The sequence below is a fragment of the Sciurus vulgaris genome (assembly GCF_902686455.1).
Source record: "Sciurus vulgaris genome assembly, chromosome: 11".
NCBI classification, from domain to species: Eukaryota; Metazoa; Chordata; class Mammalia; order Rodentia; family Sciuridae; genus Sciurus; species Sciurus vulgaris.
Window position 1 is genome coordinate 6051051 of NC_136472.1, and position 141708 is coordinate 6192758.

At 55.9% G+C, this 141708-nt stretch overlaps 1 protein-coding gene and 1 long non-coding RNA gene across 2 annotated transcripts; one reads left to right on the forward strand and one right to left on the reverse strand.

Moving 5' to 3' along the window:
• Positions 1-16043: 16043 nt before the first annotated feature.
• On the forward strand, positions 16044-26089 carry LOC306639540. The gene is made up of 3 exons (XR_013757681.1): positions 16044-17031; positions 18678-20722; positions 25979-26089. It is a non-coding gene; the product is annotated as an uncharacterized lncRNA (long non-coding RNA).
• On the reverse strand, positions 22622-117336 carry LRP5 (LDL receptor related protein 5). The gene is made up of 23 exons (XM_079103196.1): positions 117122-117336; positions 88437-88833; positions 82679-82876; positions 80697-80893; positions 79384-79515; positions 63487-63883; positions 62070-62241; positions 54675-54891; positions 52638-52927; positions 51673-51899; positions 50681-50865; positions 49201-49524; positions 47332-47531; positions 42656-42870; positions 41089-41279; positions 40432-40641; positions 37000-37125; positions 33382-33618; positions 31721-31831; positions 30380-30616; positions 29349-29488; positions 24864-24961; positions 22622-23089 (listed from the first exon to the last, which is right to left on the reverse strand). The coding sequence occupies exons 1-23, from the start codon at positions 117198-117200 to the stop codon at positions 22828-22830; spliced, it is 4842 nt and encodes a 1613-aa protein (XP_078959322.1). The 5' UTR covers positions 117201-117336; the 3' UTR covers positions 22622-22827.
• Positions 117337-141708: the final 24372 nt, after the last annotated feature.

Below are 141708 nucleotides of genomic sequence, written 5' to 3' on the forward strand. Positions count from 1 at the left end.
AATAAACACTAGCAACCTAAAAATAATAAATATATCTGCTAGCCTGGCCAACAAGAGAAGCACTTTGGGCAGACACCTTAAAACCCTGGATAAGGCCAAACACAGTGGTGCATGCCTATAATCCCAGCAACTCAAAAGGCTGAGGCAGGAGGATCACAAATTCAAGGTCAGCCTGTATAATTTAGCAAGGCCCTGTCTCAAAATAAAAAATACAAAGGGGTTGGGGGGGGCTGGGGTTGTGGCTCAGCGGTAGAATGCTTGCCTAGTATGTGTGAGGCACTAGTTTAGATTCTTAGCACCGTAGATAAATAAATAATCCATCAACAACTAAAACATATATATATATGGCTGAGGATGCAACTCAGTGGTTGTGTGCCCCTGGGTTCAACCCTAATAAAATACATACACACTGGATGAGATATTAAAAGTGTTTCCTGAAATGCAAAGCTCAAGGAGAAAATTTTCAGTCACCTCTATCCCTACCCGAGAAGGTTTCAGTTGAAGTAAAGCTTCATGAAGGCATGGGATACTGTTAATTTTATTCTTTGATAAAGATCAAATATCCAGACGTGTCTAGTACATAACAGGAGCTCAATGAATACTTGTTGAACACTGACTACAACTGTACCTAGGGTATCTGGCTGTTTTTCTTGAACCAGAACATGATAAATAAAGACCATGACCACACACTCAAAAATAAAAGAAGAAATAAGCTTCCAAAAACAAACAAAAACCAGACCAGAAAGTATATAAACACTAGTATTACCTGTAGAATATATGGTTAATTTTGTTGAAACAACACATTATAGGAAGTATACTTACAGAGTAAGAGATTGCCAATAAAGAACAAGCTGACGTAGTGAAGAACTAGAATTTATCAAAAATTTAAAAATACGATGAAGCCAGGCATGGTGGTGCATGCCTATAATCCCAGCAGTTTGGGAGGCTAAAACAGGAGGATTGCAAGTTCAAACCAACCTCAGCAACTCAGCAAGGCCCTAGGTAACTTAGTAAGACCCTGTCTCAAAATGAAACATAAAAACAGCTAGGGATGTAGCTCAGTGGTAAAGTGCCCGGGGATTCCATCCATAGTAAAAAAAAAAAAAAAAAAGTGATAAATGAAATTAAACTTGGTCAACTGATAAAATTCCAACTGGACACAGCTGAAAAGAGAATTGTTAAAACTAAAGATGGAGCTGGAAAAAATATCCTTGAAGATAACCTGGAAAGATGAAACAATGGGGCTGGGGTTGGGGCTCAGTGGTAGAGCACTTGCCTAGCATATGTGAGGCGCTGGGTTCAATTCTCAGCACCACATATAAATAAATGAAGATATTATGTCCATGTACAACTGAAAATATTTTTAAAAGAAGATGAAACAATGAAAAACATTAAAATCAGCATAGAGTGCTCACTTCAGCAGCACATATACTAAAACTGGAATGATACAGAGATTAGTGTGGCCACTGTACAAGGATCACACGCAAATTTGTGGAACATTCCATATAAAAAACTTAAATTTTTTTTTAAAAAGCATAGAAAATGAAGTGAGAAGGTACAAGAAAGTTCTGAACAGTATCAGAAAGAGGTAACTGAAAAAGCAGGAGACAATATCAAAGCAACACAGCTGAAACTTTTTTTAATTGAAGAAATTTGCCAATCCTCAGAAAGAGCAAGTGTAAGAAACAAGAATTCTTTTCCTAAATAATTGTTAGTGAAATTGAGGAAGAGGGGGGAAAGTTTTAAAAGGAAATTCCATTTAGAAAGTAGTTATTACCTACAGAGGAACAACTGACAACTTCTAAATGATCTCAACAGCAACAATGGAAAAAGAAGATGGCAAACACCACCAAAGTGCTAAAGGACACACTCTCCATCCCAAATCGCCTTTTAAGAACGACAATGTAGAAATTCCTAATTTATGGGATTTTAAGTGCAACAATGAAAATTGGGTAATAATAGAATACAAAGTGGAAGGGGTGTAAGAGTGAAGTATGCCAAGATTCTTATGAGGGCAAAGATATTAATTAATTCTAGGCTCTCAGTTAAATATGAAACAGCTAAGATTACCTCGAAAATAGTACATAATTTAAGGGGAAAAAAATCCGACAATACATAAAGGAAGATAAGAAAAATAGAAAAAAAGTCATGCTAGGAAGTACAACATAAGAAAATAGAAGTAAATCAAATATTTCAATTCCAATTAATGCAAATGGAGTAACTCATCAATTTAGAGTCAAAAACCACAATACAGTTACTACTTTCAAGGGCACATCTTAAACATTAAGGTCACAAAACAAACACTTGAAAGTAAAAGTTAGAAAAAAATATTCTAAGCAAACACTAACCAATAAGTCACTTGGTATATAGCAATGTGGTATCTGACAAAATATACTCTAAAAGAAAAAACATGCCTAGAAACAAAGATTTACAGAATAACCAACTTTAAGTCACTGGCAATTCAAAAATTCTGAACTTACAGAAGCAAAGCAAAAACTGAGAACCTGAAGAATTTGACAAATCTCTCACCATACCAAGTATTTTAACAACCCCTTCACCCCATAACTGACCAAACAGACAAAACTAGTTAAGGATATTACTGTCAATGTGAAGTCAATGAATGTTTTATCCTGTAGTCATGAAAAAGTCTCACCTTAAACCTGGAAAGATTCTTTTAAACACAGGTGGAAGACTGAAGAAAATCTGTCACAAACCAAGCATTGAAACAAGTTTCAACAAATTTCAAAGAATTAAAATCAGTTTAGACCACATCTTAACAGAAAGTAAATTAGCAATCAATAACAAAGATTTTTTTTTAAAAAGACAAGAAATCGTAATGGAAATCATGAATACATCTCCACCTAAAAGATAAAATTCTACATAGCAAAACTTATGAGCTACAGCTAAAGTGGTACTTGAAAGGAAATTACTATTTTATTCAGTTATGGTAGGCATGTAAGTATATAAAAGCATATTAAAAGGCTAAAATATAATGAACTAAACATTCTTTTTAAGAAGTTGAATACTGCAGGGCATGGTGGAGCATACCTGTAATCCCAAAGCCTGGGGAGGATAAGGCAGGAGGATGACAAGGTCCAGGCCAGACTGGGCAACTTAGCCACACACAATCTCAAAATTTTAAAAGTAAACTAAAAAGAACTGGGGTTATAGATCAGTGGTAGAGCACCCCTGAACTCAGTCCCTAGTTCTCCCCCAAAATTTTGTTTTATGACAAAGTTTCCCTAAATTGCTAAGACTGGCCTTGATCTTGGTGATCCGCCTGCCTCCTGCCTCCCAAACTGCTGGTATTACAGGCATGAACCACAAGCTGTAATTAATTCTAGGCTCTCAGTTAAACCAAACAAGGTTTTTATCTTTTTTTTTTTTTTTTTTTTTAAAGAAACTTGGTTCTGCCATATATTTCTTTTTTGTTTTAATGGAACTTTTTAATTTTTTTAAAATTTATTTATATGTGATGCTGAGTATCAAACCCAGAGCCTCACACATGCCAGGCAAGTGCTCTTCCAATGAATCACGACTCCAGCCCCTATCATAACTTGTTACAAGTACCCACACATTTAATTGTGAAAAATGAAAGCATTTTCTTTGAAACTGCTGACAATGGTGCCTGCCATTACCACATATGTTCTCCATTGTGATGGCTGTCCCAAGCAGTGCAACAGGCCTAGAATGCAAGATCATTTACAGTTGAGGATTGCCAAGAAAGAAAAAACTGTCATTATTCAAAAATGAGATGATTATCTACATAAAAACCCCAAGTGAGTCCACAGGCCATTTATTAGGTTGAAGAAGTTTCTGCGTGTAAGAGCAAATATGGGGTTGGGGTTGGGGTTCAGTGGTAGAGCCCTCACCTGGCACATGTGGGGCCCTGGGTTCGATTCTCAGCAACACATAAAAATAAAAGAAAGGTATTGTGTCACCTACAACTAAAAAAGTAGATATTAAAAAAAAGAGCAAATATAAGTCAACTATACTTCCATTTGCCAGCAAACAGAAATGTTAACTTTAAAAACATCATTTACAATAGCACAGAAGCTCTAACATACCCAAAGAATGAATCTAACAGAAAATGTATAAAGGTCAGGCATGGTGGCAGAGGCCTATAATCCCAGCTGAGTTAGGATTATAAATGTAAGGCCAGCTTAAGCAATTTAGCAAGACCCTGTTTCAAAATTTAAAAAAAGAGATGCAGATAGAGCTCACTAATAGAGCACCCCTGAGTTTAATCCCCAGTACCGCATCCCCCCCCCCACCTACAAACACACAAAAACAGAAAAAAAGATGTGTAAGACTTGTAAGGAGAAAAGCCATAAAACTTTTTAAAAAACAACTAGCTATAAATTAAAAATCTGTAGCTGGGCACAGTGGTGCATGCTGGTAATTCCAATGGCTCAGGAGGTTGAGGCAGGAGGATCCTGAGTTCAGAGATAGCCTTCAGCAACTTAGCGAGGCACTTAGCAATTAATTCAGCAAGAACCTGTCTCTAAATAAAATATTTAAAAAGGTCTGGGGATGTAACTCAGTGGTCAGGTAACCCTGAGTTCAATCGCCGGTATCAATCAATCAATAAATAAAAACTTAAAAATCTGTTTACTCATCTACCTGGGTAGAAGGTGGGCTAGAAAGAGGACTAAAAGAACCCAGTTCCTTTTTTGCCTTTAGAATCTGTGCTTTTAATAAACATCTTCTTTTTAAATCCCATAAATACAGTAAAAAGCCACAAATTGGGAAAAGATATTTGTCACACAAACAATTAATAAAATAATCAGACTACATAGGAATTATTACAAATAAGAAAAGCTAAACAACTAATAATGTGTGTGTGCAGTCAGGAGAGACCAGACATTTCACAAAAATAAAAATTCAAATGGTCAAGAAAAACACAAAAAGATGCTCAACTTTAGTAATAATCAGAGAAAAGAATATTAAACCCAGGCAAAAATAAAATGTGAAAGGATATGAATAGACTTGTCTCCAAAGATAGGCAATTAGGCCTATAAGTTTTTTAGATAATCACTTTTGCCAGGAACAGTGGAGCACACCTAAAATCCCAGCAATTTGGGAGACTGAGCAAGAGGATCCCAAGTTTGAGGCCAGATTTGGCAACTTAGGAAGACTCTGTCTTAAAATAAAATAAAAAACGCTGGAGAGTAGCTCAGTGGTAGACCACTTACCTAGCATGCACAAGGCCCTGGGTTCAATTCTCAGTAGCACAAAAAATACAACCAAATTGGCAAATATAAAACAGTCTGACAGGGGCTGGGGTTGTAGCTCAGTGGTAGAGTGCTTGCCTAGCACCTGTGAGGCACTGGGTTCAATCCTCAGCACCACATAAAAATAAATAAAATAAAGAGGTACTGTGTCCATCTACAACTTAAAATAAATAAACAAACAGTCTGACAGTCCAAGAGCTGGTGAAGCTGTACAGGAGCACTGCTGATAGAGGAAACCAGCACAACTACTCAGAGAAACAATCTGCATCATCTCCTAAACAAAATGGAAGACATGGATGTCCCGCCACCCTGCAATTCTCTCCAAAGCCTACGACCTGGAGAGGTACTTTGGCAATAGAGAGCAGTCTCCTTTCTCACCAGAAACAATCCTATTCTCCACTGCCAAGAAGACTAATAAAATGAGACCCATCAGCCTAAAATATAACACAAAAGTAGAAAGGAATAAACTGCAGTTCCATGTGTCGCTGTGGAAAAACATCACATCTAAGGCCCTTACTTCCCACCATTCCCAGTCAATGCCATTTCCCACCTAATAATCACTCCCTGACCTTCCCTTGCTTTGCCATTCTTGCTTGGAAAACCACAACCCTATAAATGAAGAACCACATGCTAGGCTTCCAGGGAACAACAGAGCTGTACTGTCTTGCTTTTCAACTCAGGGTCACTCTGAGAGGCAGGCCACCTTACCCATCTCACCTCCTAACCCATTAACGTTGTTGTTGTTTTGATATTGAGGATGGAACCCTGGGGTGATTTACCACATCATTTTTTTATTATTATTATTAAATTGAGACAGGGTCTTGCTAAATTGAAGAGGCTGGCCTCCAACTTGTGATCCTCCTGCCTCAGCCTCCCAAGCTACTGGGATGACAGAGATGCGCCACCAGGCCCTGCTCCCATTCATATCCTTTCTTTCCCGTCCTCACTCTTGGTTCACTCTAACTACCCCTCTTCCTCACTGAGTGCTGACAATTTTTTCCCCAACTTTCACTGAGAGAGGGAAAAAACAAAAAACAAAAAACAAAAAAACATTCCACTACTGCCCCTCATCTGCTATCCTTTCTCTCACGAAGAAGCCTGTGGACACCAGCTCTCCACATGGGTACTCAGTCTAGTCCCTGATGTCTTCCCAAGACCCAGGCTGCAGCAAGTGTCACCTCTCCTACTTCATGAAGTTACTCCTTCTCTACAGGTCATTTCCCACCAACATGACAAAACCCCGTGGTTTCTCCCATTACAACAAAACCTAGTCTCCCCTCAACCCTGTGGCAAACCCCCTCAACAGAACACAGTCTGCAATTGTCCTCTCTCCATCCCCGCTCGGGCCTTCGTGCACTGCCTGGGGAGGCTCTCATCAAGGTCATCCTTGACTCTCCTGCCGCCAACGCCAGAGGACAAATCTCGGTCCTGACCACACTGGGTCTGTCCCCACCTCTCTCAGGACACTTTCCCTGGGCTTCGTGGCTGCCACCCTCGTCAGTTCCTCCTACTTCCAAGGTTGCTCCCTCTGGTACTCCTTCCCTGGGCACTTTAGCTTGGTTGGCCTCAAGACTGCAGAGTCATCTAAACATGCAAGATTCATGTTGCTATCAGCAGCCCAGAACCCGCCCCTGAACTCCGAAGACCTTCATCCTACACATCTCCAGCCTGCTCTCTAAGAGCTTTACAAACTGTACAGGCCCAAAACTCAACACCTGATCTTACTTCCACAACCTGCTCTCCCAAGACTCTTCCCTTCTTCACAAATGGCAACTCCTACCCCGAGCAAAAATTCCTGGTATCATCCTTCACTTCTGTCTCACGCCCACACCCAATCTGCCAGCAATTCCTGTCTGCTCTCCCTTCAAAAAGGATCCAAACTCCAACCACTTCTCACTTCCTCCTTCCCCTTCAGTCCAAGCTGCCATGAATGCTCCACTGGATCAGGGCCATAGCCTCTAGCCTCCTTCCAGCAGCACAGGGACAGCTATTCTTAACACAGCTACAGGGGGACCTTTTAGAAACCATATCATGTCACACTTCTGCTCAAAACACTGATGTCCCATCTCAGAGAAAATGACAAAATCTTAACTAACGAAGGCCTAGGTCTGGAGACATACCCTGCCATTCCCCCGGAACTTGCCTTCGGGCATACTGCCCTCCTACAGCCCCTCCAACACATTACCCTGACCCATACACAGGACCTCTTCTCAGCAAGGCCTACCTGACCTCTGCATTTCAATCTGCACGCAGCCCTCTCCCACTCCCTGACTTTACTTCTTTTCTCTATTCCCATCACCAGGTGGCGACTGAACCTTCCACTCACCTGTTAACTGGGAAAATGTAAGTTCCAGGAAGGCAGGGACTTCTGTCTGCTTTGCTCACCACTAACATACCCAGCACAGTACCTAAGACACAGTACCCAAACAACTGAATAAATGGACCCCCAAAACATTGCTGAAACGGAAAAAAGTCACAGATGAAATGATTCAATTTGTATAGTCTCATAGCAGGCAAAACGTATAACAAGGATACATTCACAGATGACACCTCCATAAAAGTAAAGCAATAAAATGCCTTAAGGAGCTCAGAAAGAGGAAGGCAGTCAGGAAGGCAGCACAGGGAACCAAAGGTAGTGACAACATTCTATTTCTTAAGCTAGTGGGTACACAATTGTCAATTCTAATTTTTAATAATATCTGCACACAACATATACTCCTCAAATATATCTCACTATATGTTAAAATATTTTTTTTAATGATTAGAATGGGCACTGACAAACTATGGGCCACAGACAAATCCAGCCCACCACCTGTTTAGGTAGTGAGGTTCCACAGGAAGATATGTGCCTTCCTCAGTTTACACTGGCTGTGCTGCTTTCACACACAGAGCCCACCCAGGAGCTGCAAAGACCATTTGGTCTGCATGCAGGGCCACAAATAATTACTAACTGGCCCTTTACAGAAAAAGTTTGCAGATCTCTACATAACTATCTGATCACAGTATGGAATATATAAAGACACTAAGTGCAAAATCAAAAAGGTTCAATCATCTGCTAACATACTGATCCTTCAAGGCACACATGACTGCCCATGGCATGCCAAAAAAGATGGTTCTATAAAACATCAGTGACTTCACAGCAAAGAATTACTTATATAATATGCACGGTGCCAAAAAGAGATATATACATACATGTGAAATAAAACATCTATATAACAATCATTTGAAGGAAAAAAAACTTATATAAAAATGTTCAATCCAAAACCTCTCTCCACCAAAATCACCATTACCCTGTACTTCCCCAGAGCAGCTAGTTAGCCCTCAAAGCTTCTCTATTATAAATAATATTCCACATCTCTCCTTCAAGAAAGTAAAGCTACATCCTCAGGCATTTTTCTTTTTTGAGACAGGGTGTTGCTGAGGCTGGCCTCAAACTTGTGATCCTCCTGTCCCAGCTTCCCAACTTGCTGGGATTATAGGCATGTGCCACTACAGTGGTTGGGGCCTGTGCACTCTTGACTACCTAAATATATTCAGAATTAAGAACAGAGACGTGATAGTACCTTAGCAGCAAAATATTATGCCTATGATAGATGCCAACTGCATAACTGTTGAATCCACCTACAGTTATGCAACAAAACAAGGATGAGAAAACCACAGTGGGAAGGGGGATCATTCCAAGAGTGAAAGAGCAGGGGTCTAAAAAGAAAACCAGCTGACAACATCCCCTCATCCATTACATAATGACAACTGACAGGTACTACCACCAAGAGAAAACAAGGAGTTAACCACGTGTTCTTAACTCTCAGTGATACTGAAACACGTGACACTTAAAACTTGTGGTCTTGTGGAGCAGCCACAACCCTAGGGGATCACCTAGACACTGTTGTCTCTGAGTCCATTTTCAGCATGATGTAAATTTTCCAAGTATTCATGACCTTTTAAGTTCTGTTCCAGTCCCAAACCGTGATTCTCATGAAAAGAAGTCACAACTGCCAATCAAGTCAATACTTATCAATGTTCCTCCCATCACTTCCCCCATCTAGGAACTGAAGGCCCAGCCAAAGTCACCGGTAAGGCCTATCTACTAGGCCACAGTGGAGCATGCATTAGTGTTACCTGCCCTGATTAGACTATCAGATTCCACACATTCTCAGGCAAGCTATCCTTTCTCCTCTTCTCAAAGTGTGTCTCTGCTACCAGTATTCTTGTTCAGATTCACCTCCAGGTACAAGGAACCCAAAGCTCCAACTATCAATGCACATAGTTTTCTCCAAGTCTGACTCAGCATTCAGTCATGCTCTTATTTACACAGCCTTTTAATTCTGCTAACATTCTAAAAACAAATCTTTCACTCATCTTTCCTTTGAGCCACCAGATTTCATGGCAGTCAACTTCTGAGGTACACACACCATTTCTAATCAACATATATTCCCACACAAGAAACTGGAAGAACCACTGAGAAGTACAACATCAGAGTCTCCTTACATCAGATGTTCAGAACTTATCAAACTTTATTTGTATAAATTCAGTCAAATGTATTGTCTTCACTAATACTTCTGAAACAGGTCTACACCAACCAACCATAAGTGACAGCAAGGCGAGGCACCGTGGTACACACCTGTAAGCCCAGTGGCTTTCGAGGCTGAAGCAGGAGGATCTCAAGTTCAAAGCTAGCCTTAGCAACTTTGCAAGGGTCTAAGCAACTCAGCAAGACTCTGACTGTCTCTAAATCTAACATAAAAAAGGGCTGGGGATATGGCTCAGGTGTTAGGCACCCTGGGTTCAATTCCCAGCACAAACAAAAACACACACACACAAAGTGACAGGCAGTCAACAGCCTCTATTCTTTGCTAATTCCATGACAAAATGTCCCAGTCAGGAGTAAAGGTAAGAAGCCTTTCCACACACTGCCATAAGCCCATTTAATTGTTTCTTCACCATCTAACCAAACTAACTAAAATCCAGATGTCAGTCTGTAATTCATCAAACCCTGAGTTAAACTGATTATTAATCCATCTAGTAACTATCTCCCTCCCGATGAAGAAAAATAAATGGGAGGGAATGAGGGTGAAAGAAAAGAGGTTTCCACTACAACAGAATCTAAGCCAAAGTCAAAGGCAAAAACAATTGCCAGTCAGCCCAGACCCACACTGCAGCAGGAAAAAAACCCATTCCCACACCCAGCACCACACATTCAGGATGTTCAAGATTTTTAGCAAGAACCTTGAAGAAGCCTCTGATGACTCTAGAACAACAAAGAGTCACTGTTTAAAATCTGATCTCTGGACAACTTGTATGGAGCAAGAAACATCAACCGATTTGTTATTACCAAGCAGCTTCACCAGTACGGAAGGAATGGCTTTTTTTTTTTTTTTTTTTTTTTTTTTGTAAACAAACAGGATACATTTTGATTCTCTGTACACAGAGTAAAGGCATACCATTCGTGTAATCATAAATTTACACAGGGCAATGTTGTTTGATTCATTCTGCCATTTTCCCCCTCCCCACCACCCCTCTTTTCCCTCTCTTCCTTCCTCCATTCTTGCCCCCCTCCCTAACACTAACCCTAAACCTAACCCTAACCCGAACGCTAACCCCTCCCACCCCCCATTATATGTCATCATCCGCTTATCAGCGAGATCATTCGTCCTTTGGTTTTTTGAGATTGGCTTATCTCACTTAGCATGATATTCTCCAATTTCATCCATTTGCCTGTAAATGCCATAAATTTATCATTCTTTATGGCAGAGTAATATTCCATTGTACATATATGCCACAGTTTCTTTATCCACTCATCAAGTGAAGGACATCTAGGTTGGTTCCACAATCTGGCTATGGTGAATTGAGCAGCAATGAACATTGATGTGGCTGTATCTCTGTAGTATGCTGATTTTAAGTCCTGTGGTTATAGGCCAAGGAGTGGGGTAGCTGGGTCAAATGGTGGTTCCATTCCAAGCTTTCTGAGGAATCTCCATACTGCTTTCCAGAGTGGATGCACTAATTTGCAACCCCACCAGCAATGTATGAGTGTACCTTTTCCCCCACATCCTTGCCAACACCTATTGTTGCTTGTGTTCTTGATAATAGCCAGGAATGGCATTTTTTAAAACACCCAAACCAAGTCAAAGTTGCCACTTAGTACAAATGAGGGGGGAAAAAAAGGGAGGTGGATATTTTATTCTTTTGCCAGACTTCTAGCAATCTCAACTACCCAAAGTTTAATGAAATAAGTCAACCAATCAGCAAACAGAATCTCTTTTCCATCTGACCCCTATGGTCTCTCACTGAGAACAACTAACACCACATGCAGTCATCCCTCACTGTCAGCAAAGACTTGTTCTAGCAACTCCCACTCTCAGCATCAATAAATACCAGCATCTGAAGATGCTCTAGCCCCCCACATAAAAATATGCAGTATTTACATATACCGCACTCATACCTTCCTGTGTGCTTTAAACCATTTCTATGTTACTTATACCTAATACAAAGGAAATGCTACATGAATAGCTGCCATACTATATTGCTTAGGGAATGACAAGAAGAATTTGTACATGTTCTGTACAGACGCAACCATCCTATACCTAACTCTAGAGGAAACAAGAGACATAAAACAATGCTCAGATAAGTGTTGGAGAGCAGCTGAAGACCATCCAAGTGACTAGTGGCTACATCACTTCATTCACATGGATTCAGTGTAGGGCTGATGCCAGTGGCAAATTTAAGTTTTGGTTTTTGGAACTTTCTGGAATTTACTTTAAGTGTTTTCAATCCATAGCTGGTTGGTGGACCTGAGGATGCAGGACCCAGGGATACTGAGTGTCAACTATATAATCCTAAAAAACATTGCAAATGGTCTCTTTTGTCATTGTGAGCCTCTCCCCCAAGACTGCAAGTCCTTAAGGGCTTGTTCATCAGTGAATCCCTAATACACTGCTGTAAGAGTAAGGGCTCAATTTACTGGCTGATCAAGAAGATGAAGATTAGAAGTAGATGGGGTTGCTGTAGTTCAATACAGACGCAGGCCGAACTTCACAATGAAAATCAGAAAGTACCTCCATGGGCTGTGGGTGTGGTTCAGAAGGCAGAGTGCTTACCCAGCACCGCAAAAAAAAAAAAAAAAAAAAAAAAAAAAAAAAAAGGGGGGGGGGGGGGCGCGGCTCCATGCTCTTCTGTCTTTTTTATGTCCAAATATTAACATGTAGTAGAGTTTGTACAGTTTTCATCCTGAATTCTTCCATTCAGCAAGCTAGATAATCTAAATTTTAAGTAATGCAAGAAAAGAATCTCTGCTCTTCTCCTACTGTACCTCATCTCCATGAGAGGAAAAAACATTCCTCCTTTTGGGTCAGAGTACAGGGCACAGAGGAGACCCCTTTACTAACCAGCACAGTCATTGTGTTGGGTTAAGCATACTTACTATATGCTCTCTCTCCCTTAAAGGTCAGAATTGGTAAACTGATCCAGGGATAACTCTCTGGGGAAAGGTCTGAACTAAAAAAAAAAAAAAAAAAAAAAAAAGTGATTTTGGGCTCTAGAAACAGATCTAACAGTCTTAACAATGAGTGACAAAATGATAGCAAAAGATACAAAACTCAAAAATTACAGTAGTGTAAGGATCTCCGGAACAGGAGCAAGTTTTAACCAGACAGTTCTGCTAAGTTCAGCATAATGTGGTATTTTCATGGAAAAACAGTTTCAAAATTATTTTACAAAATCGATTCATCTAATATTTATTTTAAAGTTCAGTCTTCAGGCACCTGAAAAAATATGTATGTACACCATCTCTCTCCACTACTAAATGACCTCCAAGGCAGGATCTAGGTACTGCGAAGACAGAGCTCACAGACCATTCAAAGGGCCCGGTGTCTCACAGTCCCTCAAGTCCATGGCATAGAACAGTGGTTCTAAAACCCAGCAGCAGTTCAATACTGTCTAGAAAGCTTTTTAAAACTAGATTCTCAATCCCTCCACAAATTTCCAAAGGTGGAATTCAGATCCATGGTTATAAAATGTCCCAAATGATTCTAAGGCAGACAAGTCTAGCATCATCTAGAGCACCTCAACACCACTGATATTTGGGGCTGGATAATCCTATTGGGAAGGGGGTGTCCTGTGCACTGTAAGATGTTTAACAGCAGCCTTTGCCTCTACTCTCTAGAAGCACACCAGAACTAAAGATGTCTCCAGACATTCCCAAATATTTCTTGGGGGCAAAATCACCTGTCCAGTTACAGGCTGATTTTCAATTTTTCAATTAGTTAACTGAGGCTAACCAACTGGTTTGCTGGTTTGGTATACTTTACATATAAGCTTGTCTTCTAAATTCAACAGTCTTCTTCCTGTCCTTGTGTAAATTACACCAGCAAGATGCTCATCTCTACTTAAGACCCAGTCTGTCAAAATACACTTCCCCAGTGCAACTAAGCAAGTCATATCGCAAGCAACTAAGACCAAGGGAAAAGAAAGCAGTTTCAAGTACCAAGAGCACAGGACAGGCACTAAAAACCTGTGAGTTTAGATGACTTAAAAGAGTGGACAGCTCTTCGTTAAATATTCTAGACTCCCTGACCATACAGGGTGCAGAGTATCTTGGAAAGCATACATCCAGAACAACAGTTATCTCCTGAACTACAGGCTAAGTATCCCTCCTCCAATGTGCTCCAATGGGACCAGAAGAGTTTCAGATTTTTTAGTTTTTCGGGATTTTGGAGTATTTGCCTAGATTTTATAGGTTAAGCATCCCTAATCAGTAAACTCAAACTCCAAAACATTTTCGGCACCAATAACCCAAAAATCCAATCAGAAATGCTCTGAAATCCAAAACATTTTAAGCATCAAGTCAGTGCTCAAAATTTCAGATTTCAGGGCATTTTGGACATTCACGTTAGGGATGTTCAACCTGCATCTTAGTTGAAATACATCTCAATACACAGCAGCTTTCAATTGTTAATAACAACCAGGAAGATACTATGAAACCCCAAAGTTACAGATTTGGGGGCCAAACACACCCGGAAGTACGTGAGGAATAGTTCACCTCTATACAAAATATTCTGAAGTGCCACCACTTATTACCCCAGCAAATTAAACTTAATGATTTTTCAACAAGCTTTCTTGTCAAAAAATAACAACTTCTAGTTCATTTCTCCAGCCCAAGCGACCATTAAACTACACACAGCTTTCTAAAGACAGTCACCAAGAGTCAGGGTTTAAACACTCATTTGACTTCCTAATCGTATCTAAACATTTAAAAACCAAATTTAAATTAATAATAAAAACCACTAGTTACTGAACTGATTCTACATGCCAGGTACAGTTCTACTTGCTTTTCATGCACTAATTATACCCAGACACATTCATTTATATATCCAGTCACATATGTAACATGAACACCATTTGTTGGGGCAAACTTATGGAGTTGACACAATATTATTCCCATATTACAGAGGAAGAAGAAAGGTTGAGTAACTTGCCCAAGGTCACAGAGTTACAAAGTGGTCCGGACAAGACTCGAACCTAGGCACTCTAACTCCTGACTGCACATCTTGCACTTGTTACTTAAGGCACATTTCTGTACCTGAAACTCTGGAGTCCCTTTCCCACTTGCTGCCAGTCGGCAACATGACCTTGAGGACAAAATCGAAGGAAACTTCACTTAACAAAGTGGGGCAATATCAACACTGGTGCCTGGAAGACGAAAGGAGACTTCCAAGGGCCCCCTCCCACAAAAGCACAGCACACACAAAGCTGTACCCGCGCCCGCAAAGGACGCGTCCAGCGCCAGGAAACTGACAGCAACGCTGAGGGCGGCCGTCAGGGCCGGAGACTCCCCCGAGGGCTCCTCCCGTCCACCGCCAGCTCCAAGTCCACGCTGGAGCGAGCGGCGGGCCTCGGGCGCAAACCCCTCCAAGTTTGAATGGGCTTCTGTGAGAGGGAGGGCCTCGGGGCCGCGACGAGGGCCACCCGCCGGCTCCGGCGCGCGCGCAGCCACTGGCGCGGGGTCCGCCGCGAGCCGCACGTCGGGGCTGCAGCGCCGGAGGCTGCCCAGACCCGAGCCCAGCCGCGCGCCGGGCACTCCGAACCCACGGGAACCCACAAAACTTGTTTCCCGGAGAAGAGTGCAACAATGGCCCCGGCGACTCGCCGCCTCGCCCGGACGCGCTCCCCAGGCCGCAGGACCGGCGGCCGGGCACCGGCCGTCAGGAGGCCGGGCGCGGCGGGGCCGGGAGGCGGGCGACGCCGCGGGCGCGGGCCGGAGTCGGGCCGGAGCGGGCTCCGGGCGCGCTTCGCCCGGCCGGCGCGCAAGGCCGCGCACGTCACCGCGGCGCGAAGTTCGCCGCCCGGCGTCCCGACCCGGGGCCCGGCTGACAGGAGCGGCCGTGGGGAAGGGCTCGGCGCCGCGCCTCCCGGGCCCGCGGAGCCGCGAATTCCGGGGGGGGGAGGGGAGAGGGGCCGGGACTCTCCCTCCCGCGCCGCCCGGGCCGGGCCGAGGGCCCCGCCGCCGCCCGCCCGCCCGCGCGGCCCGCGCACCCCGCGCCGCGGCCCGCTCCGCCGCCCCCACCCTCATTACCTGGAGGTGCCCACGACCCGCCGCTAGTTGCGCTCAGGCGGGAAAAGCGCTCACCGACACCATCAGCGAAGCGCCCAAAATGGCGGACGTATCAAGCAGGCCTTGAGTTCCCCCCGCCCTCCCTCGGCCGCCTCGCAGCCAATCGAGGATCTGGCCCCGCCCCCGGGCCCGCGCTCATTGGCCTTCTTCTCCCGCCCCCAACAACCTATTGGGTCGCCCAGCGGCTCCCTTCCCTCCACTGTGATTGGCTGAGAGTCCTCGTCAGTCAAGCGCGAGGGTCGGGTCGCATTCTTTTCCCATGGACTTGACGGATCCGGAACCTCGAGGACCCCGGAGTCTGAGAAACAAATCAGAAATCGGGAGAAGCCTGGCTGGGTACCCCAACCAACGCCGTAGCAACAGCAGGGTCTCTACTTGACGGACGCTTCGGACCACCAATCCGAGTGGCCAGTGTCTTTTAAAACTACATTGAGCCAAACCAATCGTGGCCGTGGAAGTCGGGGCACGATGCAACCAATGGGGTGACGAGGTGGCAGCAGACGGGCGGGGCTAGGACCGCGGGGAGACCGGTGGTGACGTGAGCCACAGTGAGCGCCGGGGCGAAAAGCTCCGGGACTGGGGAATTAGCTCAAGTGGCAGAGCGCTCGCTGAGCATGTGAGAGGCAGTGGGATCTGTGCCCGCATTCTCCACGGCTGCATTTTACGAGAGGTCACCTGCCGCGGTCACTTTATCCGAGCAGGTGGCAGCCCCGGAAATGGGCTCTAGATGTGGAGTTGCTGAATGTCCGTAACTGTGCTCCCCACCGCTTCGAGGGCGGGGAGACACACGCACAGAACGGGGCGGCGGGGACCCTTTTATGTTCGGGAAAGATTGAGTCATCTTCCAGAACGATGATCTGGCCCATTTCCCCGCCAGGAACCCTCTCCTGGAGAGGACCAGGTCCCGGACCTCAGAATCCCTGCCCCAAACTGCCTGAGACATGGAGGATTGCCCACTTCATACCCTTGCAAGTAACCTGCCCTATTCCGCAGTGGACTGGAAGCCTCTCCGCATCCCATGAAAATCAGCGGGCAAAAGCTAGAAGAACCTGAGCAATTGACTTAGGTGCGCTGGAGCTGCCTGCCAGGAACAGCCACTGTCACTCACACCTGAGATCCCTACCGGGGCGCTCCCGGGCCTGGGTGGATCCGCCCCACACCGCCTAAGAAGCAGCAAGTGACAATAAGGTGAACGATCTGGGGTCAGGCCCTTCCTGGGGAGGTGGCCTTTCACCCTGCAGGACACAGGACAGGGCCCTGCACTCCTGAGTCCATGTGTCAGGGAGAGGAGCCCTGGCATAGATACCCGTGATGGGGCTTTGAAGCACTGGGGAGGCAGGTGTGTGCAGGAAGCGGGAGGTGAGGTTGCAGAAGTGACGGAGGCTTGCAGAGCCTGTCCTGACATGCCACAGTGCCAGTCCCCAAGGCTCACACCTCAGACAGGGCTCATTGGTTGGGGTTGGTCAGAGATGGCCATTCCAGCTCTAGAGGGCTGCCTGGGGGACTCCATGACCCTGGGTAAAGTGGCATGGCTGGGAGAGGGGGAGGCAGGACCTGTGGGAGCTGAGCACCTGCGGCCTTTACAGAGTTCGGCATTTCTCTGCACTGGCCCCAGCTAGCCTGGGCTCTCTCCACCTCACTGACTCAGGATCTCTGAACTCTAATATCAAATGGCAGGAGAACAGTGCCCAGCTTGGGTTGGATCATGGCCAGGGAACTGGGTCTCTGGCCAAGTACATGCCCCACCCCCACCAGTCCTCCTCTGAGCAGAGCCTATGATTGGAGCTAGAAACTCTAGAAAGAGTTCATTTTGGGAGCTCCAAACAGTATCCCATTTTACAACTGAGTTCATGGAGGCCCAGAAAGCATTCAGACACCAGGTGCAGCCATATTGGCCAGGTGACCTTGGCTGGGTGATATAATCTCTCTGACTTTCTTGGTCTTCTCTGTGAAGTGCAGGTGGTAATATCCAACTATGTCCACGCCCGGAGTGATACTGGGTGTCTAGGGAGGCAACAAACAAGGGCAGATATTGCTCACATCGATCCTACTACTCAGAGAGGCTAGAAGCCTTGCCCAAGGTCACACAGCTAGTGAGAAAGTGAAAACCAAGGCCAGTTGATGCAGTTAGGGAGGGGGACAGACAGGCAGATGACCTGGTTAGAAGAGGGCATGCCAGGGAAAGGGACCCACAGAAGCAGGTGGCACAGTGCATTTGGTGGAAGACGAGGTCAGGGTGACCATAGGTCTGGGGAAAGAGAACAGGAAGCAGGTCAGGAGGGACTCACAGAAGTCTTGCAAGTCAAACAAAGGGTTTGGCCAAGGCAGTGGGAGCCAGAGCAGGCCCCTGGGCAGGAGAAGTTCTGCCCATACTTTAGAAAGGAGAGGAGTGTGTGAAGCAAGAACAACAGGTATCACCTGTGATCCCAGTGACTCAGGACGCTGAGGCAGGAGGATCCCAAGTTGTTCAAAGCCAGCCTCAGCAACTTAGTAAGGCCTTAAGCAATTTAGGGAGACCCTACCTGTCTCAAAATAAAAATGATAAAGAGCTGGGGATAAAACTCTGTGGTTAAGCTTCCTGGGGTTCAAATCCCAGTACAAAAAAAAAAAAAAAAAAGTTTGAGGCAAGGCTGAGGGCGTAGCTTAGTAGAGGTGTTTTACTAGCATTTATGAGGCCCTGTCGAACTCCAACACCACACACACACACACTCACACAGAGTGTGAAACAGGCTGCAGGGAACCCCCCCGGGTCAGGGTAGGTCCCTGAGAGGATGGCTGGTCAAGGGCAGAAGGGGCATCTGGGCTGGAATCTGCCATCTGTACTGTCCACCGAGGGATGGCTGTGTCCTTTCCACTCATTCTGTCAGCAGAGGATTTACCAGTGTCTGCGTCAAGCTCCTCCATTCCAGACTCAGATGGGTCACAGAGATGTGTGCACTGTCATTAAATGAGATGACACACCTCATCTCAAGGTAAATGACTCCACAGGTCACCAGTTATGGTGCCCTCCTAACCTAGCCAGAAGGGTTGAGGACAGGGAGGGCTTCCTGGGGAGGGCGGTGTCTGATGTCAGCTTCTCTCCTGTGGCTAATGGGGAGCCACAGACAGGCCTGGAGCAAGGGAGTGCTTTGCACTCACACAAATGGACCTCTCTACCCTAAAAGTTGTCGATTTCCTGGGTCACCACCCTCTTCTTCCCCCTATCCTTTTTTAATGTTTAACTGTTCAGTCCATCCAGGCTTTTTAAAAAGGACACATGTATTTGATATTTTCAAACATACTCAGAAGTAGAGAGAAGAGTATGACACCCTTGTGCCCAGCGCCCGAGACCACCCCTAAGACCCTGTGGAGGGACATGCTACCCTATTTTAATTCTATCAAGTAATAATCATTTTAAATGATGATATTCTGTCATTTTTTTTTAATGTGGTGCTGAGGCTCGAACCCAGTGCCTCACACCTATTAGGCCACCGCTCCTCCACTGAGCTACAACTCCAGCCCCTATCAAGAAATAACTTAAAAACAAAAAAACCCCATGATTTCATAAAAGGACACTGTAACTCAGACATACACTCAGGAAAGATGAGCTCTGAAGAAAGACTTTGAATAAGTTCAACTTGAAGAAAAGACACTACCTTGTCTTCCCTTTTGTTCTGTTACCAGGGCACAGTCCCCCTGGACTGGCACAGATCCACCGGCTGGAGTGGGGCCTCCTGGCAGAGGACATGCTCCAGAGGGCTCAGGCAGTGTCCAGGAGCTGCAGTCCAGGCTGGTGCTGGGTCAGGTCAGGGGCTGCTAAGGCTGGAGGGAAGCCAGGCCAGCTGAGGGTGGCCCCACTCTGACATGGGAATTTAAGTCCTCTGTTTCTCGTTGTTTTTTGTCAGTGCAACAAGTTCAGTCTGGGCTGGGGAAAGGTACTTCCTTCCCACAGAACATCGCTGAGAGCCGCGTGTTGGGAGAAAGGGGAATTCTGGGGTTGCTTACTCAGCTGCCAGCAGCATGCTTCTGCAGAAAGAGAAGGGGATGTTGGGGGAAGAGAGGCAGAAGCTCGGGACTCTGGGAGAGCACGAGAGGAGCCAGCGGGGGGCTTCCAGCACCCTGGCCTGAGGTGTGGTTCGGCCCGAGAGTCCCAGGCTGGGAAGAGCCTGAAGGGCACCCACGCCCCACCACCCAGGCGGTGACCTGGTTGGCAGTACATGTGCCCCAGTCCTGGCCATGAGGATTCTGTTCACCTGCCTCCTTGTGGCCCAGGGCAGCTATAGACCCAGGGCTCAATCCAGGACCGGCATGAAACCCACAGCCGCTCTTGGAGTGAGGGGCTGGAGGGGGCTGGGCCGCGCACACGGTCCACTCTGACAGGGTGGGCTGGAAGGGAGCCCATGACCAGGGAAGCCCCCAGGGCTGGGGAGGGGTGTCTGTCACTGCAGGGGTGAACGAACAGAGGGAGGGAGGGAGGAGGCCAGATGGCCACATTGAGCAGCAGTTAGTAATGTTTACTGGATAAAGGAACGATTCAACGAAGGGATGGGAATAATCCTGGCTTTGCTTCTGACTTCCCAAGCCTGCATTTCCTCAACTATGAATCAGGGGCACCCTGTCGCTTGATGAGCTACCTCGAAGTTAAATAAGCCAGGTTAATTTCGCCCTTCATTTAAGATACCTCTCAGGAAGCCCCGTCTGCCATCCATCTGAACACCATGTCCCCACGCTTCGGGTGTCTGCCCTGTTTGCTGTCCTGGCAGCTTTGCAGCCTGCCCTGTCACTGGGGCTGGAACGCCCCACCTATCTAATCTCGGCCTCCCAGCATGTCGCTGACCTAGGTGCAGGACTCGGCATGCACCAAGCGCCTGCTGAAGGCTGAAGATTGACTTGGCACATGGTAGGCAGCAGGAGGGCAGCTCCTTCGCTCCTCTGGCTGACTGCATGGGCAGGAAAGGAGTGGACAGGCCTCTGGCCACCAAAAGCCACCCCTAGCCATGCAGTGGCTCTGTTGGGGGTACTGGGTAACGCCCAGTACCAGGGGAGGGAGAAGGGAGGGTTGCAGAGTGACTCAACCCTCCAGCCATGCAGGTGGCCAGGAGGCAGCGGCTCAGGCCACTCCTCCCTGCAGGCTCTCAGACTGGCTGGCTGACAGAACACATCAGGAGTGCACCTGGGACCTGGGAGAGCCCACCAAGCAGCCCCCTGCTGCTGCCAGCACAGGCCTCTGCTGGGCTGTTCAGGTTGGAACACCTCAGGGCACACAGCCCACCCTAGACCAGCAGTCCTGGTATTTAGGGGCCTGAATCCTGCAGGTCACTCTGGCAGTGGCAGGAGACTGGACCTTGAACCTTGGAACTCCGGTTTGCCAGTCTTAGCAGTCCATCTCCTGAGTTGTAATAGGTCACAGCCTGGCTTTGCCAAGGACCAGCTGGGGAGGGGGCACACACACTATCTCACGGAACCTTCCAAGAGGAAGCCAGGCAGCAGTGCAGCAGGCCTCCCAGGCAGATCCCACTGCTCCTGCGTGCAAAGGGACCTTGGGTGTGTGTCCCCACCCTACAGTCCCGGCCCTGACTCAAAGGCAGCACCGTCAGGTCAGCCCACCCACCGCTGCACACTGGCCATCACCTCAGGGGACTCCTGGTAATTGGGGGCCAGGGGAGCAACTCACCCAAGGTCTGTCCCAGGAAGCCAGGTACTGGCAGGCTGTTGTGCCCTGCCATTGCCAGCCTCTCGCCCGGTGGGGCAGCCACCCCCACGCCCCCAAGGTGCCTGGGGTCCTGCTCACATCTCCCCTTGCTTGGCTGTTGTCACCTTACATCTGCTATCTAGCCCCTAGGGCAGGGTAAGGGTTCAAGTCCAGGGTTCTGTTGGAAAACGGACTTGCTGAGCACCACTCCCTGACCCTGGCATCCAAACTTTTCAGTGGAGCTGTAGCCAGCACTGAGTGTGCTCCTCTTCTGGCCGCCCAACATTCTGATGGGGTCACTCCCTCCCTTGCCTCCAAAGGGGGTTGTTCCTACTGGTCCTTGGGCACCAGTGCCTCCTCACCACTCAGTGGAACTAGATCATTTCTCCACCTCCCTCCACGGACTGGGGACTTCCCGGGGGCAGGGACCAGCCCTTACCCCGTTTCCTCTAGCACCAGCCAAACAGGCACACACAGACCTCAGGCTTTCTTTGCTGACTGCTTCTGGGGACAGGGGCTCCCTCCCCACCCAGAACAAATGCGGCTTGGCAGGGTGAGGCTCAAAGGCTCCATCCAGTGGGATCCACATGGGCAACCTGGCCCCCTCACCATCATAATGAGCAGCCCTGGGCCAGCCCGGGCAGGATACAGCCCAAAGTCCAGGCACATAACTTGCAAGTCCCTGTGCAAAATGGAAACGTAGCCCTGGCACAGTGGTGCACACCTATAATCGAGGTACTCAGAGGCTGCAGCAAGAGGATCACAAGTTCAAGAACAGCCTGGGCAACCCAGTAAGACCCTGTCTCAAAATAAAAACAGCAGGGTTTGTAGCTCAGAGCACTTGCCCACGTGTGAGGCTGTTTTCTATCCCCGAGGACAGCATAAGCAGGGCAGTTCAAGCCTCAAGACGACACAGCCATGTCCATAAGGCCAGCTCTGCCCATGGCCAGGTGCCTCCCAGGCAAGATGCCAGTCTCTGCCTAAGGCCTGGCCCCTCCCCACGGGGACGAGAGAGGGACGCCCATGCACAGGAAGGCAGACACAACAGCCATCCAAGAGTCGGGGTTTGCTCCATGGGGACACAAACACACAGGGCACAAAAGAATGGCAGTTACGTTTAAAAAAATCAAGTTTATAAATATTTTCTCCACTGTACAGAGACCCAGCCCTGCCCGCCCCATCCGGTTCACATTTCCCATGTTTCTAAAATCCCAATTATATTTATTTCTTTAAGTCATAAAATATATTTTTTCTTTGTTCATATTTAAAAATATTTACAGGGGTACAGAGAGGCCGGGGTGGGCCGGCCGAGGTCAGGAGGAGTCCGTGCAGGGGGACGGAGGGGGTGGGAAGAGGTGGCAGTAGCTCCGCTCAGTGGCCGGCGAGGGCGGGCAGCTGTCCTCCGCAGACAGGTACTGGCTGTGGGGCGTGGGTGGGGGCGGGTAGGGGTCTGAGTCCGAGTTCAGGTCCAGGTAGTACTTGCTGGCCTTCCAGCGGCTGGCGCTGTAGTCGCTGTCACACACGTCCGTGCTGCAGGGTGTCGTCGGGGGCACCATGCCTCGAATGACGTAGGGTCTGAAGCAGACAGGGAAGCGGAAGCAGCTCAGGCATGGGGTGCTGGAGCCTCGGGAGAGGCCGGCCCGACTGGGGATCCAGCCAGCTGTGAGTGCTGGGCAGTCTCCTGCCCTCTCAGCCTCAGCACCTACCCATCTACTCGCAGTGCTGTTAAGTCCCACCCAGGGAAAGGCCCCAGGCGAGCTGCTTAACAGGGCAGGCAGGCTGCAGAGCCCCCAGGCTGAGCTTGGGCGATAACTCAACCTCTCTTCAGTCTCTCACTGATAAACGTGTGTGTGTGAGAGAGAGACAGAGACAGAGAAAACCCCATTTCTTAAGCGGCTTGTGAGGATTCAGGAAGATTGCATGGAAAATGCTAGAAGCAGTACCTGACAAGTGCAAGTGCTTGACCACTGCTGGCCACAGTATCAGTGCTGTCCCTGGTACAGACCAGTGGCCTGGAATGGTCCCATCTTGGATTAAAGCAATCTGACCTGGAGATGTCTCCTGGCCTCCCAGAGGCTGCCTACATCGGGCCGCCGGGCCTGAGTGCAGGGTGAGGAACATGGTCTGCCTGAGAGCCCTGTCCGCCCTGATCCCCTGCCCGCACGGTGGGCATCGCAGAGCCAAGGTGGCCGGACCACACACCCCAGGGTCCCAGCCGCTGCCAAGCCAGACAGTGGCAGGAAAGATGTCTTAGAGGTGAGGCCCAGAGCAAAAGCACAGGGTGGGATGGGAGACTAGGGGACTGGCCTGCCTGGTGTAGGTGTGGCCTCCCTGGGGACAGTAATGGGCTACCGTGACAGTGACAGCCTGAGGTGGGCAGTGGAGGCTGGATGCGCTACTAAGGACTAGGGGGCCACTGCAGGTTCTTGAGCAGGGAGGTGACGCAGTCCGAAGCGGGTGGAAGTGGAAGAGGGCCTTTGCAGTCCCCGCCTCCTGCCTGCCAGGAAGGCTTTCCAGTCGCGGAGTTCCCAGAAGTGGCCACTAGATGGCAGGTAGTGGCACCTCAGAAGGCTCTTCTGCTCCAGGGACCAGGACATTGAGAGGCCTGGTCTCTCTACACTGACCTGGCCTGGGCCCACCCCACATGTCCTAACAGATGGCTCCCCTTGGGGTGAGGCCTGGTGTCCAGGAGGATGGGCCCTGTTGGCTATAACCTCAGAGTTAAAGGTTAGGGGTTCAACCCTTTCTACGCGGGTTCTGACCTGGACCCTGCAGACCAGCAGCCGGGACCCACATCCTCTTGCCACTCTCAAGTGGCCCCTCTGCACCCAGAGGGATGGGCCTGCGACCCTCAGTAGGCAGCTTGGGGGTCAGGGTCCACCTTAGCAGGCCTGTAGGGTCCCAGGCTCATATAGGCCAGGCATAAAGAACAAGGATGGTTCTAACAAAGGTCCATGCCTCAGGCCCTGCAGGGCCAGACCACATGCTTTGTCCTTCTGAGGATGGAGACACCAAGAGGTGGCATCGTGGTCAGGGACCCATAGCCAGGTTGGCACAGTAAGACCCCAGTTCTGGGCCCCTGCGCATGGGCCTCCTGCAGTGACAGCAGGTGAGGTGTAATACCCCTGGTGGCATCCTCAAGCCCACGCTTCTGCCCTGTCCTGGCTTAGAGTTCCCCTAGGAGCTGATCAGAACCCACCCAAGGTCACGGGTTTCTGAACTTAACATGCAGACCCTGCTGGGCTCACGCTGGGAGGCAGCCCAGGGTGGCCAGGAGAGCCAGGGGAGCCGAGCTGAGCCCAACGTGACCTACGAGATGGGGCCAGGAGGACTGGCACGGCACTCCCACCTGTACGGTCTGGCGGTGGCCGGGATGTTTGAGGCGTAGAACACGTCCGTGTTGTAGAGCGAGGGGTCGGTGGCAGGCGATGGTGGTGGGTTCAGGATCTGAGAAGAGCCAAGGGGTTAGTCCAGGCCTGGCCGGCTGTGCCGTGAGGGACTCTGTCCTGGGCTCTATGTTCCCCAGGACCCCCTCTTCTCTTGGGCTCTGTCAGAGCTGCAAAGACTTGGAAAGCAGAAGGGAGACAGCAGGCCCTGCCCTGAGGTCGTGGTGGTCGGAGGCATGGAAAGCAGGGAATGCCTTCAGTCCCATGCCCTCACCCTTCCCGTTAGCCCTGCTGACCACCAGCCACAGCAGGCCCAGGCCCAGACACTCAGCTGCAAACACACACACGACTTCAACAGGAACCTCAACTCCCGTGCCAATCCCTTTGTGGCCCTGACCCCAATAGCAGCATGTCCAACCCCTCAATCTCCAGAGCCGTAGAAAGAGCAATGCCTTTCATACCAGACAGACGCAGGAAGGTCCTACTCATCCCTTCCCCGCCTCAGAACGATGCCTGCTGAGGGACTACCCATCTCTAAAAGGGGGCCAAGACCTGCCTCATAGGCTGTTCCAATGATGGGCGAGTACCTGCAGGACATACCCAGGCCCTTCCTCTGCCCTTTGGGAAGTGGCACGGGCCCTGCTCCTTATCTGGGGTGGATCCTCTTCAGCCCAAACAGCCAGCCTGGGAATTCCTCCGGAATCAACCCTAAAGTTGGGAGGGCATGCTACTGGGGATAGGGTGGGGCGGGGAACTTCACCACAGAACCCAGGCAGGGGAGCAGTAGAAAGGGCCTCCTGCAGCTGCCCAAGCCCGAGGCCTGGGAGTCCTGTTTCCACTTCACTTCTGGCCCCCTGGGCAAACTGAGTTTCTACCAAACACCCTCCAGGGCTGGATGTAAGTGTTACACCCCCAGGTGCGGGGAACAGGGTCCAGGTGAGGAGTTGTTGAACTGGCTTTCCCAGTGCTGAGGTGGCCCTCTGGATGGCCCAGGAGGCTTCCCCAGGGCACTGCCTCAGCTATCCATCCCGTTGTCCCATCCCCATTCTCAGGCTGCACACAGAACAATCTCTCCTAGGTTATGCATAGTCTGTCTCCTGATTAGACACGGACTCACACGATCCACCTGCGGCCAGCAGCAAAGGAAGGAGACTGGACCCCTGTCTCACCTAGTCCATTGAATATGCCAGAAGGATGGAAGATTTAAATATAAAACACAAAATCATGAGGACATTAAGATAGAGAACAGGGAAAAGAACTTTATGCCTTAATATACCTCTACCTACCTACTTACCTACCTGCCTGCCTGCCTGCCTACCTACCTGCCTACCTACCTACCTACCTGCCTACCTATCTTCCTGCCTGCCTGCCTGCCTGACTGCCTACCTACCTACCTATCTACCTGCTTGCCTGCCTACCTGCCTACCTACCTACCTACCTGCATACCTGCCTGCCTACCTACTAGTCTGCCTACCTACTAGTCTGCCTGCCTGCCTGCCTACCTACCTGCCTACCAGCCTGCCTACCTACCAGTCTGCCTGCCCGCCTACCTACCTTCCTGCCTACCTGCCTACCCCTGTCTCCCTACCTACACAAACATGCCCAATCCATTATCAAAAGACATGAACAGATTCTGCCGAGAAAATAAAACTACAAAGGTTCTTAAAATGCAAAAGATGTCTGATGTCGTTTGTAAGAAAAGAAATACAAGATTTCAATAAGACACATCAGTCGGGCAGAGAGCAAGTTTGGAATGGACAATCTGGCTGGTGTGGCCCTCTGGTGGCAGGAAGATGGACTGCCCCATATGGTGGCTGCTTGGCAAGAAGGGTTAAAATGAGGGATATTCAGTCTTTACGGGAGGGGCCTGTCAGCTGCCAGGATTGGGGCAGGGAGATCAGGACATCCCTGCCTATGACACAGAGCTTCAGGTGCAGGGGAAGCAGAAGTGCAAGGTGGGGATCAAGCAGCCTGGTTCCACCCCCTGCCAAGGACCCACGCAGGCTGGTGGTCACTGAGCTCCTCAGCCTCCTCACATGCGAGATGGGGATTCCAACAACACTCTGGGGAGTGGGTGCTGATATGGAGCCATGTATGGGGCACGCCGCGGCTGGGGCCTCCAAAACGCTCAGTGGACACCGCCGGTAGCAAGAGGCGGGCTCAGAGGCGAACTGCTGGGCTTTCCAAAGTGCAGATGGGAACTGGTGAAAGCTGAATAAGGTCAGAGGATGGTGCTGGGCTCCTGGTTAGGGCACTGTCCTACAGTCATACAAGACGTCACTGCTGGGAAACCGCGTAGAGGGTAGGAGTCTCTCTGAATTACTTCCTGCAATGGCACATAAATCTTCAATGATCACAAAATAAAAAGTAAATAATCAACTCTCTTTGTGGGGAAAATGAAGCCTGCACCTTGCCTCCACACAGATTACCCCGGGAGGACGCACAAAGGCCACGCCACAGGACACGCCTGCAGGGTCCCGCTTGGTGGGGCGGGCCCTCTGTGTCTGCACGGTCCTCTGTACCTTTGGAATTGTGTACCAGGAACACATCATTACTGATGCAAAATAAATGGCTAATTTTAAAATAGTTGGCTCCATACGTTTCATTGGGGGTGATGAGAATGTTCTACCATCAACCATGGCGACAGTTGCAGGCAACTGTGAAATAAGCTGCTGCTCAGGCCCAGGGCTGCTGGAGAGCCCCCAGCTCCCAGGAGGCCCGGGGAAGGTGCAATGGGGTCGGGGTCAGGGAGCTGCTTTGAACAGCTGGCAGGGCCTCAGGCGGGGTCCCGGCGCCTCCAGGTGGTTACGTACGGCCCCCGGAGAAGAATGGGTCACCCTAAACTCCGGACTGCTCTCTGCGCTTCCCTTGCTCCTAAAAATAGCCAGGCCCGGAAGCTCCAGAAGATGGTCCCTGCCCTGACTTGGAAACAACACCCTCTTCTCCCTCTCCTCCCGGGGCCTGGCAGGGTCACAGGCAGTAAGGACTGGCCAACACGGGGCGGGGGAAGGGACACCCAGAAGCAGGGCACCAGCCCTGGCAAGGTGGGGCTCACTGGGGGACCCCAGATGGGACTGTCCTCACCTTAGAAAAGAGTCCAGCTGCAGGAAGAGCCTGCAGAGCATGGAAGCCAGAGCCCAAGGTGACGGGCCGCCAGCCCCTTGCCGCAGTCAAGTGGTTTCCTGTGGTTTCAGGAGCCCACGGTCGGTCGATGGAAATGTTAATATTTGTCTTGACTCTCAAAGGAGAGGCCACTTTCACATAAGGTATTACAGTCTACTGTGGTAATTGTTCCGGTTTATTATTTGCTACTGTTAATCTCTTACTGTGTCTAATGTATACACATGCCTGGAATCCCAGCTGTCCGGGAGGCTGAGGCAGAAGAATCACAAGTTCAAGGCCAGCCTGAGCAACTTAGTGAAACTCGTCTCAAAATAAAATAAAAAGGGCTGGGGATGTATCTCAGTGGTAGAGTGACCCCGAGTTCAATTCCCAGTGCCATAACAATAAATAAATAAAATTTCAACTCTCATAGACTCACATTTACAGGAGCAACAGAGTCCACATGGGTTCCACACTGTCCATGTGCAAGGGGACCCTGAGACACACACTCACCCTGGGCACCCGGCTGTACTCCCCAGAGGAGGGCTGCCCCGTGGCCCCAGGGAGGACCCCTCACAGGAGGCAGCGGGGTTAGCACTTCACTTGATTTTTTTTCTTTTCTTTTTTGGTACCAAGGGATGCTCAACCATTGGCCACATTCCCAGCCCTTTTTATTTTAAGACAGCATCTTGCTAAGTTGCTGAGGCTGGCCTTGAACTTGTGATCCTCCTGTCTCAGCCTTTGAGCTGCTGGGATTACAGGTGTGGCCACTGTGCCTGGCCAGCGCTTCACTCTGCAGCCATTTGCCTGGAGGCTGCCTGCTGGGCTGGAGCCAGACCCTCTCCCTGCTGGGATTGCTAAAAGCTCTGGGGAATCTGTTAGCCACAAAAATCATCCCATACATTCGTCTGTCCTTTGGGAAACAATCCAGCAAGGTGCGGGGTGACAGTCTGGGGTGTCCTCACAGGACACAGGTCTGGGAAACATGCTGCAGAGAGGCCCAGCAGGGCAGCACAGGCCGTGGTCCTTCAGAGCAAGACCACCACAAGGACACCAGAAGGACCTGTGAGCCCCCAGGAGGAGGGAGTAAGGCCAGACTTAGCTCTGGGTCTCTACGGGGATTCCAGTCTACACACACCAACAAGGACTTCCCTTCTCCAAACAGAAAACGATGTCATGCAGGACAAAACCCGACAGGGCGAGCAGGGAGGAAATCATGCCCTCCACCGTCTGAGACACACGCAGTCACCAGCTCTGGGACCCCGGAGGTCCCAGGCCAGTGCCAATGGGGGAGGCTCCAGCTGGCCAGCTGCTGCCACCCTCCCCTGCCCCCCCTGTCCTCTCACCGGTGGGTACAGAGTGGCTTTTGTGCTGGATGAGCTGCTGGAGGAGGCGCCGGTGACGTGGTTCCGGTCATAGAGGGGTGGGCCGCCCCGGCCCCCCATCAGGCTCACGGAGCTCATCATGGACTTGCTGCACGAAATGCCTGTGACACAGGGGACAGGTGGGACAGAGTGGGCCGCTGGCCAGGCTCGCCCCAGACACAGGCCCCTCCTGCAATCGCAGACTCAGATGCAGGCGAAGTCCTGTCTGACACACTTCTCTGGCTACGAGGTGCGCCAGCTGTCCAGTTCTCTCTGTAAATGGGGAGAGGCGGGCCCCTCCCGCAGGGCCACGCGGGGTGCGGAGGAGCCGCAGGGGCTCAGCATGCAGCACACTGGGCGCAGACAGCCCCGCTCTCTGGGCGACGCTCCCACCAGGAGCTCTTAGCCCGGACAACCTCACTCCTCCAGGAAGAATCAGGTCACACCTGTGCCGGGACATCAGAGCCCAGTGAAGCTGGCTTGGGCTGGGGGTGGAACAGGACAAGAGAGGGCACCCAGGGCTGAGCAGGCCCCGAGCAACCCGTGGTGGTCCTGGAGCTACGTTAGCCCTCATGGGGACCCCAAAGAGGACTGCACCAACTGACCCCACCTTCTGGGACACACCTACATATCCTGCATTCCTGGTGACCGAGGCAGATGCCAATCACAACTGCTCAGTCACCATCCAGTCTGCACCAGGACAGCCGCAGTGGGGAGCAACTCCTTTAGCTCTAGAGAGCTCCACTGTCCCCCATGTTCACTTCTAGGGGACACAAGGGCTCGGGAGAATTCAGAGGCCACCCCATGATAATGCTATGGGTCAGGCCCCAGGAGCCTCCTACTCCACCAAGGCCAAGGGTGGGCTGCAGCCGTGTAGGGCGGGGCCAAGGAGCTGCTGAGGCCAGGCCGGGCCAGACGGGAAAGCCCGCCAGCAGCGGCGACTGACCAGCTCTTCCACAAGCAGCCCAGGCCACCCGGCCTCTGCAGGGCCCCGTGTACCTCTGGTTCCTTACCCGGGAAGGGGCCGTGCTGTGCACCACCAGGGGCCATGAAGTTGAGCGGCACGTGGGGGGTCCCGCTGACGTACTCATGCGGGAAGGGCCCCCCGGCCCCGGCATAGCGCTGGCACACCACACGCTGGCACACAAAGTAGACTCCACCCATGACGAAGAGGGAGAGGATGATGCCGATGACCGGCCCGATGGCGCTGCCGTGGGCCGGGGTGTCGTCGGAGGGCGGCTTGGTGATCTCTGCAGAGGACAGACGGGACACATGGCCATCAGGAACCCCAAAGAGACGGCCCTCCTGCAGGATGCCAGGATGCAGGACCCACAGACGGAGGGCGGGAGAAAGGGGGCTGGGAGTCATTCTCATCCCAGGACCACCGCCCGCAGTGACCCTCCCTCCCCTCGGCCCTCAGCTGCGGACACGCCTTTGCTCAGAGGCCTTGGTGGTGGCTGGAAGTGAGTGCTCCCTGGGCGCCCGTGTGTTACACATGCAAGTCTGGCCGGGAGGCCTCCGGAGCCCGCCGTGAGGGGCGCCGGCAGGGAGCGCGGAGCACCGAGGGCAAGTCCAGACCCCAGCAGTCCTGAGGACGGGCAGGGCACCTCCTCCCAGCACCCAAAGCCCTGGAGGCCAGGACTGCCTGTGGTGTCACTCTTCACACCAGGGCCCACAGTTGTGCTGGAGGCCAGGCACAACTCCCCAGACTAGCAGAGGGAGAGGACTCGGGCAGCCCCCTTCTCTGCTGTCCAGCCCAGCCACTCTCTCCAGATGGTGCCTGAGATACCTGCTGGGTTGGCACGAAGGCGCCAAAGAGCTCAGTGAGACCCCGGGGGAAGGTCCTGCTCCTGCCAGAGCCCTCGGCCCAGGCCTGCTGCAGCAGGAGTGGCCATGTGACACATGCCTACTTCCTGTCTGGAACGCGGCTCCCTTCCAGTCTGAACCCGGCAGACGTTTGAGAGCCACAGCCTCTGGGAGGCCCTCCCTGACTGCCCGGGCCACCCGCACCCTAGCGGGTCTCCCTGACTACACGAGGCAGGTGACTGGAAGGACGCACGTGACATGTACATGGAGGCTGGCAGTCTCGGGTGACCCTGCTGCGGGAGAGACGCTGCCAAGCAAGTGCCCCATGGCAGCACCATGAGGGGGCTGAGCCCCCAGGTTCAGTCGGTGCCCCGCCTAGCCCGACTGCAGTGGGCCCCCCTCTGTCCCTCTGCCCCTGTGGGTCCTCGGTCCCCACCCAAGGACACCCCACAGCTCAGTGTCCCCACAGGGCCAGGAGTGCCCACCTCCCAGCCACCTTAGCCCTGAAGGCACGGCCCCGCTCCGCCCGCTGGCAGGAGGCAGCTCACCGCACATGAGCTCGTCAGAGCCGTCCATGCAGTCAGGGAAGGAGTCACACTGCTGCTTGATGAGGACACACTGGCCACTGGCACACCGGAACTGGCTGGGCAGGCAGACGGCTGCGAGGAGAGGCCGTGTGCTCAGAGAGGCGGGGGCCCCAACGGCCTGGGTGCCATGCAGAGCCCTCCAGCAGGACCTGCTCCAGCGCCAGACCCGCCCCAAGGCCTGGCAGGGAGGGGACCCCGGCACACATCCCGGACCCAAGAGGCACCCGTCAGCATCTCTGCCTGGCTGGGCCTGCCCAAGGTCCCCCTGGAGGCGGCAGCCAGGGGCCATAGGACAGGAGGAGCCGTACCCCTAGGGCAGGTGGGGCAGGTCGGTGCTCTGAAGCAGGCAGAGCAGCCCCCTGCCACCTCCCTTCCTGGCCCTGGAAACGCAGGCCGCAGCCCTTCATCTGGAGGGTCCCAGTGCCCCCAGGAAAGCAGTCTCTGGGCTCGGAGGCCACCCCAGCAAACCTCCTGGGCTCCCCACCCTGCCCAGGTGCCCCGCCCTGGGAGGCAGAGACCAGGGTCCCATGGTGCCCATGGAATGCCCAAGTGCTGGTAAGGGGGAGGGGAGGAAGCTTGGGAGCCCCAGGGCCAGGGCCTACGGGAGGAGGCACAGGGCAGGGGGCTCCCCAGCAGGGCTTCTGCATCCCGGAAGCCTCAGCCACACGACTGCTGGGCCAGAGTGGCCAGCAGGCCTGGCATGCGGCTTCTGTGGCAGATGAAGGCGGACACGCATGCTGGGCCACAGGCTCCTTGCCCAATCTCAGCTCTCCCATTTGAGAGTGAGCAGCCAACACCCGGGCAGGTTGCAGGGACAGTTGGATTTGGCCATGCGCCATGGTGGGCCAACCGTGGTCTACAGCCACCACCCACTCTCAAGGGTCAATGAGCTGCAAAGAATTAGTTGCAGCTTTACAGAAACAGCTGGGGAGATTAGTCCCAGGCCCTCATCTTCTACAAAACATCTGTTCATTCTGCATGAGGGTGAAGATCAATGACCAGCGTCTGAGTCATTAAGAACAGGAGCTAGTGGCTTGTGGGGGCAGGAGGGCATCAAGAGACCATAGTAACAGTCCACGGCAGTCCTGGGACCAAGGCAAAAGGTATGTCAGGCAACCAAATGAGCAAGAGCTTTATCAGAGGGAAACTCAGAACAGGTATAGAAGAGGCATGTTTCACTGTGAAGATCTAAAGGAAAGGAAGATCCTGCTGGTCAGAGTGGGCCCAGGAAACCTAAGCATATCTCTATGGCTAGAATCTGCCTCGGTGGTCAAGTGTTATCCCTTGGACTGCTTGGTGGTGTAGAGCACACTGCCTCTCAGGATGGGGCTGCCCAGGTTGTGAGCCTCCGACACCTCCAGCCAACTACGGTGTTCACCTTGGGTTTCTGCAAAACTTGATTGAATGTGGGAAGGCGAGACAGATCCTCGGTCTGCCTTCAAGTCAGCTGCCTGGCGGGACGGGCTGGGGCCTGACCTGACTTCTCCCCACCCAAGCCCAGGAGACCCAAGCTTCCCTCCCGCCACGGTCCAGTGCCTGCTGGCGGGAGGCCAGGCCCAGCTGCACACCCAGGAGGGCGAGGCGGCGGTGGGGGCGTGGCGCCGGGCGGGGAGGGGCCTCACCATCGCAGTGGGCCTCGTCGGAGCGGTCCTGGCAGTGGGCCTCGCCGTCGCAGCGCAGACGCAGGTCCACACACTGGCCCCGCGCACAGGGGAACTGGGCAGCAGAGCACACCGGGCAGCCCGCCTCGTCGCTCTGGTCGTCGCACTCGGGGAAGCCGTCACAGCGCCAGGCCCCGGGGATGCAGTCGATCTCCCCGGAGGCACACGCGAACTGGTCGGGGGAGCAGGTGGGAGGCTCTGGGGGGAGAAGGGCCACCATCACACGGGTCCCCAGGCGGGAGAGAGGGGGCAGCTCGGGCCGGCGCCAGCCCTTGTCGCCAGGATCCTGGTGAGGTGCCTGCATGCTCTCCGGTCAGCCTCTCGGGCCTGCCTGCCCCCCAGCCCCAGCACAGACCAAAGGAAAGGGAGGAGGAAGTTCTGCCAAGAGGATCCCTTCTCTGTGTGGGGGAAGGGCCACGCTCTTGGGGCCACCATGCCCAACACAGCAGGGAGCAGGCAAGCTCAGCCCGGTCTTCAGTGGTCTCCCCACAGGCCCCTGAGGAGGCCCCCTGAGGGCTTGGGGCCAGTCCTCTGGGCACCGGAGCCTTTGCTGGCCCCGCTCTCAATCCAGGGCACATCAGCATGGTCATGCCAGAGTGTCCACCAGCAGACAGGGCTGGGTGGGTGGTCGGCACCTGCGCCACAGAAACAAGCTGAGGACTCTCCAGGGGCCAGCACACCGCAGCACCGTGGGGCTAACGGAAGAGCGGCCACTGGGCCCCGGTGCCTTGCTACGTCACGGGTGAAGGCAGAGGGTTCAGGACACTCGCAGAGCACACATGGGGATCCCTGGGAGGGGGCAAGGGAGGGCCACCTCCACCAGCACAGCGGATCCTCACCATTCCACACTGCCTGTGTCCATTTTTAAGAGCAGCTGGACTATCTCACTGGAAGCAGGGCTTGGTCACCCCTGACCCAACTTCCAGTTCTGAATCCTCATCCTCATCCTCAGTGGGGAGCCCCACATGCCTCTGCCCTCTCCAACAGCTCCCTGGTAGCCACCTCCCCGGGACAGTGACTTGTAGCCACCTGGGCTGGTCCTTCTGACCTCATGCCCCACAGGGACTGTGCAGGTGCCAGTCACAGCCTGGCGACATGGTGCATGTGCCCACCTGCTGCAAACCCGCCTACGAGGCTCCACAAGGGAAGCCGCTAGGATACCACATTCCCACGGCCCTGCCCCGCTGCCCGAGCCCACTGATCTCCATGGTGTGTGAGGACCTGCAAACAGGGACACCCGTGTCTCTATCTTGCTCTGGATTCTCCCTGTGCACATGGGGTGAGCTCTACTGCGCTGCACCCCAGCCCTGCAGCTCCACCTCTGCCTCTCCTGCTCATCACGGGTGCTCTCCAGTAAAGACCCTACATTAAAACAAGGTCCTCCACTCAGTTCAAGGACAGGTGTCCAACAGAGCCCAGAAAGTGGCGCCCTGCCAGGGCCGTGCAAATGAGGCAGACCCCGGTACGGGGCGGCCGGGGCAGCGTGCGGCTTCAGCGATACCAATTTTCCAGCACCCCCCCCCCCTTTATGCAGAAAATGGCAGAGAACTAACAGGGTGGCCTGGTGGGGCGGGGAGATGCAAGGATGTCCCAACACGCCTGAAATCCAAGACACAGGGACGCCTGCAGCCTCCATGCGCAACCCATGGGCCTGCCCCAGGACGGCCAGCTGCACCCAGATGCCGGCCAAGGCAAGAGCTCCCGGGAAAGAGAAGACTAGCTGCCCCGCTCGGCTCCGCCAAGGAAGGCACGCCAGGGTCAGCAAGAGCCCGGCACCCATGGCGTTGAAAGGAGCCAAGGCAGGTGTCCGCGGGTGAGCCACCACGAAGCTGCCATGAAGCCTCTGTCTGTCCACCAGGGTGGTTTCAACTGGCCCCAGGGGAAGAAGAGGCCAGGCCCCTGAGGACACAAGGCCTCTGCTTCGCCGTCTCAAACAGAAGCAGCCACGCAGTGCCACGGGGTGACCGAAGGGACAGAGAGAGGGCGCAGACAGGGAGTGGTGGCACCACTGGGGCATTAAAGTGCCGCGGGTCACGTCACAGGGCCCACAACTGAGAATCCAGAGAGCCCTGTCCTGTGACGTGGCCAGGGAAGGCCAAGAAGCTTCTCCCTGGTAAGCACACGTCCCCCAGGCTCCCAGGAAGGTGGAGCGGAGTGCGCCCCACCCCACGGGGGCCCAGGGTCGTCCACGGGAACCTCCGCCAGCCCTGCTTCTGCCAGGGCAGCTCGGGCACCTGTGGGAGCTGCACAGAGGGACCCCTCGGGGTCTAAGTCCTTGTGAGCCCTAGGCTGGAGCTTTAAGAAAAGCACCTGGAAGCTCCGGAGGGGGCAGCCAGAGTCCCCGCCGCTCTCGGTCACGGTCTTTGGACTTTGAGGCGTGAGGCAGAGCAGGAGGGAGCTCCCAAAGCAAGGCCGGGCACGGTCCCGGGCATGGTTCCGGGCATGGTCCCGTGCCGAGCTCCTGGTGACAGCCCGGCTCTGCAGGGCAAGAAGAGCCGCCGAGGAGAGTGGGTACTTGAGCTGGTGGCTGCTGCGTGGGGTGCACAGAAATGGCACAGTCCAAGGCCACCAGGGGGACCCCAGGGAGCAGTTGGAGAGGAAGCCCTGGGGTCAGGGTTCAATTTTATGACTACAGTCACCCCTACAACACAGCACCTGGCATTCCCAGGCCAGGTGTCAGGGACCACAGAAAGTGCTCCATTATCTAAAGCCCACAACAACCTACCAAGTAAGTGGCCTTGATTTCACAGAGGAGGAAGTAGAGCTCAGAGAAGGCAAGTGACCAGTCTGGGGGCACTCAGCAGGTTATCTTCAGAGTCAAGACTTAAACACAGGTCTGTCTAACTCTAAGGCCCCCGTTCTCGACCACCCACAACCATCACTACCATGTGGCCCCGGGGGAGCAGGAAGACAGACAGAACTACAAGAAGAAATGGACAGATCCCCATTAGAGCTGGAGAGAGTTCCACACCCCTGCAGTCGTTGACAGCTTGAGCAGGCAGTAAGGAAAGACACAGACGCCTGATCAGCACTATCAATCAAATGGATCTAACTGATGTTTCTAGAACATTCCACCCCCCACAGCAGAATCCATTCTCCCAGAGCATATGGAACATTCCCCAAGATAAACCGCATGCTGAGCCATGAAGCATACCTGAATAAATCTGAAAGAACAGAAATCATACAAAGCAAGCTCTCAGACCACAGTGGCATTAAACTAGAAATCAGCAACAGAGAGACAGCTGGAATATTCCCAACTATTTGGAGATTTAAATTATAGTTTTTAAATGACACATAGGATAAAGAAATTGTCTCAAGAGAAATTTTAGAATATTGAAATAATGAATTTACCTGAAAATGAAAATATGACTTATCAAAATTTGTCTGATTCAGGAAAAGCAGTGTTTAGAGGGAAATTTGTAGCACTAAATGCACACGTTAGAAGAAAAGAGAGTATAAGTAAAGAGATGACCCACTTTAGAGAGTGGAGCCACTGTAATTGCATAAGAAGGCAGGTCTGTGGTCTCACAGATAAAGAATCAGAGCCTGTTCCAACAGAGCACGCCGGGTCACACCTACCACCACAGGTCAGCAGGTTCTGTAGGAGCACAAGGTGGACTGGGCACGAACAGCGAGGTGTCCCGTCGCCCTTGGCAATGCAGATGTGGGAGCAGCCGCCGTTGTCTCGGGCACATGGGTGAGCCGCTGTAGGGACAAAACAAGACAGGGTGCTGGGGTCAGGCTCCTCCTCCCACCTCATGGGGATGAGGGACCGGCCCACACGGGATATCCTTCCACTTGATCTCTCAGCAGCCCTGAGTTTATTTCTACTGATGTGGAAAAAGGAAAAAAAAAAAAAAAAAAAAAAAAAACAGAGTCTGGCAGCAGTACAGAACTGAATGATGTCACAGCCCCGCCAAGCCCACATGCGCCACTTTTGCTGCCTGTCTTCACTCCCTAATTTGAATGGTGTCTCCCCCCTACACCCCAACAAAGATATGCCAGGCCTGACTCCTGGAATCTGTGGCTCTGACCTTAGTTGGAAAAGGGTTCTTTGCAGATGTAACTAAGGTAAGTAATCTCAAGATGAGGTCAGCCTGGATTATTGGGGTGGGACCTAAATCCAACAACTAGTGTCCTCATGAGAGGTAAAGACACTGGGACAAAAGAGATGGCCATGTGAAGTCAGAGGCAGAGGCTGGGCTGTAGTGATGCCACCACAAACCAGATTCCTCTTCCACCAGTCCTGCAACAGGTGAGGGCAGACCCTCCACTACAGCCTCCAGAGGGAATGTGCCCCTGCCAACATGCCAACACTGACCTTGGATTTCTGGCCTCTTGTTCTGGGAGAAAAAAATGTAAGTGGCTCAGTGCACGGTCATTTGTTACTGCAGCCAGGGGGCACTAACACACATTAAAACGGCAAAGGCACCAGGACTCCAGGGAGCTCCCAGTCACCTCTCCGGTGAAGAGGATGCCTCCAGCACCTAATGCAGGGCAAGGAGGGAGCTGGGAGGCTGGGCGGGCTGCCTCCAGGTGAGAAGGAAGGATAGGAAACACTCCACTCCCCCATCCCTCAAGGACAGGAACACAGGGTTTCTCCTCTATCTCAGGATTTGGTGTTCTTAAAAATGAAAGGAGTCATGGTTTTGAGCAGAGGTCAGCAATTTTCTTCTGTAAAGAGCCACAAAGCAATAATGTCCACTTCCCAGGCTGTCCCATCTTTCACAACACTTGATCCTGCCAGCCACAGTGCATAGGTAGCCATAGGTGACACACATGTGAATGGGCGTGGCCCTGTGTCCATAGGATGTGGTTTATAAAAGCAGGCACAGTCTGGATTTGGTCCAGGGGTGGCAGAGGACAAGGTCTGACTCAGAGTTCAGCTGTGGGCTCAACCTTCACCACCTGCCCATCTCCCTACCATCCTGAAGGCCCAGGACACACGGCAATCTGACTCTGATGGAGTGAGAGGCTGGGAGAGTGAAGGCGTTCTAACCTGAATCCATGGGACGCCTTGAATTACGCAGGGACTTCACTTGCCCAGGATCCAGTTAAGAACCCACAAGGACCGAACACCGGCTTCCCACAGTTAACACAGTGGTGGCTGAGTCAGTGGCTCAGAACCCACATGTCACTGTCACCAAAGTGTCTGTTTCACACATAATTCACTGACCAACCCCCAAGAGCTAAGCAATGGAGAAGCCCAGTGGCCGGGCCCCAGGCAGGACCTTACACCCAGCCCCCTGCTGAGCCCACTGCCCTCAGCTGCACGTGGGCTATGCTGGTGCAGGGCCACCAAGGGCAAGAGATGACCCAAGCTGATGTGCAGAAGGCAGGGCTGCATCTTGGGCGAGGTTTCTCTCCAGATACATGGACGTTAGAATCGGGGAGATGAGAGAGGAAGCAGTGGGCTGGGAACCATGACGGGCCAGGGGAGGGCAGGGGCAGATTTCTGTCCGACTTAGGAGCCAGAAGCCATGGCACCTGTGAGGACTGAAGTATAGGAGAGAAGAAGGCAGGTGTGAAGGGCGGTGCTACAATGTGGCCAGGGTACCACAGGACAGGGGCAGCAGTGGCCCCACTCACTGCTCTGTGCTCTGCCAAGCACCCAGCTGGCTGCCCAACAAAGAGAGGAAAGCAGGGGCACCACCACACAGCCCCCCACACCTGGGCACACACAGCCATGCAGTGTGGGGAAGAACCAAGAAGTCCAGCTGAGGAGGCCCCTCTCTCCCAAGCCCTCGGGCACAATGGGGGGGGTGGTAGGACCCTCAAACGCCCCCAACCTCCCCACTTCAACCCCCAGCCTGCAGACGTGAGGGGCTATCAGGCCCATGGTTTGAGACAAAAGGGATTCCATGGGTGTGGTTAAGGTAACTCATCAGTCGACTCAGTTCATCACCAGGGAGACAGATCTAAAGGTGAGCGAGTCTGGTCACAGAGCCCTGTAACCCAGAGAGGGTTCCAGGCTGGCAGGAGAAGAGGGCATCAGGGATTCGAGGTGTGAGGGGCCTAAGGGGGAGGCTCTCTCTCACTGACACAGGGGTGCCATGGTTGGGATCAGTGTCCTCCAAAGGCCCTCTGTTTAAGGCTCAGGGTGATACCACTGGGAGGCGATGCGACCTTTCAGAGAAGGGGCCCAGGTCTCCAGGTCACTGGGAGTAAGCCACTGCAGAGCAGTGGGACCCAGCCCTTCCTCTTTCTCTGTCTTAATTCCTAGCTAGGAGGTGAGCGGCTCTGTTCCGCACCTGCTACTGCCACGACGGCTTGCCACAGGCAAGCAGGGCCCATCCCCCATGGGCCAAGCAAACCCTTCTTTCCTAAGTTGATTATCTCAGGTATCTGTTACAGTGCCAAGAGCTGAGTAACGCAAGGGGCCACAGGGCAAGGAGGTGGCAGTGGCCTCTAGGATGCAGACTGACACCAGCAGACAGCCAGAGAACAGTGCCTGGCGGTACGACTGGCAACGCTCTGAGAAGCACGGGAACAGATTCTTCTCCAGAGTCTCTCCTCTGCAACCCCAGCCCAGCTGACACCCTGATTCTACCCTGTGAGACGGAGGAGCGAGCCCTTCTGCCCGTCAATGCCCGGATCTCTGCTCTGCAGAAGTGAGACGGTAGGTGGGTGCTGGCTCATTTTCTTTTGCAGAACTGGGGAGTGAACCCGGGGGTGCCCCAGCCCTGAGCTACATCCCTGGTCCTTCCTGCATTGAGGCAGGATCACGGAGTCACTAAGTCTGGCCCTGAACTTGCGATCCTCCAGCCTCAGCCTGTCGAGCCCCAGGGATTACAGGTGTGCACCACTGTGCTCAGCTGTGGGTGTTATTTTAAAACATTCAGCTTGTGGCCATTTGTCCAAGCAAGGTCTTGGGACATCTGGACACTTGCTGGTCTTCAGTGCTGGGCCACATTTGGTGTCCAGCAGAGCCCACCACCTTGCTGGGGTCACGTGGGCTGAAGATGGCCTCCCCACCTTCCCGCAGGATCCCACTCCACCACAGCCACATACAGAACTCTTCCAGGCTGACTTCCTCCACGGCGTGGATGCCTGTGAGGTGCGCGACACGGCCCTGGACGCGAGTGCGCTTGTCCCCAGTGGTCTTCTCTATGCGCTCGATCATCTGCTGCTGGCGGTCGATCCAGTAGAGGTGTCTGCCGAGCACAGTCAGGCCCACGGGCTGCACAATGTTCGCGTCCTCCAGAGTCAGGCGGTTGGCCCCTGCAGGTGGGACATGGGGTCCCTAAGTGGCAGCAAGACTGAGCTGAGCCTGGTCCACGCTCAGCTCAGGAGAAAGGAGATCTAAAGAGACGGCTGCCAGGGAACCTGGGGGTTCTGTGCTCTGGCCAGGGCTGGCCCTGGGGTCCGGGTCACAGGCCCCAACGGTGGACCTGGTTTCTGGCCGGTGGGAGTCCGGTGCTTTCCCCCTAAGCCCAGCTGTCCTTCTAGAGGCTGTTGGACTGAGCCCCTCGAAGCACCAACACTCACTTCTCTCCAGCCCAGGGGCTCGTCTGGGACCCACACCCTGGAGCTCTCGGGTTTAGGATCACACGTGGCAGGTCTCCGGGAAAGGTGGCAACTACTGCTCTTGCTGACAACGGGAGCTTCATGGAGGGTCACCTGTGAAATGCCGAGGTGCCCAGCCGCCAGGGAGGCCTCAGCACATACCTGACAGGTCGCAGCTCTCGATGCGCTTCAGGTCTGCATCCACCCAGAAGAGCCTGCCCAGCGTGTTGTCCACCACCAGGGCCACGGGACGAATGAGGCCCGTGGTGAACAGCACTTCACGCTCTGTGCCGTCCAGGGCTGCGCGCTCGATCTTGGCAGCTCGGTCCTGCATGTTGGTGAAGTATAGGTACCTGCAGGAGGGCAGCAGGTAAGGACAGGTGCCGGGGCTCCCTCTGTGGCTCCTCAGCCAGGACCAGCCCGGGCCCTGACCCCATGGGCATCCGGTCAGACAGCCCTGGCCTCCTGGGGCTGGCCCCGGTTATGCCCTGCACTAGAAGGAATGGTGTCCCCCAAAGTCCACATCCACCCCAGGACCCCAGAACATGAACTTATTTGGAAACAGGGTTTTCTGAAATGCAACTAACCAGCAATATAATATTATGCTGGGTCAGGGTGGGCCCTGGGAAGACAGAGACGGCCACACAGAGAAGAGGCCGGCGTGCCCTGAGCTGCAGGGTCTGGAGTGACGAGACCAAAAGTCACGGAAGCCAGGGTCCCTGGAAGCTGGAGGACCCCCATGCTCGAGGGGCCTGGCCCTGCCAGCAACCTGATTTCCAACTATGAGAGAATAAAGGTCTGTGGTCATAAGCCACCTCAGAAGTGGGGACTCCTACAGCAGCCACAGACACTCATCTGTGCCCCGGCACAGCTCAGGAGTCCCCGCCTCCTCGGAGGCCGGCTTACTCAGTCCCCGAGCAGCCACCTCAAACAACCAGGACTCTGCTGGAGCCCTCCACGTGCTGCCGAGGCTGGAGCTACTGTCTTCCCTGACGGACGGGGACACGGAGGCACTGGGGGTTAAAGCCACATGCCCAAGGTCACCTGAGTGAGAAGCACAGGAGTCAGAACTCAGCTGGGGTGTGCCTATGCTGGGGCCTGTGCACACCCCTGCCAGCCCTGACCCAGGTCCCATCAGGCAGTCCCTCAACAAGTCTACCTCGGGTTTACACACCAGACCTGAGGGACTTGACGAAGGCCACCATGCCCCCGTCCGGAGCCCCCTTCATCCTCAGTGTTGTTTCTGAGCCTCACACACGTGACTGTAGGTCCCACTCCTGCCCTGGCTTTCCCCTCCTGGCCTGTCAACCTGTCCCAGATGCCTTCCCATGGAAGACTCTGAGGACAAACAGGTGGGTCATTGAGGGCCTTCTGGGAAGGAGCGGCTGTGGAGCCCCGTGGAGCCCACAGAGGTGAAGACCCTCCAGCTGGAACACCAGGGAAGGGGTCTCACACAGGTCTTGTCTGACAGATGACAAGGCCATAAATCAGAAGACACATCCTCCTTAGAGTCCCTCCCAGGCCGCTTCCGGTCTTCCCTTTGCCTTCTGCTGCCTGCCATTCCGCAGGACTCCACTTCCACCATGCCTCTGGCTGCCAAGCCGGGAGCCTGGGAGATTACTGACTGGAAACCGGGGCGGGGAAAGCCCAGACCCAGCGGCTGCCATTTGCTATGGAGCCCGCAGGCCTGATCCACGCGCAGTGCCCACCCGCCCGGTCAGCCTCCTACCCTCGCTCTGCATTGACTGCAATGGCCCTTGGTCTGTCGCGTTCCCCCCGAAGCACCACGCCCATGGCGTCCCCATCGAGACGGTGGACGTTGATGGTGTTGGTGGCCTCGCACGTCCAGAAGAGCATCCTGCTGTAGATGTCAATGCTGAGGTCATGCGGCTGTCTGTCTGGGTTTAGGTTTTGGCTTTGACCCGGAGAGGTCAAAACGAAGGGCTGTAAGACAGAACACAAACAAAACTCATGCCATCAGAGACCCTGTGAGTACGGCTGCAGACAGCTCAAGGGAGGGCAGAGGCCGTGGTTCTTGAGTTTAGCCTGAGAATCAAAATCTCAACACCCATCTGAGCATGCATCCTCTTAAATCAGCTCTTGACCACATGCCCACTCAAGAACGTAAAGGACTATCTGGACAAGATCCCGACACCAGCCCCCAGCCTGGGGAAAGCTCCCAGCAGGACCAGTCGGCCAGCGAGCCCCTGCTATGCAGCACGGGTTGGCTGCCACCGGCTTCCAGACCCTGTCCCAGCTGCGCACACCCAGGCGCACAGCTTTCTCAGGCCGCTCAGCTCTTCTTTGCATTCCTAGGATTCGTGCTTTTGACTGGGACCCTCAAATCCCATTTTTCAATTCAGAGCCCTCGGACAGCAAGCGTGATGACCAGAGGTCACCTCTGGACCCCTTCCCTAGGGCGGGAGTGCACAGGGCGGGAAGGGGCAGGTGCTGGCAGGTGAGGTGTGCAGGTGAGAGGAAGGTGCAGCAGGTGCAGGAGACCTGCAGCTCCTCCTGAGAGCACAGGGCCGGCCGGGTACCAGCAGCTCTTGATGTCGCTCTCTACACTCCTGGTATCTCCACCCAGGGCAGCCCCCCAGGTGCCTGTGCTCAGGGGTGAGCCCTGGCTTCTGGAGCCCCCAACAGAGAAACCCTTCAAAGGGGCTTCACTGAATCAACCAAGGATGAGGGGAGAGTCACCCTGGTCACTCTGGTCTCTTTGGTCACCTCCAAAGCAACTGTGTTTGGAGTCCGAGTGACCTGGCCAGGCAGAGTGGGCTCGGAGCACAGCTAGCGGTGTGGAGGAGAGCACCTTCCTCTAGCTAGGGATGGGCCGGCATCTCGGCTCCTGCTCCCCAGAGGGAGCCCAGGCTGGCGCTCCAAGCTGGGGTGACTCAGGTGTTCTTTATCCGCTGCTTCCAGCAGGTAATAGAACAGGGCACCTCTAGGTGGCACAAGGAGCCTGCAAACAAAAAGAAGCCCCGAACCCAGGCCTAGCCTCCTAGTCACTGAAAGAGACACCCCAAGCCCCCCCATACACACACACACCCCAGCTCTGGCCAGCCTTGCTGGCAAGGTGCAAGCTTGTCGCAGGACGGTGCATCTTTTCAGGTCGCAACATCCACATTTCCACTGAGTGGTGGGTCTTGGGGAGCAGAGTGTTACTCTGCTGGGCACAGTCCTTCCCCAAAGCCACAGCTGCCCAGCTGGGGACCAAAGAGAAGCAAGATTCCAGTTAGTCCCGACCAGAATCAGGCCCTAGGCACAGAACTAGGACCCAGGAATCAGAAGAACCATGTTCAAAAGGGGCACAGGGAGCAGCCTGCTGCCCTGTCCTGCAGGCAGGCAGAACCAGGTGGTAATGCCCACAACTGGACGGCTTCGTCAACAGCTTTGGTGAAGCAACATTCACGCTGGCAGCTGCTCGCTAGCATTGGGTCAACCCGCACTTAGGTCTCCTCCTCACTGCCACAAAACCCTGGCCAGCACCCTCCAGCAGCGCTGAGCCAGAGCCAGAAGGCAGAAGCTGCCCACACGCTGCCACAGAAGAGCAGACGTGGCCCAGCCATGCCAGGAGAAGTCCTACACACGCCAGGACATGGAGGAGCCCTGAGGACACAAGCTGTGGTGATAAGCCAGGCACAGAGAGACAAACACAGTGTGTCCCACATAAGCGCGAGACACTGGGCCCTCAGACAGCGAGTGGGATGGGGAAGGGGATGGCGCGTGGATTTGGGGCCAGCGTGTCCATCTGTGAAGATGAAAAAGTACTGGAGGTACGTGTCCACGGCGATGTGACCAGGCTTGGAAGCAAGCAAGGTGAACCTGTGACAGTAGAGAAAATAGTAAAATCGACGCTACAGTGGCTAACCATGATGAAAAACGAGAACAAGTAGAAAGCAAACAAGAACAACCATAGTTGAGTGAATGCCGGGGATGGGAGGAAATGAAGCCAGAGCCCCCAGAGGAGGAAGCCTGCAGGAGGGAGCTGGACAGGGCACAGGAAGGGAGGGATGGAAGAGCTTGGGGAACATGAAGAGAGAGAGGGAAGAGCCAGGGACAGAGGAAGGGAGGGAAGGAAGAGCCAGGGGCACAGGAAGAGAGGGAGGGAAGAGCCAGGGGCAAGGAAGGGAGGGAGGGACTAGCCTGGAGCACAGGAAGCAAGGAAGTGAAGAGCCAGGGGCATGGGAAGAGAGGGAGGGAAGAGCCTGGGGCACAGGAAGCAAGGGAGGGAAGAGCCAGGGGCACAGGAAGGGAGGGAGGGAAGAGCCAGGGGGAGAAAGGGAGGGATGGAAGAGGCAGGGGCGAAGGGAGGGAGGGAAGAGCGTGGGGCACAGGAAGGGAGGGAGGGAAGAGCCTGGGGCAGAGGAAGCGAGGGAGGGAAGAGACGGGGACACTGAAATGGAGGGAGGGAAGAGCCTGGGGCACAGGAAGGGAGGGAGGGAGAAAAGATCCAGGGGCAGAGGAAGGGAGGAAGGGAAGAGCCAGGGGCAGAGGAAGAGAGGGAGGGAAGAGCCAGGGGCACAGGAAGGGAGGGAGGGAAGAGCCAGGGGCAGAGGAAGGGAGGAAAGGAAGAGCCAAGGGCACAGGAAGGGAGGGAGGGAAGAGCCTGGGGCACAGGAAGGGAGGGAGGGAAGAGCCAGGGGCAGAGGAAGCAATGGAGGGAAGAGACAGGGACACTGAAATGGAGGAAGGGAAGAGCCAGGGGCACAGGAAGGGAGGGAGGGAAGAGCCTGGGGCACAGGAAGGGAGGGAGGGAAGAGCCTGGGGCACAGGAAGGGAGGGAGGGAAGAGCCTGGGGCACAGGAAGGGAGGGAGGGAAGAGCTTGGGGCACAGGAAGGGAGGGAGGGAAGAGCCTCGGGCACAGGAAGGGAGGGAGGGAAGAGCCTGGGGCACAGGAAGGGAGGGAGGGAAGAGCCTCGGGCACAGGAAGGGAGGGAGGGAAGAGCCTGGGGCACAGGAAGAAAGGGAGGGACGGAGGGTAGACCAGGGCACAGGAATGGCAGAGCTGGGGGCACAGGAGGGGAAAACCATTTGAAATAAGGTAGCCCCAGAAGCTCTTCCTCACCTGCTTCCTCTTCAAAGCCTGTCACTGGCCCTGTCACCAGGACACCATGAAAGGCTTGTCTTTAAGGTAATTTGCACCAGTTGCTTCCTCAGCAGGGAAGCCACAGTTTGTCAATTAGCACTTCCCATTTTCCAAAGTACTCATGCTGACTGTCCCCTGTACCCAGAGAGATGGAAGGAATCCTGCTATCAGGCTACAGAGCCTCTCTGGAGGGAGTGACTGTCACCCATCTGGCTGGCCTCTAGCATCGCCACCGGTCTAGGCCTCCGACCCTGGCCTGCTCAGGGAAGTATCTTGTCAAAAGGGATGTCCAGCCCAGAGACAGCAGTGGCCTCCAGATCCGGGTGCAGGACGAAAAGTCTACCACACAAGCGTCACCCAGACATCGCCACGCACAAGCGTGCTCTGCATCGCTTTGACAAAGTCATGGCAGTTCATCACAATGACATGAGCGCCTCACAGATAGCTCGTAGGGACAGGGGTCTTTGGAAACATGAGCTGGGTGTCTGCTGTGAGAGTGAGGACATCAGTCCTGGAACGGTCACACGCCAGGGGGCAGGCCGTTCTGCAGGAAGGCTCGTTTTGGAAACACGACTTGGTTCCAAGGCCATAGTGGCAGCTCAGGAGGCAGGGCTTTTGCACAGTTCCACTGGTGAGAAGCTCAAGGGGGGCGTGAAGAGCGCACCCAGCATGGCGACAGTAACGCCCCTCTGCTCACAGTGACGAGCCGCACCCACCCACACTGGGTCAGAAGGTCCCTCACACCAGCCTCTTTCCTCACTGCACAAAACCACAGTCTGCCAGCTTAGTGCCAGTGCCCGTGAGTGACCTCAGGCCTTTGCCTGCCTGGCTGGTGTTGATGAGGGAGCTGCTGCTTCTTTCACACCATCTTGTACATGTCACTCGGGTCCTGCCACACCCCCGTTGCCCCCAGCCTACTGTTCCTGCCGTGCCATCTGCACAGTGCAGTGACTTCAGGAGCGGGTACTGCATCAGAGGACCGACTGCAGCCTCGCCGTGAGGCCAAGGGCACAGCCAGCATGGCCATCGCCAAGGGCAGCACAGCATAGGCCTCCATGGAGAGGAGGAGCTCCCGGGGCCTCCTCACCAGGGCCACCTCAACAACTGGGACGTCCCATTTCCACACCTAAGCGTGGCCAGGGTCCCACACGCCCAGGATCCATCCTGCAACAACACAGTCAGAGCCCGAAACACGGACTCCCCCACATCATGCCTGCTGCTTCTTCCCCGCTGCCCACCAGGACAGAAAGCACAGTGGGGCACTGCAGGGCAGGCTGCTGGGGAAGCGCCCACCCCCAGGCCCTGGGGCACCTGCCTGCGTCCCGTCGTCCTTGGCTCGCTTGATGTTCTGGCGCCCGTCCACCCAGTAGATGAACTTGTCCAGCGGGTCATAATCGATGGCCTTGACGTTCCTCAGGCCGTGCAGGGGCAGGATGAGGTCGGGGCTGCGCTGGTCATCAGGGATCATCCGGCTAATTGCACACTTCTGGCTAAACAGCAGGAAGGTGGAGGGCGCTGGAGTGGGGCAAAGAGACGGGGCTGGGGGTCAGCGGGGCAGGCCGAGGGCAGCCGGTGTACAGCTTCTGCACGGGCAGAGCCATGCCAGCCTGTGCATCCAGCTGACGGCCATGGGAAGGCTGGACGCAAAGCAGCTTCCCGCGGTGCATGATGGGGGTTCTACTCTCCAAGTTCTCTGTGTCTCTGTCGCTCCAAAGTGTGGGCGCACGAGTTTTGAAACAAATCCACGCTATTGCTAAGTTCTCAAGCTGGGCGGGGCTCAACGGCAGAGCGCTCGCCTAGCATGCTCGAGGACCGGGGCCTGATCCCCAGCACTGCCAAAAAAGGGGAAAAAAGTCATCGAAACCTAAGACGGAGGGAATGAAGGTGACAGCAGCGAGTTCAGACTCGCCCGCGGGGGCGCATGTATTGGGATGGCCCTGTGGTTTCCCACGTGCCTGCATGTACCCAAGGGGCATGCGGTAAACTGCAGAGAAGGAGACAGCAGGACAGACCCTCCTTGCAGAGTCCAGAGCAGCAGGTAGCGTGACAAGGCAGATCCGGAGCCAGGCGGGCCTGGTGTCCACTCCTGGGGCCGCAGCCCAGCTGTAGCAGTTGTCAAGGGAGCCTGGGCCTGGGAAGGACCGGGACGTCCCTAGGCCTTCTCTCGGTTCACTGCATGAGGCCCCAAAGAAATTGCTTCCAGAGGGACCAGAAAATAGGACAGTCTCTCCTTCATGCAAAGAACTAATGCCCAGATGCCCAAGGCCAGGGGCTGGGGCTCAGAGGCACCCGGACAGGCGGGAGGCCACAGTTACAGTCACCGTTAGAGGGCTCCTCAGGGTGGCTTGAAATCCAAGTCACCACCCACGTTTGCAGGGACTCTGAGTAACTGCACCACCCGCCAATCAAGGCCATGGCCAGGAAGGCATGAGAGCCACAGAACCGAGGCCCCGGCAGCGCAGCCCGGGCCCCAGGCCCACTGCACGCCCCCCCTTCAAAGCCTTGGGTTCCCCACTGACACACGGAGACAGGCGAGGCCAGTCCTGCAGGAGGTCCCCAGGGCTGCAGGAGGCCCAGACAAGCTGGACGACGGGCCTCGGGAACTGTCACACACTGAGCAGAGGTGAGTGACCGAGGCCTGTCACTGACAGCACAGAAGGGCCTGCGGCAGAACTGCTTGCACCCACAAGCCTGGGGGAAGTCCGGCCTGGAACCCCACTGTGAGAACAGAGGCCCGCCTCGATCAGGTCAGTGTAGGGCACGTGAGCTGCCGTAGGCCATGGGACTGGAGCCAGCCTGCCTTCCCTACACGTCCCTGCATGTCCCTTTGCTCTGGGTTCCTTGTCTGGGAGATGGGGACGGGGCTACTGTCTGCCCTATAGCTCAGGGACTGCGTGAACACTGCAGAAAGCCCTGAGAGCAGCATGTCCACAGACCCACACACGCTCTAAGCCCCACGTGGGATCTGCCAGCTGAGGGCATGGCCCATTCAGTTGTGTCTTACTAAAGTAATAGGTCCTTCACCCAGTCTAGGTCACCAGGGAGCACCACAAAGCTTGCGTAGCGCACAACCTGCCCAACCGTCCCTATACACCAAGGTACCAGGAAGATGAGAAGCTCCTCTCCCTCCAGGCCCAGGGCCAGCTCAGTGAGGGATTGAGGCACAGGGGAAACAGGTACTTACGGCTGCAGTTGCGGCTGCTGGGGTCCAGGGTGTAGTGTGAGGCACAGCCACAGCGGTGGCCACCAGGGATGGCGAGGCACAACTGCCCACACTGGCCGTTGTTGTGCATACAGTCGTTGAGGCCATCCTGGCGGGAGGAGTGGAACACCAGGATGTCCATCACAAAGTCCAGGTGGCCCTGGATGAGGGTGCGGTTCCGGCCGCTGGTCTTGTCGGCCCTTTCGATACTGTGCAGGTTCCAGTCCGTCCAGTAGATGTAATCACTGTACTGCGTCAGGCCAAAAGGGTGCGGGAGGTCGTCGGCAATCACGACACGCTCCTGACCTACCAGGGGACACAGCACAAGGTTGGCAAGAAGAGCCTGCATGTGCAGAGGGCACGTGGGTCCCCCCTGTGCCCAGCAACTACCTCTGAACCTCGAGGTGTCGGTGGCTTCGGATAACAGACAGATCTACCAAAGCCAGACGCACGCCCACCCAGCAGTCCCACCCTAGGCGTACCACCGAGAAAAGCAGACGCAACGTCCACCCAGCAGGACATGAGATGGTCTGCAGCATGGTGTCTGCACCCCACAAACACCAGAGCAGCCCAATGAGCTCAGTCATTAGGCTGAGCACAAGCTGTAGAAAGTTTTAGAACAGCAAGACTAATGTACAAAGAGAAGTCAGGGCAGCAGTTACCCCAAGGAGGGATGGACTGGGAGGGACAGAGGGAGACCTGGGGCTGGACTCTTCCTCACCCTGCTCCAAGTGGGAGCCACGCGCGTTGTTTATGCACACAGGTAAGTGTGTAAAAATCCTTCCACCTGACCACTTCAGATATCTGTGCTTCACCATATATAGGTTACTTTTGCTAAAAGTTTCAAAATCTACCTTTTTAAAAAACCAAGCCCTGGAGTGACTCAGTCTAGGACACCTGCTCCTCTACCGATCAGCATGTGACCTTGGAAACCCACATCAACTCCCTGATCTTGGTCTTCCTGTCTGCAAAACAGGGACTATTTTTTTTTTTTTTTTTGGGGGGGGAGGTGTTAGGGAACAAACCCAGGGCCTCACACACGCTAGGCAGGCACTCTACCACTGAGCCACAGGCCAGCCCCAACACGGGTAAGCCAAAGAGTGTTCCCATGCCTGGCCATGTGACTCGGATGTTACAAACCGTGACACACAGAGAGACTTGTGATTCCCATCCTGACACACATTCCATGATGTCATGTGGGTACAGTGCCCTTCCAGTAGCACCTGACAAGCGTCCAGTAAAAACCTAGCTTCTGCCAAGGAAGTCCACGCCCTCACCTTCAGAGCGTGTGAACACATGGCCTTACAGGCAAAGGGACTTTGCAGGGATGACTAGAAATGCTGAACGGGGAATACAAGCCTGGTCCACATGGAAGGCCAAGGCTCACGGCTGCTTGGGCCACTGTGGAGGGGCTGAGAGGAGTTCTGCATGTTGCCCTGTTCCCAGGGCCTCTGGCCCTTACCCAGCATGTTGGAAGACTCAATCATGTTAGTGTCCAGGTCAGTCCAGTAGAGACGCTGGTCAGCATAGTCGATAGTGAGGTCGTTGGCCCGGCCCACCTTGTCCACCAGCGTCATGCAGTTGGTCCCATCCATGAAGGCCCGCACAATCCTGGGCTTGCCACCCCACTCGGTCCAGTAGATGTAGCTGGAAGGCGGGGGGAGGGGTGGGACAGGTGAGTCCATGCTCAGTCCACCGTAGACAGCGACAGGGAGACCTACTGCCACTCTTCCTCAGCTTGGCCTTTCCTTTCTGGAGAAAGCCACATCCAGGAATGTGCAGGAGGCAGGGAGGGGCAAGACCCTGGCTGAGCCGCAGCCCTGACCTCCCCTAGGCTGCCATGGCGAGCCCTCCTGGATTCCCAGCACAGCCCCCCTCAGCAGGTAAACTCCCACCCGCAGCCACAGAAGCAGGCGCCCAGGTAAGGCAAACACGCAGCAGGCCCCAGGCTGGGGTCCGTGGTGGGGTCAAACGCCGACTGAGCTGGCCAGGATGTATGTGACCCAGGACAGCCCTGGACTCAGAACCGGAGGCAGAGGGGGCGGGACAGGGCTCCGCCGCCCCGACCTGCACAGGGTCTTGGAGCAGGCCTCCCTCTTCTCCAGAGCATTGGGAAAAGGAAGCTCATGCCCCCATTCCAGAATTTTGGAAGTTCCAGTTGCCCTCCGGTCGAAACCTGAACATCCTTCTCTTTGTCCTACAACCTCCCCTGCCTCCCAGGACACTCTGAGAGGACCTGGGTGAAGCGGCATCACAGTGCCCGATGGCAACTTCTGTCACTTCCGTCCCCTCTGGGAACGAACTGCACCACCTCCAAGGACACTTCAAGGTGGTCAGAGCAACCTAGTCGCAGAGTGCCAAGTGGGCGGCCAGCTCTTCAGCCCTATCGGCATGGCCACACTGGCAGAGGCAGAGGTGGGAGGAACCCACAGGAGGGACAAGAGTGGCCCTTACCCCTTGGTGGGATCCAGGGCCAGCGACCGAGGGTTGTCCAGGTCCCTCCACACAAGGACCTGCCGGAACTGCCCGTCCAGCCGGGCCACTTCGATCCTGTTGGTCCCAGTATCGGCCCAATAGAGGTTCTTGCCCATCCAGTCGACGGCCATGCCTTCTGGGTAGTCAAGGCCAAACTCAATCACATGCTCCACGGAGCTGCCGTTCATGAAGGCTCGGCTGATGGTCTGGGAGGTGGGAAGAAAGGGCCGCAATTTAGGAACCATGTCTACTTACAACCCCGTGTACACGTTCACCCAGGAATCTTCCTCGTAAAACTATTCCAAGGAACTATTAAAAATATGAGACAAAGGACTATGGAAAATGTGTTTTAAGAGGCCTTACCGTGGGACTGTTTAGAGTGGGGCAGAGGCGATGCGACCACTTATAAAAGAGAAAGCCCTGGTACGCCTAGTCGCGTGTGCAGAAGAGTGCCTCAAACGCTGAAAAAATCACGTTCAAGACTTCACAGCTTAATAAAATGCCTGCTGTAACGGCAGGCGGAGGATCGGGACACGGGGCCTTATGCAGCCGGAGCTGTAATTGAGGAGGAGGCCAGTGTGCCAGACCCTGCCTGGGGTTGAAGAAGCCTTCCCTCTCGTGACCCAGGAAGCTTGCATCTGCCCTGAGAATGAAAGTCTGCTGCGCAGACGGGCTTGGGCCCCGGAGCAGGCAGGCAGGCCTGAGGCCAACGTGCATCTGGAATTTATAACAAAGGTCCTCGCACAGAAGCACGCTAGAGAGCCTGAGTGTGGCTCCTGGACCTGCTGGCTACACGCCTCCCCTAGGTGCCCTGATATTGTACCAGCTTGCTTACTATTAACGTCAGTATCGCAGTGCTCTAAAAACGGCTCCCAGCAGGGAGGCAGTGGGGGCTGAGGAACACTTCAGCACGCAAGCCACAGGTGTGTGTCCAGCAACGGTACCTTCAGACTGACGTCCGTCCAGTAGATGTGGTTGTTGGACACGTCGAAGTCCAGCGCGGAGGCCTCCTTGACGCCTGCGAGTGGGATGGCCACGTCGTTGTTGTTGGTCTCCAGGGAGATCCTGTGGATGGCGGCTCTGCTCGTGAACACCAAGAAGGCCTCGGGGACGATGCAGGTCCTCATGTCGCTCAGCAGCTCCAGGCCGATGGGGCAGCCGCACTTGGTGGCGTGGGGTGTGAAGAAGCACAGGTGGCTGCACCCGCCGTTCCCGTCGGCACACGGGTTGGTTCCTGGAGGGAAGCACGCACTCTAGACATCCTCGGCCCGGCTTGGCTCCCGACGTGCGTCAGTTGGGGGGGTGGAAGAAAGCCATGGGCAGTGGCGATCAGAGTCCTCCCGGATGGGGCCGCATGGCGGGGAAAGTACCAACAGGGCCCACCACCTGCCTTAACTCAGCCCGCAAGGCAGGAAACTTTCCCATCCTGCTTCTCAGCGGAGGAGACAGAAGCACAGAGAGGCTTCAAGGGCCTGAGCGCCAGCAGGCAAGGACACTTGATGCCACCAGCCAGTGACTGAGCAAGCTGCCCTCCCCAGGCCTTGGCCCCGGCAGCTCCCAGGACTGGCCCACTGATACCCTTGGTAACCTGGGAAACTCAGGTTTGCCCAGCACAGCCGAGGGGCCTCGCTTTCTCGAAAGCAGACAGTAAGTGGCATGTTCGTGTGTCCTGGCCGGCCAGTCATTACTCCCAGCTACTGAAGTGCTTTTAAGTTGGTTTTAATTTAATGCTAAGCATTTCAGCTAAAAAAAAGAACCTCTCCCCCCGCCTCTCAGGGAGTCAGGAGATTCAAGAGAGGCGTGGGCAAGCCTCGGCCTCAGGGGGCGGGTCGAGGGGCAGCCGGAGGAGGCGCCTGCTTCCCAACAGCCCCTCACGGGCGGCCCGCCCTCCACAGGGCAAGGCGTGTTTCCACAGGTGGCTGGAAAAGCTGAGCCTGTCGGCTCCAGGCCTTTGCCTCAGGAGTGCAGGTGTGAGAAGGGCTGGTCCCCAGTAAGAGGAAGCACGGCTGCCACAAGGTCCCCACGCACCTCCCCACCAGGCCTCCACCTGCTGTCCTGCCCAGGACCCTGCCCGCTCTGCTCCCAGTCCCAAGCTCAGTCACCTACCCTGCTTGTTTTCTGTTGTTGCCAGGGGTGGAACCCAGGGCCCCACCCAGGCTGGACAAGCGCTCAGCCCCTGAGCCACGCCCCTGGGTCCCCTGCATATTGTAGAACCAGACACCCCACCACCACCACCACCAAAACCACAGCTGCAGCCTCCCAAGGGAAGCGGGGCTGGCTGGGGGCATCTGGCCACCAGACTGTAGGCGACTCCACCCCCGGCACTGGGCCCTCCCTGTTCTCTCACTAACCCGCAGGTAAAGGGTTTCCCAAGTGCCACTGACACGCAGGCATGGCACCAGGCACCAGCCAGGAGCATGGTCTCTGCCCATGGCACCTCCGGTCCCTTCCCCCAACACCTGGACGCTGCTCTAAGGTGACGTGTGCACCTGTGTTTGAAACCTTCGCAGAGATAAATCTCCCCACCAGAGGCCTCCCAGTGAGCTCTCCACTGACTCTCATTTTCAGGTAGAGGCAGGTGTGTCTGTGGGTCCCAGCCTGGCCTCAGTGGACAATAGTCACAGTTCAGCCCCACAACAGACCATGTGCGTTCTTGGCTTGGCCGCCATAGCTGTGTGGCCTCATCACAGTAACTGTGACAAGCGTTGAGGCTGCTGTGGGCACCAAGGACCTCAGCCGGGGCTGGCACACCGCTGATGCTCCAATGTCAGCCACATTCACGGCCGACATTCCTGGTCGGTCACCACGCCCCTGACCACCTCCCTGGGAGGGCACTACTGCCATCCCCTCTGTCCTAAACCAGACACTCCCTCTGCTTCCTGAGTGGGGTCCCCCCACAGGGCACTAACGGTCTGGACCTGCCACTTGCTGCTCACGCGGCTGCTCCAGCAGAGCAGTGGCTCATGTTTCCCCAGACTCACCAACAACCTTGGCCACGTTCACGGCTTTGAGTCCCATCAGGTCGGGCAGCTGGTCGATGATGACGTCCCTGCTGGCCTTGACCTTGTGCACCCGCTCGATGCTGCGCCGCTGCCAGTCGGTCCAGTAGATGAAGTCCCCCAGCAGTGTGAACCCGAAGATGTGCGGAAGTTTGTCCTCCAGGAGGGTCCGCCTCTTCGTCCCGTCCACGTTGATCACCTGCGGGCCCACAGGGATGGGTCTGGAGGGCCGAGGCTGTGCCACTGAGAGCAGGGCCTGAGCAGCCCCAAACGAGGCGCCCCTGCCCCTTACAGGTACCATAAAATGCCAGGTGCCGCAGCTCATCGGGTGCTGGGTAAGTGGCGTGAGCATCGTGACGCCACAGCCCTGCGGACGGAGCAGTGACAGGGCCAGCTCCAGCCCCCCACTGCCTCCCAGGCCTGGGTGGACACTGTGCTGGATCAGGCCTTGCCCGTCACTGCTGTCCACAGGCCGGCACTGCCTGGAGCAGCAGTGGGTGGACTCAGACCAGGTGGGCGCTACAGAAAGGAGTCCTGGGCTCGATCAGCGATGCCTGCCACAGGTCCTACGGGGTCCCAGGTCACATACAACACAGGGAACTTTGAAAGGCTGGGCAACTGCAGGCCGCGGGCAAGTTCCTCCCACAGCACTGCGAGCCCGGCTCCCCAACTCAGCACCATATGAGCAGTGGGGCCTCTTGGGTTCTTGGTCTGGCCTGCAGCCCAGGACGCTTCCTCCCTGTGCACTGAGACAGGAACACTAGAGCTTTCTCTTGAGGAGCCGATGCTCAGTACAAGCTGCTGCAATGAAGGCCATGGGCCACTGGCCAGCGGGAAACACCTTAAGGAGCTGAAGCAACAGATGGGTGAGCAGGACGGGCACCGCATGGGTCACAGGATGGATGGGCACGAACAAGCCAGTCCAGGCCTCAGGGCTGCTGAGCTGGTCCTGCTCGCTGCTCCCGGCAAAGCTAAGGTACTGCTTTGCAGGACAGACGCACAAGGCAGACAGCAGAAAAGACTGGTTCTCGGCGACTGGACAACTACTCAGCCAACGAGTGAGCCACCCAGCTCTGCCTGCGGCACTCTGTGTCCTTGGGCAAGTCCTTGTACCCCATGGACCTCAGTTTCTCTGCCCGTAAATGAAGGGAATGGACTAGGCAGTAACTGAGTCACCAGAAAACAAAGAGGCATGGCCGGGACCAGACCTGGAGCCGGTCACTCCCCCAGGTTGGGCCAGCAGGAGGGCGGAGTGAAGGCCGCACCAATTCCATCGTGGACTCTCAGAACCACTCAGGTGAGCACAGAGGGCAGGTGGGATGGACGGCCTCGGTCCACAGAGTCTGGGCTTCTTCTGTTTTGTGCCGCCAACAAGAAGGAACGCAAAGGGCTGGGTTGTGGCTCAGTGGCAGAGTGCTTGCCTGGCACATGAGGCACCGGGTCTGATCCTCAGTACCACATATAAATAAATAAATAATGGCATTGTGTCCACCTACAACTAAAAAGATCTTAAAAAAAGAAGGAACGTGAAGGTCAAGTCCAACACCTGTGCAGAGTGCAGCTGGGACATGGGCCCAGAACCACAGCTGGAAGGCCTCACCCTGGGTCCCCAGCTGGTTCCCGCAGGCAGGACTGGGCTGGGCGGGGCCTGCAGACGCAGCCCAGAGGGAGAACCACGCCCGTCTCCTAGACTTCTGTCTCTGCCTCCAGCTCTTAGTTTCCTCAAGGAAAGCGACACCCCAGACACGCTAAATGAACAGGGCACGAGAGCGTTCCTGCTTCATTCAAGAATACCAAAAAGCAGCCCACAGAGGACCTCGGAAGGCGAGGGGACGGGCGGGCTGCAGCTGCTCCCTCACTCCCCAAAAGGTGGGAGGAGGCAACGCTCTCTCAGGGGTGGCCTGGGCCACACCCCAGCCAGGGCAGCACCCCCAACAGGAGCTTCCCCAGGAAACCCCCATGATTGACGGGAAGCTGCTCCCCACCACATCCCTCTGCACAGGACACAGAGCCCCTTGGCGTGAGGCCTGCGAGCCACTCCAGTTCACCTGGGAGGAGAAAAGATCCCGCCCTGGCTTTATTTTGGTGCTGGGGTTGGAACCCAGGGCCTCTGTGTGCTGAGCACATGCTGCGTCACTGAGCCACACCCAGCCCCCCACCCTGGCCTTTTGATGACAGTTTTCAGCGGCCCTTGACCAGCTGCAGCACATCTGAAAAAACAGCTCTGCTGGATCAGGACTTTCCCAGATCCTGGAGCAGGAGGAGGGGAGCTGCCAATCAGGGCTCCCTGTGCCCAAGCCAGCAGCCTCCCGCCCGGGGCCTCTCACTGAGCAGGAATGGGAGAAGCCACGCTGCCCGCAGGAGGGGGCAAGCCAAAGCAGACTCAGGACACCTGCGGGCACGGGGCCAGGAAAGGACCTGGCAGCCAGGTTCTCTAGAACACAGGTCAGCAAACATTCTGTGTGCAAGACAGAAAATATTCCAGCTGGGAGGCCACAAGAGTCACTAGAGCCAAAAGCAACCACAGGACGCATAGATGAACAAGCGTGGCTGCGTTCCACCACAACTTTGTGAATAAACAAAAACAAAGTTTATTTACGGACACTGAAATTTGAATTCCATATAATTTTCACAGGTTATGAAATATCCTTTTTTTCCCCCAGCCATTAAAAAAATGTCAAAACCACTCTTAGCTCGAGCATGGTTTGAAAACAGGTGGCGTGCTGAGTTTGGTCTGTGGCCACACTTTCCACCCTGCCCTCTCAGGGCCTGGTGTTTCAGGAAAAGAAGTCGGACCCCAGAGGCGCCGGAGACGAGAGGCTGCCCAGAGCTCTCTGCTTCTGCCCCCTCAGCCCCAGGTCCCCCTGTGAGGCATGCCACAACGGAGCTGGCAGGCTGGGTACAGGGTGGGAGGAGGCTGGGAGGCTCCCCAGAAGCCCAGCCTTGGCTGTCTGCAGGAAGGCCCACAAGACAGTGGACATCAGAACGTCACCGGACGTGCGGATTCCTGATGACGAGTCCTGTTTTCACCAACTTGGTGGTGTGCACAGCTGTGTGTCCTGGACCACGCGCTGACCACACACTTAAAGGGACAAGAGCCCTGTTCCCAGTGCACTCGGCCAGGCGCAGACCCCCAGCCACGGTGACTGTGCTTCACCCAGGAGGGACCCTGAGCTCACAGACCCGGCCTCGATGCCTGGTGCTCCAATTTCACCCCCAGGGCTCATGGACTAGACCACACAGCCAGCTGGGTTGCTGGTCACTGCCACCCCTGCCATGAGAGTTTATTCTGGACATGTCCCATGTCACCTCCACCTGCTTAGTAAATGTCCAGGCAGGAGCAAATGTCTGATGAGCGGCAGGTGGGGCCACTTGGGGGGCCATAGGTGGGAATAACTTCACTCCTGACATGATAGTGCCTGGGTGTCCAACTGGGGTCAGCACAGAGACCCCCCAATCCAAGCTGGGCCCCAAAGGGCTCCCAAGTGCATTAGGAGGTGAAGCTGCCCGCAGGGGGTGAGGTGCTGTGCTGACCTACTGCCAAGAGAGCGTGAGCCCTGGACAGGTGTGACCGGGGGACATGCAGCCTGCGACCTGGAGCCAGGAAGCTCACCACAGGGCTGTGTGCAGGGCGGGTGCGTGGTCCACGTAGGAGACCACAGCACATGGCTTGTGGTGACCCAGGCTTCCAGGGGTCCAAGTCTTGGTGAGGAACCTGGATGAAAGGAATGGCTTGGGGGAGGCCTAGGCGGAGCTGTCACAGGCTTGGCGTCTGCTAGGAAGCACGATCAGAGGTGGAGAAAAAAGGGGCCAAGAGGCAGCCACTCAAGACCTCTCAGGAGACAAGGAGCCCTGTTTACAAGTGAAGTTGCCTCAGTGGCACTGGAAGGAAGACCCCGCAGGCCAGAGGGGAGCTCATTCGGGCCGGGAAGTCCTGAAGGGTTGGCAGGCGGGAGCCGGTGCAGTGGGTCTGAGAGGTCCCTGCGGAGGACGTCTGGACGGGCTGGGTACAGCTAAGGGCATGCCCGGGGGCCAGGACCTCCAAATGCCAGGGGCCCTAGACAGACCTGGGCAGAGGAAGTCAAGGAGTCCGCACTGGAAATCCTCGCCCAGGAGGCTGGGACACCAGGCAGCAGGGGAGCAGAGGGAGCCTGAAGCAGCACTCGGGGACCCCACCACACCCACCCGGACTGTGCGTGCTCCCGTGGGCAGGTCCCCAAGGGCAGCCTCCACTTGCACGTGTCAGGCCTGCCTGGATGGACCCCAGCAGGTGGGTGTGGGCTCAGGACCACTGCCCACAGGGAGGCATCGAGGGGGACTCTGGCTGTCACTTGTGATGGCAACTGGCTGGTCACGGGATAGACCATGCTGCAGGGGGCTGATCTCCAGCCACATGCCCAGGACAGCTGTCACTGGGAGGCCAGCAGGAGGCCCCCTGAGGGAGTCTCAGAGCTGCTGAGCCCTCCGCTCAGCCCGACCTGTGTGCACTGATGCCAATCAGAAGAAACTGCCCGTCGGGCCCCCCATCCCACACCTTCATTCTCCCCACAGCTGGTCAAGGGACAAGCCACAGCTGACCAGAGTCCTCTGTGGGGACAGAGAGCCAGCTGACTCTTTATTTTTAATTTTTTGACTTTTTCATTCGTTTATCGATTTATGTGGTGCTGAGGATGGAACCCAGGGCTGGGCCACACCCCAGCCCCTGGCTGACCCTCAAAGGAAGATGGCCAGCACCCAGCCGAGCCCCTTCTTCCTGCACTCAGAGCCAGGCTGGCTGAAACCCTGCCTCCCCTCAAGGGAAAGTGGCAAGATCCGCCCCGCCAGCGGCCTCCCGCCATCACTTCCTATGAAGGTTGCCATGGTTCAAAGCTTGTCCTGTCTCTCTCCTGACCCAGTTTGTACCTTTTCTCTCCATCTCTCCCACCTGGAGTCCAACTGCACCCCCAGAAAGGTCCACGTTGCTCCCTGAACCTCAGCTGCTCCCGCCGTGCAGCCGAGACCCCCAGCAGGAGCCCGTGTGCCAGAGCTGCTAGCCTAATGCAGCGGTCCGTGCCAGAGGCTGCCAAGCATGGCACAGGAGCATCTATTGGGCACGCCTGCCAAGATCCCCGGGGCCTGGAACCCAGCTGGCACACACTAAGTGCTCAGGTGTGTACTGGCTGGGCAGTGGCAAGCCCCGAGCACCGGAGCCAGAGGTGGGCGGCCAGGCGGGCAGCTGAGGCAAAGCCCCGCACACTCCCAGAAGCCTGTGCCCGTAGGCAGCCTGGGCCAGGGGCATCTCGCCACTGAGAACTGCCACGGGGTTTGCTCCCAGGCTCTGGCTCGACATCAAGAAGCAGCCACCAGGCTCCTGGCCGGCACCCAGCGTGGCTCTGAGTTCCAGCAGCAGCCATAGGACAGGTGGTCTCCGTGCCCGTGACGCGGCTTCCAGGGGCGAGAGGAGCAAGCAGCGGGCCTACAACTGGACTAAGCAAGCAGGAGTTTGGGTGTCCTCGTCCTCGTCCTCAGGGACCTGAAGCCAGGCTGCCCCAGAGCACCACTCACGTGCGCCCCGCACAGGGCCACCGACCCGAGCCTCGGCTTCTGCTCCACACGAAGCCTGTGTGACACTTCTCGGAATGCTGTCATGGGATGCTCGAAGCCATTGGCCCTCAGGGCAAAGCAAAGCCGAACGCCAGGGAAGCGCCATTCACTTGGATGGCTGTGACAAGAACGTGCTTTAAAAACAGGAAAGAGCGCGTGTGGGCAGGAGGCGGGGCAGATGCCCAGGCGCAGCTGCTGCGGAAGACGGCTTCCTGGTCCCTCCGAGCGTCACAGGCAGGCTCACCACGTGACCCAGGCAGCCGCACCCCCAGGAATTAGAAAGGAGGCCCAACAGAACCATGTCCACAGACGCCCACGGCAGCCTGGTTCACGGCAGCCAAAGGCCACCAGACAGCAGACCAAAGGGTCCCTCCCCACACTAGGACACGAAGCAAGTTCCACCGTGAGGTCAGCGAGGATGAGCCAGATGAGCCGCAGAAGAAGGGAACAGGGAGCAGCTTCCGGAGGCTGCGGGAGCCAGGAGAACACGGAGCAGCTGCCACCGGGCACCGGCGTCCCTCGGGGTGACTGCAACTGCTCCAAGGGCAACAGTAGGGACGGTGCATGACACTGAGAATTACTAAACGCTACGCTGCTGTGGGAACAGTGGAGTGACGTCTGCGCGGGTCCAGGTGGAGTCTCTGGACGCCACATCCCTAACCCGCTCCCATGGACAGGCCGGGTACAAAAGGCGAAGCATCCTTGACCATCCCAAAAGGAAGGGCCTCGCCTTGCCTTCTGCCCACAGGGGATGGGGGTCTTCAAACGCCCGCTAGCAACAAAGATCACTGACACAAAATGCCACCAGGAAGTAGCTCCAACTGCAGCTCCCTGGGGTTCTGTGGGAAGGGCGTCCACCCAGGACCCCAAGGTCCCCCACTGAGAAGCAGGGTCTGAAGTCCTATGACACAGGCACGCGTGGTTTTCCACGCCTGCCCTCCCACAGGGGCCCAGACAAGAGGACCACAACCCCACAGTGATCTCAACAAGGCATGAACACACAGCACCTTCCAGAAGGAATCTGACACAGAGGGAAGTGTGCCTGGGATGCCACCAATGTCAGCAGCTTGCCTGTGATGAGGACAAACCCAACCGACAGGTCGCAGGCCTCATAAGCACCCAGCGGAGGCTCTGGGGCAAGCACAGAGCAAGACCCCCATGAACAGATGGGTCTACTCAAGTCAAACCACACAAAGCTCGCAGAACAGGACTGGGTTCCAGGCAACATCACGCATCCTAGAAAACCAAGATGGGGCTGGGGAGCAGCTCAGGGGGAGGGCGCCTGCCTAGCGCCCACTGCTGGGTCCTGGGTTCCAACCCCAGTGCTGCAAAGACCTATGTATGTAAAAGTAGAGTTTAAACCCCATTTGGGAGGGAATCGCCCACTCAGGACGGCAGCCGCCTCTGGCCTCATCTACATCAGTCACGTCTCAGGCGGCACGGTACAGAGGTGAGGATCAGTCACTCATTTTTTGTCATAACTTTGTGTTTTGAAAAAAGTTAAGGGGCCAAAGTAGCTCAGAGGCTCTTCCCCAGGGCCGTGCCCAATGGGACGGCAGCAGCACCATTACCATGGCGCCCGGCCCACCGAGGTCGGAAACCGTCCCTGGGCATGATCCACCCAAGGACTGAAGCCAGGTGGCAGGGCACAGGCGCCCGTCAAAGCCCACGACAGATACACAGGACCTGCTGCGGGGCAGCCAGGCCTGGCCTGACCAGGGACACCCAGCACCTGGCCACAGGCCTCCTGAGCCAACGCCCTCCCGTGCTCCCTCCCCCAGGAATGGGACTCACCTCGATTCTGTCCGTCTTGGCGTCTCCCCAGTAGAGCTTGCCTTCCTGCAGGTCCAGGGCCAGGCCATTGGGCCATCCCAGGGAGGTGTTCACCAGAACGTGCCGCTCCTGCCCGTCCAGGTTGGCACGCTCGATTTTGGGGCTCTCGCCCCAGTCTGTCCAGTACATGAGGCTGGGAGAGAGGCAAATGCTCAGGGCGGTGCTCGTCACCCAGGCTTGCTGTCCCCACCCCGCCACAGGGAGAGCTCGGTACACGCTGGCCGCTGACTGCGGCGAGCCACAGGCCCAGGGGCTTGTGGCATGGGCCCTGGGACTCAGGCTGTGGGCTCACGTGCTGCCCCCCGTCAGTGCGCGGGGCTGGGAGCTGCATCACCACAGCCCTTGGGCTGGAGGAACTGAGGGCAAACAGCAGAGCCTTCTGCAAACAGCCGAGGAGCTCCCAGGGTTGAGGACAGGGGGCTTGTTCTCTGTGGCCCAGGAGGTCAAGGTCCTGGCGTGGGAGCTGGGCACAGCTTTCAGAGCGAGGAAAACCAGCCCCGTTGAACCCAATCACAGCCCGGCTCTGAACGTCTGACCAGCGCCTGGCCCCTCTGCAGTGGGCACTTCCCTGGCCCAGGATCTCACAGCCCTCACCTGCACAGGTGCAGGCTGCAGGGGACCCTCCCTCGCCTCATTCCAGAGGAGCCCATGGGGACCATGGACTGATTCCGTCCTCCTGCTATTCCAGGGCATTGGAGGACACTGGCCCACACCCCTGCTGAGGACAGGCAGCAGCCCCCAGCCCCGCCCAGAGTTCCCTGTGCCTCCCACTCGGAGTCTGCCCCTTCTGGGTCATGCACCCCCAGGAACGTCCTCCGCCTCCAAACTCTGGCCAGTGGAGTCTGAGAGGCCCCACGCCAACTGACAAGCTCTCCAACTGCACAGAATCCTAAAACGGAAAGTTGGAGCCAGACAGCTGGTCCAATCCCCAATCTGCCACCTTCCAGCTGTGTAACCTTGGGCACATCCCTCACCCTCTCTGGGCTTCCGAGCCCTCAACTCTCCACCTGTCCCTGCTGTACTGGGGAGAGTGGAAAGGGTCATTGGAGAGGAAGAGTTAGGAGAGGCAGCCCTCCATGTCACTTCTGTCACCCTAGAGTCACCCCGCTGGAGACTCGGCTCTGCAGATGAGGGAATGAAGCCACACAGGCCTGCCAGGTCTCCAGTACTTCCTACAGGTTCCACAGGGCCTGTGTCAGTGGCTCGCAAGGTCTGACCAAGGACCAGCAGCAGCACTTGGGGCTAGTTTCAGAAACCGAGTCCTCAGGCAGACGTCCGCCATTGGCCCCTGGGTGGCCCGCCCTCCTCCCGGGCCTGGGATGTCAGGGAGGCTGCAGAGCTGCGGTGTGTGAACCCCTGGCCCCCGCCCCAGCCTTACCCCATCACAGGGTGCAGCACGATGGCCCGCGGCTCGTCCAGGTCCTCAGACACCAGGATCTTGCGGGAGGTGCCGTTGAGGCGCGTCACCTCGATGCGGTCAGTGCCCGTGTCCGTCCAATAGAGGTTGCGGGCCACCCAGTCCACGGCGATGCCGTCGGGGTCATTGATCTCAGTGCTGACCAGCGTCTGTGCCCCAGACCCGTCCAGGTAGGCCCTGCGGATGGCCCGCACCTCGTCGTCCGTCCAGTAGACGTGACCCTCTAGAGGGTCGTAGTCGATGGCGATGGCGTGCCGGATGTCGTCCACCTGCAACACGATGTCCGTGAAGTCCGGCGTGTCCAGAGAGATCCTCCTCAGGTCTGTGCGCCGGGCCAGCAGCAGCACCTCCTCGGCCCCTGTGGAGACACGGGGGTGGGGTCAGCAGGTGTGAGAGGGCGGGACCGGGTTGGGCAAGCAGGGAGGGTCTCACTTAGTGCCCGGGTTTTTCCTTGTATGACAGGTAACAAGCACCAAGCTCTTCCTGTGCTCACGAGCCGGTTCTCAAAAAGCTCTGTGAGTTCGACACTATTTGTTCCCTATTTTTTTTTTTTTTTTGAAGAGAAAACTGAGGCACAGGGACACTAAGCAACCAGATGAAAGCCACACAGCCAGGCCATCTGACTTCAGTGTGTGATAGCTGCCTCGATCAGCTCCCTTGTCCCCTGCAAGCCCTTCTTCAGCCTAAATGAGCCCCGACCAAGTCCTGCTGGGGCTCTGGGCTTCGGGCACCACTTGTTGGCTCCAATCTTCAGCGTCCCAGAGGCCCTAACTCAGTGCCCACTCTCCCCAGCTCCACTCAAACACCACCTCCTCTGTGAAGCCCTCCCCCAAGCCTCACGCTGCACCCCAGGGCAGGTGCCCTGTGCTGCTCTGCTGCCCGGCTTCCAGGCAGGGCAGATGTCACTGTCAAGTGACCTCCCTACTGACCCTCACACACTCCACGAGTGCTGAGGCACAGCGAGCCCAGGGAACCCGAGGCTCGGAGACCTACGGGGCCCCTTCAGCTGTGCCAAGCCCTCCCACAGAGGGCAGACACCCTGGGGCACAACGGGTGGCCAAGGCAGAGAAGAAACATCTCTGGGGCCATGCGTGTTCTGACCAGAGCCAGAGCTAGACTCAAGGCCTCCGGCTCTGTGACCAGGATCCAGGAAGGCCACCACGGGCCACCAAAACTGTGACAACCCCAGGAACTGGGACCTTCCTATACATCTGAGGACATCTCAAAGTCCCCACCCCGGAGCCATCTGGGCCTCCAGTGTACCCTAGGGCGGAGCCTGGCAGCCAGGCAGCTTTGAGGCCAAGCCCTTCACAGCGTGGGTGCCTGGGGTTCAGAGTGACGCCTGTGCAGGTGAATAAGGAGGGACCTGGCCTTCCCAGGATGCCTGCAGCCAGGCCACTCACAGGCCGGGCACAGAGGAAGAGGACAATTCTGGTCTCCAGCAAAGGCCCCGAGCTCTGGCTGAGGGCAGCATGCGTTCTGTGCCCCGGAGCCACCTCTGCTCTGGGCAGCTGTGGTGGCCTGACTCCCCAGGGCAGCTGAGGGCACACAGCCAGCTGGGGGAAGCAGAAGCGGGGACTCAGAGGCCTGGCCCATCACACAGGGAGCCCAGGGCAGCACAGACCCCGTGAGGGCTGTCCTCATCTCTCTGGCCCAGTCATAGGCAAATTCCAGGCCCCAAGGACCCAGGACCACTCACATCCCCACTCACTCGGGCTGCAGGGGCTCAGATCTGCAGCTCAGTTTGGGGGTCCCGGGGCTCTAAGAGTCTCTTCTGAACACCCGTGGCCTGCCCCTGCAGGCTACCAGCTCAGGGCCTGAGCTGATCGCCACACCTTAACAACGGCTCTGGGACACAGGGCCTGGAGAAGCAAGCAAGCCCCTTCTCCACAGCGGCCTCACACGTGCACTTCTGATCCCATCCAGGTCTTTCCTGTCGGCATGGATCAGAGCTTCCCGCAAAACGCACACATGGAGTCTCATGGACCCCAACGGCTCCTGAGGCTGCTAGGGTCAGGATGTGGATACTCTCCTGCAGAGCTGCACCAATGTCCACTCCTTTGTTCCTGCCCTTGCTGGACTGGAGGATCCACAGAACCAAGAATGGTCCAGAGACCATTTCCAGTGTTCTGGGGACACCTGCCTGCAGACAACACAGCTCAGAGGTGGGACAAGCAGACTAGAGCCTCCCTCTCGCCCTGGCCCCAAGGCCAACTGCCCCATCTCTGTGGTGCCTGGCCAAGCTGTGGCCTTCAAATAACAGAGAATGTTCTGTGCCCAGCACCAGCTTCCTGAGAGGGGAACCAGGGATCTAAAGAGTGGGTCCAGGGCTGGGGAGATAGCTCAGCTGGTAGAGTGCTTATCTCGCAAGCACAAGGCCCTGAGTTCGATCCCCAGCACCGCAAAATAAAATAAATAAATAAATAAATAGATAGAGTGGGTCCAGGGTTGGGAGCTCCCTCGAGCTCACAGTGCAATTCCTCCACTAGAGGGCGCCCATGTGATAGCAGCAGCTTCCTGAGCCCCAGGCTGGGGAAACTGAGGCACAGGCAGGACGCACACTTCGCACCGGCTGCCTGGGTGGCTCAGTCATCCTGCCAGCATCTGCGTGAGTACCTCCTTTATGGCAGACCCCAGACCAGCTTGAGGGATGAGGAGGGGGCAAACCAGACCCAGGATCTGCCCCACAACACTCCCAGGGTCACAGGGCAGAGACTGTAGACAAATGAGACCATCAAAGGATGCATGGCCACAACTGTAGATGATGCTGTGTGGGACAGCTGGGGGACAGGCATGTGAGGGGGCCAGCCCAGGCTCCTGAGGCTCTGTCACCTTGGGCAGATCCCAGAGTCTTCAGGGCTGAGCATGGCAGCCAAGCCCTTGACAGCCAGGCAGCACAGAGCCCCGACCCAGCCCAGCATCAGGACCCCTTCTTGGCATGCAGAGGAAGGGAGAGAAGTCAGTCTCTGGGCTGAGCAGAGCTCACTGCTGGCATTGACTGCAGGTGCCAATTGAGTCCAAGGGGTCCTCTGACATCTCGGGCTCCAAGTCTTTGGGGTTTTCCAGTTTTGCCAAGAAAAACTCAGAGACTTGCACCGGGATGCCTGGGGGAGAGCAGAGACCCAGCCCATGTGCCTGGAGTTGGCATGGAGGCTTCCCAGGACCAATGGGGCACTGTGTCCAGGCCCAGGCCAGGGGCAGCAGCTCCAGAGTGCCACAGGCCTAGCGCCACCAGACACATGTTGAGCTGGTGTCCACATTCAGCCTTCTAGAAGGTTCTTCTGCAGCACGGTCCACGCAGCAGCCCTAACCACAGGTGACAGTACTGGCCATGCAGAGGAGAGGCTGAGCCCTCACTGGGGCCAGCCCGAGAGCCTGTGTGGGGTGCTTGGGAACCAACGGTTTGGCCAATGGCTTCTTTGGGGTGGTTGCAACAAACAGCCTGCCCCACAGCACCAGGGCGCTGCTGAAAAAGTGAAGCCTTTCCGCAGCGAAGAGGGCGCTATGCCCCACGGGGCACAGGCTGGGGCACAGCCTCCGGGCAGGCATGTCCCCTCCGGCACACAAGCACCGGCCTGAGGGACGCTCATGTCACGGACACATCCAGCCCGATGCCCGCCCTCCACCCCGGCAAGCTGCCCAAACCCCAACTGTGCAGACTCGGCAGAGCCCTGAGGAGGCTGTCATGGCCTGTCACCCACACTGAGGGGCTTGTCACAAGAGAAATTCATTCCCTCATGGTTCTGAAGCCAGGAGGTCAAAGGCCATGTGTGGCAGGAACACGCTCCCCCGGAAGGCTACAGGGAGGGGCTTCCTTCCTCTTCCAGCTCCAGCACCGATGGCAACACTCGGGGCTCTCTGACCTCTGTCCCTGGCCTCCCACGGCCATCACCCTGTGTCATAGTGTCTCCTCTTACAAGGACGCCAGTGGTGTGGATTCAGGGCCCTCTGCTCCAGCAAGTCCCGTCTTCCCGTGATTACAGACGCGAAGACCCTCCATCCAACTTAGGCCACATGCACGAGTTCTGGAGTTGGGACTTGGACATCTCTGAGGGGCAGAGTGTGCCCTGCAGCCTGTGGGCAGCAGAGGGCAGCGGGAGGCTTCCACAGGACCAAGGAGAGTGCGAGGCAGGTGCCAGGAAGGAACCCCAGGTAGCAGGGGAGGCCTGGGCAGGCCGGCAACCATCAACAGAGCCGCTCCACAGGGGGTGGCTATGGGGCCACTGATCTGGTCTGAGCTTGGTGTCATCCCCTAGGCCCCAACTCTGCACTAGGATCCGCTCTGTGCACGAGACCAGGGCAGCTCTGGGCCCACCCTGGCCACACAGGAGCCTCCTGGGAAGGCTGTGCCTGGCATCCTGGCGGAGGCCAGGAGGAGGCGCACTCGGAGGTCTGTAGCGTATCTGCACGATGCTCACCCTGCCTCCAGTTCTGGAATCGGGGGTTGGCAGATGTTCTCCACAAAGGGTCAAACTGTTCTCAGCAGAGCAGCCACCTGGGTCTCCATCGAGATTCTGCCAGGACTGCAGGAATGTGCCCATCGCGGACATCACACAGGCACACGCATGTGGCTGTGCCAACAGAACCCGATTCACGGACACCGGCGCTGGCGCCTGCCATCACCTTCCCACATCTCCATTCTGAGCCACCGGCATCAGGACAGAAGCAGGGGTGAGCCCTGCGTCCTTGGGCTTCGAAGCATGAACCCGGCCGAGAAGCACAGGTGACTTGTCTATCAGGAAGGACATCACACCCTGGGGAAAGCCCGCAGGGGGGGCGGCGGTGGGAATGGCCTACACCAGCCCCTTGCTTCTCCTCTAAACCTAAAAATGCAAAAAGGAGACTAAAAGGCATCTAATGAGCCTGTTAAAAAACACCAAACCCCAGAAATAAATGGGCGAAGACCACAAACAGATCAACAGAAGAGTAAATAGTCAATAAACATGAAACACGGGCAACTCCTTGGTGACCTGCAAACAGAGCAAGCAGCCCAGGTCCCCGCAGGGGACCGACTCCTGGCCGGTGCAGCTCTGCTTCCTGGACAGCAGCCCAGGACCCTCTGGCCCCGTCATTTCCTGAGGACATGGCCCTCGGGAAGGGGTGGGACACGCACACAGATTCACACACAGGGACGTCACCATGGCTTCATGACCACAGCGAGAACCTCAAGCAAAGATCAGTCCAGACGCCCCAAGACACACCAAACGAGGGACAGAAATTCACTAAGCAAGCGAGGGCACCCAGGATCACAGGCTCTTACGCGGCACAAACGCCAGGCTCCGGAGAAGAGTCACCGACTCGGAAAGTGCTCAAAGAGCGCAAGTGGAGAGGCTGAGACGCAGCAGCGAACATGCGAGCGAACCACACGAGAGCAGACTGCAGCACAGGAAGGGGAGCCGGAGACCTTGCTGGGGGGACGGGGGGCGCAAACTGCAGTCATCTTAATTTTCATTATTTTTATGACATTTTCCTTTCTACAGTAACATGAATTTTGCATTGTAACAGCAAATAACAAGGCTTTCAAACTTGTGGACAGGTTTATTCTTAGAGGCCCTTGGTGGAGGCAGGAGTCCCTCGGGAGGGCAGCGCCGTCCTCCCGAGCAGCTCAGGAGCCTGCAGGAGCTTCCTCCTGCTCCGCCGGCCTTGGGCCCGGGATGGTGGCTTGTTCAGCTTCCAGAGTCTGAACAGGAAGCACCGCAGAGGGAGACAGGGCACATTGCACCGGCAGCCCCAGAACTGGGCCTGGCAGCCTCCTTGGCCTCTACCCAAGCCCAGGAAGAGACCCACTGGCAGGCTGCCAGCATGTGGCCCTGTGAGGTCATCGTGGTTAATTCCCTCCTCACCCCGACGTGGGAAGATCACTTTCTCACAAGCAGCAAGGCAGCAACACGCCGCAGGGCGTGGCCCGACTCACCGACACAGGAAAGAAGGCAAGATCCCGCCCCCCCACCCCCCAGCCTTGGGGCACTCTGTGGTGGACGGGTCAGCCCAGCGGCCAGAGGTGCCACTGCGACTCTCCCACAGGGAGCCCCCCGCAGCTCCCAGGTCCCAGCCTGCCCTAAGAATACCGGGCACCCGCCAGGGCGCCCCTGCTGTGGGGGCCCACCCCAGGACTGCTCTGCTCTCCTGGCTCCTTGTCACGCTGGCCACAGAGAGCCTAGATCCGGCCCCTCTTGGTCTCCCTGACGCCTGTGCCTGCCATTCCCAGGGTTACCTGCTCAGCTGCCCCCTCAGGACACCCAGCCAACTCCGGCCCCCTCCCAGGCCTGGAGCTGCGTAGGCAAAGCCAGGTCACCGTGCAGGCCACCATCCACTCTGCAGTCCCTGAGGCCGTAAATGGCCCGGCTGTGCGGCTTCCCCTCTGGCGGCAGGCCAGATTATTTTTGTTTTTTAGCAATTGATGAAGTTTCTCCGCTGCCTCCCTGGGGTAAGTCGCTGGAGAAGTGCTGAGACCACAGCCCTGCACCTTGGCCCAGGAAACCACACCAAGTGACCACAGGGTCACAAGGCCCAGAGGAAGTGGCTGGGCCCATCAGTGACTCTGCCTGCAACCCCAGGCCGGAGCAGCTGTCCTGTGTAGCTCGCCCAAGCTGCCCAGCTAGTGCGCACAGGAAGGCTGCAGCCCTGCCTGCCGCCTGGGCTTGGTCTACTCAGCTCCTAAATGAAGAAGTCACTCTTCCGCCCCAGGCCTGGGGCAGCCGGAGGGGGCGGGCCAGTGCCAGTGTCAGACCCACTTGCAGGCGGGCCCCTCCCTCCACACACCCCCATCCAACACCCTCAGGCTGAGTGGCTGCTCACACACAGGTAGTGCCACCAAGGGTCACTGCACCAGCTCCTATGCAGACAGACACGCTGTCAGCTCCCAGCTCACTGAGGGGCCAGGAGCAGCCTGACCTGCTTCCTACCTGTGAGAGTCGGGCCGACACGGACCTCCAGGGGCCAGAGGGTCCTGTGATAAAGTCCATGACCTGAATCCCAGCACTAGGCCCTCTCCCTGTGCATTGAACACCCACCCCAGGGAGAGTGAGTAAGGAGACAGGTGAAGAGTAGCTTTGTCAGGCCAGGGGCACTAGCTGTCCCTGGAATCCCAGCTACTCGGGAGACTGAGGCAGGAGGATCATTAAGTTTGAGACCAGCCTCAGCAACCTAGTGAGACCTTGTTTCAAAATAATAATAAATTAAAAAGTCTGGGGATGTAGCTCGGTGGTAAAGCACCCCCAGTGCCCCACCCCCAGGAAAAAAAAAAAAGAATGACGTTGTTGGGTGAATTAAAGGTGAGTTGCCTGGATGTCTGAGGCATAGGGACTGGGGTAGGGACTATAAAATAGTGGGCGACTTGGCTGCATCCCACCCTTGCAGGCACAGGCTCAACTCTTCAAAAAGCCAGCACAGGGGGGGGGGGGGGGGTTTCCGAGCCCAGGCATATAGTAAGTGTTCAGTAAACAGCAGTGATCATTTTGCTGTTGATTTAAACACAGTCCTGTGGCTCCTGAAGCTGGCGATGACTTGACAGGCAGGTGGTCCTGCTGCTCTGTACCACAGCCCGGGGCATCTGCAAAAGCAAGCCCCCAGGCAGTGTGTGTGGCATTGGGCTGGGCAGCCCCTGGGGCCAAGATGCCCAGGCCCAGTTCCAACCTGTGACTGTGAGCACGCTCTCACACTGTAGTGACAGGTCCCTGCTCACAAAGCACCCCACACTCTCCATGCAGCTTCTGCAAGGTGGGAAGGAGGATGGGGCTCAGGGCTGTGCCCACCAGGGCAGCCCCCAGCAGATCCGATGGCTGCCGGCCCCCACCCTGCCACGGTGGCAGGCAGTGGCCAGGAGGACCGGTCAGGGTGCACTGTGAAAATGCCACTTCTGTGGGTCACAGGCAGTCACTGCCTGCTGCTCAGGTGGCACCACCCAAGTCAACTGCAAAGCTTTCCAGCTTTGCAGTTTGCCCCTCAGAGGCAGGAATCCACTCGCCATTCCCAGGTGGACGCCACAGAGAACCTGCACTTCACAGCCAAGTGGAAGGCGGGAGAACAGAACCAGGCGTTGGGGTGTCAACATCTGCCTGGTGCTGGGGCCGCTCGCTGGACCCAGGAGGCCCCTCTGCTGCGTTCAGAGTCCTCCTGATGCCAGCTCTGCTGAGGTCCTCGGAACTACAGCGCTCCACCAAATGCCCAATGCCCCAGGCCCCTTGCCTGGGCCGGCAGGGAGGTGGAGAAGCCGGAATCGCTCTCCCTGCAGCGAGGAGGAAGCAGAGCCCACAAGCCCAGCCCCTCCCAGAGCCGGGAGCCAAGAGACCTGGAGCTACAGCTGGCATCTGAGCGAGCCTGGGCAGTGGGCTGGACAGGAGCAGACCACCACGGCTAGGGAACCAGGGAAAAGGCAGGCAAGGCTAGACCTTTCCAGGTCCCCTCTGAAGACACGCCCCTGGCCCAGAGGGCCCAGCGAGCACACTTAGCCTAGCGACATCTGCCCCCTGGACACATGTAACTGGACGGGAGGGCACAGGCACAGGCCTAGTCAGGGGAACCCAGACAGGGTGTCCCAGGCAAGAGCAGCTGACAGCCAGCAGGCAGTCCAGGGGCTCCCTGGCACCGTCAGAAGTTCTTTCCATGACTCCAAAGGCCAACCGGAGCCATCCAAGCCCCAGAAAAGCCTGTGGCCAGGCTGAAGCCGGGCATGGGACACCAAAGAGACTGCGTGAGCAAGACCCCCAAGGACGCTGCAGCCCAGGGAAGGTGCCGTCCGCAGGGCCCGCGCACGCAGGAGGCTCTGTCCCACCTGTACCCAGGCCCGGGACAAGTCTCCTCCAAGAGCAGCACGTTCCCTGTCCCCTCCCAGCCCAGGAGCCAGTGCTCGGACCGAGACCCCGAAGAGCACAGTCTGTACCCTGTGGTTCCACTTCCGCGATGTTCCGGAACAGGCAGCACTGAGCCCGGGGTCAGAGGCTGCCCGCAGGGGGTGCAGAGGGGCACCAGGGAACGTTCCAGGAGACAGAAATTCTATCTGGTGTGGGGTGGTCATGCAGACGCCTGCAACCAGCAACGCTCATCAGAACAAACACTTAAAACATGCATTATATCATCTGCAAGTAGGACCCTGGTTAAGGGGACCCGGGGGCGCTCGGCTGCGCCTCCGTTTCCTGGACTGTGCGGTCTGCTTTCCTAGCTATTAAAAATTCACGGTCTGCGGCTGAGAACAGCAGCTGCCTTCTGTTTGCAAAGTCACTGCCAATCAGGGCCAGCGCACCCCCCACAGGGCCTCCCTTCTTTTCCCTTTGACCTACTTCCCCGATAAGTGACGAGACAGCCAGACTCTGGGAACAAATGCGCTGTTATTCCCGGCCCTGAGCCGCAGGCTGCAGGCTACCTCGGCTAATCCACCAGGACGGACAGACAGACGGGAGGGTCTGAAGACAGGGGCCTGGGTCATCTGTCCATCACACCCAACAGTGGAGCCCTCTGTTCCCCTGCTACCCCCACCCCGGCCACACTTCTTTTTGTTTCCTGTCCCTGACGGACGGACATCTGTTAAAGCTATGTCCTGGCGAGGTGCGGAGGGGTCCACACCCGCTGCTCAGCCTCAGCCTGGCCTGCAGAGGGCCAGCAGGAGTGCAGGGCTGCCTGGTCATGCTCTGGACATGGCCTGGACCTCAGGGGCCCCTAAGTCACCTGGCTGGGTCATCGTGGCCATGAGCAGCAGGACACATGTCACGAAGCTTGCTGCCCAAGCCCTGAGGCAAGGAAGGCATGGGTGACAGAAGTCAGGGTGACAGGGCGGGACTCTGGGAGGCTGGCAGCAAGGGGCAGCGGCCACTCCCTAGCCAGGCCCCGCGACTGCTGTTTTTAGCCCAATCCACATAATTGGAAAAACATGGGGAAAACCAAAGCTGCCTGCGGAGGCTGCCGCATGAGTGGGAGGGAGGCCAGCCCTGCTGAGGACGGGCAGGCTGCCTCCACGCCTCCGGGACAGCCCGGGTCTCAACACTGCTGAGAGGCTGAGACCCCAGAGCCAACGGTCACAGCCCCCAGAGGGCCTCAGGACCCTGGACGCCCAGGGCGGGATGCGGAGGGAGCCCACGTCCACACAGGGAGGGCTGGGTCGAGCGTCCAGTCCATGCGGAGCCCAAGGGACTGTGAGAAGTTCTTTCCATAGGCTTGTCCTTGGGCCACCGACCACGCTGAGGGGCAGCCCTTCTGCTGACCCCACATCATTGCAGACACGGCAGCTCAGGGGACGTGGGCAGTGCTGTCCCCCTGCTGGGCACCATTCGTGTGCCCACTGGGGTCCTGGCATGCCCCCGTCTCAGCGCCTTCCTTGGGAAAGCTGGGCTGGACTCCACTTGCTCTGACTCAAGGAAAGGCCGGGCTCAGGCCCAGACCCCCTTCACCTCCGGCACCCAGCCTGAGAGCTCAGCCCCACACGCGCCCCAGAGTCCACTTCAAACCCAGTGTGCCACACCGCAGCCTCCCTGCCCAGCCCAGGACAACATGGGTCCACGGGACAGGGAGCCACGCAGGCTCCGAGCTCCCAGGACGAACTCCCTGCTCCTCGGTCAGGTCGCCTGCCTGCCCGTCCAAGTGAGGGGCACTTCCCGACCCCACCACCAGCCCAGACATCCGGAGCCGATCCGAACACTCAGGGAAGAACTGCTTCCTTGGCATCAGATCAGACTGCCTGCCTGGCTCCCAGTTCAAGTCCAACTCCAAGGGCAACTCCTGTTTGCTGAGCAGCCAGGCCCTCTTCCAGCCACTCCACGGCCTACTGTTCGGTCCCCTTTCCACAGACAAGGGAACCGCAGCACACAGAGGCCACGCCTTTTCACAGTCGTGGTGTGAATTCCAGTGACAAGGACAGCTGAACATCAGGGCTCTGCATCCTGGGTGTGCCCAGCACGGCATCTCTTCACCTCATCTGTGGCCAGCTCCCAGCTAAGCAGCAAGCCATGCTGGCAGCCCAGTCCTCCTGGCTACACGTCCCTCACTTCCAGCGTTCCCTTCTGGAATACCTGCAAGTCCCACCAGCCCGGCCTCTCCCTCCACTTCCTCATTTCCATTTCCCCACGGGCCTTTCCTGTAGCCCAGTGCCACCCCAGGAATCCCTGCACCGGGTTCTTGGTTCTTCGTAGTACCCTCCACGCCCACCATGGGACACTGGTCCTCATGGATTCCACAGCCAAGAGGAGAACCCCACACAACCTCTGGCCTCCATCCTCCAACCAGACACCTTGGAAGACTCCTGGACACTGGCAGCCCACCACAGGCACTGCTCCCTTCCAGCCAGTTCTGGCCTGTCTTCCACCAGACTTGCCTGCTGGTCTGGTGCCCTGCACGAGGCCTCTGCCCTCTGAGACCTCAAAGCCAGGCCGGCAGTAGCGAGAGAAAACAGAATTTAGTGTTCCCTCCATCTCGTTCTCATGTAACCAGCTACTATCTCCCGGCGGTTTTTGCCATCACAGGGCTACAGCGCCAGCGGCCACAACCCATGCTCCACACTCCTACCTGTCCCCAGGCCCCGCCAGGTTAGAGCCACGACAAGGTAGAAGCAGGAATCTGCAGAAGGGCCTTTGGTGGGCAACCCTGGATTCCAGGGCTCTCCTCAGTTCTGCTGACTCTTTGCCACCCCAGCCACCCAGGAAACCTCAGGTGGGCCCAGGGCAGGGAGGCGGAAGCCACGGTCAGCACCCACCACCACCCAGCCCACCCGGGACAACCCACGGCGGGGCCCTGCCTGGGACCATGACTGGAGGCAGTAAGGCCCAATCATCCTCTGGCAGAACGAGGCCCGTGGCAGCCCTCTCGGGCAGCGCTGGGCCTCTCCCTCCTCTTGACCTCACGCCCTAGACAGGGGTCGGCAGCCAAAGCAGAAAAACTCCAGTTCAGCATACAAGAGTCCCCGAAGACACCCCGCCTGGACGCCCCAGGCAAGGCACGCCCCACCCAAGCGGGGCCTCCGATGGTGACAAGAACACTCTCCTCCTTGCACTCTGTCCTCCGGGGAGTCTCTGCCTGCTGGCGGGGCGACAGTTCTCCTGACGGCAGGGTCAGGCCCCTGAACAGCTGTGTCCGGGGGACTGTGGTGGCCGGTCATCCCTGCTCAAGGAGGACAGGAGCTGTGCAGACCCCGACCGCGCTGGACGGGGGAGCTCCAGCAGGAGGGGCAGGGCTCCACAGGTGCCTGTGGCGGCAGCACCATGCCTCACAGCTGCCAGGGCCCCCTGCCAGCCGCAGTGCCGGCGCCTCCAGGAAGCCCTCCCTCCCCCGCTCTGCAACCTCACCTGGCCCACACGGTCACCCACGGGGCTGCTCTGGCCACACGGGGAAAGGAGTTAACATCTGCAGAAGAACTCGATGCCCTCAGAGGCCTTAGCTACGGGCGGCCATCCCCAGGGCCCCCGGCTCTAGCTGGGGGATCGGAGGGGGTGGGAAACCAGAGAGGAGTCAGAACTGTGTCAGCCTGGACCCTCTGCCTCCTGGGGTTGGAAGAAAAGTCAGCACCTCCCGGCCCCCACAGCCCTCCCAGAGGACCCCTGCAGGGAGCAGGCAAATCCAGACCTCCAGCAAAGCCGCCCAGTTCTTGCAGGCCTGGTGTTGGCCACAGGACCTGAGGTCACACTGCTAACTCGATGGGGGTTGTGGGGGGTGGACACAGTGCCACAGACTGTGCCAGGCACCAAGAATCCCAGAGGCACCCTGCCCAGTGCTTGCGATCACTCACATCCAGGTCCCCTGTCCCAGAAGAGGACAGCAGGCCCAGCAAGGTCCCAGCACTCTGCCCCTGAAGGACTTGCAGTGCTGCAGGGACAAGCCCTCCTGGGAACAACAGGCTTTTCCAGCTGTGCAACATCACTGGGCTGTGCCTCTGGGATTCTTCCAAGGCTGCCTCCTACATTCCCCACGCCCCCCAAGGCCCACTAGCCAAAGCTGCCACACACGGTCCTCCGTCAGGAAGTTGCTGGTCAGGCGCTACAGCAAGATCCAGTTTTGGGGATCCAGTTTTGTCTTCCCCCTAACTCCTTCCACACACCGCCTGCCTCAGGATACCTAGCCGGCAGAGCTGGCAACCGCGCCTGAACCCAGCCAGACCTATCCTCCCAGAGCAGACATCACCAGCAGATGCAGCACAGGGTTCAGGCAGGTAGCAGCAACCAGCGAGGCCACCCTCTCCTGCCAGATCCTGACTGACACCCTGCAATCAGGGGCCAGTTCCACACTGAAACAAGCTCCTGGAAACAAGCTTCTTGTCCACTGATGGATGGACAAGAAGGTGGTGGGAAGGAGAGAAACCAAACTCTAAGGAGACCAAAGTTGGCCTGAACACCCAACAGTCAAGCATCCCTCTCCAGTGGAGTCTGAGAAGCTGAGGTAACTTTCCCCTCCAGGGAGTGGACAGGCTGGGAGGGAGACCAAGGCCTTGTTCTGCCAGGAAGGACATAAGGCATCAGCAACCCATGCCCTAGGGGAGCTGGGAGATTCTAACTTCTAGAACTATCTGTCACGTGCTGTGGGGTCCCCAGGTTGGTGACATGCCCTAGGTCTTCTCATCTGAAAAAGGAGAGGGTTAATCCCACACAGTAGAGCTGCTCCTCCAACCACTTCAGAGTACCTGCGATCCACCCTGAACCTGCTCAGTCCAGACCCCTGGGGTGGCTGAGTCACTCAGTGATAACCTGCCTGGATCTCCTCACTCAGACCAGCTTCCCCCTCAGCCTTACCCCCCCAGAGGACCCCAGGGTGAACAAAGAGCTGGTCTTCCCAGATGGTCCCCCAAGGTGCCAAATCATTCACTATATAGGAGTATCACCACCTCACTCCCCACCTCCCGCCCTGGTCCAATAGCATAAATTCCAGAAGGCAGAAATTTTGTTTGCACTGTTCTCTGCAGGGTTTCAAGTGCCTAGGAATAGTGCAGCACATAGCAAGTGCTCAATAAATGCTCTAAATGAGAAAAAGGATGAACAAATGAATAGATGGGTAGATGGAGCATGAATGGATGGATGGATGGATGGATGAAGAGATGGAGCATGGATGGATGGATGGATGGATGAAGAGATGGAGCATAGATGGATAGATGGATGGATGAAGAGATGGAGCATGGATGGATGGATGGATGGATGAAGAGATGGAGCATGAATGGATGGATGGATGGATGGATGGATGAATAGATGGAGCATGGGTGGATGGATGGATGGATGAAGAGATGGAGCATGAATGGATGGATGAAGAGATGGAGCATGGATGGATAGATGGATGGATGGATGGATGGATGAAGAGATGGAGCATGAATGGATGGATGGATGGATGGATGAAGAGATGGAGCATGAATGGATGGATGGTGGATGAAGAGATGGAGCATGGATGGATGGATGGATGGATGGATGAAAGATGGAGCATGGATGGATGGATGGATGGATGGATGAAGAGATGGAGCATGGATGGATGGATGGATAGATGGATGGATGGATGGACAGATGAATGGATGAATAAAAAGATGGAGTATGGATAGATGGACAGACAGATGAATGACTAAATGGAGCATGGGTGGATGGATGGATGGATGGAAGGGTGGATGAGCAGATGGGTGGATGAATGGAATGAACAGAGCAGGAATGCATGCACATAGCACAGTCAGGCAGCTTCTCAGGCAGTCCCAGCTCTGAGCAGCTTGAGCCTTACTGTAAGAGAACCAGAAGGGTGGGTCACCCACGTCTCCAGCTGTACAAAGGTGGCGCCTCTCCCTCCCCCAACTCAGGAAAACAAGGCCTCTGTTGGGGACGACAACTGTGCCCTGCAGCAGCCAGAGCAGCTGTGGTAAGACAGCAGAGTCACCCTTCATTTAAGACACTGTTCTGGGAAAGAGAAGGAGCAAATCCAGACGGAAAGTCCTCTCCTGAAGCCACAGTCCTGTGAGGAGCAGATGAGAGATCCCACCCCCACCAAGCCACCGTGCCCCCCAGTCCCCACCACTGCACACAAAAGCAGATTGCAGCCCTTGAGAACAGAGGGGTCAGGAAGTCGCCCGAGCTTGGGTAGAAAGTGCTTCGGTAGCCGCTGGCCTGGAGGGTGGGGATCCCTCCACACACATGGTCCCAGCACAGTGCTCCCAGCAGGCTGCTCCCGAGGCCTGCCCCACGGGGCCAGTTCTTGGAAACCAGATCACATGAGCAGCCCCTGCCTTCCTCTTCCTCAAGTGGGACAAGGGTGCAGGAAGCAGGCCCTTTCCCCTGCCCTGCTAGCTGGGCCCTGTCACCTCCATGAAACGGTACTGATCCCAGGGATCAGTACCTGACTTCCTGACTTCGGCTACTGACCCTCTCACTGAACAGGACCCAGCACCAGCTCCCAAGGCCAGGCCAGCTGTGCTGAGCCCTGAAGTAGGCATGGCATGCATCCTGGACAGGCACAATTCCCCAAAGAGCCCACCAGAGCCTGACACCTGGAAACATGGGTGCTCAGCAGGCGCCGCAGAGGCGGGGACGCTGGCTTGCTGCAGGACAATGGCAACGGGAGCCCCTGCCGCAGCCAGGGCCCAGGACGGCGAGCAGAGGGCGGCAGAACCTCCGAAGGAAAGCCATAGGGCATGTGGGAGGGGGAACGTGACTCCAGGAGCCAAGGAAAATCCCCCGGGGGGGCAGCTGGCCTGAACCTCCACGGCAGATGACAACGGCAGAACACACCAGGAATCAGACGCGAGGGCAAGACCCACTGCAAGTCCTAGTCCACGAGGAGACACAGGTGAAAGAGCAGGAAGCCAGAGAGTCCCCGCGCCCCAGGATACCACAAGGACATGGGCCTGGCCACGCCCAGGCCTCTGCTCCACAGCAGGAGGGTCAGCCCTTCCCGCCAGGCCCTCGCCGCGCAGCTCACCTGCCTTGCACGTCCGGCCGTCCTCCTGCAGCTGCACGCCCGTGGGGCAGGCGCACGTGAAGAAGGGCTCCCTCGGGGACAGGAGGCACAGGTGGGAGCAGCCGCCGTTGTCCTCCTCGCACCGCGTGTGCACTGGGAGAGCAACAGAAGCAGAGTTCCAGACAGCTTCGCGGCCCTCGCAGCCCCCCAGACCCAAGCAGGCCAGCGCCCGACCTCCCCATCCGTCCCCCAGGACAGTCCTGTGCGTCCCTCTGCCCCAGTGCCACCCTCAGGTGGGCATTAGGACCCTTCCTCACAGGCGCCAGTCCAACCCACCTCACCACTGACCACCCACCAAGTCAGGCCTCCAGCCTCAGCAGCTGTCCTGTGGTTTCTCCAAAATGGCCACGACTCTCCAGCCCGGCTTCTGCCCTAGAGTAGACATTCTCCCCGCCCTGTGCTCTCCAGCAGGAAGACCTTCCTCTTCTACAGGGCCCCCCAAGAAAGCCTCCACGCTCCCGTGGCAGGAGCCCAAGACCTGCCCTAGTGGCAATAATGGGGGACCCTGGAGAGGACAGCTTCTCTGCCTTTGGCGTGCCAGGACCCTGCCGGCTCCGTGGCAGTAACTCTGCTCAGTCCTGGGGAAGCCTCTTAGGGAGCCAAGCTCAGTGTCTCCCCAAACCCTTCTGTGACAAGGAGCAAATGAAACAAACTCGACAAATGTTCCTAGGAGCCCCGCTGCCCAGGGGAAGGGTGGGCTTGGCTCCCGGAAAGCGAATGAACTGGAATAGCCTGGCTGCAGGGATCCGCCCGCCAAGGTGGCTGAGGAGCGACGGCTGCCCGCAGGCAGCAGGTTGGAGGACCACCCACGCTATTCTCACCGGAAACCAACCCCAGGGAGCCCCTGGCCTGTACAGAGAACGGCTGCTTCCCTGCACCCCCACTCTGGAGTTCCAAGTTCGAGCCTTCTACAATGGCTGGGCCAGAAATCTCCACTCCTGGTCCCTGCAGGTCACGCATCTCAGCATCAGGCTGAGAACCACCAACTGAGAGCGAACTGCACACAAATCCCCCCCAGGCCTTTACAGCGGGGCAGCCTTCCTAGGGAATCCCACTGCCGCCTCAGGTCCTGAAAGTCGTCCCTCACGAGCTCTCCAGAGCACCCCTGGCCTGGCCCAGCCTGCCCAGCTCCATGCACACCTCTCCCAAGCACCCCAAGCGTGGCTTCTGCAGGGAAGTGGCCCTTGCCTGCCATAGGAGGGCCAGGCAGCATCTCCCCAGTGGAGGGTGGGCTCTGCCCCCCGACCCCTGTCCCGCGCACACCGGGCACTCACAGGCAGGCTGCCTCTCCTGGCTGAGCACCTGGATGTCCATGGGGGAGTACAGGGCGCTGAGGATCTCCTTCCGCTTCTCCCCGGTCCTCTTGTTACAGGCATGAATGGAGCGGGTCTGCCAGTCGGTCCAGTACAGCGTGTCCCCAGAGAGCGTCAGGGCAAAGGGGTGTGTCAGACTGCCCTCTACCACTTTCTGCCTGCAGAGGGAAGGCAGAGGGTGAAGGCATCAGGACGGCCCGGAGGCCACTGAGACAAGGTCATCCTCGGCTCCACAAGTCCTCTGTGGTCACCGCAGACCTGTTTGGTCCAACAGATGCAGGTGGCCACGAGTGGCCACAGGTGTGCCTCTCCAGTAGGCCCCTCCTAGGGTGTGAGGAGCATCTCCAGAGCCCAGCCAGCCTCTGCTGCCTGCAATGGTGACACAGGGGTCCCCAGGCAAAGTGCCCCCAAAGAAGAAAGGAGGAAGCAAATGGCAAACAGGAGCCACAGCCAGTGAAGAGCTGGGAGAGGCCAGGCCCCGGCCTGAGGCTTTCCAGCCAGCACAATGCGGCAAGTGCACCTGCTCATCCAGAGAGCCCCCGAGTGACAGCTTCAGAGTAAACAACTTGGCATCACACGAGAAGAAGGCTTCTTTTCCGCGTGCTCAGAAGGCCCGGCAAAGGGGCCACGCGTAACGAGGTCATGGGCCTGGTGGCAGGATCGTGATCCAGGCAGCCAGTAAGGTGCAATGATGTGCTTAATGACCTTCCCGCCATGACAGGCTCTGACCAGCTGTGTGGCTTTGGGCGAGCTCACGTGCCTCTCTGTGCACCATCCCAACAGGGAGTGGTAATAGCCAGCACTTCAGAGGGTCCACGTGAGCAGCAGATGAACTCAGACGGCCCTGAGGAAAGCCGTGCTACTGAAGGTCATCCACCGCAGCCGCCAGGTTTTGGCTACCGTCACTGCTGTCCTCCTGTCGTGACCCCCAGCTGGCAGCCTTTCTGACCTCTGACCCACCCTTCCTAAGTGCAGGACCTCCCAGGACCCATGCCCCTCCGGGGGCTGACACATGCTCCCGGGGATGGCAGGACAATGTGTCAATGCAGCCAAGACGCAGGCGCCAGGAGACCCGGAGGCCTCGTCCCCAGAGCGAGCCTGAAATGGAGCCTTGGGGGTCAGTCACGCCTTTGATGACAGAAGCCCTCGCTGACCTCTGACCTGAGCCAGAACTGCCCGCCTCTACCCACCCACAAAGACACCCGTGCGGGTTCAGGCTAGGAAGCATTGGGGTATGCTGTCACACAGCCATACACCTGGGGCAGTGTGAAGCAAACCCCTGAAGTCCTCAAGTCTGTGCACGTGGGCACCTGCCTGTGTTTGCAGAAATCCAGCCAGGAGACCTCCCAGGAAGGGTCGTCTCAGACCTGGGATCGGCTCCTGCCGGCCAGTGCAGAGATGGGTTCTGCACTCACAGGAGGCTCCCCCAGACCCAGTGCAGTCAGCAGCTGGGTCGCCGAGGAGGGAACTGCCTTCACCTGCACATACGGACACGATCTACAGGGTAGGAAGCAGCAGGCTGCTAAGGCCACGTGGACCAGAGCGCTCTAAAAGTAATCACCCAATGAGGGAAAAGTCCTCCCTATTCACTTTTTCATTTGACCCATTTTACAGAGCACCTACTATGTGCAAAGCCCTCTGGCAAGACTGGGGTTTACAGTGATACTAAGGCAGCCCTGCTGCCGCCGGGCAGGATGCATGTGGTGAGGTGAGCCCTTCCCAGCCCCACCAGGTCGCAGTTCCTTATTCACAATTCTGAAATCCAAAAGCTTCTGAAAACTGCACGTTTCTGTTGCTCATGTGGCAGCAAACACACATTCTGAATTCCTCGGGTCCCCAGGGCATCAGATGAGCACCTGAGCCCTGATCGAGGAAGGCGCACCTCGGACAGCCCGGGGGAAGCAGGGTGGGGGTGGGGGTGCCCCGTGCTGGCGGCCACTCACCGGAAGGAGCCGTCCAGGTTGGCGCGGTGGATGAAGCTGAGCTTGGCATCGGCCCAGTAGAGCTTCTGCTCCTCCAGGTCAATGGTCAGCCCGTTGGGCCAGTAAATGTCAGAGTCCACGATGATCTCCCGGGTGCTGCCGTCCATGCCCGCACGCTCGATCCGGGGCGTCTCCCCCCAGTCTGTCCAGTACATGTACCTAGCAGGAGGCCAAGGGGGAGAGAAGGGCTCGCAAGCTGCAGACTGCCTCCCCTCCTAAGGAGCACCCCGAAGCTTGCCCGTTAGAGTTGACCTACTACAGTAGAGGGGTCAGGTGCCCTCAGCCAGGGCTCCGACGGAGTCACATGCTGCTTAAGACAGCAACAGCTGAAGAACTTGAGTGTGTTCTCAAGAATGTTGAGAAGCATCCCCAGTACCAAACAAAAAAGAATGGTGAGAAGCACATCAGAACTCAGGTGATCCACCCCGTCCGACAGCCCGGGTGGCCACACAGACCAGGATGGCCACGACACGGTCCGGGATATCTGCATGTGGCCAGTGTTCGGAAAGTCCCTGAGCAGCCCTGACTGTCCATTTCCACTTGCTCTCGGCTAACAAGACACTCTGGGCACCCTCCCCTTTCACACACAGAAACAGTTCTTACTTTTAACTGGTGGTATAAGCGTGCGGGTCCCTAAATTACTTAACAAGCTCTGTGTTCTGTGTTCAGCTGCCTGAGTTTTTGCACCTATGAAATGACCCTCTAAAAGGCAATTCAGAAGATGCAGGATACAACTGGTCAGTGCTCAAATGGAATGAGGCCCCGGTCAGACATGGAGGAGCCCGCCATGCCTGTAAGTGAACTAGGCCAATCCCAGAAGACGTGTTGCATACGGCAACACGACACAATCACACCGATGCGACTTCCGGGAAAGGCAAGAAAAACAGTCAGCACCAAGATCGGTAGTGGCCAGGGGTGGGGTGGGGGAGACAAACCGGCGGTATGCAGGTGGTCTGGGGCAGTGACACTCTCCTGTAGGATTCCTTTATGACAAATGCGGGTTGTCACACAGAACCTGCACCACCGACGCGGACCAGACTGTGGACAGCCCAGACTGTGGGGAGGATGAAGACCAGAGTGGTTTCCCTGGTGTAACACAGGAGCTGCTCTGGCAGGGAGGCTGACAGCGGAGGTGGCTGGGGCGTGGGAAGCACCCACATTCTGTTCAAATTCCTACACACCCAAACTGCTCTAAAAAGAGCGTATCAAAAAGAGCAAAGCCCATGCTCACAGAGACAGCAGACAGAGATGGCGGTAGCTGCCCCGGGCCTCTGGGCGGCACTGGCTTTGCCGGTCACCTTCTCCAGGTTCCAGCAAGGGCAGGAGCACAGTCCACAAGAACCAGGGCTCCTGTGCTATCTGTCCTTCGGCCAGCAAGCTGAGAAGTGAGCCGACACTGTGCAGCGACACAGCGCCTGGGAGCACGGCCCACCCGCAGGCACCCGAGACCACCATCACAGGCGGTGTGCATCGGTGCTGGGCACGGGCCCACCCGCGGGCACCTGAGACCACCACCACAGGCTGTGTGCATTGGTGCCGGGCACGGCTCCTCAGCAGACCCAGAGGGGGCCAGGCTGGCCCGGAGGACATGAGGCTCCTGTCCCAAGTGGCAAAGGACAAGCCACATGTCAGGGAAAGAAGGGCACAGCCCCAGGCCACCCTGTACGGAGCTGGCCTCCCACTCCTGGCCCTTGCAAGAGGAGCACAGGGACACCTCTCAGACACCGGTTCTGTGGGCCGGTGGTTCCTCCTCTCCTCTGCCCATCTGCCTCAGTCCCTGACAAGCTGTCCCCCTCCCTGGCCTCCTCCTATAGAAGAAAAATTCGTTAGTTTCGGAAACTATAGGGGCCAAGGTGGTGGCTGGAACAGCAGGGAAGCCAGCAAGTGTCCCTTGAAGGTCTCCACCAGCAGCAGAGGGAAGGTGACTAGATGCACAGCTGCCTCCACCAGCCTACCATGTGCCCCTGCCTCTCAGCAGTGGTTAGTTCTGATCCAGGACCACCAGGCCTTCCAAGGGGCAGCGGCAGGATCCACGGCAATAGGGGTGCAGGGGCTTCATGGAAAACGCACCCCTCCTTGCACCGAGGCCAAGGTCAACTTCCCTGGGACAGGAGGCCAGGGCACCCTTCCCATGGAAGCCATCCTCCTGGAAGCAGGGAGAGCCAGACTGGATCCCACTCCACAGACAAGGTGGCGAGGCCCCCCCAGGCTGCCTGCATGGGCCCCACACGCATGAGTGGCCACTCCAGGAGCAGAGTATGGCTGTCTGGCTAAGGCCTGAGCCTGACCATGAGATGAGTCACCCCCTCGCCAGCAGGGCCAGCGCCGGGGTGAGCTCCTCCAGGCAGCCTGAGGCCTGAAGGTGCCCAGCTCAAAGGTCTGGAACAGACACCCTCCCTTCCCCAAGCTGTCCCACCCCTAGCAGTCTGGAAAGAGCCCAGGGCCCCCCAGCCACTGAGAAGGCAGCAAGAGGCCCGACCTTGGAGTAGCACACAGGTCACCCCAGAAGTTGCCCTTTGGCCCCACGGAACAGCCGGAAGCCACCAGGCACGGGGCTCCACGTGGAGCGGAACTCACATTCCTTCCCCTGGTTTCATAACGGCGCCTGCTGGTTTCCTTAAATGGGGAATTTGCGAGCGGGCTGGTTACCAGACCCACTTGGCACGGACGTGCCTGTGCACAATCTCCAGCACTGCCACAGGCCGCTGGACCCCAGAGAGGGAACGCCACCTCCCGGGAGGGCCCCGCGCAGCTCGGCCACTAGGCTGGGGCTGTGCTATTCCAGGGAGGGCCCTGTATCCTGAAGAGAGGAGGGTTTCACCCGACGTTAGCTGGATGCCCAGTGGCCACTGCAACCCAGATGCCCCTAGCTGAATCTCAGGGCCTCCCAGCTGTGGGGCTCCCGGTTGCGTGCAGGCCGAGGTGTCCATTCTCCCCTGGCGAGGGCTAAGGCTGGTGTCCCCTCGTCTGAGGAGGAACCCATGGTGTGGGGCGGCAGCACAGGAGGGCACGAGGAGCTAGCAGGAGCTCCAGCAGGATGGGGAGGGGGCCGAGTTGCTCCCTGTGCCCACGGCCTCCCCACACCGACCCTACCCTCAGCACAGCGGACCTGGTAGGGACACAGAGCCCCACGTCCTGGACTGTCCAGGCTTCCGTGGGCCGGCTGAAGCCCTCAGTCCCGGGTGACCTATGGGGACAGACGAGACACCCGAAAACTCAGTCATGTCCACACATGAATTGGGGACCACAGTCCAGCATCCCACCTGCCTGGAGACTGGGGGATGGCAACCCCCGGCCTTCCTCTCCTTCCCCAGACGCACCGTCAGCCAGGGGAAGCTGCGGAGGGGCGGAGGGCAGCAACACCCAGGTCAGCCTCGCCCCGGGGCAGAGACGGACAGCAGCCACAGCGACAGTCCCGGGAGGGCTTCTGGGGAAGGACTCGAAGGCCAGGGCACAAATGACCCATTCAGAACATTCATGAGGAAAGTCAGTCAAAAACGGCTGGCGTGACCTCAGAGATGGCTCAGGCAAAGCCAAGCCGGAAGCGAGATGTGAACGCTCCCAACCGAGCACTGGCCACCAGGCACCTTTGACTAGTACCAAGATCCTTCCCACCAAGCACCTCCCAATGGAGCAGCAAGCATCTCCTGACCACCATGGCAAAGAGCCACCCAGAAGTATCAAGAGAAACCTGCAGAGACACAGAGACTGGGTATCATCGTAACAGCAGCAGTACTACCGGAGTCACTGGCCGCCCACGGGTTTCCCGTGACACAGGACACGGTCACACCTCTGTACAGATGAGACCCCGAGGGGCAGGGCAGAATGGCTCCACCCTTGCCTCTTATCTTTCTCTCCAGCCACAGGCGGGTGCCAGCAGATGCAGCTGCTTCTGACGGCTCTTCAAGGCCACTGCCTGGCTCCTGGCCCACAGCCCTCCAACGCCTGACTGTGCTCTCCCAGCCAGGGGGCCACTTCCGTATGAGTCAGCCCAGGAGACCCCCCTCGAGCACTGTCCCCCACGACCCCAGCGTCCGCCCTCCCCGGGGTCTTCACACCCGGTTCCGTTTGCCGGCGGTGTCTTCCTCAGACGGCCGCCGAGTCCCGCATCGCCCGCAGCAGAGCTCTGCTGGAAAGGTGGCAGGGGCCTTCCCGGCTCCCAGGCGTCACCCCCGCAGCCCCATCCTCGGGCCTCCCTGTTCTCCTGGTGACATGTGTCCCTCTCAGACATGCCACCCATTTACCATCTTCCCCCAGCGCACCATGAGAGCCTCAAGGGCAGAGACCTGCTGGGCCACCACACCTGTGCACAGGTACGGCTGAGGCTCGCTGAACCCCTGCTGGCAAGGGACAGAGCCGAGAGTCCAGCACAGGAGGGCCAGAGACAGATGAAGTCCGCTGCTGGGCAGACCCTGCAGCAGCCTGGGCTGCCACCCTCCGGTCGGCTGCCACCTTCAGCTCCTGGCCAAGAGGTGGCCATGTCAGCCAAGGCAGTCGAGGACTGAGCCACAGCCACACTGCAGCTCGGGGGAGGTTGGAGACGCTGCCCAGGCGGCAGAGGCCTTCCTGGCCGGGGGGTGGCCAGCTCACCTGGGGGAGGTCACCCAGCATGGCAGCCCAGGAAGCTGGGCTGGGGAGTGCCCCAGGTAGAGGGAAAACCCCACCCCACCCTGGGGTGCGTGAACACACGCCTGCGCACACCCATCCACAACACAGGCCTCACCCCACATGCGCGCACACACCTGCTCACACACACACCTGTTCTCGCGAGGACACAGGTGCCCGTCCACCCTCACGCACACTACACCTGCACAGACACAGCCCCGCCCCACCCCGTCGCCAGGCTTGCTCACACGCGCGGCCAGCATCAGAGGCTCCAGCTGTCCCCCACACTCAGAACCAGACAGAGCACCTCCCGCAGCACAGCCAGCAGGGTAACAGTCCGCTCAGTGCCCCTCGTCCCCCAGGCGGGAGCCTTGGCAGGGGCCAGCGGCAACTCCCAGCCCGCCCTCCAAATGCCCCCGGCAGGGGCAGTGACACGTGCATGTCCAAACCAGCCTCTCGCTGCCTGGCTTCTGCACAGGCGCAGACGCACAGGTGGCGTCGCCCTGGGGCAGGGCGGCCACGGCAAGCTAAGGTACCAGGACTAGAGCTGGGGCCTCCGGAGCTCAGACAGCACCCCTGCACCGGGCACGGCCCCCCATGAGGCGTCCAGACCCCAGGCCGCGGGGAGGAGGGATATGGAGCCTGGCGAGCAGCCCCTGAGCCTGGGTAGGCGCACAGCCACCTCTGGGAGGTCAACCTTGAAGACCTGGACAAGCCCCGTGGGGGTGCCCACAGCAGGGGCCTCTCACAGGCCCTGAGGTCAGCGGGTGAGTACAAAGGCAAGCTAGTTCCACGGGCCCTGAGGCAAAAGACAAGCGGGGAAGAGGTCTGGCCACTCTGTGGCTAAACCAACGCGGACCAGGGCCCGCACCGCAGGACAGAGCACATGCCACACCCTGTGCCAGGGAGGAGAGGCAAGCAGGGGTGGGGGATGGAGGAAACTGTTCCCCAAAGAGTCACTCGCCACCCGGGCCTGCACCTCCACCGGCGTTCTTAGCCTGGCCACCACCTGGACTCACAGCTGCCCCGACCTCCCAGGGCAAAGGGAAGCTCAGCCAGCCCAGAGGGAGACCCTGCACCCCCCAGGGAACCAGAGCAGAAGCAGCAGGTTTACCCATGAGCAGGGTCCAGGGCGATGGCTCGGGGCTGGTCGAGGTCCTGCCAGAAGAGCACCTTCCGGGACGTCCCATTGAGGTTGGCCACCTCGATGCGGTTGGTCTCAGAGTCCGTCCAGTAGAGCTTTTTGCCGACCCAGTCGCAGGCCAGGCCGTCGGGCGAGACCAGGCCGGAGATGACCACGTTCTGCGTGGCCGCGCCCGAGTGGTTGAGGTAGGTCTGCTTGATAGCCTCCTCGCTCACATCCGTCCAGTACACGGCCCCCCTGGAGAACTGGAAGTCCACAGCGGCCGCGTCCTCCAGGCCGCTGGCCACGATGGTGGACTCCAGCTTGACCCCGCCGGCATCCACCAGCCGCACGTCCCGACGGTTGGCAAACAGCAGGAGCGGCGAGGCTGCGGGACAGAAGCAGAGCGTGAGGGCGGCGGGCAGACCTTCGAGGTGCACGGCCCCAGGGCCGGGGAGCACAAGGTGGTCCGGGAAACCAGCCTGCACCCAGGACCTTGGCCTGTTCTCACAAGCGCCCCAAAAAGCCATCTTAGGCCTTTATCAGCCGACTCTCCTTCGCAAAGCTACAGACCACTGGGGTCTCCTGGACAGATGGGGACCCCCTGACCTGCAGCCCCACTGCTCCCAGGAGGGCCCCTGGAAAAAGACCAAAATAACTACCCTCCAGAGCTGGAGATCGCTGTGCCAGGAGCGAGGCCACCCAGGGGCGGGGCAGAGGAGACGGCCCGGGCAGGGGGTTCAGCACTCACAGCCAGGATGAGCACAGCTCAAATCCAGGTCCCTCCTGCTCCCAGGAGCCCCTCTGCGGGAAGGCATGGCACGTGGAAGACCTGGGGTCAGGAGCCCCCTTCGGCAAGGGCCCCCAGCCCCCCAGCACCATTGCCACTCTCAGGGCCACACTTCCTGGTGGCGGGAAGCAAGAGTGTGAAAACCCAAAGGTGGGAAGGCATGGGCCGCAGGCAGAAGAATCGGATTCTCGAAACTTAGCATTTCGTGGGTCAAAAGACATCGTTATGGTTTGGATGTGAGGTGTCCCCAGTAAAACTCCTGTGTTGGAAAATGCAAGAACGTTCAAAGGCGAAATGACCAATGATGAGCTGCAACCTCATCAGCGGACTGATCCATCTGATGGACTGATCATTCAAATGGACTACTGGGTGGACACTGTAGGCAGGGAGGGCATGGCTGCAGGAGTAGGTCACTGGGGACAAGGCCTTGAGGACTATGCCTTTGTCCTGGCTCCTCTCTCCCGCCCTCTCCCGTCCTCTCCTGCCCTTTTCTCCTCCTGTTTCCTGGCAGCCATGATCTAAGCAGCTTTCTTCCACCACACCTTCCACCATGATGCTCTGCCTCACGCTGGGCCCAGAGCAATGGAGTTGGCCGACCCTGTGCCCAACCTCTGGAACTGTGAGCCAAAATAAACCTTCCCTGCTCTATATTGTTCTTGTCGGGTATTGCGGTCACAGAGACTCAAAGCTGACTAACAGAAACGATCACAGAGTAAAAAAGCAACCCATAGAACGGCAGAACAACTTTACAAGTTGGTTAATCTCTGATACGGGATTAATATCGGGAATATATAGGAAACTCCTAAAAGTCAACAACAACAAAAACAAACTACTCAACCGAAAATAGTCAAAGGGCTTGAATATAACATCTCCAAAAAAGATATAAAAATGGCCAATAGGCACATGAAAAGTGTTCAAGGTCACTAATCATTGGGGAAATGTAAATCAAAACCACCTGGCAACCATTGGGATGCCTGCTACTAAAAATAAAAAACCAAAATCACCATCATTGGTACTAACAGGAAAAAGTTAGAACCCACATGCACTGCTGGTAGAAACATACACTTGGACAGTCCCTGTGGGAAATGTATGGTGTCCCTCAAACATTAAAAACAGAATCACCGAACAACTCAGCAATTCCAGTGCTGAATGTATATCCAAAAGTGCTGGTGAAAGCAGGGTCTCAGAGAGATATTTTTACACCCATGTTCAAGCACTATCATTCACAACAGCTAAAACGTGGAAGCAAGCCAAGCGTCTATTGACAGGTGGATGGAATATTACTCAGCCACAAAAAGGGAGGAAGTCCCAACACTTGCTGCTGTACGGATGAGCCCTGAGGACATTACACTGAGTGAAACAAGGCAGTCACAGAGGATGACACTGTACAACTCCACTTACAGGGAAGTCCCTGGAGCAGTCAGACTCAGAGACAAAACAGGACAGAAGGTGCCAGCAGCAGGGACAGAGCTTAACGGGGACAGAGTTTCCCTTTGGGAAGATGAACAGTTGTAGAGGCGGGTAGTGGTGACAGTCACCGACCTATGCACTTGCCCGTGGTTAAGATGGTGAAGTTCATGCATATTCTACCACTGGGAAGAAGGAAAGGAAATCACACAATGTCACCTGGCATTCTGACCTCACACAGCGATGGCCCCAGCAGAGGACGTGTGTCCCAAACATTACTCTCCCTGCCCCAGAGTAAGGAAAACTGATCCAGGCTGGCAGCTTCCCGGCCCCCGCAGAGACGCACCTGCTGGCAGGCAGGCGTCATCCCCCTTGATGGGGCAGAGGATGAGGCCAAGAGGAACCTGCAAGGCCAAGGCCAAAGCCCTGGGCAGCGAAGGCCTCGGGCTAAGGAACCCCACGCCAGGCTGCTCCCCGTGTATTCAGTGTGCATAAATGCGTCCCCTTTCCTGTGTGTATATCCTTCAATGAAAAGGTTCTGAAATTAAAAACAGAACTCTCGGGTTCCCTGCTGAGCCCCCCAGCCTGAAACCACGGCTCCCTGGAAAGCTCCTCAGTGGCCGAGGGCCTGGGGCTTGCGCTCCACGGGGCCCCGCCGTCTCAGGACGGCCCTGCCCGGGGCTGCCCGCTACAGTTCCCTGTGGATGCTGGCGGGAGGGGGGGGGCGGTCTGCAGCACCCGCCCCAGCCCAGGGGCACCCCAACTTCAAGATGACAAGGAAGCAGGTGGGCTGTCCAGAAAGGTCCCAGTCCCTGTCCCCAAGCTCTGGGCACACCAAAAGGCTGGGGGACACAGAGAGAAGCCAGCCCTGAGGGGGACGGTGGAGGCAGGACCACAGCCAGGATGGGGGTGAGGCCAAGTCGCGGGCTCATCCCACACCTCTGTGACCTGCCTGGGCACGTGGACATTCCTATCTGTGGTTCCAGCAGTCACAAAGCCTTCTGAGGAGCAGGTTCTCTCCCAGACTCCCAGAGGTACACCCACAGGGCCAGGTCCCCCTGAGGTCCCACTACCAGGGTGGGCCCAGCCCCAGCCCAAGAACCCCAGCTGAAGCTAGCGGGGAGAGGACCGGCTGCAGAGCCTTCTACGCTGACCAAGCTCCCCTGCAAGAAGGAAAGGGACTCTCCCAGGCGGGGTGGAGGACCACTGCGTAAGGGATGTGGCTCCTCAGGAGTGCCGGCCACAGGCCCCAAGGCTGGAGGACGCCACGGCCGAGGGGCTCACTGTGGGCTGTGGACCCAGGCAGGAAGGGCAGTGCGTCAACACCCTGAGACACCAGTGGACAGCTGGTCAGGAACCCCCAAAGCCAGAGGTCCCCAGGTCTCCCCTGGGGAAGGAGGCATGCAGCCCTGGAAACCCTGCCTCTGCCCCGTTCTCCCTCCCCAAACTGGAAAGACCGCGCTGGCCAGGTCTGGGCAGTTCAGGTGCGCGCTTCAAAGGCGGAGGAGGGGCGCGCCACCTCCCCGCAGCTGCCAGGGGAGGCGTGCCAGGGAGCGAGCCTCCCTGGAGAGCTGGCGGAGGGCTCTTCCCAGGGGAGAAACGCCAGGCGCGGGTTCCTCAGTTTCAGGAGGAACCCACGATGCGCTCCCGTCACCTGGGAGGACCTGGAGAAGGCCTCCGGGCTCGCAGCGAACCAGGCCTCTGTGTGGGTGGTGCCCCAGTCCCACCCAGCGCGGTCCCTCCCCGCGCGCCAGCCCGGGAGCCCCGGCTGCTATGGGCGTGCTGCCATCCAGGGGCCGGTGCCCGGGCCCTTGCAGAAGAGGAAGTCATGCAGACAGAAGCCAACAGAAAGAGGAGGCTCAGGAGGGTAGCAGAGAGAAGCAGAGCACTACTCAGACAGGGCAGCACAGCGGGACCAGGGCGCCCCGCCACCGAGCAGCCAGCACTGCCAGCGCCGGCAACCCGGGCCTCGAGCAAGAGCCCACCATTGCAGTCCCATACTCCCATGCGGGAAGCAGATGACACCCAGAAACATCTTAGTGAGGTTAGGTCCCCAGCGCTGCAGAGTAGGCCACAGGACCTGGAGGAGAGGAAGGGGGTGGGCGGCGTTCCACACTGAGCAAGGCAGCCAAGGTCCTGGGGGTCATGGCGGAGGCTGGTTCTAACACCACGCCCAGGACCCACGTGAGACCACAGGAAAAGCACAGGTGGTTAAGGACCACGAAACGCTTAAGGCCCTCCCAGGAATGCCCCAAGTTCATCCCACGGAGTTTTCCAGTCAAGAGAAGGAAAAGTCCCGGATGGAGTTTTTGCCATGGGCTTATCTACAACAGACAAGATCAGCACTGATAGGGTCTCCAGGGCCAGACCGCGGCCTCGGGGGATGAGCTGCGTCTAGTGAAGCCCAGGACCGCGGTTCGGTCAGACGGCGCCCATCACGAGAACCACATGCACACGGGAACCAGGAGGGAGTGCAGGACTGTGGCTGTGTGAGCGCTGGCTGGGGACAATGTTGATAAAGACAACTTGTCAGGAAGAGTCTCCGGTGTCTTAACTCCAAGTTCCATTAATGTTTTATCAAGTTATTTGTGCAAATATTTTTTTCAGAACCGTTTATCACAAGGGCAAAGGATCGGGCAGCTCTTTGGAGAGGGAGCCCTGAAGCCAGGTCAGGGTGACCACGCCAAGCAGGGCCCCAGGGTCAGCAGCCTGGTGGAACTGGACCTCTCTGACCCCAACAGCTTCCCTGTGAAACAGGCTTAATTAGCGCAGCCCACATCAGACTCGCACGCCTCACCGAGGGGATGAAAAGCCTCGGCCCAGCAGCGACGTGCTGAAGGATAAATAACCGCCAGACGGTGGTAATGGTTTCCATTAACAAAACGTTCTCTCACCCAGGCCAGAACCACTAACTCCCACTCACACTCTGGGACCTGTGTTCGAACCCAGCCCTGGGCTCCAGCTGTGAACTCTGGGGCATGACTTTTCTCCCTTCAGAGCAGAAAACAGAAAAGGATAGCTATTCTTAAGAGGCACCTCTGACTCCCGTGGGGAACAGGCAATTCCTTAAAAACTTAACACAAAAGATGACTGTATGATCCAGCAGTTCTGTGGACACCCCAAAGGACTGAAAGCTGGCTTCCCGCCAACGCACTACAACCTGGGGCTTCCTTGGGGGACGATGGAAATGTTCTAGAATTAGACAGAGGTGGTGGTGACAACATCGCCGAAGTCCTAAGTGCTACAGATTTGTGTACTTTAAAACGGTCGACTTCACGTGATGAGAATTTCTCCTGGAGGAACACAAAGTTTCCGAAAGGTGTCTCTGCACCATGAGCAGACACGTGCCAGGCCATGTCTGCCTCATGTCCCGGGTACTTTAATCTGGTGTGGCCCCCCTTGGCAGGCACTTGGGACACCCCACACTTGCCTGGGTATTCTTGGCACCACACAACCAGGGGAAGGGGAGCAGTCAGCCTTCCCTGGATAGGCACGCACCTGCCACTCCCAGCACCCTGGCAAAGCAGTGTCCCAGGAAGGTTAGTGCTAACCACCCCCCCCACCTGGGGGGCAGGCCCCGTGGTCAGCTTACAGTCCCCACCACAGCAGCATCGGGAGTCTGAAAATCCAAGTGCCAGCAATCCCATCGGAACCCCTGTAAGCATATCCAATATTTATATATAGAATTCATAACAGATGTCCTGGGCTTCCATTCCAATAGCCTATATTTTACACTGTTTACATGGTTACACCAAACAAGGCCCAATTCGAGGTAATCCAATCCTTTGCTACTATACCAAAATAAGCAGTATTCTCAGCACATGCCTTATTATATTCACCAAGCGTCACATGGGGCAGGCTACGGATTTATCAGTCAGAAATGATCCCGTATATGGCACCAACCCCATGGGAGAGGCCGAGAAATAGAAGAAGTTAGGGGTCTGCAAGCAGGAGCCACCTGTGGTCCGGCGGGGCACACACGTACACACACACTCACACACGGCTGAGCCACCACTGCGGCAAGAAAGGTGCGCGGCAGGGACCAGAGGTGCCTAGAACTTCGAGGAGGAAGAGCTGGCTGTTGGTGGACCCGGCAGGCTTCCTGGAAGAGGGGACTGGAGCCCGGCCAAGGGAACATGCCCTGGCGAGGTGGAGCAGGCCCAGGCCCACACTGAGGGGCAACGTGCGCACGAGGCCAATGGCTCCTGACCTTCCGACGCCCGCCGGGGCCCTCACCTGGGTCCTCACTCTGCACCCCAGCACACCGCCCCGGGCCAGAACCCGACCAGCACTGGACGGCCAGGACCACCTAGGTCCCCTTCTGGACTCCAGCTCCCGTTCTTTGGTCTGATGAGAAAAGCGAGGCTCCCAGGCCTCCTGCCCGCCGCACAGCACCGGCCCGGCCGCCCGGCCCGGCGCCCCTCCCACACTTTAGACGCTCCCGAGGCCCACGACAGTCAGCGTGGGGACTTTCCCAGCATTTTATAGGAAGGTTGTACAATAAGAAAAAGAAAACACATCCCACCAGCAGGGTGGGAGCTGTGCGAGGCAGCTTACTGCTCCCAGGGCCCGAGCCGGGCCTGGCTCTAACCCTCTGTTAAACAGTGGGGGCAGGGGTGGCCGTCCTTAGCCCACTCAGCCCTTCACTTAGGGGTGCAGCACCCGTCCAGCACGCCTGGGACTCCGGGTCACGTCATTATGCAAAATCGTGAGCAACTGAAAAGAACAAGTCATGCCACAGTCACAGCCTCGCGTGGGCTTGTTAAGCGTGCGTGGTCACGAAGGCCGTCTGTCCTTTATTTACGTCGGCAGACTCCTCTCTCCTCTTTTGTTAAACTGGTCAGAAGCCAAGAGTCTCATCTGTTTTGGTCCAGATCTTCCGAGAGTCGAACGGCAAGAGTCCCTGTGGGGGCAGCCCCTCCACCCCTCCAGGACAGCTTCACTTCCGGGCACAGAAAGATTCTGCAGACTGGCGTGTGCGCCTCCAGCCTCGTCTGCGCAGCTCCGGTCTCTTCCCGGGACCCCGGCAGGAGTGCTCATGGCCACGTGGGTCACTGCTCCTCAGCCTCCTAGTGGACAGAGCCAGGCGACAGAGGCACAGGCCTGCTGCGTGGACCCAGGTTACCCGCTGGGGAGCTCAACATCTGCCGAGCCCCCCGCTGAGCGCAGAGCCCTGGCTGCAGAGCCTGCCGGGGGCAGAGGCACAGTGCCCACCCCCTTCCTGGGGTCCCTTATCAGTCCAGCTGGTGCCACACTCTCACACCTTGGTGCTTTGCTACCAACCTCGCTGTTTAAAACGTCCCCTGGTGTGATATAAATCTAGGCAGACTTCTGTTTTGTATATTTGTAAACTACAAAGTGGAAAAAAAAATGAACATTTTGTGGAGTTTGTATTTTGCATACTCAAGGTGAGAATTAAGGTTTAAAGAAACCTATAACATTTTATCTAAGCAAAAAAGGGGAGGGGAGGGGATGGGGGAAGGCAAAATAACAGAATGAGACAGGTGTCATCACCCTGTGTACACAGGATTACAGAAATGGTGCGACTCTGTGCACAACCAGAGAAACAACAGTTGTACCCCATTTGTGCACGATGAATCAAAATAAATTTAAAAAGCAATACGTACCTATTCTACAGGTACAACCTAGACACGGAAGTCCACCAGAATGAAAAGCAAGTCACTGCCTCTTGTGAGATGACAGCAGCTACGGTCTCATATCTTAAACATATGTATGTTTTGCATATTAAAATGTTTTAACTAACATCTTTAAATAAATATATAATAATTAAAAAAAAAAAAAAAAGTCCCTGAGCCAGAGCTGTTCAGGTGGGACCTGGCGCTGCAGCCAAGTTGGCACTGGCAAATCCCACTACCCATGACAGGGCGTCTTTAAACAGAAAAACGGGGCATTAGTGCTGGGCAAAGCTGCAACAGGAGGCTAGCGGCCCAGGGGGCGCTGGGTGGCAGTTCCCGCGCCACGCACGCACACACACCTGCAGCCACTTCTCTCGGTCTGTGGGGAAATCTTACACACCCACGGCAAGATCTGCGTTCCAAACACTGCAGGGGCTTTCCCCTCTTTTCCCTTCTGAATTTCGATATTTGTGCCTTCTCCAACGTGCGAGGCCTGGCCTTGTTACTGTCAACACGTTTACTTACTGGCTGGGTTATTTAGGTAGGTGCCCACCTCCCACACCACCCCTGCCCGCGGGGGGACTCTGCTCCTGCCACCTCTGCCCCACCCCTCCCTGCTTCCCATGCACATACCCAGCACCCCAGGTGGCACCTCCTCCCCACTCTTTCCAAACCAGACACCAACATGTGTGCCCTGCAAAGGGACATGGGGGGCACTGCACAAGATCTGCAGATAGAGCTGGGGACACTGACACCTCCCAGGTGTGGCCTTCCCCTCCAGGACTGGGATCCCGGCCCTCCTTACTCTCCTGTGCGGAGTTTGTTATTAGTTTGCCTACGGTTCTTATGTATTAGTTCTCAAAACAATCCTGTGCACTGGATCACATACGTTACATATTTAAATACAAACTGTTTTTTTAAAAAAAAACAAAACTAGCATGACTATGGCAGAGACTCTGTGAAATCCCCATGAATTTTAGAATGAAATGAAAATTCAAAGGCACCTGGATAGGGTGGGGACAATGTTCCATCTCCAAGTCAGAAAGTTCTATTCTCCCCTCAGAGGAAACATTTGAAGCAATGGAGACCAAAAGAAACCTGTGCAGTCCCCAAAGGCACAAGTGACAGCAATGTGTGGTCACTCCTCTCCAAATCCAGGTGCAAAATGTCTGCCAAGAACAAAGTTGGGGCATCTTGAAGTGGCTGAAAATATTCACTGCTGTGCAACTAACAAACTTCCCAGCAAAGTCATACCTCAGCTTTCCACAGAACTGTCTTAATTAACGCTTAATTAAGGTGGAAGAAGACAAAACACCAAGCTCACGGCCATGCATTCTGTTCCATGAGGCAGGGGACCAGAGGACCTTTCCTCCTGGAGTTTCCATCCCCTGCGTCTGGCTCACAGTAGCTGCTCAGTGTCTGGCCTCTCCCTCCAGCCCTAGTGAACCCCATGACCACAGCTGCAGACACAGGCTTCGCGTCCTCTCTCGGGCTCTTACCCAAGAAAGATACGCTCAGCTCCATGACACGATTCTGCAGTTGTCTAAATATCATAAATGAGGGGCTCGACGCTTACAGTAGTTTCCTTTCGCTAAGCAGACACTCTGCTTTTTATGGAAAGCCAAGCAGGCTCAAGTGGAGTGGGACTCCAATAATATCTCCCAAGGCCCCGGGAACCCTCCAGCCAACCCCACCTCCCCATCCATCTGCCTCATGACCCACTAAGCCAGGCACACCCCAAATTCTCTCCTGGCCCCCAGCTTTTCCTCAGCCCCTGTCCCATCAGAAGAGACCACATCTCCAACAGACCCCTCCCTGGCCACGTCTGTGCCCCCCTCTAGAAAGCGCTCCCTGGGCTGTACACGGGATTGATGGCGGCCTGGCTGAACTCCACCTGGTCTCCAGGGCCTGGGGGCCTCTGTCCTGTGAGCCTGCAAGGCCCACCCTGCCTCCTCTGCACTTTCCCCACGGAGAGCCTCAGAGTGGGCTCAGGGCCAGCTGCCAGGATGGTCGAGGGCCTCTGACACCGGCCCCACCTGCCCTTCCTGTTCCGGGTTCTGTCATGATCAGGAGCATCGATCCATCCATGTATTCTGTGAGCTGCTGACACTGGCACCTGACATGAATAAAAAGGGTTGTTGCTTCGAGTCCAGGACAGAGGTAGCGGGGTTGGTGCCCGACTGCAACCTACCCCCAAGCACAGCTTGCCTCTCCTCAAACCAAGGCTGTTGGGATGGCAAACACCTTTTCTTAGGACCCCAAGTGTAGAAGAACCCAACCTGGCTGCAGAAGTCAGAAGAGCGTGCAGGAGGAACTTGCAGAATGCCGCAGGCTCTCTCCTTGACCTGGCTAACACAGGGAGTGGGCACGTCCACGGAGCTGCATTCCCAAGGGCTGCTGTGCAGGTCCCTGGCTGCAGAACAAAGCCACCTCTCCAGGCTTCGTCCCTACCACCCTCCTCCAGCCCAGTCACTGGAGAACGCCCTGCTCCCCGTACGCACAACACCCTCCCGCCCAGCCCAGGCACCTCCGGCTCCACTCTGCCCACACTCCCACCTCGGCTCCCTCTGACACCCCCACGCCTGCTGCCCTCAGTGCCCGGTCCCACTCTCTCCAGTGCCAACACTCCCACGCTCCAGCGCACAGCTCACATTCACACTCAAACTCACACGCCCAGAGGGCACGCACAGCCCCAGAGGAAGGCCACAATTAACTCAGAGGTCCCGGCAAGTTTCCCGAGCAGGCACCACATTTGAAAGGTCAGGGAAGCAGGAGAACAGGAAACACACAGGGGACAGGCCTGGGGGCGGAGCAGGAGATAATCAGCGGCACGAGATGAAAAGAAAAGAACCCTGCTGCTTCAGACACCTTCCAGCACAGGAGACAGAGCGGGCTCTGGCCTACAGAAAGCAGAGACACGGGCGGCTGGGTCATTCTGGCCTACCACCAAAGGGCAGGGACAGGGTAGGGAGGACATGCCGGCCCGGTGCTGAGAACAGAGGCATCTCTCCTCAGACCTCTGCTCTGGGCAGAGCTTAGACTCAGCCTCACAATGAAGTGCCCCAGGGCTCTGCTCAGCCACTCCAGAAAGTCCTGGGAGACAAGCAAAGGCCCAGGCCTGGAAATGTGCCCACTGTGTGCCCACCAGGGTGTCGGCTGGGGCTGCTGGCCACCAACTATGTTTCCCACTAGAAGCGGCCCCCACCCTGAGGGCCACAGGCCCAGGGACCTGGGCCCCGTCCAGGACTTAATGTGGGAGCCTAATTCTGACCCAGAGGGTCACTCTAGCCCCAGGCCACCTCTAGGGAAGACCATCAGATTGTCATGGAAGCCCCAGTCCTTGAAGTCCCAGATACCTGTTCTCAACTGAAGTCAGAACCCAGCACCTGGCCCTGGGCCCAAAGCCCACAAGGACAGTGGACCTTCGGGAACAAGCGGGAGAGGAAGCTAGACTTGCTGCAGGCCTCCTGGGCGGGTGCTCAGCCCTCCTGAGCCAGCATGGCCTCACAGTGGCCTGGCTCACCCACTTCTTTAAGGATACAGAACTCCAGGCCCAGCAGCCACCAAAACCCTGCCGAGCACCACTAAGAAGGCGGCGCCAACCCAGCTCCCTGGGACACCACAGCACCGCTCCAGAGGCTGTCCACTCAGACTCCATTATGAGGGACAATCCATAGGGCAACCACGGGGTACCCCAAGAATGAAGAGCCAGAGCTCTAACAGGAGCTAACACAACCCCCGTCACTGCACACCGCCCCAGTGAGGCAGCTCTGAAGAAGCCACGCCAAAGGCAGGTGGCAGGAAGGAACAGAAGTGGCAGGATCAGGGTCAGTTTAGGCACCTGCCCACTCTTTCCAGCGTGTGGAGGATGCCCAGGTACAGGGGACAGCCTGGAGAGTGACCAGCCATTCAAAGGATGAGAAGTCCTGCCGTGAGAAAGCCCAGGTCACTTCTTCCCTCCACTCCGCACCCTACCAGGATTGCCCAGATGTACTGACCACAGAACAGCTCTTTCAGTTTTGACCCCAGGAGCACATTTTGAAAACCACTGGCCCAGAGGCAGACGTGAACCTGAAGGGGCAACAGGAGAGATAGGCGGTGGTGGGGGCAGGGGGCTGAAAGGGTCACCTGGGCACACCAGGGCACGTGGGTCACTTGAGGAGCTGCCCTCTGACCTTGGCCTCGATCTGAACACTCCAGATACAAATAAACCCCCAGGTCACCAGGCTCCACGCAGCCACATCCAGCAAAACTCCAGCAGGCCAAGGAAACAGCGAGCCAGTGCTGGGTACCAGGTCAACCGCCTTTCCCAAGTCCCACCCCTCGCAGAGCCCAGGTTGGTGGGACAGTTACCGAACACCGTGCATCAGGCACTGTCCTGAGAAAGCACTGCAGGGTCCGCCTGGGAGAGTGTCTCCGCCTCAGCACTGAGACCAGGCTCCAGGGGACGGAAGGAAATGACCACCAACTGCCCAGGCACCTCCACTCTCCCGGCCCCGCCCTGCCACACGCCTGTGGACCAAGCGCACAGCACCGGAGCACTGGGACCCCCCAATTAGCGACCCACCGGGGAATGGCATCAGCCGGCCAGGAAGAAGCATGACATTTGATTTACGTCTGCAAATGTGCGCTTTTGCTAATTAGAAGGTTTAGGACAGAGCAGAGCAAAATATGTATTTCGGAGTCCCTGTTGGACTTGCCAGAAACCAGCCCGTTACTAACGTTCTTATTTTCGACAAAATATAGCATTCTGATTACATACCATCTCCATTCCGGCCTTCCAGGCTCCCGGAAGTGGCCCAAGACCACTGGCAAAGGGCAAGAGAAGCCATGCTGGGATGAAGATGCACTTGGGGGCCTCTGGGGTGACTGCTGGGCCACTCCTGGGGCAGGGAAGTCATTTATACTCTCAGGGGGATGGTCACCCCTTCCTCCCACGGCCATGAGACGAGTCTGCACAGGTACCAGGTGGCCACTCAGGCCCATGTGAGTAGAGGACCACCCCACAGACCCCATGAGAGCAGTTTTGACATGGCTACCCCTCTCCAGGCTGTTAAAAGAGGGGGCCAGCTCTGGCTGGCAACGACAGCTTAGCACCAAGCTGATTCCAGAGCAAACAGTCTATCATTCAAATGCCCCTTAAGAGGTGGGCTTGGAGCCACCATCTGCCAACCCCTTGTCCCCACATGAACCCCACAAGTAACTCCACTCTCTCAGCCTCGGTTTCCTCATCTGTATCATGGGGTGGTGATGACCTTGCCCACACGGCAGTGGAGGCATTAAAGAAACTGACCTGACATCTCTTAGACTCTGCCTGGGACACCAGAAATGCACAATAAACATCAGCTACTTTTATCTATTGCATTATTTTTATCTAAGCAGTGTGCATTTACTTAAACACAAGGATTTTCCTTAAACACACACCCTAATAAAGCAGCCCCCAGAGACTGCCCTTCACTCAGACCAGTGTCACAACAACCTAGGTACACGCTCTACTGGGGACTTTTTTTTTTTTTGGTCAATGGACCTCTATTTTTCATTTACCCCTCTATCTGCCATGCTGACAATGGAACCCACACATGCCAGGCAAGTTCTTACCACTGAGCCACAACCTTGGCCCTATCTACAGGGGACTTTCTAGCTGTCCTTTGAAATCAGCCACGGAGGAACTTCTAAGAGTGTGTGCACCCACACCTGTGTATGGCCCCTGCACCCCACCCCTGCAGCCCCACCCCTGCTTATCTCAAGTAAACAAGTGACAGGCTGAGTGGCCAGGTGTGCTGCTTGGCTTGCTGGACTCTGGTGACACACACCAGGTTCTCCCCAGCCCCCCACCAACTCTGCATCTGCTCTGTCCTGCAGCATCTTTGCTTTGTGTCCCCTTGGGCAGGGACCAGCATTAGACACAAGAAAACCAAGCAAAAGGGTCAGTGTCACTGCAGGTAACAAGGATGGCCCCAAGTTCCAGTGTCCACAGGAGCAATGCAGAATTCAGTGCAAGGGCTGGGGTGTGGCTCAGGGGCAGGAGGCCCTGGGTTCCCTGAGGAGGGGCTGGAGGAAGAAGCAGCAGCAGAGTTATTATTATTACTAGTATCATCATTTGGTGCCAAAGCCACTTGGCAAACTCAAGGAGCCAGAACAGAGGTGCAGACCATAGTGGCCCACATGACCCTGTGAATTATCACCATGGGAAAGGAGACAGCCAGCGTCCAAGAGTCATCAGCCCCTGTGGCCAGAGTGGCACAGGCTTGTTTCCAGAGGTGGGAGAAGGTGGGATGGCCCCAGCCCTCCCCCACGGCCACTGGAGAGGGAAGCAGTTCCCATGTGGCCACAAAGATCTCATTGTTCTGCCCTGCAGAGAGGAAACTGGAGAGCTGAGCTCAGAGCGCACTCTGGAATTGGCAGAAGGGAACATGCGGGGAAGGAAACACATTTCAGAAACAAACATACCTTTGTACAGGCTCTTGTTTTCCTTAACTGTTGAAAAAAATAAAAGAAAAAAAGGCTGGAAAAGACAATAATTTATCACCACTCTACAAAATCTATCTGTTGAGCATAACTTGGAGGCTCTGCCTTCAAACAATCTTCCGTGCCTGGAAGACAGTGGCCACGTACAGGTCAAGGCCAGGGCCACATCACCGCTGCCTCGGACCCAACCACAGACGCCACCTGGGGCTTCAGGGACACCTACGTCCCATGCACAGACAACTGGACAGATGAAAACAACTACAGCTGTCACCCTGTTGGGGTGGCATGGCTGTCTTCAGCCCCGGCCTCCTGGCCTCGGCAGCAGCCTCCCGGGATGCGAGCATCCTTTGAGGAACAGCCAGTTCTACATATCAGAAGCTGCCTACCAAGGTCACTGAGGGGCACCAGCTCTGATCATCTCATCTCCTGAGACACCAGGAGTCCAGGACGACAGTCCCAGCTCCCAAGTGGGCCCTTCCCATGGGCCTCCATGGTGGGCGCGCACGGTGCTGGGACTCTGCAGACAGGAACACGGGGATGACACCAAAGACCCTGCAGGGGAACCTGAAGAGAAGCTCCCTTCCCGGGCCTGGCTTGCCTGATGGGCCCCTTGCATCCCACCCTGCCCACCTTCCTGAGTCCTGTCACGTGTCAGCAGCACCAGACCTCACTTAGTCCTCGCAGGATGACTATCATCCCTGTCACAGATGAGGAGACTGAGGCCCAAGGGGGCCAGGTGACCTGCAATGTCACTAGGCTAATCAAGGGATTCCAACAGCCAGGTCTTCCCACAATACTGAAAACTGATTTGTTTGCCCAAAGGGACAACAGAAGGTGAAGGGTCAGACATGGAAGCAACGTACAGACAATGGGGTGGATGTGTCTCCAGAGGTGCCCAGGTAGCCCTCATCTCCCTGGCCAGGACGGCTTGGACAGCTTTGGTGATCTCAAAGCAAACACCCACCTCTGAAGGGGTCACCCATGTCTGGGGCGCCTGCTGTAGGCCCCAGCCGCCAGGGGGGCAGGGATGGGCAGCAGGACCTGGCTAGTCAGGAAGGCTAAGGGAACTGAGCTCCAGCCCAGCCCCACCACCCCGGCACAATGTCGGCCAAGGTCCAGGTTCTGCTAGAACTCGGTGCTCACATCTGCAGGATGGGCCAGGGACAGGCCAAGCTGGATCCCATGCTCCCCAGGACACTCCTGCTCAGGGTGACCACAGGCTTCGGGGTACCTCTGGGGCTCTGCACGTGATGCCTCGGCAGCACACTGGGCACAGGTATGGGGTGGAGGGAGGACCCCCTGCAACCCACGCACGTTCCTGCTCTGAGCCCCACCTGTGACCACCAATGAGGCCAGTCCCCTGCAGTAGAAAAATAATTGCAGCCAGGCCGCAGAGGCAAACAACAGGAACAGAGGGCACCACACTCTCTCGAAAGGGAGGGACCAATGCAGAGGAAGCTGGGGTCCAGGTGGCACAGGAGCCAGGGCCTGCAGCAGGGGAAGGAGAGGAGCATCTTAGCCCTCTCTTCATGTGAGCACCACTGACCCAGGGCCAGCCATGAGGACAGAGCCCCTGCCCGTCGGCACTCACTCTGCTTCCATGCCTGGCACAAGCAGCAAGTCAGCATGCCTCAGTTTGGGACGTGTGACACCCCCAGGCTAGCAGAAAGTTAAGAAGGGCCAAGTGGAGCTGGGGGTGGCTCAGTGTGGCACGCTTGCCTGGCATGTAGGAGGCACCAGGTTCGATTCTCAGCACCACATAAATACAAATAAAATAAAGTTCCCCTGACAACTGAAAAAAAAAGCCTAAGAAGGAGGCTGGCCAGTCCCATCTAGGTTTGGAGCTGGAGGGCCAGCAGCTCAGGGCTTCAGCAAGGATTTGCTCTCATCTGACCGCAGGCAGCGGGGAGCCACAGCAGGCTGTAGCAGAGAGGACGGTAAGCTCCACCTACCACTGTCGAGACTCAGCCTGGCACACGGGCTGCAGAGCGGCCTCCCTTGCTAACCACAGAGTGTCTCCCAGGGGAAAGGCACTGACCATCTGCAACCCATGGCCTCAGAAGCCAAATCAAGCAGGGGTCTTGGTGAAGACCCTGGGGAAACTAGCCAGATGGGGAGGGGAAGGGCAAGCTGGCCAACCAATGCGGGCAAACTAGAAAGGGCCACTGGTTTCAGGAAGCCCACCAGAGGGGAGCCAGTCAGCCACCCATGGCCGACTGGGACTCCGCCTCGCTGGCTCCACACGGTTCCCGGGAAGGTTGTCTGAAGAAGAGCAGCAGCAGGGCAGGGTCTCCCCAGCAGCTTCCCCAAGGACAGAGCCAGAGGATGGCCAGCTCCCGCACACCCCGGCAGAGCAGAGGCCCCCGGACAGTGGGACCCCAGATCCCTACTCCCACTCCCCAGGGCCCCCAGCCCACCCCACCACGGCTCCCACCACAAAATAAATGCCAAGTCCACCTGGGCGAGGACTCAGATCAGTACTGGACAGATCATGTGGGTCCCACAACCCGTCCTGCTACCTTCCAACCAAACCAGTGCACAGAGGTCGCCGAGCAGAGCATGGAAGGTTTCTGGGGAACGACTGTCGGTTGCAGGTGTACCTGAGCCTAGAACCCCCGGGGCCTACCTGCTGGTACAGTTACGGAGGCAACAATAATCGCAGTAGCTAAGGATGAGTGCCCGCGCTGCCACACACCGCTCCCCAGGCCTCCTGACGCGCTGGGGCCGCAGGCGGGGCAGCGTGATGAGTATCCCACCATCTCAGGACATTGAGGCCCAGAGACTGACAGGCTTGTCAGATACCAGGAAGCTGAGCATGCAGCAGGAACATGAGTCAGCAGGACAGGTGGGGGACGGTGCATGCCCCCCAGCTCCCAGGCCAAGGCTGGGCAGACCAGGACCAGGGCTTCCTGCTACCCTCTCAGCTCTTCACATCAAATGTGGGGGAGCAGAGTGTCCTTGGCCCAGGGGTGCCTGAGACAGCAGCCTCTGCTCAGAGGCCAGCACGGACCAGGCCGCTGGACAGATGCACATACCCAGCCACCTGTGCCACAGAAGGGTGGCCTTCTGCAGCATCCGCTGGTGACCACACTGGCTGTAAGTACCGTGAGCAGGCAAGAGAGGCACACGGCCCACCTGTCCTCTTTGCACCTGGGAAGAGCGGGGGTCACCCAACTACATGGGCTCCCTCTCCCCAGAGAAACTCGGGGAATCCGGATGGCAGTGAGCTCCTCACTGACCTTGCTAACTGACCCTCCCAACTACTCCTGCTCTGCTGCCCAAGCTAGAGAAGCCTGGCAAACGCTGACCGGCCTCCCCGCCTGAGACCCCACCCTAAGATCCTGCCCCCAGGAGCCCGGCAGCCCTCACTGTGGTGGGATCAGGGCACTGTCCAAAGGCCAGAGATCCTTAGGCAGGTGGTTTTCTAACAAGATCCCTTAGGTACGCTGTGTGCCCCGAGGTTGGGACAAGTGGGCCTGATGGTCCCACCCTGGGTCACGTCTCCTCCTGGGGAGACGGGGCACCTGGAGGCCTCCGCCAGTCCAGAGGAAACTCCAGGCAGGTCTGCAGCCCCCAGAACAGGACCGTGAGGCGCAGGAGCCCCGTCCACCTGCAAAGCACTGCCCAGGGCTCCTGGATCCTGGAGAAGAGAGCCTTGTGCCCACCCCATGCCACCCCGGCAGCCAGCCCTGCCGCACCCATGGCAGACCTTACCTCGCCCTCCTAGCCCAGGGCCACAAAGGTGCTCTGGCACCAAGGGGGTTTCAACACTGCACAGGCCCAGCGGAAACTGCCCCGTAAGGCAGTGTCAGGAGCCCACAGGCCCTGCCTGCCCAAGCCTCCCTGGCATGGCTCTCCTCATCCCAGTCCATTGGGTCCCCGGGGACCCTGGCACAAGCCCTGTGACATCCAGACTGTTGCCAGAGGTTCCAGCCCCAGCCGTGTGGTCACCAGTCTGCATGGAAACACAGGTTACAGACCCGAGTCACCCACACGTGCAGCCTCTCAGCTCTGAGGCGGCAGAAACAGGTAACGCCACCAAAGCCAGCACACACCCCACGGCCACATGTGCTGGCCACCAGCAGACCCAGCTCTGCTTCCTTGGCAGGGCAGCAAGGTAGCAGGTGAGGCCCAGGGCTGCAGAGGCCACGGCAGTGCAAGTGTCCTGAAGGAGTGGCTGAGGCAGGGCCGCCTCCCAGACACCAGCCCGCAGCAAAGGCGCACGGCCCTGAGCAGTGACATGAGACCAGAGCGGGTGCACAGGCGCCTAAATCCCCCCACTAAAAACGTCCCCCACTCAGCCACCTACTCTGTAGTTTTAACTCATAAGCACCAATTTTTTTCAGCTTAAAAATTCATGGTTCATTTTATTTTTCCACAATTAAAAATGCTCACATAAAAGTTTGAGGGTTTTTTGGTTTTTTGTTTTTTTTTTTTTAATGATAAAAGTGTGGAATGAAGGACGCAGGCGTTGAGTTCCATTGTGACATTTTGGGGTCTTGTGCTACACAATGTCAATCACCCAAATACAGGACTTCAGGGTCAAGGCCACTGGGAGGGCACTGGGCTCACAGTGAAACAGCTGGTCACTGCAGGCCCTGAGTCCAGCACACAGAAGCACGGGCTCTTACTGCAGGGAAGGGGGTCTCCACACTGGCCATGGGAGCCTCTGCCACATAGCAGGACAGGTGTGTCAGTCTGGGAAACACAGCTGAGCTGGACATGGGGAGCGTGGGAGGCTGCCCAATGGGGCCAGTGCAGGCAAAGTTGATCCGATCTGCTCCCAGTCACCCAGACACCCACCCAGATACTGTGCCAGAGGCAGAAGATGGCGTGAAGACTGCCCCTAGTCCCTAGGCCCTCCCAGGGCAGGCAGACCACAGAATGTTCTGGACTCTGCAGAGAGAATCTGACTGGAGGATGGGAAAGGCCAGCCTGGCCAAAAAGACCCAACTTTGGATGTTAGAGAATTGGTATCATTTCTTGAGAAAGGGAAGAATGCTGTGAAAACTAGTTCTAGAAAATTAATTCTGGCCAGAGTATAAGATAAACAGACATGGAGAAGGTTCAGGAAAGCAAGAAGACCAACTAAATCTGATGTCATCCACTCCAAATCTTGTCATTCACTAAACATGAAATGTGAGGCCTATGGGTGAAACTCAGAACCCAGGGGGTCCAGGCTTGGAGAGGGGCAGAAATGAAGTCAACTCCGAAGTTCCCACTTGAGCAAGGCGAGCAGGGCCACACCCGCCCCCTCCCCATCCAGCGGGGCTAGGGTTGAGGCTCGGTGATAAAGTGCTTGCCTCGCATGAGTGAGGCACTGGGCTCAATTCTCAGCACTGCATATAAACAAATGAATAAAATAAAGTTCTATCAACATCCAAGAAAGAAAACTAAAAAAGAAACTAAGTTTGGCTGGAGGAAGGTGGAAGAACGGCTTCACCCACAGAAGCAAGCTCTAAAACCCCTCCCGCTCTAAAACCACCTGGCCCCAGTGAGCTCACTGAATTTCAGCTCTGTCACAGAGACCGCCTGCCCTTCCCAGGGGATCCAAGGTGGCAGCAGCTGCCTGGAGAGGGGACCAAGACTGGAGGGCACCCAGGCTGGTGAGTTCTGGCCAGGGCCACACACTCAGGCAGCTGTTAATGCCCATTGAGCAATTTCCTGAGAGCTCTGCCAGGCAGGTACCGCCTCCTGATCTGGGCTAATAGGGGGGTGCAGCCCAGGGAAGGAACTAAAGGTGCTCACATTGTATTCTGGAACGAGCTAGGGAGGAGAGCAATAATTTACTCAGTAATTATATCTGCCTTCGGGCTAAGGCTGAAATTAGTTTGCACGGGGGCCAGTTCCTGAGCAGGCTAAGCAGGGCTGTGGCAGGGGCCTCTCTGGCTCCCCGGCAGCTGGAAAGCGTGCAGAGCCCAAGAGAAACCACCACCGTCAAGACCAGCTCGTATGCAGGTGGCAGATGAACTGATGTCCACAGCCAGGAACTGGCTCGCTAGCGGAAACCACTTGAAACCCAGCCCTCAGACACCTGGCGGAGGTCACCATTGGCCCCAGAGCAAAGATCAAAAGACAGATCCTGACAGGCTGACTCTTCAGTTTCTCATGAAAGAGAAAATATGCAAAGAGTCAATGCAGTTTTTGAAAAGAACAATGAAGAAGAAGTTTGCACAAGATCTCAAAATACATTCTAATGGTACAGAGGGTAAAACTGGACAGAAAGAAACAGGCAAGGAGACAGGAGGGTCCAGGACCTGCAGCCAGGTACCTGGGGCACCCCACACAAAAGGTGGCATTTTGAATGAATGGGGACAGATGGGGCCATTCCATCGAGGTGCTGGGCAATTCCCTATCCAATGGCTTGATCCCTACCTCACACCATACACGAAATCAGCCAGCATTGACATGTGAACATAAAACATAAAGTAATAATAATGGTAGCAGTAGTAGTCCTAGAAGAAAATAAAGAGGCATGGATCAATAATCTGGGTACAGAGTAATAATACATGCAAGCCAGTCATAAAGGACACGATTTTAAGAGTTTTGATTATATGAAACTTTTTAATATCTTTATAATAGGTCACCGGAAAAAAAGATTAAGGACTAGCTATAGACCAGAAGGAAAACCTGGAACAAATATAGCAAAGAATTAATGTCCTCACTAAATAAAAAGTTCTTACAGATCAATAAGAAAAAGATAAACTCAACAGAAACATAGACCAAGGATGAGAGTAGGCAATTTGCAAAAAAATAAATACAAATGGCCTTGGTAATGAGGCAAGTGCAAATCAAAATGTTAAAATTTTAAACCAAACTGATGCTAATTAAAAAAAAAAAAAAATCTGCCAGCATGGGAGAGGACACAGTAAGGCCTATATTTTCATTGATGCGTCTTCTGGTATAAATTGGTGCAGCCTTTTTGAAAGAATGTGTCAGTCTTGAAAAAAAAAATCCTAAATGGATACACTTTGACAAAGAATATATCCTACAAAAACGTCAGTCTGCACCAGCAAGGGTGCTCCCTGCCTCGCCCTGACACAGCAAGGAAGCCTGAGGCACTCACCACCCTCCATGGGGTACCACAGGATAGGGGCCCCTGCACCAGAAAACACCACTTGGCTTTCAACAAGAACAAAGAGAAGTAAGGTCACGGAGAATGTTTAGAACACACTAGCAAGCGGGAGTGACTACATTTACGTAAAACCGAGTGCACATTCAAAACAGCACGGCACGCTGAGGACACCACAGGTCTGCTCACCTCTAAGGGGAGAAAGAAAGCAGGCAATAGGCACGCACGCTTGTCTCCACAGAAAGAGGCCTTATACATGGCTTATACATGTAACCACATATGATCATGTTAACGTCTACGTGTTCTCATGTATGTATGTCTTGCATTTTAAAAATACGAGGCAGGAGGATAACAGGTTTGAAGGCAGCCTCAGCCATTTAGTAAGGCTCTAAGCAACTGAGCAAGACCCTGTCTCAAAATAAATAGTAAAAAGGGCTCAGTGGTTAAGCCTCCCTGGGTTCAATTCCTCATTAAAAAAAAAAAGTGTATTTGTAAAACAAAGTGGCCAAAAAGCACAAGCAAAGATGCTCAGCCTCACGAAGGAAGCACAGACCCAAACCACAGTACACTGCACCAAACACTACGGTGGCCAGGATGGTACTAAAATGTGGCAAACAGGGGCCAGAGTTGTGGCTCAGTGGTAGAGCACTTGCCTGGCATGTGTGAGGCCCTGGGTTCAATCCTCAGCACCACATACAAATAAATGAATAAAATAAAGCTCCATCAACATCTAAAAAAAATATTTTTTAAAAAAATGGCAAATAGCAAGCACTGCCCAGACTGGAGGAACCAGGGCTCCCACGCAGGGTTGGGCAGCTCCTGGAACAGCCAACACGGAATTCCCATGGGGCTCAGCAGCTCCGCTTCTGGGTGCACCCAGAAGAGGAAGCAGTGAGGCGAGCAGGCTCTTGCACGCTGTGGCCACAGCAGCAGCACTCACCATAGCTGGGGCAGAAACGACGGAGGGCAAGGGACAAACGGATGTGCCACACGTGGTGCAGCCTCACAATGGAGTATCATTCAGCCTTGAAAAAGGAAACCCCAACACCTGCTGCCGCTCAGACAAGGCTCTAAAATGCTGCCGAATGTCCGTGCTCGAACCTAGGTAAACGAGCCAGGCAGGCGTGTGGTCCCACCGACAGGAGGGACCGCACCAGGCAAATCACAGCGATGGGAAGCAGAACGGAGTTGCCAGGGGTCTGGGGGCAGGAGATGGAGAGCGACTGCCTGGTGGGCATGAGGCTTCCGTTTGGGGTGATGGAAAAAACCCGAAAAGAGTGGTGACCCCAGGACACTGAGAATGCCCATGTGCCACTGAACTGCACACCGAAAAATGGTCAAAAAGGCCACTTTCATGTTGTATTTCTGAGATTTCGAGAGTAGTTCTACTGAAGGTGCATCCGTCAAGGGGCTGGGGCTGCGGCTCAGCAGCAGTGCGTGTGCCGAGGGGCCCAGATCCCATCGCCACCAACACCTGGACGTGTCTCAGGCGGGGAAGGGAGGGCAAACTCGCAGGACAGCGGGCTTCCCCAGAGCCTGAAAACCACCTGGCAGCGCCCCCGCTGGGAATTCCAGCTGCCTGGCACCATGGGAAACGCCGGAGCGAGACCTGCCCCTCCAGGAGCCCGCGGCAGGCGGGCCTGTGCCAGGGCAGGCAGGAGAGGGTCGCGGGCATCGTTCCAGGCCTCGGCACCGGGGACCACTTCCAGCATGGCGCTAGGCGGACCCCATGTGGCCAAGCACCCAGAAACCCAGCGACGGTGCAGCACGGGCAGCCAGCCAGGCAGCCCCGGAGGCCCCTTGGCGAGCAGCACGGCGCGGCTGCAGGAGCAGAGGTCAAGGGAGACCACACAGCCAGGCTGGACGGACCCTCGGCGCTCACATAGCCACGTGCTGCACAGGAGCTGCCGTGAGGTGCGCCAGTCACGGGGCAGCGGTGGCAGGACCTGCACCAGAGGGCCACCCAGCCTCAGTCCCACTGGGCCACTCTGACCACCAACAGAGGCCTGGGGTGGGACTTCAGCGCTGGCTGGGCCCCCCCGGCAGCAGGCACAGTGTGGCCACAGGACTCGGGTGCAGGGACTCGGGGTGCAGTCCTGGCTCGCCCACAGGCTGTGGGGATGGGGGTACCGTGGGAGGGCAGAGCTCAGGCCCAGGCCAGCTGTGCAGGCCACCCCTCACCCAGGACAGCCCCCTGGAGGCTGCCTGTCTCTGTGTCCCCGGTCCCAGGAAGAGGACAAGTTCTGCAGGACAGCCCAGGTGCTGGTGGGGACCCAGGTGCTGGAACTTCAGAGACAGGCTGGAACCAGAGGACTGGGAGGTGACAAGCCAGACCTGAGACAGGAGGGTCCCAGAGGAGCCAGGCAGCCTTGGGGACCCAGGAACAGAGCAAGAGCGGCCGGGCCATGGAGGACAGCAGAAGGGGTGCCTCCTAGGGGACATCCCATCCCAAACGGTCCAGAGTCCTCAGGCTGTGAGGGAAGAGACCCATACGACCTCAGGTCTGAGACAGCCTCGCAGACTGGGGTCAACTGGCTGTTTTACTAATATGGACACTGGGGTACTCCCTGGGGTCCTCGGGGGAGATGGTGGTGGAGCACCAGGCCCGTGGGGGCCCCATGGCTCCTGTGGTGACAGGCACAGCTCTGTGCGCCCCACCCTTGCCAGGCAACTGCCTGGGAGAGGAGCCACCCCTGAATTCTTCAGGGGACACCTGGGACACCCGGAAGTTAAGGCCTCTCTCCTCCCTGGGTGAACCGTTTGCCCCCTCCCAGTTTGCATCGTGGCAAACTGACAGCAAATGCCAGGAGGCGGCGGCACAGCAGGATGAGCAGGGCACCAGGCCAGACCTGGAGCCAAAGACGAGCTCTCGGGGCTCAGCAACAGGCAGGAACCACGGTGCACCTGCCACCGGGGCCAGGGTGGCCTCATCCACACAGGGGTACGGGGACCTCCAGCTCCTGCCCAGAGAGCAGGCCCCACTCACCCAGAGGACATCCGGCTCTGCCCCTGGCATGCAGCTCCAGCCACCCGTGGGGGGCCAACCCTTCCCAGCTCAGACCCCCAAACACCTTGACCCTCCACCGGGTCCCCACCTGGACGAGGGCACTGGGGACTCTGGCTCCCCATCATGCTCTCAGGGCCCCTTTCAAAGGAAACCCAGACACAGGACAGGCTCTCTTTCCCATGGTGGCCTGTGAGAGAAGGGGCCTACGTCCCCACCCCCAGCACCCACTCACTGAACCCCAACTCTGCGGAGGAGGGAAGTAGGGCCGAGCGCAGACAGTGGCTCTCCAGGGCCAAGGAGCAGGCGGCGAGCAGGCCTGCCCACGGGGGCTGCAGCCACAGCTGCCTCCACCCATCAGGCTGGGCTCCTGCTGCCCCGGGACACCCCACAGGGCGGCTGGCTCAGAGCCCACAGGCCACTGAACAACGTGTGAAGAGGGCGGAGACGCGGAGCCAGCCACCTCCACTGCCCAGGGCCGCCCTGCCACACGCCCCCTTTTGAGTGTGCACTAAGTGACGGCCCTGGGGCCTCCCTCACCGGGTCCAGCTTCTTGGGGTTTCCAAGAAACGAGGCCGAGTACTCCTCACACCCTCCCAGTGCTCCTCAGGGCCCAGGCACCAGGGTCCTCCTCCTCCTCAGGGGCCAGCACTGGCTCTCCAGCTTGTTCCCGCGGCCCGTCACATCTCTGAATCTCAGCAGGAGGATCCTGCCCCTGTCCTACTCCACTAAGGCGCCCGTCCCCAGTTCATGCTGCTGCTAGAAACACCAAGATCAATTCAGCCAAGAGATGAGGAATAAGCAAAACGTAGTCTGCCCATAGGACAGAATATTATTCAGCCATCAAAAGGAATGAAATACCAATGCAGGCCACAGAACACTGTGCTAAATAAAGAAGTCAGACACAAAACCATGTGCAGCAGGATCCATTTATGGAGAATGCAGCGGGGCTCCACGGTGTGCACCTATAGTCTCAGCTACTCTGGGAGGTTGAGGCAGTAGGATCACTTGAACCCAGGAGTTTAAGACTAGCCTGGATGGCACAGTGGGAACCCATCTCAAAAAAAAATAAAAAATAAAAAATAAATATATATATATACACACATATATACATATACATATACACAGATGCATATATATTGAATTATCCAGAACAGGCAAATGCACAGACAGAATGCTGAAGGGCTGCAGAGGGCTATAGAAAACCATGGTATAATGGGTACGGGGTTTTCTTTTGGGGTGATGGAAATAGAACCTAACGGAAATGATGATTATAAATGCTGTGAATTTGCCAAATGATGGAATTGTACACATGGAAATGGTTAATTTCATATTACGTAAGTTTCATCTCAATTTTATAGATATCAGTTCCACTCCTCACTTAGACTGGCCCCAACTCCAGCTGCATCTTCGCACTGAGTCACACCCAGTCCACTGCGTGAGCTGACTCTTCACCAGGCCCCGGAGCGGTGGACCCTGGCAGGATGCACTGGGGGAGGGCCCAAGCTCCCATACTGAGGGTCAGCTCCTGTTTCTAGGCCCACGTGACCCAGGGAGAGCCCAGGAAGGACCAGTCTCCCAGGTTACAGAGAGAAAACCAAGGCATGCAGAGGTGGACCAGCTGCCCAAGCTTCTACCAGGGCAAAGGCAAGGCTAGAACGAGATGCTAGGCACCAGGACTGTCCACACTGCCTACTTCCTGAACCCCCTACAGGTGCTGCAGCAACTAGTCAGTCAGTGGCCTGATATCCAAGGCTGCACACAGAAGAAAAATCCAGATTGTCCTAATGGCCTCTGGACCTTCCAGAAAGACCACGGACCCCGTCACACAACTGAAGTTGCTGCCACCACCATCCCTCACCTGGGCCAGGGGTGGCACCAAGAGTCCCACACAGCACTAACGCTCCCCACCACCTGGGAGAGGAGGCGCCCAGGTAAGGCTACTAGACACAGAGAGGTTAAGTAAGCCACCCAAGTCAAACAGCACCTGAGCATGTGATCCCAGGCTGGCCTGATCCCAGAACCCCCTCCTCTCGCCAGCCCTGGCAGCCCCTGGACAAGGCAGAGATGGCCAGCCCTCACCTGACTGCACCCCACTCCACCCCCATGTGTGAATTCTGCTGAATGCCTGAGCAGTGATACACTGTAGCCAAAATTAAACTGGTTCTAAGTATGATGGGAACCCTGAGGGAGACTCCCCAGAGAAGCGGGTACACATGCGCATCGTTCAGCTTCACCAGGTAATTTCTTGGACCAGAGGGTGCAAGGCTCAGGGCCCCTGCTTTGGAGGAAACTCCGCACAGCATTTAGTTACCAACACCTGCCCGTCCTGCTGGTGGTGGGCGACAGTGAGCATCTGTAGAAACCTGAACAAGTGCTGTGGCCCAGGGGAGGGAGGCCCGGGCTGCAGAGCGGGGAACGCCGCTGGCCCCGCACAGGGCCCACTAGAACAAAGCACTTCCGTGGGCTCACAGCTTCGGACTGCAACAGGAAACAATCGGGAAAAATAATTAGGTGTCGACTTGCTGCCTTCGCTCCAGGCCTCACGGAGCACACAGAGAATCAGGCACAGCCAGGGGGAACAGTCAAGATGGTGCCACACAAGATTCGCCTGTCCCTTCCATCTGAGGGCTGATGACTACTTAGCTGGCGTCCCCAGGCCTGGCTTCCTAATGTTAAAACCATCAACTCTACTTTGTGCCTCACATACAACTGAACTCCACAGATGTGATTCTTTCTCCTTTGGGTGTCAGATCACACGCCCACCGGCTTTCGGTCCTGGTAACATCACCCCAAAACGCACAGGAAATCCAAAACTGCAATGAGGTGAAAAGCACGCAGCCGGCTTAGAAACCCCACCTTTAAAACAAACAGCTTCCCAAAGAACCCCTTCTGCCGCTGTGACCCAGGCATTTCCGGAAAGAAAAGGAGCAGCGCTGGCCTGAGCTATCCAGAGCATCATTGTTTTGGCTTCACCTTGTTTTGCTAGCACCAGACCGGGCCCAAAAATGTAAACACCATTCCCAGGAAGGAGAAATTCGGGGTGCGACTCCCAGGGAACTCCAGGCTTGCTCTGGGAACCAGGCCGGCTGGAGCAAACTAGTGCCCAGCTCTCCCTGCTCCTGGCCACCCCCCAAACCTCCATGGAGGGGCTGCCGCACAGGGCATGTGAGCACAGATTTAGAGCCAGCCCCTGCAGTGGCCACACTGGAAATATTCAGAGACAGCTGTTGGCCTCGATGAAGCCCAGACAAAGAGACCTGAGGCTCCCCCCACAACCCTAAACCGCCACCAGCAGAACCCCAGGTGTGCACAGGCACTTTCTGGCTGTGTTCACTTGGACAGCCACATTCCAGAAAAACAAAACATGCACATGAATTAGAATGATTTAGGTAGCAAAAGGCTTGCTTCAAAAACCACATGGCAATCTCCAAATTAAAAGAACATGTGTAGCCTTTCCAACTGCTTAGGTTTCCCAAATCCTCCCGACCTCAACTCCACCCCTCGGGACACGCCAAAAGTGAGAGACAGTTCCCCAGCCTGCCACCTCGCCCACCAGTGGGGACAACTGAGGCAGGGGCACACCTCCCCACACCCCCGCACTCTGGGACCACGTCACCCCACGCAGCCAGCCCTGGGGCTGGGCACCGTTTACCACCATTTGGGGCCCCGGTGGCCAGATGGGTCATTCGGGTAGTGTGGGCACCTGGCAGGTGTCATTCCATTTGGAAACCGACAGCCACGAGGTTCAAAAGGGCAGCCGCCCCGCGCCAGGGCTCCGAACTTTCTCGCAGCAACTTAAATCCGTCCTCGGAGCTGGCAGGCCGCGCGGCCGCTGGAAGCAGGCTCCCGACAGAGTTCCCCGAGCAGTTCCCGACAGGCCAGGCCCGCCTCGCGGCCGAAAGTCCCGGCGCTGCGCCCGCCCCGGCCACCCGCTCCCCGCACCGCCGCGCTGCCCCGCGGCCCCAGTGCCCGCGGGCGCCTTCCGAGCGCGCCCGGGCCGCGGGCAGGTGAGGACCCGCCCGCGCCGCACCTGGCGGCTGGCGGGCTCGGTGCCCACCCGCGCCCCGCTCGCCGGCCCGGGACGCCGCGTCCCCGGGGAGGGCCCGGGAGGTCCAGACAAAGGGCCCGCGCGCGGCCCGGGGCGGAGGGGTTCGCGGCGCGCGCCCCAACTCGCCCCCAACTCGCCAAGTCGCTTCCGCGGCGGCGGCGCGCGCCCGCGCACTTGGCCGCCGGGGCGCCCGGGCCATTGTCCGCGCGGCCCGCGCCCGCCGCCCCCCGCGCGGCGCGCCCCCCTACCCGCGGCGGGGGCCAGGCTGCAGCACAGCGCCAGCAGCAGCAGCGGCGGCGGCGGCGGCCGGGGCGGCGCCGCGTCCATGTTGTCCGGCGGCCGGACGGGCCCGCGCGCGCTCACTCGGGCTCCATGGCGCGGCGGCGGCGGCTCCTCGCGCGGCTCCCGGCGCCTCCCGCCTCCCCCTCGGGCGCCGCGGACCAGGACGGCGGGGGAGGAGGGAGCAGGGCGCGCGGGAGCGGAAGCCGCGCCGGTCTCCGCCCCCCGCCGCCGCCGCCCGCGCCCCCCGCGCCGGCCGCGCCCTCCCGCGGGCGCCCCCCGGAGCCTCCCGGGCCAGACGCCGCGCCGCCCGCCGCGCCGCCCCCGCCCGCGCCCCCGCCCCGCGCCGCCCCGCAGGCCGGCCGCCCGGCGTTCTCCCGCCAGGCCTGGCGGGTCCCGGAAGCAGGTGTGTCACCTGTAGAGCCACCGCGAGTTCCCGGCCCCGCGAGTGGGGAAACTGAGGCACGGGGCGAGGCGGGGTCGCTCAGGGCCCTCGACCAGGCTCCCCGGGGCCGGGAGTCCGGGCCCCGCGCCAGGTCTGCGCGCTTTCCGGCGACCGCTGCCACCCGAGCTGGGCAGGGTCCCGGGAGGGAGGAGGGGGCCGCCACACCTGTCCTCACTCGGGGAGGACAGAGGAAGGCTGCAGACCAGAGACCAGTGGAGAAAGCTGGAGCGGCGGGAGTGGGGTCAGCTCGAAGGGTGGCTTCTGAACTGAGGGCAGGCCCTCCACTCTAGCTGTTTTGATACCAAGAGACCAGCCGTAGGCACGCCGCCCTGCGGGTGTCCGGGGCAGGCCAAGGGAGAAGCCCCTGCCCGCAGAAGTCCCCTCAGCAAGCAGGCAGAGGGCTCCCGGCATCTCTGTGCCCACCCCAGCACCAGGGCGTGAGGGGCTAGGAGGGACAAATCACCCTGGCAGAGCCGGGGGCGCCCAGAGGGGCTGCAGAACCAGTGGGCCCAACTTCAAAGCCTGGGTCTGCTGTTTCCTAGGACCTCGGGGCCTGATGCAGGTCTAGGTGAACCCTCCTGGCGTTCTTCACCCACTCAAAAAAGAAATGCAGGGCTGGCAGTGCCTCACGTGAGCAGTGTGCTGGGGACAACATCAAAAGCCACTGGTCAGGCAGAGGTCTCTGCACTCATGGGGTTCACACACTACTATGGGAAACAAAAATAGATGAAATGAAGTGATACCGAAAAAATAAACAACAGCTTCATTAACACCCTGAAGAAAACTATGAAAGAAAGGTGTTCTGGGGCTGGGGTCATGGCTCCATGGTAGAGCGAGCACTTGCAAGGCACTGGGTTCGATTCTCAGCACCAAATAAAAATAAACAAATAAATAAATGTGTCATGCCCATCTACAACTAAAAAAATTAAAATAAAAACAAAAAAAGAAAGGGTGTTCTGACTGAGGACAGTTGGGGACCAGGAGCTTTGTGCTTAGAGGAATAATCAGGCAGAGAAAACCCAAGATGAAGGCCCCAGGGCAAGATCCTGGCTGCTGGGCTTGGGGTGGAAGGCTAGACCACTCCATTGACTGCAGAAGCTGGAGGTGGGGTGGAAGGCTAGACCTCTTCCTTTACCTCTTCCCTCCATTGTCCCCCTCCCTCCTCCACTTCACCTGCTGAAGCCAGAGAACGTCCTGGTCCTCAACACAAGCCACACTCCTGCCTCAGGGCATTTTTACTTGCTGTTCTCTCTGCTGGGACTCTTTTGTCCTACTTATCCACCTGTCTCACTTCCTGACCTCTTCAGGTTCTTAGCCAGGCCTTCCCTGAAGGCCTCCATTGGAGAAGTTGCAAGCCACACCCTCCACCACCCACCCTTGCCACTACTGCCTGCCTGGTCTCTGCTTTGCTCTTCTGTTTTGCACCAATACCATCTGACAGGCTGCTGTGTACTCTCTTCCCTCTGCTAGGGTGGAGGCTCCAGGAGAACAGAGATCTGTGTTTGTTATGTTCCCTGTGGTGTTTCCTGTGCCCAGACCAGGGCCTGGCACGAAATAGGTGCTTGATAAGTATTTGTAGGAAGAACAAATAAATGAAAAGATCTGTTTTCCACTTCTAAAAGTAGTACTCTGGCTGTCAAGTGGGGATGGGACAATCAGGAGGACATGAGGACAGGTCAGCAGGTGGGCAGGATGGTAGGAGCCATGAGAGGTGGCCCCTGGAGGAGCTGGGGTCAGGCTTCTACAGGAAGAGCTGATGGGACTTGCTAAGGACCTTGGCTGTGAGGAGAGGGAGAGACCCAAGTGGCCTGCCTGCCATAATGCTCTGCCGGACACACTACAGCAACTGGTCCAAAGTTCAGGTCCAGATTCTAAATCAGGAAGGCAGAGGAGATGCTGAAGAGCTTACAGCCAGTTGTGCCAACAATCACAAGGAAAATGTGCCAAGAATTTCAAAAAAAAAAAAAAAATAGACATCAAGAAGGGGCTATCAGAGACCCCCAGGGAGGGAGGGGACTGGACCCTGGGTTGCCAAGCACATGAGCACCGGACCGCAGTTTGCCTGACTCCACTCAGAACTTCCAGAAAAGTCGTTTGCAAAGAACTCACTAGAACTCATCGCTATTTCATTCTGTAGGATTCTGACATCAGGAGGACAGTCATTTTTAGACACTTCAGTAACGTAATGAGCAACCAGAGAATGTGCTAAGCCTCCACTTCCCGAGGAGGCTGCGAGCTTCTCCCAGGCCTGGTGCTTGGAGCACTCTCTGTTCATTCCTCAGCCGCCAGCTCCAGCCTGGGGGTCATGAGGGCCCAGCACCTGTCCTGTCTAATCGTTTCCGGGGACAGGGGCTCAGCCGGGGTGCCTGCAGGGCCCATCAGAGGATGTCTCGGCCCGTGACACATGGTGAAAAGCGCCTTCTGGGTCCCCTCCCAAGCTGGAACACGCTGACTTGGGAAAGTTATTCCGGGCACAGGAGCCCCTCCCGCTGGCAAACTGACAGTGGCGGGCAGAGGTGTGCCTTGGTCCCCAGCGGCAGCAACCTCCCAGGGACAGCTTGGCGGAGGCCCCAGTGAGATGCCCGTTGACCCCCCATCCCGCCTAGCCTGCAGTGGGCACCACCTCCCTGCAACCCTGTGGCAGGAACAGGCAAGAGGAGGCACCCACCATGCACGGTGAGGGGCAGCGGGAGGCTGGGCTGGCGGCTGCACGGCAGCGGTGGTGTGAAGGCCCAGGCTAGACTTCCACCGCCCTGGGCCTCCTCACGATGTGGTAAAGGTCTCATCTGCTCAACTCCCGATCTGATCCCGGTGTTGATGCGAACCTGTAATAGGACTTGTAAAAGCACTGCATCCACAAAAACTGTGATTAGTGTGTGCCTGAGATGGGGACGCACCAGGCACCCCCTCGGCAGCCACCCCTGCTTCATCTATCCCTGGTGACTCTGCAGCCAGTTGTTTGGCCTTCCTGGTCATCCCACTAGCTGTCAGCTGACCTCTGGGGGCAGGCGGCCTTGGACAGGTCATGGGAGCCCCTGGTTCACTCTGCAGCTTTATTTTTTCTCTGCAGATTGGGACATGCAGAACACCTGTAGTGGTGGCCCCAAAAAGATATCCACATCCTAGTCCCTGGAACCTGTGAATATGAATGTGTTTGGAAAAGGGTCTCTGCAGTGGGATTAAGGTAAAGATTTGAGATGAAGAGATCATCCTGGATTATCCAGCTGGGCCCTGAATCCACCAACAGGTGTCTTATAAAAGAAAGGCAAGCAGGTGTAGTGGCGCACACCTGTAATCCCAGCGACTTGGGAGGTGAAGCAGAAGGACTGCAAGGCCAGCCTGGTGAATTAGCAAGACCCCATAAAGAAGAAGACAGAAGAGAAGAGAAGAAAACAACAACAGAGAAAGGCAGGGGAGACGGACAGAAAGATGCCCCATACGTCAAGGAACACCTGGGCCACCAGAATCTGAAAGGGGCAGGAAGGATCCCCCAGAGCCTTCAAAAGGAGGGCAGCTGTTATGGCTAGGATGCGAGGTGTCCCCAAAGCTCCCGTGTGAGACACGCAGGAAGGTTCAGAGGAGAAAGGACTGGGCTGAGCGGTCTCAACCCCCCGTGAGTCGATCCCTGGGATGAACTGAGCGGGAGCTGAGGCGTGGGTGCGGCTGGAGAGGTGGGCGTCGGGCGCAGCCCTGGGTGTTCACTGTGTCTGTGAGCAGAGACCTCTCGGCCTGCCTCCTGGGGACACGAGCTGCTTCCCTCCGCCACGCCCTCCACCGTGATGCTCACCTGGAGCCCGAGGAGTGGAGCCGGCCCTCATGAACTAAGACCTCTGAAACCCTGAGCCCAAAATAGATTTTTCCTCCCCAAAAATTGTTCTGGATGAATCTTTCAGACACAGCAGCGAAACAGCTGACTGAAACAGCAGCCCTGCTGAAACCTTGATGCCTGGCCTCTGGCCTCCAGCACCAGAGAAACTCCTGCATCATAAGCCCCCCAGATTCCTGGTGATTTGTTAAGATAGCCACAGAAATCTAACGCAGCCCTAATCCTCACGACCACATTTTACAGAGACGGAAACCAAGATCAGAGAAGTAGGGCCTTTCCCAGAGCGCCATCTTGTCTTCACGCTGAGATGGCAAAGTTAAGGAGCAGCAGAGGCTCTGTGGCCTATGAAGCTTAAAGTACTCTCTAGCTATTTGCAGAAACATCTGCCCACCTCTGCTCTGAGAGTCAGAGGGCAATACCTGTTCTAAAACTATATAAAGCAGGACAAGAGGGTCAAGGGATGAGAAGGCCCCACTAGGAGGGTGATGTTGGTTCCAGGCCTGAAGGAAGAGCAGCCCCAAGTCTTTCTGCCAGTGCAAAGGCCCTGAGGCACAGTGAGGCCCTGGAGTGGCTGGAGCAGAGAAAGTCAAGGTCAGAGAGCAGCAGAGTCAGGGAAGGCCCGGTGCCAAGGGAGCAGTGATATATTTCTGTCTCACAGGTTCTCTTTGCTACTGCATGGGACACAGACCGAGGGGCCAGAGAGGAATTGAGAGGCCTACTAAGGAGCCATCGTGATGGTCTGAGTTCAAGGTGGTGGTGGCCAGGGTGGTAGAATGGTGAACAGCAGACAGACTCTGGATCTCTGTGAGGGTAGAGAGGATGGGAAGGCCAGGTCTAGGCTGAGAGGAGGAGGATGATGGAGGACATCCAAGCTTCTGGCTGGAGCACCTGGAAGACTCACTGAGATATTTCACGCTGGGTTAAAGAACATCTCAGAGGAAGGATCCTGGGCTCAGTGGGGTAGGCCTCGGAGTCTCACTTTGAACTTGGGTGGAAATCCTTTCAGGCTTCTGATAGAGGAGCAGCATGGGCCAGTCTGAGGCTTGAGGCCATGGCCGGGCTGGACACAAGTGTGGAATGCTTAGCATTTACGGCCACAATTCTGGAGGAACAAGGTGAAGAAACAGGCTCCAGGTGGCTGGCCCTCAAGTTCAGAGGGAAGAGGCAGGGCTAGGACAGAGAGGGAGTGCAGACGCAGCACCCAGCTGTGGGCTGCTCAGGCCACTGAGCTTAACATGGGCCCATGGACCAGGACCTCGGTCGATGGTAGCTGGGGTCGGGTGTCCGGTCTGAGCTGAGGGCCGGGCACCCTGATGGAACTCCGCAGGATGCGCGGGGACCCTCAGGGACAAGGCCTGAGGCACTGTTGCCAGCACCTGGGTGAAAACCTGGGCAGCGGTCATGGTCACTCAGGTGCAAGGAAGCCCACAAATCCAGGTGGAGTCTAATGATCAAAAACTCCCCAGTGTATGCAAAGCCTGGTTCTCCCCTCCTCTAATGGACCAGGCTTTGCGGGGCGCCACCCACAGGAGGACAGCGGAGCCTCTTCTCTCTCTGCACCTGGCTCGCCCAGCTCAGTTGCTCCTGTTTCTAACAGCCAGGAGCTGTGCAGAGGAGGACAGAAGGGATGGGATTTGGTGCCGGGGGATCATGTAGATTTGGCAGATTCTAAGTGCTGATTCCTTCTCTCAAGAGATCTTTCTGGACGATGCTCAGACAGCGTCTGATCGCTGTGGATGCAGACCTTTGGCCAATCCTCTGGAAGTGCAGCCAACCCCAGCAAGGCCATCTTGTCCCATGGCCAGGTAGGCAGCCGCAGTCACAGCCTTGGCCTTGAACTTACCGGGCACAGAGCGCACACCAGACACATGCGCCACCCTGTCCCACTCCAGGGGCACGCAGCTCCCTGGTGCTTGCCTGCCAGGCTCCAAGCCGCTCTGTGTCCTTCTTCATCCGCTTCTCCCGCTTCAGGGTGGGTGCTGAGCTAGTTGGGGCACCAACCACCCCAATTTGCTTGGCACTGAAGGGTTCCCAGGACATGGGATTTTCAGTACTAAAACTGGGAAAGTCTCACGCAAACAGGAGTGGAGCCTTAGCAGGTGTGGGACCCCGGGTGAACGCGCAGACCCGGCCCAGAGCCTGCCACTCAGGAGTTATGGCTCTTGCTTCAACGTATGGATGCCATTTAAAAAAAAAGTGGAGAGAGTTTTCTAGACAAAAAGAAACTAAGATATCCTGGCTGACAGTATCTTGCTTTGAAAATGGCTCTGACGATATTAAGAATTACTCCTGGGTTTTTGGGGTTTTTCTCTTTTGGTCCCGGGGTTGAACTCAGGGGCACTCAACCACTGAGCCAGATCCCCAGCCCAGTTTTGTATTTTATTTAGAGACAGGGTCTCACTGAGTTGCTTGGTGCCTCATTTTTGCTGAGGCTGGCTTTGAACTCCTGATCCTCCTGCCTCAGCCTCCCGAGCCGCTGGATCACAGTTGTGTGCCCCCGTCCTAGACTAGGAATCACTCCTGTTTTTGTGGGTGTGACCAAGTGATCCTGTTTGTATAAGAGGGTGTTCTTAGGAAGTGACTTCCAAACCAGATCATGGGGAAATATCATGCTGCCTGCAACATATTTACAATATTTATACTTCTGGAAAGTGTGGCAAAACCTTAAGTTTCGAGCCTGGGCAATGAAATGATGGGGGTGTTGTTTGGGGGGTTATCGGCTGGGGAGCCGGGGTTAGGAATTGCTTCAGCCTCCTGGCTGGACAGTTCCTCCTCTTCATACCCAGGAGGTAGGTCCATAAGGAACCTTCCAGACTCCTCGGAGTTCTGTGCTGGAGCCTTAATAACTCCCAGCCCTGAGCACCCCTCCCTTCTGGGGCCATGTCCACCTGGTGGGGGGACGAGTCTGGGGGCACCATATGGCTCTGTGCTGCTGGGCAGATAATCCAGAGTCCAGGTACCTGGGACAAAGCCTAGGAAGGGGTTTGGCAGATCGATGAGGAGCGAGGGCACCCCATATGGTTTGCAGCCTGGGCAGGAGGGCACCTATTTTGGGTGGCTTTCAATTCTTCAGACAAAACTGAGGCAGAAAATTCCATCTTCTTATTTTAAATTTTTTTTTTGTAATTATAAATGGACAGTATGCCTTTGTTTTATTTTACTTTTTATATAGTGCTAAGGAGCAAACCCAGTGCCTCACACATGCTAGGCAAGCACTCTGCCATGAGCTACAGCCCCAGCCCGGAAGAAAGTCCCATCTTAACACCCTGATTCCTCAAAATCACCCCCAAGAGAGACACAGTTCAGAACAGAGGTGTCACCTACCCAAGATCATATAGCTAGAAAATAGCCAGGCTGGGATGTGAATCCAAGCTGCCCACCTCCCTGGCTCTGCTGCAGCTCCTCAGCAAAGACCCAGCAGGCTAGCGCAGATACACTGCTGGGGTACGGGGACAGGGAGGCCAGGAGTCCTCGACCCACCAGGTGGCTTCTCAGCTCTCCGGGGTAGGGGAGCTAAGACCCATTGCTTGAGACGCCCTGCTTCCTATTGTCACTTGTGTTTGCTTGGTGGTGACTCAAACAGCCCCAGGCCAAGGTGGTGGGAGAGCAGCAGGCTGGGGCACCTTGATGGGTAGGGCCCGCCTGCTAGTCAGCAGACTCTGCAGGACTTTGCACCCGACTGTTTTCTCCACACAAGGAAGAGATGTGTGTCACAGGTCCCCTGGGTTTGCCGGCCAAGCACTTCTCTAGGACCAGAGAAGCCTGGGCTTGCTTATTAAATTCACATAAAGGCCATTCCAGGAAGGTCTTAACCCATGCCCATTTTACAGAGGTGAAAACTGAGAGCCCTCAGAGAGCAAAGGGTAGAAGGGAAGACCCCTTACTTCTGTTCCCCACCAGCCCTCCCGCTGTTCTAGAAGCCTGAGGTGTCACGGTCCCTTCCAGGTCCTCGGGCCTGCAGTGTGCCCTGCGGCCACGAGAGGGCAGCAGCATGCCGCCCTGCCCTGCCCGGCTCCCGGCCTGGGGGGCGGGTCGCTCCCACGGTTGAGAAAAAGTATCTCGTGGTCAGCAAGAGAGTGGGAGGTGGCGGGCGGGCGGCCGGGGCATGGCCAGAGGGACGGCGAGCGCACACACCCGAGGGGCCAAGATGAGAGGAGGGGCTCGCCGGTCGTGGGACGCCGTGGGAACCTTACGACCGGCCACCACGTGACCTGGGGCAAGTCGTCGAACCCCGGGGCCCTCGGTTTCCAATCTGTTCTGGCGGGAATAAGAGTGGCCGCCTGGCTGGGCCGTGATGCGGGTTAAGTGAAAAACCAGGCAGCGAGTATGAAACGCGACCGCCTCCGCCCGCGCTGCCCCGGGAATAAACGCCCCACCTGCGTCGAGGGGTCTCTCCACAGCTCGCCCCCAGCCCCAGCCCAGCAGGACAGCGCTTTCCTCCCACCCCTCCCTGGGCCAGCCCCACCCGCCCCAGCCTCCAGGGCTTGCCCGGCCTCCCCACCCTGCTGAGGCTCCTCTTGGCCCCTCCCCTGGGTTTGCGCCTCTGCTGTGGCTCTGCTGGCTGCTCTGTTGGCTTCCCCAGGTCCCCACTAACCGGTGAGAGCCTCAGGGCAGGCACCCTCCCCTTTCTGGTCCCCTGTGCTTTCCAGGGCAGTGCATGTCCTTACTTGACCAGCGCCCAGCCTGCACATCTGCAGCTCTCTGCTGACCACCGAGCACCCAGCGGGCGATTTCTTACAACCTCATCTTGTGCTCAGGAGGCTAAGCACCTGGCCTGGGGCCGCCGCTGAGCTGGGGACCTGCCATTTGCACCTGGATTCTGTCCACTGCATGGGCACAAGCCCTGCCCGAGGTTTGTCTCCTGGGCTGTCAAGCACATTAATCCACTTCCAGGTCCCCTCGCGGACTCAGGGGCTGCGGCGCCGCCGCTGCTTCGGTGGCTGCTCTCCCCACCCCTGCCCTATGCTGGGTTTGCCACATCTTGGGGAAGGAAGGCTATAGGCAGATTTCCACTGTCAGTTTGGCCTGTCTCTCCCCAGGGGCTCAGGACCCTCAGCCCAGCCACACCTACTGGTGAACAGGTGGAATGCCGGAAGGATTGTCGCCCACTCACCCTTTGCCATCCCCAGCCGGGGATCCCCACCCACAATACCCATGATGGAAGACTCCAGGGGACAGGACATGCAGATGGCATATGCCCAGTGTGGTGCCCCCCACCCCTTATGACAGCAGACCTAGGAAACTAACACCATATCCTTTGTCAATTTTTCTATTAGGGCATTCTCTTCTTTATCTCAAATATTTGAACCAACTCTTTATAGTTTAGAGAATTAAGGCCTTAGTTCATCACGTGCATTGCCAAAAACAACTTCCCAATGTACACAGGTTGAACTTCCCTGATCCAAAAATCCAAGGTCTGAATGTTGTTGAGCACCAGCGTGATGCCACACCTGACCTCATGACCAGGAGGCAGTGTTCTGAAAATGTGTAAAGTCCCCTCAGCCTGTGTATAGGTGTATATGGAACCCACAGAAGGGCCGCTCCCCAAGTGAGCTCATCATGCCTATGAAAAATCTGAAAAATAGTTTGAATTCCAAAACACCTCTGGTCCCAAGCATTTTGGATAAGCAATGATCTATTTAACTTTATGATCCTTTTGGTCTTTACAGTTGCCTTTTCTGCCTTCTTTGCCTTTCACATTTCCTTCTGAACTCAGAAAGGCCTTCCACACCCGAAGTTCAGAAAACTATCCAGGCTTCCCTTCTAGAATTTTCAACAGTGACACTTTACACCTTGTTCTGACCAAGCCACATTTTGAAGTAGAGCAGGCATCTAATTGTATTTCTTCCCAGTTGGTCATTGGGTTATCCTTACCCTATACTGAATGATCTTTTTTTTCCTCCTACTGATCTGAAAAGCCACTTTCGATCACTTCTTAACATCCTGTGAACAATGTAATCCCTCCCTGGTCCGCTCTGTTGCCCCATCTATACCGACACCCTAGGGCCTCCATGATTGTAGCTGAATATCTTAACACATTCAAACACAGCAATCTGAGAATTGTCCTGCCTCCTGTTTATATTCTTCCAGACAAATTTTAGAATCATCTTGTTAAGTTCCCTTCCCAAAGAAGCCCTGCTGAATTTTGATTGAATAACATCAACTTTCTGAATTTCACTTCGGAAGGATCAAGACTCCATGCGGCAGGTCCTGCTTACCCAAGATCGCAGTAAAGCTTTGCACCTACCCACATCTTTTTCAATGCAGCCGCAGGATTCCTGTTTTTTCTCAAAGCTGCAGTTTCTTGTAAAATTTCTGCCATGCTCTCTGCATGCCTTCCAGATGCTGGCTGGTGAGTAGCGTTCATTGGTCATTCGTTCTGGGCACCTGATGGGCAGATACGGCTTAGCTAGGGAGGTTGTCCGTCACTTTGAAAATGGTCATTCTTTTGTGGGGATTTCTTTTTTTTTTTTTTTTTTTTTCTTCACTTTCTATTTTGAGATGATTTTGACTTACGGAGATTTACAAAGTTAGTGCAGAGACTGCCTCCTGAGCTCCCGGGGCGTCTGGGGGTCCTTCTTCTCTGGGCTCCCGAGTCTGTGACAGCTCAGTCCTTCCTCCACTTTCATTCTGATACATCTGAAGAACACTGGCCAGCTGGTTCGTGGAACCCTCGGTTTGGGTTTTTCTGGAGCGTTTGGATCAAGGGTCACATGAGAGGACGCCGACGCGCTTGGGTTCTGGGGCACTGCGTCCGGGGCCTGCAGTGTTGCCAGTGAGATGCAGGGTGCTGGCCTCCAGCGCGTGGCCACAATGCCACCTGCCCGGGGCAGGTGACCGCCCCTCCTCTGTGAGGCGACCGCCTCCCCCTGTTTAATGACTTAGTTATCTTAGGGGAGATACTTTGCGACTATGCAAATATTCTTTGTCTTTGTTTTTGGTGGTCGGGTTGAACCCGGGTTCCTCTTCCCTGACCCGCGCCCCAGTCTGGATACTGATTTTTATTCTTTGGGTTTCAGTCAAATACTATCACGACTTTGTTACTAGGGTGGTTCCTACTCTGGTCATAAGGGGCCCTTGCAGTTTGACTTCTATGACCTTTGAACTTGCCCCCCACTTTCGCCCTTTCTGATACCCAGGAACCTCCAGAGTCACCTCGTGCTTTCCCCGCCCTGGATCAGTTGGTTCTCTGAGGAGCCCTGGTTCCCTTTACGGGATATTGGTGTTTGGTAAACAAGCTCTGTGTGCTAGGTCTGTCTTGTGTTTTTAAAAAATTATTTAATAGTTCTTATTTGGAGTTTTCTAGCTATTTAATCACATTAGCCGCAAAAGGAGATAATGTTGCCACCTCCTTCCCTACATCGTATTCTTCATCTTTTATCTAGACAGCATTGTTAAAAAAAAAATCCACAACTTTTAGCTGTAGAACAGTGTCAGATTTACAGAAAAGCTGCACAGCTAGCGCAGACAGGTCCCCTGCCCTCGGCACCAGGTCCCCCCTTGGGAGAACATCTGCATTAACTGGAGCCACGGCTCGACTCAGATTTCCTCGGTCTGACCTGATGTCCTTTCTCTGTTTGAGGACACCGCCTGGGACCCTGTGCCGCCTGCAGCCGTGCTGTCGTCCCAGGCCCTCGTGATGGGGCTCCCGCGGACCTCTGTGGTTTTCAGCGCTGGTGCCTTGGTCAGCTTTGTGCTACTGTGACAGACTACCTGAGGCCGCGTGAGTTACAAAGTACAGCCACTCGCCTCTCCCATCCTGGAGCCTGCAGCGCCTCAGGCCAAGGTGCCCACAGACCAGTCTCCAGTATCCGATGGCTGCTGTGTCCTGTGGAGAGGGGAACCCGTGTCTTTACCTGCAGAAGGTGCCAGGAGAGAGGCACCGTCCAGCGCTTTCTTGACAGCATGGATCGTTCCATTAGGGTGGCTCCCTCACGAGGTCACCAGAACGCCTCCCAAAGACCCCCTCTCCCAGTGCTGGGGATTAAGGTTCCAACATAGTTGTTTTGGGGACACATTCAGACCACAGCAACCAGTCAGCTATTTTGGAGAATGTTCCTCCATTGGGATTTCGTTCTGGGGATTAGACTGCTCATGGATTTTGGGGAAAAGGCCACAGAGGAAAGTAGCCTTCTGGTGACTTGTGTCCAGGGTGTGTACTGTTGCCAGGACTGATCACGGTGGCTAGTGACCTTGAGACATTCTCCGTCCCCAGGGCTCTCTTTGGAAGGAAGTCCTGAGCAGGACACTCAAGGCAGTGGGTGGGCTGTATCCACTTCTGAGGGCAGAAGACCTGCCTGTTCCCTGCCTTTATTTGCTCCCGCATGCGTTGACTGACGTCAGGACAGTCTCATGGAGGCTGATTGTGTACTTATTTATTTATTTTGTGCAACACTTGCTCCAGCTTTTGCCATTGGAACCTCTTTGTGGGGCTTCTGTGTTCCTTTGACGCCTCCACCCTCATGGGCACTTTTATTTTTAGTGCTTCCTTAATCCATGACTCTCCAGGCATTCCTCAGTAAGACCTCCTGACACCTTCCCTGTCCCCGACCCAGGCTCAACCAGTTCTCCCTGGGTCCTCACGGCTTTGAAGAATGCCATTTGCAGCCAGAATGTGGACACCTGGTGTATCTTTAAAAAATGATTATAAGTTGATTATCTGGGTCTTTCTGGCTATTTAGTCATACATACTGGCTAATTTAAAAAAAAAAAAAGATGATTTAATTACTTCCTTTCAATATTTAAACATATTCTTTTTTTCTAACTGCATCTTAAATTTATATGTTCTTGTGTGTACGGGTACATACATACACATACATGTGCGTATACACACACACACACACACAATCTATGTGTAGGTTTTGTAAATGGTGCTGGGAGTACAGCCCAGGGCCTCGGGCACACTAGGCAATCGCTCTACCATTGAGCAGCACCTCTCGCCCTATTTTTATAACTTAAAGCAGGCGACCCATTCACATAAATCTCATGAGATACATGAGAGTAAATTACCTTATATACTTTTGTTAACTTGACTGTTTTGCGGAGCTGGGGATTGAGCCCACAGTCTCCTGCCTACTAGGCAAACACTGCACCACAGAGCTATATCCCCAGCCCCGTATGTGATTTTTTTTTTTTTTTTTTTTGTCTTTTCTTCTTCTACCATTTTTTTTTTTTTTTTTTAAAAGCGGTTCTGGGGATTGAACCCAGGGCCTTGTGCTTACAAGGCAAGCACTCTACCAACTGAGCTATATCCCCAGCCGTCGTCTACTTTTTAACCTAACATTATATCTTGAGCATTTCCCCCATATGATTAGTGGTTCTTCAAAAGCATCATTTTGGGGCTGTGGATGTAGCTCAGTGGAGAATACATCCTTAGCATGCACAAGGCCTGAGTTTGATCCTAAGCTGCTTGACAATTCCTCTCGTGAATAAGCTAGCTTACTTAACTGTTCCAAGTAGCATTTAGCCATTTTCTAGCATTAGACCTGGTTAAGTACCTAACTACCTAGTTTTGGGTCTCTCAGGTTATAGCCCTGTACAGCAGGAGAGTTCTGTTTCACCAAACCCTGGATGAGACACTATTTAGACTCCAGATTGCACAGCTGGGCACAGGGGTGGCAGAGGAGAAACCCAAGGGTCAGGGCTCAAATGAGAGCTGGGGCCAAGGGGCCGAGGATGACCTCCAATCCACACCTCCTGTGAGAGTTGGATTTGGGATGAGTGTTTGTCCTCCTCCTCCTCCTCCTCCTCCTCCTCCTCCCCCTTCCCCTCCTCTTCCCCCTCCTCCTCCTCCTCCTCCTCCTCCCCTCCTCCTCCTCCTCCTCCTCCTCCTCCTCGTGCATGCTAGGCAAGTGCTCTACTACTGTGTTGCACCCCAGTCCTTGTTTCCTCTTTATAATTCATCTGGTATTTATTCATTGTCTTAGTCCATTTCTGTTACTGTAACAAAATACCTGAGACTGAGAAATCTATAAAGAAAAGTTTGTTTAGCTCATGGTTCTGGAGGTCCAAGAGCATGGCTCCAGGCCTCCAGTGAAGGCATTGTGGCAAAAGGGCTCACATAGTGAAAAACAAAGCAAAAGAAAAACAAGAACGCTGAGTCTTCTTTACAGCCACCTGCTCCTGTGATAACTAATCCACTCTTTTGGGACCTACATAAATCCCTTTGTGAAGGTAGAGTCCTCAAATGCCTCTGACAGACCTCATACCACTCAACCCAGTTGCTTTGGGGACCAAGGCCCAACATGAGTTGTGCCAGGGACAAACCACATCTGCACTGTAGCGCCCATCATTCATTTCTTCATTCCACAGATATTTATTGAGCACCTACTAGACATTACCAGACATTATTCCATGAATTTTGAATACCAAAGTAGAGCCGGCCTTCATAGAGTTTATGCTTCTGAGAAGAGAGGCAACGAATATGAAATGTAATAAGCAGTGTGATATGTCAGAAGTGTTATTTAAAAATGAAAGCAAATGCAGAGTAAGGGGGATCCGAAGAGCGCAGGTGGTCAGGAAAGTGCTCGTGGAGATAATGAGACCCAAGCAAGGACCAGAAGGAAGGGAGGTGAAGCCAAGAGGACATCTGGAGGAAGAACCTTCCAGACAAAAGGAATAGACAGTGAAACGTTATTGGGTTGAAAATGAGCCTACCTTTTTTTTTTTTTTAATTATTAAATAGAAGAGCGTTTATCCATATCATTGGATGTTGCAAAACTGTTTTTGGATCTGTGTGAAGAAAAAGGAAACCTGAAGCATTTTCTCTCCTGAGATAATGGGAGAGAAATTCTCTCTTTCCCACATAGCTTTCCACATCCACTGGGCCACACAGCAAGCCTAGGACTGGAGGCTCCATGACAGTGTCCAAGCTAATCCCAATGCAGGCAGCAGGGTGACGAAAACAAGGAAAGAGCTTATTCTCAGCCTGAGTTCCAAAATGGGACCTTTCTGTCTCACAGAAGAGGCAGTGGGTGCAGCGGGGGCCGCAGGAGAAATGAGTTTGGCCAGAGAGCTGAGAAGAAACCCTGAGGAATACCCAGGTATAAAGCATCATCCCTAAATGTATTAGTCCCTGGGTCCCTTAACACTCTTTGTTTTTTATTTTTTTTCTTTTTCTTTTTTGGTACCAGGGACTGAACCCAGGGATGCTTAACCACTGAGCCACATCCCCAGCCCTTTTTATTTTTTGAGACAGAGTTTTGCTAAGTTGCTTAGGGCCTCACTAAGTTGCTGAGGCTGGCTTTGAACTCCTGATCCTCCTGCCTCAGCCTCCTATGTCCTGGAGATTACAGGCATGGCCACCGCACCTGGCCCCTTAATACTCTTAAAGATCCCAATGAGCTCTCCATGAACCAAGTTAGACCTTGAAACAGAATTTGACAAGTTATTTATTCATGTAAAAATAATGACAAAACAATTGTACACTGACAGTAACATTTTATGAAAAATAATATATCAATCTAAACCTAAATTAGAAGAGCAGCAGCATTTCAAGGTTTTTTATGGAGGCAGGTACCAGGGATTGAACTACTCGGGGGCACTCGACCACTGAGCCACATCCCCAGCCCCGTCTTGTACTTTATTTAGAGACAGGGTCTCGCTACTGCTGAGGCTGGCTTTGAACTCCTCCCACCTCAGCCCCTGGAGCTGCTGGGATTACAGGTGTGGCCACTGTGCCTGGTCATTTCAGGGTTTTGTTTCTCTTTTTTCTGATTCTGCATTCAATGTATGTAAAATGTTGTGGCTAAGGACATAGAGAGTGGCCTCACAGGAGTGAGGAACCAGAAGAGCATCTGCATGGATCTGAATGAGTTGTCCTCTGTTACCTCTGTTCGCACGGGGGGCTGGGGAGTGGTGGCTTCCACAAGCTTAGCCGCAGCGTGGAATCTGAACACTCAGACATGAAGTCTTTGAACCTGGAAACACTAAAGCCCGGGTGGCAGCAGTGTATTGTCCTAATACCTGAACTGGTATCAGAAGTGGGGCGGAGACAACGGGAAGGAGCGCAAACTAGAGGCTGTGCCCTTGGCTCAGAAGGCAGGAAGTGTCACACAGACCCATGAAACATGCTGGAAAGCTTGACTGACAGCCTCCTGGGTGACCTGAAAGGTTGACCAGACCTCCCTGAGCTGAGCCAGGAGACAGAGCACTCTCAGAGGCCCAGCTCTGGCCGCTTCCATGTTAGCGGAGACCCGCTTGGACAGCACTGGGGCCCATTTTCAAGAAGAAGTGAAGGGAAGTGGAAAGGGTCCAAAGTGCGTCCTCGGGCTGTTCTAGATACCGGGTGGTAAGAGAGAACCTGGAAACGGGCCCGGATGGAGAAAGCCCACGACTCAGCTCAGCAGCGATCAGCGGGGCTGGCCCCCGTGAGAGGAGAGGAATGAGGTGGGGCGGGCGGAGAAGTCAAGTTACGTTCGAGAATTTCGTGAAGCAAAGCGTGTGGGTGTGGTCACTCGCCCAGGATCAGAAGCCTGTGCTGCTCAGAGGGAATCGCGTTGCCCAAGAGGCCATGGGACCAGACCACAAAACCCTGTGCTGTCCAGACATTAAAACTAAATGTGCCAGGTGCAGAGGCCCACGCCTGTAAGCCCAGCGACTCGGGAGGCTGAGACTGGATGATTGCAAGTTCAAGGCCAGCCTCAGCAACTTAGCGAGGCCCTGGGCAACTTAGTGGGACCCTGCCTCAGAATAAAAAATAAAAAGGGTGCGGATGTGGCTCAGCGGAAAATCCCTGAATTAAATCCTCAATATAAAAAAAAAAAAAAGGAGTGGGGGATCAGCGGTGGAGAGCTTGCCTGGCACATGCGACGCCCAGGGCTCCATCATCCCCAACTCTGCCAAAATTTAAGGAGGAAAAAAAAAAAAAGACTCCCAGGCCTCCACTCTTGCGAGGCCAGGAATCTGGCTGCCAAAGCTATACATCTCCGGAGGTGGGCTTGGCTCCCAGCATGCATTTCAGATGTGGCCCAGGTGACAGTGGACATGGAAGGGTCCCCAGGGTGGGGCCAGGGCTTAGCAATTCTTCAGTTACTGCTGCTCCTCTGCTCCTGCATCTGCTCCTGAGTACTGTTACCGGGCTGGCTCTCTGGGGTCTGACCTGTAGACGTCTCATCTTGATTTCCGTTTTGATTGAATTTTGCGCAGCCACTGTCAACCTTTGCCTCTAATCTTTTTATTTTGCTGGGGGTGTGGCTACAGGGATTGAACACAGGGGCACTTGACCACTGAGTCACATCCCCAGCCCTATTTTGTATTTTTTCTAGAGACAGGGTCTCACTGAGTTGCTTAGGGCCTTGCCATTGCTGAGGCTGGCTTTGAACTTGCGATCCTCCTGCCTCAGCCTCCTGAGTCCCCGGGAGCCACTGTGCCCAGTTTTACCTCTTATTTTTCCTGGAGGTTTTCAGTGGCGACTATCACTACTTCTACTTCTTTCGAATTTTTAATTCTGGAAATTATGTCTTTTTAGCTTCAGAATACCGTCTGTGGTCTATTTGCATCCCCTTTGGAATTCTTATTTTCTTCCTTTTTCAGAGTCTCTTCTGTCCTTCCTGACTCAGCGGGAGCCACTTGGTCCAGCTTGGCCTCCTTCCCTCAGGTGCCGAACTCCACAACTGGCTTCTGGTTTCTTCTTTTTTCCCTGCTTTTCTCTGCCAATCCGACATGGCCATTCCTGGAGCTCTGAGCAGGTCAGGCTCGGGACTTTCCGTGGACACTGCCGGGCTGCTCGCCTCACCTGGGGGACTCAAGCCCTCATCCCCTCTGCTTGGAGTGGGGGCTGCCACGCAGTAGGACTCCCCCCATACAGGTGACCGTGGGTCATGAACGCTGCCTCTGCTGAGGCCAGGGCTCTCCTGGGGCAGCCCCCAGGCTGTGGTTGGCTGACACGGTGTCGCCAGCCCCAGAGATCACTGCAAGGTGACCCTAACCCTCGCTGTGGTCACTTCTCACCTGGGCTCCTTCCTCTGCCCACCTCTGCTCTTTCCACTTGCCCCCAGTTGTTGATCCCAAGAACCCTTCCAAATAAACACCCTGCACACAGAGAGGCCGACTTCCAGGGAACTGACCTGCCAGGGGTCTCACGGCAGTAGGAAGCCCCTAGGCAGTGGAAGCCAAGGGGGTTTTGGTTTTGTTTTGGACTTTTTTTTTTTTTTTTTTTGGTACGGGAGATTGAACCCAGGGCCACTTAACCACTGAGCCACCTCCCCAGCCCTTTTCTGTATTTTATTTAGACACAGGGTCTCACTGAGTTGCTTAGGGCCTCACTAAGTTGCTGAGGCTGAACTCATGATCCTCCTGCCTCAGCCTCCCGAGCCACTGGGATTACAGGCCAAGGGGGGTTTTTGTTCTAGGGTCCTAGTGGGAAGACCTCCACCCCAAAGGTATGTCTGGGTGAGATGCTGTGCCTTCTCAGGTGCAGGTGGAGGTGCACAGATGGTGGACTCAGATGTGTTCCCTGAGGAGAGTCACTTCCGTTGCCGCCAAGAGGTGGGTGGAAAGCGTGGGAACACTGACCAACCACGGAGACCAAGCGGAGCCTGCTCACGCAGAACTGGCTGTGCAGGACTCGGCACCCACCTTCACCTACTACAGCTGTGTTTGGCAGGGACTCAGGGGGCAGGGGAGTGGAAAAGCTTTAGCGGACACAGTCGAAGGTTCTGGTAGGCCCTGTTGGCATGAGGAGCTGCAGGCAGGCGGGGGTCCTGTGAAGGCAGATAGGCCCCTATTTGGCATTCTCTGGTTGGTTCTAACTTGGAAGTGGGACAAAAATCTGGCAATCTGTCAGTCTTACCAATCCAGCCCTGGCCGTGGTGGGCTTCCTGGATGGCTGCTGTGGAGAGCGACGTACTTCCTGCGAGTCCGACAGCAGCAGGCTGACCTCTTGGCTCTACCATAGGGAAGAGGTTGGTTTTCTGGGCTGGTTTCTGCAGGTGTGGGTCGGAGCTCTGCTCTCCTAGTTGATCTGGCTGTTGTCTGTTTGTATATTCCGTGGGCAAAGGAAAGCAGATGAGGGGCTTCTGAAACACACGGAGTCTTGCCAAGGGTGAAGGGCCTTGCCAGGCCGACCGGCACCGAGGACACAGAACCTGCTCTGCACGTGCCGTGACTCCATGCTTGTCCAGAGCAGTGTCAACAGACTGCAAAGGACCGAAACAATAGAGAGCACATCCTCTAAACACAGTAAAATTAATGTAGACGTTGAAAACAAATAAAAAACCGGGAAATCCCCATGTATCTGGACATTTTAAAACTGCAAGGAAATTCCATGACGACCCACCCAGACTAGCAAAAATGAGAGTCTGGCCACAGCCAAGGGCCGGAAGACACACCCTGTAAGGGTGAAGTGTCCTCTGCCTCTCAACCCGGCAGTTTCACAACCAGGATGTCCCAGGGAGGGCGTGTTCCAGAAGACAGGTACAAAGAGCACAGTTGTCCACAAACTAGAAACAGTCCAAATGTTGAACTTCAGGGGAGTGGAGGGTAAGGTGTGCTCATCCACATCATGGTCTTCAAACAGCAACAAGAATAAATGGGTAACAGTTACGTAAAACAACGTGAACGACCCTCACAAACCTACTGGAAAGCAAAGGAAGTCCGACCCGATGAGTGTGTGCACCACTGTTCACCCCCAATGCTCTAGAACAAGATCAGGAATGCATGCTGAGGGGGTCAAGCTCTGCCAAAAGGCAGCAGGTGCTCGACCCCAAATCCAGGAACATGTGTCGCCCATAGGGCGGGTGGACAGGAAAGACAGACCTGCAGACAGCCTTGGGGGAGCTGGGCAAGTTTTCAGTCTTGACCTGGATGGTTGAGCAGCGAGAAAAACAGAGCAGAATGCTGACAAGGAAATGCTAGCCGTGACCGAGGGTGGACAGCAGGAAAGGGTCCCCGAGTCCAGACAGAGTTCTCAGGCTGGCATTTGAAATGCAGGAAAACAAGCTCAGGAGGGAGCGTGAAGTTTAGAGTCAACCTGATTGGGCCATATGGTGCCCAGATATTTGGTCAAATGTGATTCTGGGTGTGTCGGTGATGGTGTTTCTGGATGAGATTAAATGGATGGCCACTTTACAATTGTTAATTATTCTGGATACGTATCTTAAGTCCTTTTCTGTATATTGTTTCCCAGCACTAAAAAAAGAAGAAAAGAAAGAAAGAAAGAAAGAAAGAAAGAAAGAAAGAAAGAAAGAAAGAAAGAAAGAAAGAAAGAGAGAAACTCGATAAATAGTGGGAGGTAAGGAGGCAAAACAGAGGCAGGAAGGGGAGCAGAGAGCGAGGAGGCAGCTGGAGGGGTTGGGTGGAGGGAGCTTTTCTTGGACAGACACGTTCCACTGGTAAAGAGCTGCCAGTCAAGAGACACTGGAATGACAGTAGAGAAGTGGACAATCAACAGGATTGAGGGGTCTGACCCCGCATCCTAGCTGACTTTCTACAGGGAGGCCTGAGGAGCAGGTGGCCCCAGAGAAGGGGTCCCACCGCAGGGCTCCCTCTCTCTGAAGAAAGAGGCAAGGCACCTGCTGAAAGGAGGGAGCTGCCACTGGACTGCTCAGCTTTTCATTACTACAAACAAAAAGCGCTATTTACCTCACAGCCTGGGCAGCACCATCCATTCAGCTTCTGGTGAGGGCAGCTGATGGCGTCACATCCTGGAGCAATGGAGAACCACCTCAAGCCCTTCAGAGGCCAAGGCCCTCCACACCTAGGCCGTCCACCTCCTCAGGTCCACCAGCACTGCCACCCTGGGGACTAGCTTCCAACACTTGGGCATGGTGGGGACGCTCACACCACATCCAAGCCACAGCAGGTGCACACCTGGAAGGAAGGGCTGGCTGCGGGTCTTCTTCAGGGGCAGGCCTGAGCCAGGCCACAGCTGGGTTCCTTTGGGGTGGTGCTGCTGGGGTGTGTCTGCAGAAGGACCTCGAAGACAGTGCATTAGGAGAGCAGCTTCCTGCTGGATCACAGGATCCGAGCAGGAAGAGGAGGGGGACCCAGTAGAGCATTTAGGGGCCATGGGTGGGGCTGGCCCAGGAGCAGAGGCAGTGGGAGGAATGAGGTGGGGTGGTGGGGAGAGCAGGACCCTGGATCCCCAAGATGGAGCCTCTGCAGTGTGGCCCTGGGAAAGGAGGCGGAGGTGGAGAAACCCTGAAGGTCACCTAGATGGAGCAGAGTAGGTCAGAGGCACAAGAAGCAACCCTGGACCTCCTTGGGGGTGCAGGAGGGGAGGGGAGGCTGGCAGAAGGCCTGCCAGGGAGCATCAGGGTGGCATGGTTCCCCTGAAGCACAGGAAGAGAAACACCTGAATGTATTTTTCAAAGCATGAAAATATCTGCCAGCACTTGGCCCTAGCTGCCCTCCTTAGTGGACAAGTTCAACACCAGCTCTTAGCACAGTGGATGCCTCCAAAACCTCGTGACCCACCAAGACAACATGGTGTCAGCAGGTGGAGGCGGGCCAGGATACCATGCAGCCCTGGTAAGTGCTGCAGGGAGAGGTAAGTGCCCCCTCAAATTTAAAGGAAACCTGCAGTGTCCACTGGGCTCCTGGTCAGGGCTCACTGGGTCACGCTGCCCTTACGACCTGGGTTCCACTTGGGTCCAGTCCATTCGACCGAAAATAAATACCTGCACAGAACCAGGTGAGGTGACAGGATTTGTGTTGCTATAGGGATCTCGAGACTCAGGAAGCAGCCGTCTTCACTTCCCAGCTATGCTACGCCAGCCTTCAAAGTGATAACTATTTTTTCTCTGTTCCTGTGCAATTAGCTGATCTTTCTTTCCTTCCCTTCCCCTCCCTCCCTCCTTCCCTCCCTCCCTCCCTCCCTCCCTTCCTTCCTTCCTTCCTTTTTCATCATTGCCTGTGGAACCAGGCAGGGCCACCACTGAGTCCTATCCCCAGCCCTGGACCAACATCATTCTTGGAAAAACAACTCAGGTTCTACAAGACTCTCATGGGTTTCTGTGGGTCTTTGGTCTCCGGTATCAAATCCTGTGCCTTCTTCTCCACGGGCACCACATCCTGTGGCCACTCTGCATGCAATGACTTGAGCTTCCAGCAATAGCTGCGCTGAGGATGAACAAAAGGCTTGGATCCCAGTAACTGTGTCTTCTACTACTTTCCAATCTGTACTGGATTAAGTTGTCTTATTGTTAAGTAGCATTTCTCCCCCAAAGTAGTTTTTCTTTTTCTTTTTTCTTTTTTTTTGCGGTACTGGGGATCAAACTCAGGGCCTTGTGCTTGCAAGGCAACCACTCTACCGGCTGAGCTATCTCCCCAGCCACCCAAAGTAGTTTTTCTATCATAAAAAACATTTTCTATTATAAAAGAAATATGTATTTTATAGACATTTCAAGAAATAGAGAAAAGCTTGATAGTTTCTTTGCTACCTTTGACAGAGCGTTCCTGATGAATGTTAGGATTATTTTCTCTAGTTCCGAAAGAACACAAAATGAGTTTTTATTAAAATTACATTAAACCTCTGAGTTAATAGGGAAAAATTTATATCTTAACACGATTTAATTTTCCCACCCAGGAACATAACATATTGCTTCATTTATTCAAGTTTATCTTTAAGTTCTTCATGTACAGAAATTTCTGAAAGTGACTAAGTGCTATTTCTTGCTAATGTATCCCTAGGTATTTTTTGTTTTTGTTACAAGAACAGCTGACATTTAAAAGTTTTTATTTGGTTACTAGTGACATATAAGAAATCTACCAACGTCTTTACTTTGCATCCAGCCGGATTCTTACCTTGTTGTAAGTTTTCATAGATTTTAAGTTGGCTCACTTCAACATTCTGGTAATTGATATCTTGTGAAAATAATGAAAAGTCATCTTAAAATTTTTACTTTGGAGATTGTTCTTGTCTTGTTGCTTTGTCTAGGACACACAAAATTACATTCAATTAAAAGCCTGAGAATAGGGCTGGGGATGTAGCTCAGTCGGTAGAGTACTTGCCTTGCAAGCACCAAAACCCTGGGTTCGATCCCCCACACCGCAAAAAAAAAAAAAAAAAAAAAAAAAAAAGCCCGAGAACAGGGCCTGGGGTTGTAGCTTAGTGGTAGAGCATGAGACACTGGGTTCAATCCTCAGCATCACATAAATAAATAAAATAAAGGTATTGTGTCCATCTACAACTAAAAATTCTAATTTTTTTTTTTTTTTTTTTAAAGAGCCTGAGAACAGCCAGGTTCAGTGGCACATGCCTGTCATCCCAGCAACTGGGGATAAAAGAGCCCTATTCCAAATGCCAGAATCCTGTTCTTTAGGATGGACGGTGGTAATGACTCACACCTGCCCAGTGCTCTGAGTGCAAGCCCCATGTGACTCCTACTGATTTATAATAGATTTCTCCCAACCACCTGATGAGGCAGAAACTATTATTTCTCTATTTGGTCACAATTTGCACATTCATCTGCTGGCTGGCTAAAATTTACTTGTAGCCCCAGAATCACCGCTTGGGGTGCTTTTGGGGCCACTGGGGACATGCACATACAGGTCACTCATGCACACGTTCCAGATTGACAACCTCTTGGTCCTCTGGCTTCAGCTCCCCTGCTGTCAACAAGCAACATTTTTTGCATTTTTATGATTTTCATTGGTGATTTTGCCATTTTAAATGGCCCCACCCATAGCACCAAAGTGCTGTCTAGCATTCCCAAGGACAAGAGGCCACACTGTCCCTCACAGAGGAAAAATATGGGTGTTAGATAAGCTCCCTTCAGGCACGGGATGCAGCACTGTGGCCATGAGTTCAATGTTATGAGCCAACACTGTGCATCATATAAGGCATCTCTGAACAGGAGACAAGGTTATGTGTTGATTGACTGATAAAAATGTGAGCAGCACCTCTCAGGGACTGACCCCTGGCGCAATGGCTCCGCATTCGCTATGTCAGTATTTTGAACACTTAATTGCATGTAACTATGATAGATAAGAACTGACTGATGAATCCAAGGCACAGCGAATCTAGGTCTCTGGTCCTCTGCCACTCAGCTAAAAAGGGAAAGAGCCAGCATTTGAAGCCTGGCAATGTTCACCCAGAGCCCTAACTTTCAAATGTGGCATCTAGATTGGACTGGCATTCAAATAACATTGTACTCAACAACTAAGAGGACTGAGTTCTGAGTTTATTTAGCTATCTCTGCACAGATCACACTTGAAATGATCTATGCTGAGACAAAACTGGAGGCTGAAGGGTATGTTTCTATTTTACCCTCTGCCTTTTGAAGAGCTGGCCTGCCCTGCATTCCTCTTCTCTGTGTGCTACAGAAGCAGCTATGAAGTTCCCA

Excerpts from the sequence above, each read along its gene's own strand:
- LRP5 (XM_079103196.1), bottom strand. The coding sequence starts at position 117,200 with ATGGACGCGGCGCCGCCCCGGCCGCCGCCGCCGCCGCTGCTGCTGCTG. Across the intron at positions 63,884-79,383 it reads CGGCCGGACGTGCAAGGCAG|GGGCCGAGGAGGTGCTGCTG; the intron begins GTGAGCTGCGCG and ends GTGTCTCCACAG. Across the intron at positions 47,532-49,200 it reads CAGCAGCCGCAACTGCAGCC|CGCCCTCCACCTTCCTGCTG; the intron begins GTAAGTACCTGT and ends GCCCCACTCCAG.